Below are 144179 nucleotides of genomic sequence, written 5' to 3'. Positions count from 1 at the left end.
TTTCCCTTTTGTTGCCCTTACTGATCAAAATGTGTTCCTCAAGAACTTGGAAAGCCTTAGAGGTGATCCAGAGGTCAACTAGGAGGTAAACTAGAAGTCAGCTGGCAGGGAGCCAAACACTTCCTGAGCTCTGCGTTGCATTTGAACGAGATTAACTTTGATTTTCCCTGTGTTTTACACTAGACTTCCATGTGTTTTGTAAGTGCCTAGTCTTCCTTTTCCCTCTCAAAATGTTTCAAAATTACTGAACTGGGTAAATTTCAGTGTGCAGATAAAAACTGAAGCCCACATTAAATTAATGAAATAACCCAAAGCTGCAAAGGTGATGAGCGCAGACTCTCTACATTAGATGGAAAAACGAGGCAAAGCCCCTAGGAAGAATATGGTATGTGGCTTCCCTGGTGGCACTCGTAGTAAAGAACCTGCCTGCCAATGCTGGGGACACAGAAGACACAGGTTCGATCCCTAGGCTGGGAAGCGCACCTACAAGAAGAAATGGCAACCCATTCCAGTATTCTTGCCTGGAAAACTCAGTAGAAAGAGGAGCCTGGTGGGCTACAGTCTGTGTGGTCACAAACAGTCACAGATGACTCAAGCAACTTAGCTTAGCACTGACAACAAATAGGAATTGTTATTTTCCTTCTCCTTCTTTCTTCTCTCTGGTAGTTCCCTTTCCCTCTTGATGCTTTCATTCTTACATTATCGCCACATTATTAAGAAAAAGACTTTTACAGACTGAATGTGAATATTTCAATTGATGACTTTGTAGAGGAGAGCCATTCTGGTAACTAAGTTTCCCAGGCAATTTTCATTCTGTCATTTGCCAGATGAAAATGCCAGATGCTTTTTAATGCCAGAACGCTCCCAAAATAACTGGCTGTCACTCATTTTTATTTCTGAAGTTAATATGACAATATTCAAACATTAGCTCAATCTGTATTGATACAATTCATCTATGCCAAGAAATTCTGAATAAGCAGGAAACAAATTGGAGGTAAAATATATTGCTATCCCTTCTTTTCAGACACCAGAGGGCACTAAATACTGAAAAAGAAGCCAGAAATTTTTACAATGCATACATAAATAGATTTTCTCACTAGAGGGAGCAAGAAAAAGTTAAATTAAAATAATATAGTATATATACTCTTAAAAAATTATCTCTCTATAGAACACATATGCTACTTTAAGAGAACAAGTATTTATGTTAACCTAGAGAATCATATTACTCATAGAAGAATTACAATAAAAGTCAACCAGAAAAGATAATCCTTTCTCAGGAATCTTAAAATGAAGAGAAATTTATATCTACATCATATATTTCATTGCTATCTTCTCTCTGTCTCTCTCCTTCCCTTCCTTTCTCCCTCCCTCTAAACTTTTGCCTCTATTTCTATTTACATCTCCGTTTACAGGTCCAGCTTTATACCTTTAGTATAATATATTAATGGGTATCTCTAACTCTCTCACTTTGCCCTTTCTTTCTCTCTCTGTATATATGATATGTATATAATAGAACCAAAACTGAAGTATTAATGCTGCTGCTGCTGCTAAATCGCTTCAGTCGTGTCCGACTCTGTGCAGCCCCATAGACGGCAGCCCACCAGGTTCCCCTGTCCCTGGGATTCCTAGGCAAGAACACTGGAGTGAGTTGCCATTTCCTTCTCCAATGCATGAAAGTGAAAAGTGAAAGTGAAGTCACTCAGTCGTGTCCAACTCTTAGTGACCCCATGGACTGTAGCCTACCAGGCTCCTCCATCCACGGGATTTTCCAGGCAAGAGTACTGGAGTGGGGTGCCATTGCCTTCTCCAGTATTAATGCTAGTAAGTGTAAAACAGACAGTCATACACCACTGGCAAGGGTATTACAATGGTCAAACAAAACAGACAAATACCAAAAAACAAATTCCATAAAACAATATGAAGATGCATGTGTTTAGGTAGACAGATTTTTTTTAAGCTGAAAATTCACTTTAAGTATACTTTAAGAAAATGCTGCTGCTGCTGCTGCTAAGTCGCTTCAGTCATGTCCGACTCTGTGCAACCCCATAGATGGCAGCCCATCAGGCTCCACCATCCCTGAGATTCTCCAGGCAAGAACACTGGAGTGGGTTGCCATTTCCTTGTCCAGTGCATGAAAGTGAAAAGTGAAAGTGAAGTTGCTCAGTTGTGTCTGACTTTTAGCGACTCCAACGACTGCAGCCCACCAGGCTCCTCCGTCCATGGGATTTTCTAGGCAAGCATACTAGAGTGGGGTGCCATTGCCTTCTCCATTAAGAAAATGAGAGATATGCAAAATATGAATGTACAGACATTTGCCAGAGAAACACAATAGTAACAAAGTAGAAACAAACCTTATACCTTATAGTAAAGAAAATGGTATGATAAACTGCTTTTCAGCCATAGACCGAATATTATGCTTTCATTATAATTTATTCAGAAATTATTAAATGACCTGTGACAACATTATGACATAATGTTAGTTTTTTAATAGAACATAAAACTATATAAAAATTGTTCTCAGTATAATTTTAAATGTTATTTTATTAATAGATGTTAGATTTATGTAGTAGGGTTACAGATAGATGGTATTTTCTTTTTAAATTTTTCATCTCTTCTAAATTTTCTTGAATGGGCACAAACCAATCTTCTAGTTAGAGAAAAGAAATACTTGTACATTTTATCTTAGAAAAAAAAATCAAAGTTTCCAAAAAGATACAAGAAAAGTAAAAACAGCTCTTATTAGGATACATTTAAGAAATGAAAGTATCCAGGTTAGATGATATATTGCTCTTTACCTGTCTTCCAATTCATCCATCCAGCCAATCATCCATCAAGACATACACATCATTGGTGTATCAGAGTACTTATTTTCTTATGTACTTAACCAGCATTGAATAATATAATGTGTTTCTGTTTTATGTGAAAGCTGCTCAGTCGTGTCTGACTCTGCAGCCCCATGGACTGTAGCCTGCCAGGCTCCTTTATCCATGGAATTCTCCAGGCAAGAATTCTGGAGGGGATAGCCACTTCCTTCTTCAGGGGATAGTCCAACCCAAGGATCAAACTCAGGTCTCCCACATTGCAGGCAGATTCTTTACCGTCTGAACCACCAGGGAAGCCCTTAGTCTCCTTTAATCTAGAACAGTTTATTAGGCTTTCTGCATCTCTGGCAACATTGATTTCTTACAAGACCACAAGTCAATTATTTAAGTATAATGTCTCGCAACAATTTGTGTTTTTTTTTCTTCTTATAACTCAATTCAAGGTACAATTTTGTCTGTGATACTAATGAAGTAATGTTTTCTCCTCAGTGAATCACATCAGATGTCCCATTTTTGGTGACTAGTAACTAGGTCCATGAATCAAAGTAAATTGGAAGTGGTCAAACAGGAGATGGCAAGAGTGAAGTCGACATTCTAGGAATCAGCGAACTAAAATGGACTGGAATGGCTGAATTTAACTCAGATGACCATTATATCTACTACTGCAGGCAGGAATCGCTCAGAAGAAATGCAGTAGCCATCATGGTCAACAAGAGTCTGAAATGCAGTACTTGGATGCAATCTCAAAAACAACAGAATGATCTCTGTTCACTTCCAAGGCAAACCATTCAATATCACAGTAATCCAAGTCTATGCCCCAACCAGTAATGCTGAAGAAGCTGAAGTTGAACAGTTCTATGAAGACCTACAAGACCTTTTAGAACTAACACCTAAAAAAGATGTCCTTTTCATCATAGGGGACTGGAATGCAAAAGTAGGAAGTCAAGAAACACCTGGGGTAACAGGCAAATTTGGCCTTGGAATACAGAATGGAGCAGGGAAAAGGCTAACAGAGTTTTGCCAAGAGAACACACTGGTCATAGCAAACACCCTCTTTCTACAAAACAAGAAGTGACTACACATGGACATCACCAGAAGGTCAATACCAAAATCAGATTGATTATATTCTTTGCAACAAAGATGGAGAAGCTCTATACAGTCAGCAAAAACAAGACTGGGAGCTGACTGTGGCTCAGATCATAAACTCCTTTTTGCCAAATTCAGACTTAAATTGAAGAAAGTAGGGAAAACCACTAGACCATTCAGGTATGACCTAAATCAAATCCCTTATGATTATATAGTGGAAGTGAGAAATAGATTTAAGGGACTAGATCTGATGGATAGAGTGCCTGATGAACTATGGACTGAGGTTCCTGACATTGTACAGGAGACAGGGATCAAGACCATCCCCATGGAAAAGAAATGCGAAAAAGCAAAATGGCTGTCTGGGGAGGCCTTACATACAAATAGCTGTGAAGAGAAGAGAAGTGAAAAGCTAAAGAGAAAAGGAAAGATATAAGCATCTGGATGCAGAGTTCCAAAGAATAGCAAGGAGAGATAAGAAAGACTTCCTCAGTGATCAATGCAAAGAAAAAGAGGAAAACAACAGAATGGGAAAGACTAGAGATCTCTTCAAGAAAAGTAGAGATACCAAGGGAACATTTCATGCAAAGATGGGCTCGATAAAGGACAGAAATGGTTTGAACCTAACAGAAGCAGAAGATATTAAGAAGAGGTGGCAAGAATACACAGAAGAACTGTACCAAAAAGATCGTCATGACCCAGATAATCACGATAGTGTGATCACTCACCTAGAGCCAGACATCCTGGAATGTGAAGTCAAGTGGGCCTTAGAAAGCATCACTATGAACAAAGCTAGTGGAGGTGATGGAATTCCAGTTGAGCTATTTCAAATCCTGGAAGATGATGCTGTGAAAGTGCTGCACTCAATATGCCAGCAAATTTGGAAAACTCAGCAGTGGCCACAGGACTGGAAAAGGTCAGTCTTCTTTCCAATCCCAAAGAAAGGCAATGCCAAAGAATGCTCAGACTACCACACAATTGCACTCATCTCACATGCTAGTAAAGTAATGCTCAAAATTCTTCAAGCCAGGCTTCAGCAATATGTGAACTGTGAACTTCCAGATGTTCAAGCCGGTTTTAGGAAAGGCAGAGGAACCAGAGACCAAATTGCCAACATCCTCTGGATTATGGAAAAAGCAAGAGAGTTCCAGGAAACATCTGCTTCTGCTTTATTGACTATGCCAAAGCCTTTGACTGTGTGGATCACAATGAACTGTGGAAAATTCTGAGAGATGGGAATACCAGATCACTGATCTGCCTCTTGAGAAACCTATATGCAGGCCAGAAAGTAACAGTTAGAACTGGACATGGAACAACAGACTAGTTCCAAATAGGAAAAGGAGTACATCAAGGCTGAATATTGTCACCCTGCTTGTTGAACTTATATACAGAGTACATCATGAGAAACGCTGGGCTGGAAGAAGCACAAGCTGGAATCAAGGTTTCCAGGAGAAATAACTATAACCTCAGATATGCAGATGACATCACCCTTATGGCAGAAAGTGAAGAGGAACTGAAAAGCCTCTTGATGAAAATGAAAGAGGAGACTGAAAAGTTGGCTTAAAGCTCAACATTCAGAAAACGAAGATCATGGCATCTTGTCCCATCACTTCATGGGACATAGATGGGGAAACAGTGGAAACAGTGAGAGACTTTATTTGGGGGGGCTCCAAAATCACTGCAGATGGTGACTTCAGCCATGAAATTAAAAGACGCTTACTCCTTGGAAGAAAAGTTATGACCAACCTAGATAGCATATTCAAAAGCAGAGATATTACTTTGCCAACAATGGTTCATCTAGTCAATGCTATGGTTTTTCCAGTGGTCATGTATGGATGTGAGATTTGGACTGTGAAGAAAGCTGAGCACCGAAGAATTGATGCTTTTGAACTGTGGTGTTGGAGAAGACTCTTGTGAGTCCCTTGGACTGCAAGGAGATCCAACCAGTCCATCCTGAAGGCGATCAGCTCTAAGTGTTCTTTGGAAGACTGATGCTAAAGCTGAAACTCCAGTACTTTGGCCACCTCATGCGAAGAGTTGACTTGTTGGAAAAGACCCTGATGCTGAGAGGGATTGGGGGCAGGAGGAGAAGGGGATGACAGAGGATGAGATGGCTGGATGGCATCACCGACTTGAAGGACATGAGTTTGAGTGAACTCTGGGAGTTGGTGATGGACAGGGAGGCCTGACGTGCTGCAATTCATGGCGTCGCAAAGAGTCGGACACGATTGAGCAACTGAACTGAACCGAGTAAGTAATTTCTGGGAAAATACTTTGAGAAAAGTACATATCCTATTTCCCTTTAAAATTTATGTTATAGCTCTATCATTCTTTGATGATTCATGCCTAAATAAATTATTGCTATCATAATCTCAAAATGATGACTTTCTAGTACCATCATCCCTTCTACTTTTAGTAGTTGGCATTCTTGTACTCTAAATAAATTTCATTTCTCCCTCATTTACTTATCAATGGGTTTTAATTCGTTACTATAATTTTTTATTTTGAAATTTTAATTGTGCTGGCTTTGGTCACTGAAAGCCCCTTCTGGCTTGCCCTCTGTCCTTTGGACACAGTCCTATAATTTTTTTGTTTTTTTTGAGCACTTTCTTACATTAGGATAGTATAAAATGTTCCAAATTCATTTGTACTTTTCCTGTTTCAACCCTGGAAAATTCCAATCCGATACTATGGAGTTCTTTGTAGCCTTCCTCTATTCCATATTGGTATCTCCCTTCTCCAAGATCTACAGCTCTGGTCATCAGTGTCTTTACTCATTAGCTTAACACTGCAATACACAAAAAAAAGTAGTTTCTGAATTGCTACCCTCTTACTACTATGAAATACACACTTACCAAGTAGAGCTCAAAATTAGCTTATAGTTCTTTTTGTCTTTAGAATAAGGGTATAGTTCAAAAGTTATTAAAATATTATATAAAGTTATTTGTTTAGTTCTTTTTATCCCTCCAAGTTGTACTATTTGAAAAAATACGTTTACAAAGCTAATTATACTTGGTTATATTTAGCTTATGTGAAATAGTTAGTATGAAGGTTCTTCTGTAGTTACTAATGCATTTCAATATGATGTCAAATTGGAAATATTTTCATTTACTTCATTTTTTACAATATTACTCCAAGTATGCATTAATTGTCAATGTGTCCATTACAGGTACAAGCAATGACTGAGTAAGTAAACGAGGAACGAAAGTGAAAGTGAAGTAGCTCAGTTGTGTCCAACTCTTTGCAACCCCAGGGACTATAGCCTACCAGGCTCCTCCATTCGTGCATGGGATTTTCCAGGCAAGAGTACTGGAGTGGGTTGACATTTCCTTCTCTAGGGGGATCTTCCTGACCCAGGGATCAAATCCAGGTCACCCACATTGAAGGCAGACTCTTTTACCATCTGAGCCACCAGGAAAGTCCTATGAGGGACCAGGAAGTAAATAGGCCAGAAACGAATCTCCTGTGCAGAAGAATTCCAAACAATCTATGCAGTTTTGTTTCCAAGAAGGTGGAGCATAACTCCTTACTCCTCGAGTGTGGGTTATGCATTGTGACTTTCTATCAAACAGGATAGGAGAAAAAGAGATAACAAGCGTAACTTAACAGTAAAAAAGTCTACTAAACACTATCTCAGCTAGGTAATTAAGACTAACCTCAATAATGATAAGTCATTTTGATAGTATTTATTCTTGATATATGGGGTTAAAATAGCACATCTGTGATCTTCCTCCTCAAAATACTTTACCTCAATCTATGCAGGTCAGGAAGCAACAGTTAGAACTGGACATGGAACAACAGACTGGTTTCAAATAGGAAAAGGAGTACGTCAAGGCTGTATATTGTCACCCTGCTTATTTAACTTCTATGCAGAGTACATCATGAGAAACGCTGGACTGGATAAAACACAAGCTGGAATCAAGATTGCCGGGAGAAATATCAATAACCTCAGATATGCAGATGACACCACCCTTATGGCAAAAAGTGAAGAGGAACTAAAAAGCCTCTTGATGAAAGTGAAAGAGGAGAGTGAAAAAGTTGGCTTAAAGCTCGACAATCAGAAAATGAAGATCATGGCATCTGGTCCCATCACTTCATGGGAAATACATGGGGAAACAGTAGAAACAGTGCCAGACTTTATTTTCTTGGGCTCCAAAATCACTGCAGATGGTGACTGCAGCCATGAAATTAAAAGATGCTTACTCCTTGGAAGAAAAGTTATGACCAACCTAGATAGTATATTCAAAAGCAGAGACATTACTTTGCCAACTAAGGTCCATCTAGTCAAGGCTATGGTTTTTCCAGTGGTCATGTATGGATGTGAGAGTTGGACTGTGAAGAAGGCTGAGCGCCAAAGAATTGATGCTTTTGAACTGTGGTGTTGGAGAAGACTGTTGAGAGTTCCTTGGACTGCAAGGAGATCCAACGAGTCCATTCTGAAGGAGACCAAACCTGGGATTTCTTTGGAAGGAATGATGCTAAAGCTGAAGCTCCAGTACTTTGGCCACCTCATGCGAAGAGTTGACTCATTGGAAAAGACTCTGATGCTGAGAGGGATTGGGGGCAGGAGGAGAAGGGGATGACAGAGGATGAGATGGCTGGATGGCATCACGGACTTGATGGACGTGAGTCTAAGTGAACTCTGGGAGTTAGTGATGGACAGGGAGGCCTGGCGTGCTGTGATTCATGGGATCGCAAAGAGTCAGACATGACTGAGCGACTGAACTGAAATGAACTGAACCATGAGAAAAACATCAGACAAGCCCCAACTGACTGATATTCTAGAAAATATCTGACCAATACTCCTCAAAACTGTTCCAGTCATCAAACACAAGGAAATGATGAGAAACAGGAGCAAACAAGATTCTATAGAGACATGACCTAGTAAATGTAGTATGATATTATGAGTGAGATCTTGGAATAGAAATAGAACATTAGGTAAAAAGTAGGGAAATTTGAACAAATATGAAGTTAATTAACGATAATATATCAATTTTGATTTATTAATGGATCAAAAATACTCTGCTCATTATGTTAATGCAGGATCCTGGTTGTGGGACATAGTGGAACTCTTCCTATCTTTGCAATTTTTCTGTAAGCCTAGATCTATTATAAAATTAAAATTTTATTTTAAAAATCAGTATAAGCTATTTGGAAAATACAAAATGTATAAAGAGGAATACTTAAATCGTCTTTTACACAATTCCTACATAAATACCTTTAATATTTTTAGCATATTTATCTCAAGTTCTCTCTCTTCCCTTTCCTTCTTTCCTTTTTCCCAACCTCCCTATTTATCCTTGTTCTTTTATTCCAGGTGTTGCAGTGGTAAAGAACCTTCCTGCCAGTGCAAGAGATCTGAGTTGGATCCCTCTGTCAGGAAGATCCCCTGGAGGAGAGCATGGCAACCCACTCCAGTATTCTTACCTGGAGAACCCCATGGACAGAGGAGCCTGTGGGCTAAACTCCACAGGGTTGCACATAGTCGGACATGATTGAAGCAACATAGCACTCTATTTTTATCTCCATCTCTTTCAATATTTTTCATCCTTCCCATTCTCTCTCTCACATTCACGGATTCTCTTTGGATAAGTGTATGTGTGATTTGACCAGATTCCACAATAAAATAGACGAGAAATTTTAACTGATTCTGAAACGTTGCAACCAAATCTAAAATATAGAAGGATTAGAGAGTAGGCAGAAGAATTACTGAAGAGATGTCCTCGGAGAACGCTGTCTCTGTACTGTGAGCCCTCCCTTCACCCCACCCCACCCCAGACCCTGGAGAAGCCTTTAGTTGAAGCTCGTAGGACCACTCAAAAGGCTTAAGATTCATTACGAAGGGCTTCCCTAGTGGTGCAGTGACTAAGATGCTGCGCTCCCGATGCAGGGGGAGCGGGTTTGATCCCTGGTCCAGGAACAAGATCCCACATGGTGCAACTAAGGCTTCACATGCTGCAACTAAAGATCCTGCATGCTGCAGCTAAGACCCAGTGCAGCCAAATAGACAAATATATTTTTTTTAATGCGTTACTGTAAAAGACTCTAGGTCCATCTACGTTTCTGCAAACAACCCAATTTCATTCCTTTTTATGATTGAGTAATGTTCCACTGGGTATATGGACCACATCTTCTTTACCCATTCATCTGTCAATGGACATTTAGGTTGCTTCCATATCCTGGCTATTTTAAGTAGTGCTTCAGTGAACCTTGGGGTACACGTGTCTTTTTTGGGTTATGATTTTGTTAGTGTATATGCCCAGTAATAGGATTGCTCTGTGGTGACCTAGATGAATAGAATGAGACTGGGGGTGAGAGTATCAAAAAAGATAAAGAAAGCTGAACGCCAAAGAATTGATGCTTTTGAGCTGTGGTGTTGGAGAAGACTCTTGAGCTCCTTGGACTGCAAGGAGATCAAACCAGTCAGTCCTAAAGGAAATCAGTCCTGAATAGTCATTGGAAGGACTGATGCCGAAGCTGAAGCTCCAGTACTTTGGCCACCTGATGTGAAGAGCTGACTCATTTGAAAAGACCTGGATGCTGGGAAAAATTGATGACAAAAGATGAGATGGTTGGATGGCATCACCAACTGGATGGACATGAGTTTGAGCAAGCTCTGGGAGTTGATGATGGACAAGGAAGCCTGGCATGCTGCAGTCCATGGGGTTGCAAACAGTCAGACACGACTGAATGACTGAACTGAACTGGGGGTGAAAGACCCAAGAGGGAGGGGATATAAGTATACAAATATCTGATTTGCTTTGTTGTACACCAGAAACTAAAAATATTGTATAATAACCATACCAATTTAAAAAATAATATATGATTTCAAAGTAAAATTGTTACTGTAATCAAGAAAACTTGATGACCACTAAATGATTTGTGCCAATATAGAATATGGCACAAAGTAGAGAGAGTTACACTGGGATAGGCCTGAACTCTCAAGCTTTGTTGAAATGAGGGGATGAGAGAGTTTTTTTCCATTATCCAGTTGTAAACCATGCAAAAGCAACAGGCAGTACTGTGTTATCCTAGGGCTTGTCAACAAAGCTGTCTAGAAGGGCAGAGGAGCCCTAGCTGTAAGTAGCTGGATATGGCCAGTACAATCTTGGGGTCTAAGGAAATGTGCTTTAAGCAACCACTTGTAATAATGAGGCAGCCATCAGATGAAGGGAATTGCTGGATGGAGGTGCTCACCAACGGTAGTCACTAAGGATCCAATAACATTTGATAGCAACTGAGATCCTAAAGCCATCCAGCCTAGCCGGGATGCCTCTGTGCCTATTATGGGCTGAATATTTGTGTTCCCCAAAATTCCTGTACTGAAACACAAACCCCCAGTGTGACTATATTTTGAGGCAGGACCTTGGGGAGTTAGATTTAGACTAGGTCAGGAGGATGGAAACTTCATGATGGGATTAGTGCACCTATAAGAAGAGGTGGAGCGATCTCTCTCTGTCCTCCCACATACTTTGAAGAAAGGCTGTACAGGAACACAGTGAGAACATGGTTGTCCACAACCTACAAAGAAAGCCCTCACCAAGAAGAAACTGGCCAGCACCCTGATCTGGGACTCCCTGTCTCCAGAATTGTGAGAAATAGATATATGTTGTTCAAGACACCCAGTCTGTGGTGTTTGTAACAGCAGCACACATTGACTAAAACAGCACCTTTTCTCACTTCTTCTAGCTTTCTTCTCCTCAGCTTTGCCCCCAGAAACCAGAAACGTCAGTTAGCAAGTGGATTAGGGGAAGGGCAGAGGGATGAAGAGGTCAATCATACAAGCTCTTTCCTAAAGGCAGGCAACTGCCATCTACAGACCTTAGCATGGAGGGAGATAGGAAGTCTTATCTTTAAAAAATTTTTATTTATTTATTTATATTTTTGGCTGCACTGGTCTTCGTTGCTGCCTGCAGGCTCTCTTTAGCTGCAATTCACAGGCTTCTCACTGCGATGGCTTCTCTTGTGGCAGAACACGGGCTGTAGAGCGCACAGGCTCCTGTAGTTGCAGTGTACAGGCGTAGCTGCCCTGCAGTACATGGAATCTTCCCCAGCCAGGGACTGAACCCATGTCCCCTGCCTTGGCAGGAGGATTCTTAACCCCTGGACAACCAGACAAGTCCAAGAAGTCTTATCTTTCAATAACAATTGAATCACTTGATGGATATCTGAAAATGTGAAATTCTAACTACTGAACTGAAATAATATTTTGTAAACATGAATGTAATAAGGTTTTAAGAGCTGAAAAGTATTGACTCATTCCAAACACCATCCAGGGCTAGGCACTGTTTACTTCTATCAAACAAATATGTAAGAGACAGTGAAAGATTAACATGAATTAGTGCTTCAACTGTACGTGAAATCATGCTTGCTCATTAGCCTGAATATACATCTGTCATGATCTGAATTGTGTTTGCTCCAGATTTTATATGTTGGAACTCTAAGCCCCAGTATTTCAGGATGTGACTGTATTTGGAGATAAGGCCTTTAAAAAGTTAAAATGTTAAAATAAGGCTGAAAGGGTGGAACTGAATCCAATATGACTGGTATCCTTGTAAGAAGAGGGAACCTGGATACACAGAGAGACACCAGGGGCAGGTGTGTGCTGAGCAACAGCCGTATGAGAACACAGAGAAACGATGGCCATCTGCAAGGCAGAGAGAGGGCCTCAAGAGAAACTGAACCAAAGAGAACCTACTAGCACCTTATCTTAGACCTCTAGAACTGTAAGAAAGTAAATTTCTGTTAAGCTACCCCATGACATAAATATATATGTGAATATATATATTTGAATATATATGTGTATATATTTGACATGTCACAGTTATTTCCCCAACACCTTCTAGTTCTCTGTTTCTAACCCTAAACACATTCCTCAAACTAATTCATTCTCCTTTTCCTCTGTTATTGTCCTTGGCTTTCTTCCTAAGCTGCAGTTGAAATCCATTCTCCTGCACTGGGCCTTCTTTTAGCCTCTATAGGGGCAAAATGAGCAGATATAAATGGAGGCTGGCATTTTTCCTGAAGCCTCTTTTACAGGGCTCCTGCAATCACCAGATGCTATTTTTTTTTTCCCATCCTCAACTCAAATCCTGTGGTTGAACCAAGCCAAAGTCTGCCAGCTATATCTTAAAAATATCTCATCATCTAATACCCCACGAAGACTAGGAGACGTGAACTTCCCCTAGGCATTGGAAATACATTAGCAAGTCACATAAAAGCTGAACTACCAATTCAAATTCTTTGATGGCTCATTAGCACAATAGGATCAACCTCAGGAGAGGAGGTGTGGTATCTGACAGCTGCAAATATGCTCTACACCAATCATCCTCTTTTTTCCCTTCTACTTTTCTCCTTATGAGATCTGTGTATTGCCTGGAGTAGAGGTGTGTGTGGCTAGGTGACAGTCCTCTCTCTCGCCAAAAGTTCTCTGTGGCTGGAAGAACAGTTTTTTCCTTTTTCTTTCTTTCAAGAATGAGGTGTCAAGTCAATAAAAATGATGGAAAGAATAGAGGCACTGGGACCATGTTTGCTGCCCATCATGCCTCTTGGATTATATGATAGCTCCTGGGCAAGAGAAGAGTTAGGACCAGAGTATGAAGGAGGCCCTACCATAAGGGGCCTAGTGCAAGTTGAGGAACTGGCACTGCTCCTATGGGACTCAGTTGCTAGAAAATTGAGCAGAGGATCATTCCCCTCCCTTCCTTAAAATACCCAGTGTTGGTGACTACCTTGGAGAAGGAATACCACTCTGGTATTCTTGCCTGGGAAATCCCATGGACAGAGGGGCCTGGTGGGCTATGGTCCATGGGGTTCCAAAGAGTTAGATGTGACTTAGCAATTAAATTGGAGAAGGAAATGGCTGGTGGGCTGGTGTCCATAGGGTCACACAGAGTCAGACAGGACTGAAGCGACTTAGCATGCATGCATGCATTGGAGAAGGAAATGGCAACCCTCTCCAGTATTCTTGCCTGGAGAATCCCAGGGACAGAGGAGCCTGGTGGGCTGCTGTCTATGGGGTCGCACAGAGTTGGACAGGAATGAAGTGACTTAGCAGCAGCAGCAGGGGACTACCTTGGTGGTCCAGTGGTAAGGCTCTGAGCTTCCAATGGAGGGGGTCTAGGTTCAATCCCTGGACAGGGAACTAGATCCCACATACAGCAACTTAAAAAAGATCCCCACATGCCACAGTGGAAAGATCCTGTTTGCCATATCTAAAAGCCAGCACAGCCAATAAACAAATTTTAAAACTCCTGCTTTGACCTCCAGGGATCCCAGCACCTTTATTTTAGCTATATGCATGTATAATCACAGGTGCACTGAGATTCCCTCAAGCAACTGTGAAACATTGGGTTTTGACAAGGGAGAGTTGAGTGAGATGTAGCAGGCGCTATATGTTGTTTGTGGCCGAACGGAGAGAGTGAATGTGTTTTGAGCATGTTTGACAGGTGCTCTTTGAGGATCCCTGAAAATGGGAAGGGAAGATACCTTGTTGACAGAGGGGACATGGGAGTACACTGGAAGTACTGACTGGGGGTAAAACTAACGTGGAAATCTCCTTCCTTTCTGCTTTATCTTTCCATGTAGCTCTTGACCATGCTTAGCCGTGTCTGACTCTTTGTGACCCCATGGACTATAACCCACCAGGGTCCTCTGTCTATGGAATTTTTCAGGTAAGAATACTGAAGTGAATTTCCATTTCCTTATCTAGGATATCTTCCCAACCCAGGCATGGAATCTGTGTCTTCTGCACTGCAGGCAGATTCTTTACCCCTGCACCACCTGGGAAGCCCCATGTAAAATAACTTCTAAATCCACAACAATCTCATCCAAAGATACACAATTACATCTACAAAGAGTCTTATTTCCAAATAAGGTCTCATCCACAAGTACCAGGGGTTAGGACTAAAATATACCTATGGGTGGGGACACTATTCAACCCACTACCTGTCCTATGGAAGTGTTCCTTCAGCTGAGAATCACTTCCTTTTTCATTCATCCCAGTTAGGCAAGGCGATTTTTGTAGTCTGTATTATCAAAATTTTAGCATTTTTTCATTTTCTAGAAAAAATTATATTTAGTTGAACTTTGGTTTTCAAAATACGTTTGGTCTTTATCCACCTTTCATAGGTAGGAGGGGCTTCCCAGGTGGCTCAGTGGGTAAAGAATCCACCTGCAATGCAGGAGACGGGGTTTCGATCCCTGGGTCAGGAAGATCTCCTGGAGGAGGACATGGAAACTCACTCCAGTATTTTTGCCTAGAGAATCCCATAGACAGAGGAGCCTGGAGGGCTGTAGTCCACAGGCTCACAAAGAGGCAGACACGACTAAAGCGACTTAGTGCACAACACACACATAGCGTGGGTAGGAAGCCTTAAAATGCCTGCCAGTTACACTGTGCTCTGCTACTTACCAAGAAAGACAGCCTCAGACAGTTCACTACACCAGCCAAGGTTGATTGAACTATTTCCTTTTATTCCTGGGCACCGTGCAGGCAGCATTTCCCACTTTGCTTTGCAGTTTGGTGTGGTCATATAGCTAGTTGTGAGCAGAAATGCTGCACATTGCTTCCAGCTGGCCCATAAACTCTCTCCTGAGGTCACCCATTCACCTCTCTCCCAACTCCCTAACACACTCCGGTCTGGATATCTAGATTCAGGGCAAAGTTGAAAGATACAGGATGATGATGGTGAATCATCTATCAGTCTGAGTTCCTGAATGATTAAGTAAAACAGAGCTCCCTAACAGTGATCAGGAACACCATTTTGGAGTTTCATGGAGTAAGAAATGTACTTCTATTTCACTCAGGACTAAGTGACTTAAGATTTTGAGGGTTATCTATCAGGTGAGTAAATATTTTCTTAATACAAGTAACAAAGGTGATGAGTAATCTATTCAATTGGGTTCTTCCTAACTGGGAAGTTTGAGGCCCAAAGACACAAAATAGAGAGGATAATCTACAAAAAGTGAAAGGGTAAAATTCACACACTTCAAAGTGACCCCTTAGAGGCTAACGAAAAAGCACCTACTTGCCCCTTCTACCTCCTCTCCTGCCATTCAAACGGGTCTCTTTCCTGAACTTGAACATACCATATGCCCTTTGTATATACAGCTTCCTCCACCTGGATTACTCATCTCCCCCAAGAAGACTTCCTCCCTAGCTGTCCCTACATTTACTATATGCCCCCAACCAATACTTTTCTATCATGTTATTCTGCCGTTGTTCCTATAACCCTTTGAAAGTGATCATTTCATTTTTTTTTTACTTGTTTATTTCTCTCTCCCTAGACACCAGAAGTTTCATTAGAATAAAGACCTTATTTGTCTTGGCCATTGTTGTGTCTCCAGCGCCTTGAACAATACTAATCAATACCAAAGATGCTCAGTGATACTTGTTGAATGAATGAATGAGAGAAATGGGGGAATATAAAGGACAGAAAGCAGCAGTAGAACACCCAAGAAGATCACTTGGAATATACTTATAATAAACTATAATAAACTTTCATTAGTTAAGTCCTGAGTGTATCTCTTTCCTATTGTATGAAAGGACTAATATATACTACACTATACTGAACTATGCTATACTATACTATGCTATATATACTATAGGAGAATGATATTCTTTCAAATTCTTACCTATATTTTTCAATGTATATACCTCATACAGTAATGGGCACATTTCAAAAAGAAGAGAATATTTCATTCAGATCATAGGTATCAGAAAAAGCTTGAGAGATTTCATAGTCTGAAGAGAGAGAATGGAAAATTTGCTGTTCTGGATTAAGCAATAAAAGAGGCTTTAATGAAGACTACTAGGACTCAGTGGAGAAGGCAATGGCAACCCACTCCAGTACTCTTGCCTGGAAAATCCCATGGATGGAGGAGCCTGAGAGGGTGCAGTCCATGGGGTCGCTAAGAGTCAGACAAGACTGAGCGACTTCACTTTCACTTTTCACTTTCATGCATTGGAGAAGGAAATGGCAACCCACTCCAGTGTTCGTGCCTGGACAATCCCAGGGACGAGGGAGCCTGGTGGGCTGCTGTCTATGGGGTCGCACAGAGTCGGACACGACTGAAGGGACTTAGCAGCAGCAGCAGCAGCAGCATTACGACTCAGAGATTCAACATTTCACATGAAGGCCAGGTTTAGGAAAGAGATAGGAATCAAAGCAGTTTTAAAGGGACCAGGAACAGGAGGGACAATAACCATTTTATGACAAAAATGGTCTAGCCAAGATACCTGTCATCTTAGATATTGCTGCTGCCATCATGACACATCTGAGTATGGCCCCTCTGCTGGATTCCATTTCAGTTCGGTTCAGTCACTCAGTTGTGTCCGACTCTTTGCAACCCCATAAAATGCAGCATGCCAGGCCTCCCTGTCCATCACCAACTTCCGGAGTTCACTCAAACTCATGTCCATCGAGTCGGTGATGCCATCCAGCCATCTCATCCTCAGTCGTCCCCTTCTCCTCCTACCCCAATCCCTTCCAGCATCAGAGTCTTTTCCAATGAGTCAGCTCTTCTCATGAGGTGGCCAAAGTATTGGAGTTTCAGCTTTAGCATCATTCCTTCCAAAGCACACCCAGGACTGATCTCCTTTAGAATGGACTGGTTGGATCTCCTTGCAGGGACTCTCAAGAGTCTTCTCCAACAACACAGCTCAAAAGCATCAATTCTTCGGCACTCAGCTTTCTTCACAGTCCAACTCTCACATCCATACATGACCACAGGAAAAACCATAGCCTTGACTAGACGGAACTTTGTTGGCAAAGTAATGTCTCTGCTTTTGAATATACTATCTAGGTTGGTCATAACTTTCCTTCCAAGGAGTAAGTGTCTTTTAATTTCATGGCTGCTGTCACCGTCTGCAATGATTTTGGAGCCCCCCAAAATAAAGTCTGACACTGTTTCCACTGTTTCCCCATCTATTTCCCATGAAGTGATGGGACCAGATGCCATGATCTTCGTTTTCTGAATGTTGAGCTTTAAGCCAACTTTTTCACTCTCCTCTTTCACTTTCATCAAGAGGCTTTTTAGTTCCTCTTTACTTTCTGCCATAAGGGTGGTGTCATCTGCATATCTGAGGTTATTGACATTTCTCCCGGCAGTCTTGATTCCAGCTTGTGTTTCTTCCAGCCCAGCGTTTCTCATGATGTACTCTGCATATAAGTTAAATAAGCAGGGTGACAATATACAGCCTTGACATACTCCTTTTCCTATTTGGAACCAGTCTGTTGTTCCATGTCCAGTTCTAACTGTGGCTTCCTTACCTGCATAGAGGTTTCTCAAGAGGCAGGTCAGGTGGTCTGGTATTCCCATCTCTTTCAGAATTTTCCACAGTTTATTGTGATCCACACAGTCAAAGGTTTGGCATAGTCAATAAAGCAGAAATAGATGTTTTTCTGGAACTCTCTTGCTTTATCCATGATCCAGTGGATATTGGCAATTTGATCTCTGGTTCCTCTGCCTTTTCTAAAACCAGCTTGAACATCTGGAAGTTCACTATCATAAAGGAATTCAGATCTGTGTGCATGTGTGTGTGTATATGCACACACCCCATTTGCTCAGGTTACCAAAAACTAAATTGGTGTATCTAATTGGCAAACTTCCCTGATGGCTCAGTGGTAAAGAATCCACCTGCCAATGCAGGAGACACAGATTGGATCCCTGGGTTGGGAAGATCTCCTGGAGAAGGAAATAGCAGCCCACTCCAGTATCCTTGCCTGGGAAATCCCATGGACTGAGAAGCCTGGTGGGCTCTAGACCATGGAGTCACAACGAGTTGTATTGTGGACACAACTCAGCAACTAAACAGCAAGGACATATCATGAGACTGGTCTTTAGCTGCTACTTTATTTAGTATGTTAGGAGTTAGGAAGGAGAGGAGTGCCCTCAAATGACAAACATATTCCAGAAAACTGTACTTAGAAAGCACAGGCTTGCATGTCGAGTAGCTGGATGGTCTCCATGAGGTCAAAGTGAGGAGAAGACAAGAGCTCTAGGACAATGAGGAAGGCTACGATCCACTTGGGAAGAGGCTTGGGGTCAGGCTCAGAAATTTTGGGTGTTATCTAGGAAAACATGTGCATATTATTTCTCTATCCAGATCGTAAACTTCTTGATTTAGGGGAAAAGAAATCTATCCACCCAACCCCTACTCCATGCTGCCAACTGCACACATATATAGCAGCAAGCACAGTAGATTGTGCCTGCAATACAGGAGACCCAGGTTTGATCCCTGGGTTGGGAAGATCGCCTGGAGGAGGGCATCCCACATACAACCCACTCCAGTATTCTGGCCTGGAGAATCCCACAGACTAGCAGGCTACAGTCCATGGGGTTGCAAGAGTCAGACGAGACTTAGCGACTAAACCACCACCATAATACATTGTACAACACAGGCAATCAACACAGTGAGTAGAGCAGAATATAAGGGATAATAAGTTGATATGAATTCATAAAAGAATAGAAAAAAGCAGTTGAAGAACAGGTCACCCTTGGAAACTTAGAAAGAGGTTTTTCTCCAAACTCTATTTCACCTTTTAAGTCCCTAGATATACCACTTCCCCCGTTTCTCCTCTTCCTTAGAAGGGTATTGGAGGAAATAGCACTTCAACATGGGCTTAGTTAGACGCAATTTCCAACCCATGTTGTGCTACTTACCAGCTTTGTGACCATGGGCAAGTCCTTAACCTCTCTGATGTTCAGGTTCCTTGTTCACAAATAGGGCCTTATGGTGATGACAATTTACCTAACAGGGAAGTTCCTTTCTGTCCCCTCTGTCTTTCACTCACTGAGGCACCAAATCTAGTCATGAACTCTGAGTAGTTCTTCAATGCTCTTGGGATTCATTTCTCTCCTTCCTGGCCCCAGCCCAACCTTCATACATCTTAAAGGAGGTAACTTGTGATGCAAATAAATGAAAATTTATTGCTGCAATGACAGGCAGTCAGAGTTATTTTTCTCAGGGCATCCCCCACGGTCATTTACATAATACGAATTGGTGATCACTTTTGCTGTAACACATGTGCTAGGCAGTAAGATTTTTCAACTGTAATATATGAAGTTAGTAAACCATTAGGAAGCCAAAAAGTGCAGAGAGGAAGAGCATAATCTCCTGAGCTTATCTGCTGCTGCTGCTAAGTCACTTCAGTCGTGTCTGACTCTGGGCGACCCATAGACAGCAGCCCACCAGGCTCCCCTGTCCCTGGGATTCTCCAGGCAAGAACACTGGAGAGGGTTGCCATTTCCTTCTCCAATGCATGAAAGTGAAAAGTGAAAGTGAAGTCGCTCAGTCGTGTCCGACTCTTAGCGACCCCATGGACTGCAGCCCACCAGGCTCCTCCATCCATGGGTACCATTGCCTTCTCCGTCCCGAGCTTATCTACCTCCAGGTAAATCCTGGCTTTAGCACTTACCTGTTGTGTAACCATGGGCAAGTTACTTTGTGCCCCAATTTCCTCATGAGAAGAAGAGAGAGAAGAGTGCATATTGTACAAGGTATTAGATTAAATGATATATAAAGTCCTTAGACCAGAGTCAGAACTAAAATTAGTTGAATAAAATGACTGAAAGATCCCTAAATATGAAGAAAATGATACATGTTCTTTTACTAGTAACCTTCTTTTATTCAAAACAGCTAAGCCTGTAGTTTGAGCAGATATGTGAGCTCTGACTCAGAGATAAACACCTTATGCTTAACTAAATGAAGGTTGGGCACACAAAGCTTTATGAAGGGTGACACATAATAGCCACTCATTCACACACTGAGAAGAAAAAAACAGGTGAACCAAGCCCAGACACAGAAAACTTTACCTTCTATTTCTCTCTGAAACACACACACACATCACACACATATCCTTTTTTCTGTCTATGTCCTATATAAGTGCCATATAATATTGTGTGAAAGACTGTTAATTTTTCAATGAGTTGAGTTCAAAGCCATTATAAAAACTAATTAGGAACTAACTTAAAATTATAGTATAGTGTTTATGATCATGAACTCTGATTCATATTTAACCCCTTTATCTGTTTCCCCTGTTTTTCAGATAAGCAGATTAAGTTACAGAGATGTGACAATACTTGCACAAAATGACTGGGGAGAGGAGATACATTTATTGGTCTGTAATAGGTTTCCATTTTTTTAAAAAATAGGTTAGAGTCTTAAATTCTCCACTCACCTAATCTCCACAACAACCTCCAAAAAAAGACAAAGACCCAACACAACTGAGGGAACTGAAATCCAACAAGAATTGGAAGTTTGTGCAAGATTATAAAACTGCTAAGTAACAGAGCTATACTTTAGACTCCAGCTTGCCTACCCAAATGCCTCGAGTTTTTTCCTTGGTTTCTCAGTTTTTCTCACTTTCCATTAGCTGGGTGAAGCCATATAAAATTAATATAGAGTTTATAGGTCAAATTTGGGTTTTGCACATAATTCAATGTCTATTCAGAGAAGTGCCATGCATAAATCATCATAACTGTTTACTCTCATTCTTGCTTCCTTAACTTTCCTTTATTTTCTCAGGTTCACAGCTTAACATCCTACAGGTATGGACACTGATTTGAATAGAATACCTTTGGAAAGGATTTGGAGAAATATAAGATACGGTTTTTGCTCTCAGATGACTACCGTCTAGTTAGAAAGAAAAAATACTCATGAAAGAAAGGTCAGAGAGGAAAACAATGAAGGAGAGATTCATTTGGGTATCAATTCATCTGAATATTCATATGTCAAGCCCTATGCTTGCCTCTGGTGGATGCAATGATGAGTAAGCGACACAGTTCAAGTCCTTGTGGAACAAGAGGTGAGATCTGTTCAGAGTGCCCCTCTGCTCTGGGGTCCAGCTCCAGGAACTTCTCTGACCTCAGTAGAGCAGATATTGATCAGTTGACTTTTGAAGCACCCTGTTTTTCTTTTACAGACTCCTATTTCTTTGTCTTTGAAGATGACTTTTCTGGCAATTTTGGGATAGAGTCCTCCCCTTAATGTACAGTAGGTATGTAATCAAGCAGGGTGGGAGTGACTGCTTGCAACTACAAATAAGTATCTAGCTTGGGGGAACTAAATAAAGAATGTGATTAAGAACTTTCTTCTTAAAACATGAAATTACAAACCACAGCAGGCTCAGTTACAAGCTTGCTCATGATCTGGGGACAGTCAAATATATTCTTGACGCTTCTTATGCTTCTGGTTATAACCACATAGCCACTGGGTGGAGTACTAGAAAGAGGATTTAATTAGGTACATAAAATGCCAGATGTAACCACTGAGGGAGGGACACACTTTAAGTACATTTTCTTTGTACTTATGGTTGAAATTGTAACCAAATTAGGTACTTTGAAAATAGACAAAGTTTGCACAAACATATTTTATAAAAGGCTTGACAAATGTCAGTGTACAAAATTGTATGCTTTCACTAACTAGAAGCTCCTGTATTTCAGTCAAGTTTGGTTTTCTATTTAACCCAAGTTTTAAGGACTCCTTTAAAATTTCAATTGGGGTTGTCATTTATTTTAGGAAATATGAATTGAAGGACAGCATATTTAAATCCAAGCATTAAATCATCTTTTAATGGGAAATTACTATTTCTTGGAAGCTTTTATTTCATTGCTACAGCACTGAAGATCATCTGAATGCTACAAAATGGAGCATTTTAATCAATAATGTGAGTCTGCTGGGTCTTCAGGATTCCTTCCATTACTTCAAGCAATATTTGTATTGACATTTTTATGTATGACACACACGACTTTAAAATTCAGAAATTTTTTGATTGTTTCATATATTATAAAAATATTAGACTAATAAAAATAAATTCCTTCCTAGAAATTAAAGGCATGAATATATATATATATATATATATATATTTTTTTTTTTTTTACTTTTTAAAATTTTTTGACAGTGCTGTGTGGCATGTGGGATCTTGGTTGCCCAACAACAACACAAGCCAGTGCCCCCAGCAGTGGAGGCACTGAGTCTTAACCACTGAACCACCAGGGAAATCCTGGAATGAATATATATTTAACAATAAAAGGCTCCAGCTTCTCAAAACTTTACCACTTAAAATCAACTCAACAACACCAATAATAACAAATGCAATAAAGTGAAGATGGTATACCATGGTTTAATATTTGAGCAAGTGAAAACATATGCATTATTATATTTATTGAACCGAAAAAATCTTGTCAGTTAGGAATTATTTTATCCATTTTATAAATAAAGAAACTGTGGCTCAGAGAGGTTAAGAATCTCATCAAATATCACTTGGTTAAGGACTGAGACAGCTAAGATTTGAGATCTGTTTCATCAGGGCTCAGAGCCGACACACTCAACCATGAACAATACAGCCTGATGAGAAGAAAGAAAATCAACTATCAGCCTGCCATAGTAAGCAAAAAGGGAGGCTATAAAGTGAAAGCAGTAGGAAATTACCCAGTGTGACTTCCAGCTGGGTGAGATCACTTTCAGTAACTGAAGAATGAGATATTTCAAAAGACTAAATATCACAAAGCTGGCAATTTAGATGTACATTATGAAAATACTACTGCACAGAATCAAAGTTGATTTTAGTTTCCACCTTGAAAAGCGATGTGGTGATTAAGAACACAAATTGTGGAATCAAGCTATTCTGGGTCCAAGCTCTTGCTCTGTTAACAGCTATACAGTTGTGGACTGATAACCTTTTTAAGCCTTAGTTTACAAAATATTTTTTTAACAGGGATAAAAATAATAATTCTGTCTTCGCTTGGATTTCCCCTAAGAGGAGAGCCCAAGGTAAGACTTCTATACAGGAAGGTTTTTCTGGGAAATGACCTTAAGGAAAGCTAGGGAGAGTCAAACATGAACAAACATGAAAGGAAGACAAGGCAATCCAAGGGCAAATGGAGGTAGATCCCTCTGAAGAACCCTTGAAGCATTATGTTAAATGCACCTCAGAATTGCCTCTCCAAGGACAATGGAAAAGGGGAGTATTTATCCTTCATTTCCAGTTGGTCAGAGTTGCCTTATGTTGTGTTAACATTCTCTTACTTAAAGGTTTGCCTGTGTGTCAGAATAGTGTGGAGTGGAGGAAACCTACTTCATGGTGGTGGAGAATCACCAGGGCAGAAAGGATGAGATACTCCGTAGAGTCAAAGTAAGATTCTTTTAAACTACACATATGCATAACTAATTGCTATAGTAAAAACTGGAATAAAAAGGTAAGCCGCAAAATTGTGATAGAATATCAGTAATTGCCAGAGGCCAGTAGATTGGATAAAGGAATTTACTTCAAATGTGTGGAATAGTTTCGGCAAATGTTCTAGTTTGTGAATGTGGTGATTGTTACATAACTATTTATGTCATAAAGTTATCTAATTGCACACTTAAATTAATTATTTTAATTATTAATACAATTACTAATAAATATTATATCTTAATAGAGTAAATTTTAAAAGAAAAGGTGAGCCAAGCTGTGTAATACACACAGAGATGTCTGATGATAAGTGCCTACCTCACATCATCGTGAGGAATCAGTGTAGTAATATATCCAAAGCACATTAACTAATACTTACATGAATAACAGTGGCTATTATAATTCCTAATCACCTGCTTGAGATAATCCTGATGACTTTGAAATAAGTGGTAGAGTTGGGAAGTTGAATTAGTTTGGAGAAAGATTGATTTAGCCTCGTACTTATTCAAATTAGATGACTAATTTTAAAACATGCAAGTGACTTAAGACTTTAGAACTTTCCAATGAGCACTTAGTGTGGAGCTGGATAGTTGAGTAGGAGCCTCAAAGAAGAGATAGTTAATGGAAAAAAAAGAGTAACTGAGAATAACAAGGGAGAATTTGCTGAAAGAAGTCAACTTTCAATTTCAAGGAAATCGTTGAAAGTACAAAAGAAAGATGAAAACTGACATCCTTTTAATGAATATTTTGTGCCAAGGACTTAGCATTATTATTTTCCATAACCACACTGTTGGGTGGATATGATTGTTTCTATTATAGAGATGAGGAAATTAAGGATTAGAGAGGTTAACCCACTAGCTAAAGGCTACGCAGTCACTTCATACTTGGACAGGTCTGCCTGATCCAGAATGTCTGACTGTAAACTAATTCAACTTCTCAACTCTACCACTTATTTCAAAGTCATCAGGATTATCTCAAGCAGGTGATTAGTAATGTAATAGCCACTATTATTCATGTATTACTTAACGTGCTTTGGATATATTACTACAGTGCTCTTTCTCGCATATCATGTTTCCAGAAGAGTTAGAGAGTCAGAATTATGGATGGAGACTCAGTGGCACAGGTCCATTGTGAAGATCTGGAAAGACATGCTGGATATAATGGCTGATAGAAGGCAATGAAGGATAACCTTTAAGGAAACGGTTTCTTCCGTTGGCATGACGAGGTTCTAGAGGGATATGATGGTAAAGAAAATGCAGAGCCAGTGGGTGTAGGTTTCCTGATGGAAAACTTTATCTGTGAAAGAGGAAAGGGAAATATAGTAATATAGGTATCCCCATTCAAGGTCCAAGATCCAGATTTTTATTTGATGCAGCCAGTGTAGACCATACGGGTTCATTTGGTTTTTCATCTCCTGTGTATGTATATGCCAAAGACAGATTACAATCCTAAGCATCTGGCATTTAAACAAGAAGATGTGATTGCTTTACACCAAAGGACACTTGTTAATACAGGAACTCAGCAGCACTAGAGCACAAATGGGTCTTTGCTCTCTTCTTGAGCTTCCCTGATAGCTCAGTTGGTAAAGAAAGTGCCTGCAATTCAGGAGACTGCGGTTTGATTCCTATATTGGGAAGATCTGCTGGAGAGGGAATAGGCTACCCACTCCAGCATTCTCTGGCTTCCCTTGTGGCTGCCACCACTGCTTGCTAAAGGTCTACTCTATTTTCAAAGGGCAGCCAAGAGATTGGTGCTTAGATAGTGAGGCAAAGTCCTGACCACTGTCTCTATCTCTGCTGATTCTAGTTGTTTCTTTATGTAAATTTTAGAGGGTTTTTTTTTTTTCAAAATTAGAAAATTATTTCTTAGAATAGCATTCAGCCACAGGCCACTGCAAGTGTGTAATCCATTTATTCTCCCAGATGCAGGAAAGTGAGGGGCAATGAAGAAGACAGCTAGTGACTCAGGGAATAGGAAATGTGATGATAAACCTTTGACAAATCATTCATTCAACAAATATTTATGAGAACCTTTCTATGCCATTCTAAGTGCCACTGATATATAAGAAAAGAAAACAGAAAACCTCAGCCTCCAGGGAACTTATACAAAAATAAATATGCACAAGCAATTAAATATACAAAGTCAGAAAGAGAGAACAGCTCTAAAGAAAAACTTTGGGCTAAGAGGATAGTAATGTGAGGTTATTGATTCAGGGTGGTCAGCAAAATTCTTCATTCGGATAGAAAAATGATGGAAGAGAGTGAACCATCAAATATCTGTGTAAAGAGCTTTATGGAGAAGAGAACGGTGAGTACAAAGTGCTTGGGAAATGATGGGAAAAGTCTTATTCGGTTTGCGGAACAGCAAGACAGCAAGGCTGGAACATGATAGCAGAGGTGGGAACTAGGCCTAGACCATGTAAGGATGGTGCTGCAATCCTACTGGTAAGAAAGGTGGTTAGATTTCCCCTTACACGTGATAGAAAGTCACTGGCAGAGCTAAGCTTGGTGCTCTCTGATGACCGAGAGAAGCTGGACAGTGGCAGGGGGCGGTGAGTAGGAGGGAGGCTCAAGGGGGAGAAGATACATGAGCTTACTTACAGCTGATGCATGCTGTTAGTACAGCAGAGACTAACGCAACATTGTAAAGCAATTATCCTCTGATTAAAAAAAAAGTCATTGCGGACAGCAAGAAGAAGGGCATCATTTATGATCTCAGGGGCTGTTGCAAGCAGTCATGAGAGAGATGAAAACATTTTGTTTCTCATCTTTTGCTGAGACAGTTCCCCATCTCTCTAGACTGGGAACCAACTGCATCTTTCTAGTTATATGGCACAGTAGACATGCCACCCTGAGTCTTTACATTGGCAAATGGTAAGGTTGCATGTGAGCACTCAAAATTGTACTGGTGTTTCTGCTGATCATAATGGCCCCAGAGGCCAACCTGTAAAGTGAGTTTTTCTAGGAGAGGGAAGAATGCCAGATGGTAGGCAGTCCTAGTATATAGGGCTAGAGCTCATTGAAAAAGTCTAGGACCTATATAATCAGGATTCAAAGAAACAAATATTGCAGTATTTAAATATTACAAATAAGGAGACTTGAGCCCCCCACTGACACCAGTGCTTAGTGGTGAGGAGTCTGTGTAGAGTCAGAAAATGCCTGCAAATCTCAGAGAAATGGTTGAAATGGCATTTTTGTTGGGTGGAGGAAACAACCCCCCACAACTAGTACCTACTGTTAAATCTATAACTACCTCTGCCAGTCAATAAAACTTTCTCATGCTTGTTACATTTTTACTGTTTCCAAAGTCCTTTCATGGATATGATTTGTTTGACTTTCACAACTTTGGGAGATGGGTGGAACAGGTTAAGATCCTTAATAGTCACAGGCAAGGAAGGAGGGATGCAGAATCATCTGTTCAAGGTCACCATGCCCTTTAGCTCATAAGGGACAGAGAGAGATATGCAGGTCTTTCGACTCCTGATTCAAAGATTCATACCTGAGAGCAGGCCATTTTATGTGGATTGTAATGATGTTGAAAATATATGGACTGAACACATGTAAGAATTAAAGATTTTAAAATTAAAAAAATAAAAAACTTAATACTAAAAAAATAATAATAATAATACCAAAAAAAAAGAAAGAAAATATATGGACTAAATAAAATTTTTGTGTGCTGTGTGCCAAGTCGCCTCAGTCATACCCGACTCTTTTGTGACTCTGTGGACTGCCAGGCTCCTCTGGCCATGGGATTCTCCAGACAAGAATACTGGAGTGGGTTGCCATGCCCTCCTCCAGGGGATCTTCCCAACCCAGGGATTGAACTCATGTCTCTTACGTCTTCTACACTGGTAGTCTGGTTCTTTACCGCTAGCGTCACTTAAAAATTTTAGGAGTTAAAAAATAAATGAATGCCATGTAGCCCAAAAGGAGAACACTTACTATAGGAGTTGAAGCCTTGGCACATGGATACCAAGAAAGCAGACTGATCCAGACCACAGACTGGAGGCACCATATCTTTGCCTTAAATACCAACAGGGAGAAGGATTCATTGCATGACTTTCCAAAATCCTTCCTGGTTTCCAGAGTGTAGCTCATGAACTTGTCCTCTTTAGCCTTAAACCCATCTATTTAACGAGGCTGCTAGAATAAAAAAGAATATTCACATGCAGGTTGTTGCTCATTTTTATACATTTAACATTCACACAGCCCAGGCTGGCATGTATTATATACTGACACTCATAAAGGGTCTTTTCTACAGAGAATCCATACTTTGACTTACTAGTTATTGTCGTTTAGTTGCTAAGTCGTGTCAGGCACTTTTACAGACCCCATGGAGCCCACCAGGCTCCCTGGTCTATGAGATTTCCCAGAATACTGGAGTAGATTCCCATTTCCTTCTCCAGGGGATCTTCCTAACCCATAGATTAAACCCATGTCTCCTGCATTGGCATGCAGATTCTTTACCACCAAGTCACCAGGGAAGCCTACTTACCAGTTGGCAAACAAGTATTTTAAGCAATCATTTGACAGTTTAGCACCCAAAGTATCACAATTTTTATATTTACAGCTGTGTTTCTATTGTCATTTAAACACTTGCATACCTCCCTTAGGATAGGACACAAAAGGCTAATTAAAATAAAAAGGCAGTACCAAACGGTGCAATAACACGGAAACAAAGGCTGAATAATCTGGAAACAAAGGCTGAAATAATTTGGAGGGCTAAAAAAGATAACTTTCTGGTCTCAATACAACACTTAACTGTGTAACCAATTACATTAAAAGAATATGTTCATTATTCATAACATAATTCTGGAAATAGATGGTTGAAGATTGAGTTTAAAGAGGCAGGGTGTAGCAATGGAAGAAACTGACAGATCCTAAAATTATGAATGGATAAGGAAAATAAAGCATTTCAGTGATACAAATACAGAGAAAATGTCTCAAGATCTCAGGCGTTATGGAGAAAATACATACCTTTATCAAAAGAACACAAGAAAGATCCAACTTTTTTGTTAACAAGGCTTAGAGAGGATGAATATCAGCAAAATCAGCATCAAAATATTCAATTTTGCACAAAATCATCATTAAATGTCTTTTTCACGGGTCATTTCAAATACAGTGCAGAATCAAGAAATATTAAGTATACAGTTCTATAAAATTATAGGAAAATTATTTTGTTTTTATTTTTATTTAATCTACATAAAGCAAAATCTGTACCATGTGTTAAATCACAATATCTACAGCACCTAGCAGAGTACCTGGTATATGGGAAGAACACAAAACAAATCAGAGGGTAAACATTTTATTAGACTCAAACAATGATTAATCAAGAGGTTAATACCAACACTTGTCAGATAACTACCAATTTATTATAATTACATGTAAGTCCACGGCTTAATTTATGAATACTGTTAGGTAGTTAGAACAGGGAAAAGGAGTCCAGAATGGCAGTGTCTAAAAGATAAGAAAGAGAAAAGCCCGCAAATATAGAACAAAGGAAGGTCCGAGGGGAGTGAGGGCCTCAGGTAAAACAAACAACACTCCTGGCTGGCCTAATTTACATAGGACAGGCCCGGGGTGGGTTGGCGGAGGGGCGGGGGTCGGGAGACATACAAAAAGAGGAGCCAAAGCTAGCTCCTCCCCCCACCCCCACCTCCCCGCACTGGGGCGGTCTTTTCTTCCGGTCTTTGGGTCAACATGCCCTCACGCCTCAAGGATGGATTTTCCTGTTATCATCTAAGTGAAATAGAGCTGTAATACGGAGCTGTGACACTGATTTGTCTAAGAGCTATAACACGGTCCATTCGAGACCTGAGAGCTATAACATGGTCTGTCCAAGCCCCGAGAGCTGTGACATGCTGTGGGCTTTAATGTCCACCACTCCAAATCTTTGTTGTGACGAGACAGAACCGAGCAGTATACACTTGCCTGACAAATAACAACATTTCAAACACCATTCCAAAACACATCAAGTAAGCAATTGCCTATAGCCTGAAATAGAGAACAGATAGCAAGGCACAGGAAAAAAAGAGAGGATTTCCAGTTCCACCGTTAACCATGGACTTCACCAAAACACTTCTCTCAAGCCTATTTTCTCACCTGTAAAAGATACTCCAAGGCTAAAAAATGTCAATAGAAGGGGGAAAAAATAGAGTAACATGAAAATTCAAAAAGATCAAGTCTTCCTTGGTTATGTTCTCCTTATTCTTAAGTCTGCCCATACCTGCCCCAAACTCAGTCCCTCCCTCCTTAGCACTCTCAAGACCCTCAGCCCAGACCTCTACCTCACCCTTAGTTGATCACCACTTATCTATTTTTCCTCTTTTAGACAGTAATTTTTATCTCCCAATTATCGGGGAGCTGGTAGTTGTTAAGGTCTCAAAGACATAAATCAATTCAGAGGAGCCTGTGAAGAGTGCGACCATTCACTCCGCTTGAGGTCGAAATGCTCAAGCCACTAAGAAACTCTGAGATGGAGCAGGGCTCAGTGCAAAAGGGCTTGTCTTGAGAACATCTGAATTCTTAACTCGTTACAGCCGCACTGTACAATGGGCCCCTCACAAGTCCCCGATTTGGGTCCTAATAATGGTTCTCTTGAAGAAACAAGCCAATGTCTCCTGAAGAAACTTGACCAATGTCATCTAACTTCTAAGGGGCAGAGACTGAATTCGAATTTTGGACAAACTTGACTTTCCACCAACTGTGTGAGATGGGATTCCCTCTGAAATGCAGGAAACCTGGGTTTGATTCCTGGATCGGGAAAATCCCCTGGAGAAGGGCATGGCAGTATTCTTGCCTGGGAAATCCCATGGACCGAGAAGCCTATGGGGTAGTTAAGAGTCGGACACGACTTGGGTACTAAACCACCACCAACCGCGTTGCTGCTACCAGCTGCAAATAACCCTGCGCAGGATTCCGGAAGGAGGGGCTGCTAGAATCTCGCAGAACGGGCCACGCGCGGGCCTTTTACGGGGTGGGATCCCCTTAAGGAACGCAGGTTTTTTCTCACCCGACAAAAAATAACTCCAACCGGGAAGGGGGCTCTCTCCGAGTGCCGCCCATTCTAGGCGGAGGGCCGCGCAGATAGATGGACGAGGACCAGACCGACAGGCTGAGGGCGCAGTTCGCCGTTCGGCTGGCAACAGAGATTGGTTCGGAGAGAGGGGAGGCGGCCGCCCAGGAGAACCAGGAGCCCGGGACGGGCGCCAACCCGGTGGGATGGGACCAGCAAGGCCAGTTGAGAAGCGAACTGCCGGACCAAGAGGGCCAGGAGGCGGCCGCGGGCCCGGAAGGGGAACGGGAGGCGGAGGAGCCCGGGCCGAGTGAGGCAGGGGGCGGGAGCGAGTGGGAGCCTGGGAGCCCGCAGCCCAGCGGGTCGAGGGGCGGAGAGCTGGCGGGGAGGAGAGAGAGGCGGGGAGAGCCGCGGGAGGGCCAGAACCGGGAGCACTGGTGGAAGCCGGGAAGCTTTCGACCCGGCACGATCCGGGAGATGTACTGGGAGCGGTCCAAGAGGCGCTACCGGGAGAGGGCGCTGAAGCTGAGCATCAAGAACCCGAGCAAGTGGAAGTACCGGCAGGATAAGAAGCCTCACGGGCTGACGCCCCCGAGACCTGAGGAACCCAAGGAGATCGACGCTTACAAACAGGACCTCTTGATCCCGCCACAGCGGCCCACCGTCAGATTCAGCTTCCAGGCCAAATTTCGCAAGTCGTCTCAGTGGTCGACCGTCTCCCCCTCGGGCAGCGTCATTAACGAGCTGGCGAAGATGGGCGACCCAGACGTCCTGGAGATGGTGCATCAAGGTGGGAGCCGGCTTGCGTGGCGCGGGGACCCCGGGGGGACGTTGGCGGCCTCGCCGCCTGGATCCCAGGGACGTTCGTGGATGCGCTGCGCCCGGTGCGAGACAGCGCCCGCCCGGGCGCAGGGTCCCTGCCCGGGTGGGTGAGCATGGGCGGGTGAACCGAGGTTCCCCGGCCTCTGAGCTTGGGCAGAGGAAAGAAGGAGCCTCCTACCAAGGGGAGAGCCCAAGCTTAGGGCGCATGACAACAGTTCCCGGTGTGGGCCCTCGAGTCTTGTTGCCTGTTTCTATTTGCCAATTACTGCTCCAGCTTTGAGATCCTTGTTAATTATGGGAGGAGCAGACCGAACCCTAAGGTCCATCAGTTTGAGATTCCTATGCACGTGGGGAGGCTGCTGTTTCACAAGGTTTCATTGAATTTTTAGTTCCTTTGGAAAAATATTTGTCCATCGTTTGCTCCGGGGTTTCCCATCTCCCCCTACCTGTGATACTTGGGCTTTCCTTTGGAGCCATGTCAGAGGCCCCAGGAACCAGCCAGAAGCTAAACAGGTGTGGGTCCAGGAAAATACCAAGCCCTCTGGGACAGGATGGGACAGAGACAGGGCCAACCTCTGGAAACTCCCCCTGTGGCCGTCCCGGACCCATATTCTGTGGTTCTGTTTTAGTACACATTTCCTGAAAAAGCACATATTTTCCTAGGTCTGTCTCCAGGGCCTTCGATGATATTCACTTCTCTCAATGACACTTTACTTTCACGTCTTGTTAAGTGTTACATCTGAACATGGAAGCAGTGGGGTGTTTTTTTGTAAAGTGATAAATGATCTAAGAAGTCATACTATTTAGTCTTCAAAGACACCAAAGAAATAAAATGCCTTATTATGCATCCTCCTTCTCCCCTTAACAGCTTGAGATATAATTTAAATACAATAAGAATCACCCACTTTAAAGGTAGAGTTCCAGTTTTAGTATATTTACAATTTTGCCATCATCACCATAATCTAATTTTGGAACATTTTGCTTACCCCAAATAGAAACCTCTTAGCTGTCACTCCCCCTTCACCCCCTCCCCACCTCAGGTACCCCCAGCCCTAGGCAGCCTCTAATCCATTTACCATCTCTGGGTTTACCAATTCTGAACTTCTGGTAAACAGACTCATACAGTATGTGATCTTTTGTAACTGGCTTCTTCCTCTTAGCATGTGTTTTTGAATTTCATGCATGTTATAACTTGTATCATTGCATTATTCCTTTTTATTGTCAAATAATATTCCATTGCAGATGTATTCATACTTTATCTGTTTATTGATTGGTGGACATTTGAATTGTTTCCACTTCCTTGGCTATGATGCTGCTATGACCATTTATTGCAAGATTTTGTATGAAAATACGTTTGTATTTTTCTTGGGTATACACCTAGTATTGGAATTACTAAATAATATGGTGGCTGTATATTGAGCATTTTGAGAAATTGCTGAACTGTTTTCTGCCTCATTTTCATATTTTCACAAGTAGTATATAGTGACCCCAATTACTCCATGTCTTCACTAACATGTGTGATTGTCTGTCTTTTTTATTTATAGCAACCCTAGTGGGTGTGAAGTGCTGTCTCAATGTGATTTTGATTTACATTTTCTCAGTGACCAAAAGTGTTGAGTATCTGTTTCAGTGCTTATTAACTATTCATGTATCTTCACTGGAAAAAATGTCTATTCAAATCCTTTGCCTGTTTAAAAAAAAATTAGTTGCCTTTTAATTATTGTGGTGTAAGAAGTCTATATATTCAGTGTATATGGCTTGCAAATATTTTCTTCCATTTGTGGGTTCTCTTTCCATTTTATTGATGGTATCACTTGAACCGACTCCTCCCTTTTTAAACAAAAATAATTAAATACAGAGGGAAATACAACTACCACCAGAGAAGTCCCCCACAGCATGAATTTTTAAGAGCTACTTTTATTCTTGTGTTTTAATATAAAATGGATTTCTTAGAGTAAATTCCCCAATATAGGTAAGCCTGAATCTGTGTATTACATATTTTCTAAATCATCTTTGAAGAGAAAGTTAAACAATTGATTTACATGTGATAAACTTTCTCCTTGGAGAGAGAATATTTACACTGTGCCTTTCAGACATAATAGATTTTTCTGGGATTTGTTATATTTTCTGTTTATTTTCCTTACAGTTGAACATAGAAACAATCAGTGATCTCCAATTAACTGTTTTCCCACAATATAATAATTTTTAAAGTGAAATTATAAGGGCAGTGTGTAATAAAACATTAAATTGTTATGTAAAGAAATGCTGCTAGTAAAATGTCAATGTTGCTGAAATTGACTTATTGACTGATCAACATTGTTAGCAAGTTCTGATTTGAAATATTCGTTGTTGGTTTTTTTTTTTGTATGTGGCCATATTTATGTTTATGTTATTTTATACTCCTGGAAGAAATGTAAACTGAGAAGACCATTTGGTAAATCCAAGGGCTATTTTTGGGTTCTGGGCTCACTGAGTGTGTATTAGTAATGTGCTTTCAGTGAAAACTCAAAGCTGTCTTTGGGCTGGCATAAATTTTGACTCATATTTTATGATTCTCCATAGTGATCAATAGGACTTTCCTCATAGCTCAGTCAGTAAAGAATGTACCTGCAATGCAGGAGACCTGGGTTCGATTCCTGGGTCGGGAAGATCCCCTGGAGAAGGAGATGGCAACCCACTCCAGTATTCTTGCCTGGAAAATCCCATGGACAGAGGAACCTGGTAGGCTACTGTACATGGGGTTGCAAGAGTGGGACATGACTTAGTGACCAGAGAGTGCAAGAGAGAGAGAGAGCGAGAGATAGTGATCTGTACTGAACCTTTCATAGTTTTGGTTTCTAGGCCACAAAAGTCAAGTCAAGTCAATTCTATTGACTTGAGAGGAAGTTGCAGGAATAGCAAGAAGCTGATCCATTTGTTGGCTTCAAATCCTGCCTCTTCAGATACGCCTCTGTGTTGACAGAGGCTTGTAGATTATGCAGTTTCTTCAACTTTATATTCTCTGGGTGTGAAAGTATATCTGGATCTCTGACATGTTGCAAACATCTGATTGTGTGTGTGAGAGAGAGCGTGCAAGTAGGTGAGCGCTGTGTGAGAGAGGGAGCGTGGTGTGTGAGGAAAGACATCTGTCTTCTTTAATGTTTCTGCTTTTCTGAAAGGGATGCGGTTTACAAAGTGCACTCCACCTGGTTCTCAGGGAGTTTGCAATCTTATAGAGGGTGGTGGGCTGCAGTCCGTGGGGTCGCTAAGAGTCGGGCACAACTGAGCGACTTCACTGTCACTTTTCACTTCCATGCATCGGAGAAGGAAATGGCAACCCACTCCAGTATTCTTGCCTGAAGAATCCCAGGGACGGGGAAGCCGGGTGGGCTGCCGTCTATGGGGTCGCCCAGAGTTGGACACGACTGAAGCGACTTAGCAGCAGCAGCAGCAGCAGCACCAGAGGGTGGTAGAACAGGGCTTACTTACATCTCTTGCTCTGAGGCTGGGAGGGATTGGGGGCGGAGGAGAAGGGGACGACAGAGGATGAGATGGCTGGATGGCATCACCAACTCTATGGCCATGAGTTTGAGTGAACTCTGGGAGTTGGTGATGGACACGGAGGCCTGGCGAGCTGCGGTTCACGGGGTTGCAGAGTCGGACACGACTGAGCGGCTGAGCTGAACTGACTGAGAACAGGGCTGTGCTGTGCTGTGCTTAGTTTCTCACTCGTGTCCGACTCTTTGCGACCCCGTGGATTTTAGCCCAGCAGGCTTCTCGGTCTATGGGGATTCTCCAGGCAAGAATACTGGAGTGGATTGCCATGCCCTCCTCCAGGGGATCTTCCTGACCCAGGGATCAAACCCAGGTCTCCTGCACTGCAGGTGGATTCTTTACCGTCTGAGCCACCAGGGAAGCCCAAGAATATTGGAGTGGGTAGCCTATCCCTTCTCCGGGGGATCTTCCCAACCCAGGAATCAAACTGGGTCTCCTGCTTTGGAGGCAAATTCTTTACCAGCTGAGCTACCAGGGAAGCTCAGAATGGGGCTACATTTCCCAAAGAGTTAAGGCCAGGGTGCTATGGGAGCAGGGAGGAGGCCAACCAGGGGCCAGAAGAGGAGGTTTCTGGTGAGACTTGAAGATGTTGAAACTGTTGTAAAGTGGAAAAATAAGCAAAAATTAGCTAAAAAAAGAAACAGTTGTTAGATCCAGGGTGAGGAATCAGCAAATTGAAAAGCAAAAGCATGAGAGAACTATTATAGATTGGAGATAATCTGAAGGAACTATATCGTCAGCTGGTAAAGAATCTGCCTGCAGTGTGGGAGACCTGGCTTCGATCCCTGGAGAAGTGAAAGGCTACCCACTCCAGTATCCTGGCCTAGAGAATCCCACAGACTGTATATAGTCTATGGGATTGCAGAGTCGGGGACGACTGAGTGATGTTTACTTCACTTCACTTCCGCATTCTGAAATAAACACTTTGCATCCAGTTCTGATAACAGTTTGAAATATTTTTTAAAGTATTTGTTTTATGTTAAGTATAGCAAAAATTAAATTAGAGGAAGTAAAGGTTAGTGTTTCCAGTTTTTCTACTTTCTTTTCTAAAATATGGAATTATAAAATATTCTATAACTCAAGCTTAAGGTGTACATTTTTTTCTCTGTGCTTGGAACTGTGTTTAATTCTATACATAAGAGTGACTGTTTTTGTCCTCAAGAAAATAAAAGCCTCCCTCTGCCATTGAGAGACAAGGCATGTATTTTCTTAGACTTCTATTCTTTATCTACTTATTCTAAGAGTTTGCTAGATTGGTTTCCTTTCTTTTTTTTTTTGGAAAGTCCAATGAGAGGTAGTCAAGACATTGTGGAATTTTTAGCTGTACATCTAGACAGTATTCATGAGTAAAACCCTTTGATAATGATACTGTGTGACATTTTATATATGTCAAATAATTTTTACTTATATTTTAAATCTTTTAGACAGAAAACCTATACTCAGAAAAGTTAAATTATATGGCTATATCTACAGCGTGTTAGTTTTGTACTTTGCTTACACTAGCCATTAACTGTTTAATAGATCCTGCAACAAGAAGACCTGAATACAAAATATATTCTTTTATCTTTATTCTGACACTCTACAACATATCCAAAGACTTTGAAATAGTTTTAAAAATTAATAAAAGTATAGACTATATCCTAATAATAATAACAATATCATCAAGAATAACATTCATGATTTCTGTGCCAGCGACTGGCTGCTTGAAGCAATTTACATGCATTTTCATTTAATGCTTATGCACATCTTAGAATATAGTATGGACATTAAAGCCATTTATGGCTTTGGTAGCTTTGAATTTGGACTTCCCAGGTGGCATTAGTGGAAAAGAACTCGTCTGCCAATGAAGAAGTAAGAGATGCGGGTTCAATCCCTGGGTCAGGAAGATCCCCTGGAGAAGGGCAAAGCAATCCATTCCAGTGTTCTTGCCTGGAGAATCCCATGGACAGAGGAGCCTGGTGGGCTATGGTCCACAGGGTTGCAAAGAGTTGAATGTGACTGAAGTGACTTAGCATGGCACAGCACACAGCTTTGAGTTTATGCTGTATTCTTAGATTGCAAAGAAGGCTAGGAAATGTGTTTTTTTGTTCTTTTTTTTTTTTTGTGAGAGCTCATTGCCGCACCATATAATTAGTATTTTGTTAGTAAAGAACAAGGAAGAGAAAGGATATTTGTGGGGAGCCAGCAGCATCTGCTGTATTAATTGCCTACCATTAATAATCTTCCCCATTTCAGTAAATGGATTCACACATTGCTCAAGTCTAGTAATCTTTCATCTTCTTTGTCTCTCCACCTGCATAGCTGCAATTTGATAGCAGTTTGCTTTCCGTTTTTACTGAGATATCTACAGTCCACTTAGGTGCCTTCATTTGCAGTGTTTCCAACTGCAGGCTAGACCCCCATCATCTCTTGTGATTTACTGCAGCAACCTGTCATGATTTATTTCTTTTCTCAATTCTCACTATCTTTTAACACATCCTCCAGTCAGTAACTAGTGCTTTTCATAAAATTTAAATGTAAATGCTATTTAAAAACTTGTTCATGGTTTACTGTTCCACCAAAGAAGAGATCGAGTCATACAAGGTCCTCCACAAACGGTCCCCCACTCTATGCCTTTCGAACACCTTCTTATACCTGTCTGCCCTTCACCTACTCATCTTTAGCTTAGCCTTTGTTTCTTTCAACACCTAAAACCTGTTCCTGTCTTGCAGCCTTTGGGTGTTCTCATGTTTCTTGTATCCTCTCAACTTTCACATCTCAGTATAATTATTACCCCCTCAGAGAGATTTTCTGAGTTCCTTATGTCTAAACCGCATCCCTCCTTGTTTTTCTCACTTTCTCTGTTTGCTCTTTTAGTCTCTTGTATAGCATTCATCACAGTTTTGGGTCTGTCTCCTCTCATTTCAGTCACCAAGTCATGTCTAATTCTTTGAAATCCCATGGACTGCAGCACGCCAGGCCTCCCTGTCCATTACCAACTCCCGGAGCTTGCTCAAATGCATATCCATCGAGTCGGTGATGCCATCCAACCATCTCATCCTCTGTCTTCCACTTCTCTTCCTGTCTCAGTCTTTCCCAGCGTCAGTCCTTGCAGTGAATATTCAGGACTGACTTCCTTTAGGATTCACTCTTTTGACTCCTTGTAGTCCAAGGGATTCTCAAGAATCTTCTCAAACACCGCAGTTCAAAAGCATCAACTCTTCAGCACTCAGCTTTCTTTATAGTCCACCTCTCACATCCATACATAACCACTGGAAAACCATAGCTTTGACTGGACGGACCTTTGTTGGCAAAGTAATGTCTCTACTTTTTAATATGTTGTCTAGGTTGGGTCATAGCTTTTCTTCCAAGGAGCCAGAGTCTTTTAATTTCATGGGTGTGGTCACCATCTGCAGTGATTTTGGAGCCCTCCAAAATAAAGTTTCTCACTGTTTCCATTGTTTCCCCATCTATTTGCCAGAAAGTGATGGGACTCAATGCCATGATCTTAGTTTTCTGAATATTGAGTTTTAAGCCAGCTTTTTCACTCTCCTCTTTCAATTTTGTCAAGAGGCTCTTTAGTTCTTCACTTTCTGCCATAAGGGTGGTGTCATCTGCATATCTGAGGTTATTGATATATCTCCCAGCAATCTTGATTCCAGCTTGTGCTTCATCAAGCCTGGCATATCGCATGATATACTCTGCATACAAGTTAAATAAACAGGGTGGCAGTATACCTTGATGTACTGCTTTCCTGATTTGGAGTCAATCTGTTGTCCCATATCCAGTTCTAACCATTGCGTCTTGACCTGCATACAGATTTCTTAGGAGGCAGGAAGGTGGTCTGGTATTCCCATCTCTTTAAGAATTTTTCAGTTTGTTGTGATCCACACAATCAAAGGCTTTCATGTAGTCAATAAAGCAGAAGTAGGTGTTTTTCTGGAACTCTCTTGCTTTTTCCATGATCCAGCTGATATTTGCAATTTGATCCCTGGTTTCTCTGCTTTTTCTAAATCCAGCTTGAACATCTTGAAGTTCACGGTTCACAAACTATTGAAATCTGGCTTGAAGAATTTTGAGCATTACTTGGCTAGCATGTGAGATGAGTGCAATTGTGCAGTACTTTGAACATTCTTTGGCATTGCCTTTCTTTGGGATTAGAATGAAAACTGACCTTTTCCAGTCCTGTGGCGACTGCTGAGTTTTCCAAATTTGCTCGCATATTGAGTGCAGCACTTTCACAGCATCATCTTCCAGGATTTGAAATAGCTCAACTGGAATTCCATCACCTCCACTAGCTTTGTTCGTAGTGATGCTTTCTAAGGCCCACTTGACTTCACATTCCAGGATGTGTGGCTGTAGGTGAGTGATCACACCATCGTGGTTATCTGGGTCATGCGGATCTTTTTTGTATAGTTCTTCTGGGCATTCTTGTCACCTCCTGTTAATATCTTCTGTTTCTGTTAGGTCTCTACCATTTCTGTCCTTTATTTTACCCCTTTTGCATGAAATGTTCCCTTGGTATCTCTCATTTCTTGAAGAGATCTCTAGTTTCCCATTCTATTGTTTTCCTCTATTTCTTTGCATTGATCAGTGAGAAAGGCTTTCTTATCTCTCCTTGCTATTCTTTGGAACTCTGCATTCAAGTAGGTATATCTTTCCTTTTCTCCTTTGCCTTTTCTTCTCTTCTTTTCTCAGCTATTTGTAAGGCCTCCTCAGACAGCCGTTTTGCCTTTTTTGCATTTCTTTTCTGTCTCCTCTGCTGTACTGTAACTTTAACAATAGAGAATGAATGCACATTAGAGATTATCACCACCATTATTATCATCGTTGTACTGACAATCAGTGACAAGAACTGTGAAAAGTCTGAGACTTGACTGCATTTGAAAGTTGACAAAGTAGGCTGTTACAATTTCATGGTTACTGGTAGAAGATTATGAGACACCTGGATGGGAGACAAAGAACAGTTTACTATTCACAGCATTAGCAGTAGCCAGAGTAGCAGCATATGTCAATTTCCCGAGCCCAGGTTGTCACAGGTCAGTGCAGAGAGGGCGTAAATATTTGGTGTGTGGTTTGCAATACAGGACAGCAATCTGAGCTCAGGCAACTCGAGTGTTTTTTTGGCGAGTAATTGTATTAATTGTATCCCAACATTTACCTACCCTTAAGTATTCATCCGTAACAAACATACTTTGGTTCTGCATAGTTAAACTTTATGTAATTGAAATAATGCTAATTATTTCTGCCTTTTTGCTGAACTATTTCTGGGAGATTTATGTTTTTGCATCTAATTAAAACTAATTCAATTTTATCGCTAAATACCATACATGGTGTGATTATACTGCATTGTATTGATCCACTTTATTGTTTCTGGATATTTGGGGTGATGCTAGTTTTCTGAGTGTTATATGCTCAGTCATGCCCAACTCTTTGCAACCCCATGGAGTGTAGCCCACTAGGCTCCTCTGTCCATGGGATTTTATCCAGGCAAGAATACTGGAGTGGGTTGCCTTTTCCTTCTCCAGGGTATCTTTCCAGCCCCAAAAATCGAACACACATCTCCTCTGTCTCCTACACTGGCAGGCGGGTTTTTTTGTTTGTTTGTTTGTTTTAACCACTGAGCCACCTGGGAAACCTTGGTTTTCTGGTTATTACCAATAATACTGTTATGAACATTCTTGTACCATTCCCATAGTACATGCATTTCTACTGAATTTACAGCTAAGATAGCAGTTGTCAACTTTTTTTTTTAATCTCAGACCCCCTTTATACTTTTAATACTTATTAGGAACTTCAAGGAGCTTTTGTTTATGACTTAACTTTATTGCTCAGCCGAGGATATTCACTTCTGTCACTTCTATTCAGCACAGTACTAGAAGTTCTAGCCAGATCAGTTAGGCAGGAAAAGGAATAAAAGACATCTAAATTGGAAAGGAAGAATTAAAATTGTTTCTGTTCACAGATAATATGATCTTTTAAATTTTGAATTCTCCCTCTTCAGAGTTTTAACATATTGTGATCAGTTGGCCATTTTAACATGAATTTTTTTGTTGTTTAATTTAGACAGACAATTCAGTAGAGAAGACCGATATTCCAAAGCAAATGAGGTAAGTTAAATATATGTGTTAGCTCCTTGTAAGTCAGAACAAAAATTGAGGCAAGGTTAGATGTGTGCTTCATATGAATACTTGGGTCTTTGCACTTCGGTTATTTATTCATGCTACTTTCTTCATGTTTTGTCCTCCAACCTATTACTTTTTAAGTAGAGCAAATTCCATGTTTCACGTAACCTTGATACTGACTCTTTGTGGGTGTTATAGGAGAGAAAACATAAGTTTGGATTTGTTTTGAGGCTTTCTGTGATGTAAACTCAGATATGCTGAGACTTGATATGCAAGATAATAGTATTTAGCTTAACCCGCTGCTTGATAATGCAAGGAATAATATTTGATGGCCTTTTTTGTCAGAGTTAGCAGTATCTGATTAGTGCCTTTATACTGAGGTATAATTGACATATAATCTGATATTAATTTCTGGTGTGCAGCATAATGATTCATATTTGTTCATGCTGCCAAAATGTCATCACAATAAGTCTAATTACCATCCATCATCATACAGAGTCACAGATATTTTTTCTTGTGATGATAGCATTAAGATTTATTCTCTTTTAGCAAATGTGCAATACAGTACCATTGACCGCAAGCACTGTATCATGTATTACATCCCCATGACTTACTTGTAACTGACTGTTTATACCTCCTGACACCTTTCAAGCTTTTGCCTGTCTCCAACCACCTCTTTTCTGGCAACCACCCATCTGTTCTGTATGTCTGTAAGTTGTGTTCTATTTTGTTTGTTTGTTTTATTTTCTAGACTCCTCGTGTAAGTGAAATCATACAGTATTTGTCTTTCTCTGTCTGATTTATTTCACTTAGCATAATACCCTCAAGTTCCATTGATGTAGCAATTGGCAAAATTTTATTCTTTTTCTTATGGCTAAGAAATATTCCATTGTGTGTGTGTCCATATTATTTATTAACTTTTCTATTCATAGGTACTTCAGGTAGTTTGCATATGTTGGCTATTGTAAATAATGTTGCAGTGACCTTTGGGGTTCATGTATCTTTTCAAATTAGTATTTCTTATTCGTTGGATAAATAACCAAAAGTGGGATTTCCAGACCCTGTGGTAGTTCTGTTTTTAATTTTTTGAAGAATCTCCATACTGTTTCCCATAGTATCTGTACCAATTTATATTCCCATCAGCAGTGCATAGGGGTTCTCTTTTCTCCATATTCTTGCCAACACTGTTATTCCTTATGTTTTTGATAGTAGCCATTCTTACAAGAGTAAGGTGATATCTCACAGTGATTTTGATTTGCATTTCTCTGATGATTAGTGATGTTGAACATCTTTTCATGTGCCTGTTGGCCATCTGTATTTCTTTGGGAAAATGTTTATTCAGATCCTTTGCCCATTTTTTCAATTGGATTGTTTGGCTTTTTTGCTATTGAGTTGTATGGGTTTTTTTATATATATGTATATATATTTTGGTGTTGACCTCGTATCAGGTGTATGATTTGCAAATATTCTCCCATTTGGTAGGTTGCCTTCTCACTTTGTTAATGATTTCCTTTGCTATGCAGAAACTTTTTAGTTTGATGTAATCCCACCGGTTTATTTTTGTTTTTACTGCATTTGGTTTTAGAGTCAGATGCAAAAAATTATCTCTGAGACTGATGTCAAGGAGCTTACCACCTATATTTTTTTCCTGGGTTTTATGATTTAAGATCTTACACTCAATTCTTTAATGCATTTTTAATTTTTTTCTGTATGGTGTGAGATAGTGGTCTAGTTGCATTATTTTGCATGTGACTAACCAGTGTCCCTAACACTCCTTAGGGAAGAAGACACTATCCTTTCCCCATTGTATTTTATTGGCTCCTTTGTTATAAATTAATTGAGCATATATAATAGGTTTATTTTGGGGCTCTCTGTTCTGTTCATCTATGTTTCAGTGTTTATATCAATACTATTATGTTTTGATTACTATATATTTATAATATAGTTGGAAATCAGAAGGTATGATGCCTCTAAATTTGTTCTTCTTTCTTAAGATTGGTTGGGTTATTCAGGGTCTTTTGTGAGTTTAGGCCAATTTTAGGATTGTTTATTCAGTTCTGTGAAAAATACCATTGGAATTATGGTTGGTTGAATTAATCTTAGATTGCTTTGTGTGATATAGACACTTTAACAATAGTAAGCTTCCAATCCATGAGCACAGACAGCTTTCTACTTACGTGTGTCTTCAGTGTCTTTCAGCAATGTGTTCTGGATCTTTCACTTACTTGGTTAAATTTATTCTTAAGTATTTTATTCTTTTTGATGCAATTATAAATGGGATTGTTTTCTTAATTTCTCTTTATGATAACTCTTTACTAGTGTGTATGAAAGTGCAACTGATTTTTGTGTATTTTTATACCCTACAGGTTTACTAAATTTAATAATGAATTCTAACAGGTTTTGGGGGACAGTCTTTAGGTTTTTGGTTATATTAACTCAGGCCATCTGCATGAGTTAATATAAATAGTGACAGTTTTACTTTTCCTTTTAAATGTAGTAGGCCTTTTATTTACTCTTCTTGCTTAATTGGTCAGGCTAGGACTTGCAATATTATGTTAGCTAAAAGTGTCAAGAATGAGCATCTTATTATTGTTCCTGATCTTATAGAAAAAGGTGAAAGCTTTTCTTTTGAGCATGATGTTTGCTGTGGGTGTGTCATATATAGCCTTTCTTATGGTGATATATAACTTAGTAATTAATCAAAACCTTCTCAACAAACAAAATTCCAGGACCAGATGGCTTCACTGGAGAACTCTACCAAACATTCAAAGAAAATTTAGTATCTATCATTCTCAAGCTCTTCCAAAATATTGAGGAAAAGGAAACACTTCCAAATTCATTTTATGAGGCCAGAACTATGCTGATACAAAAATCAGACAAGGACACCACAAAAAAAGAAAATTACAGGCTAATATACCTCTTGAACACATATACAAATATCCTTAACAAAATATTAGCAAGAAGAATTCAAAAATGCATTAAAAGGATCATATGCCATGGTCAAGTGAAAATTTATTCCAGGGATGTAAGGATGGTTCAATACATGCTAATCAGTCAGCATAATACGTCACAGTGACAAAATGAAAGACAAAAATCATATGATCCCATCAAAGATAAAAAGAATATGATACCAAAAACCATTTGACAAAATTCAACATCCATTTATGATAAAAACTCTTCATAAAAGTAGGTAAAGATCAGAACAGAAATAAATGACATAGAGACTAAAAAGATAATAGAAAAGATCAATGGAATTAAGACCTGATATTTGAAAAGATAAATACAATTTACAAGCTTTCAGTTTCAACTAAGAAAAAAGAGAACCTAAATAAAATCAGAATTAAAAGAAGAAAAGTCATATCCGTGCTGTGCTTAGTTGCTCTGCTGCTGCTGCTGCTGCTAAGTCACTTCAGTCGTGTCCGATTCTGTGCGACCCCACAGATGGCAGCCCACCAGGCTCCCCTGTCCCTGGGATTCTCTAGGCAAGAATACTGGACTGGGTAGCCATGCCCTCCTCCAGGGGAGCTTCCCAACCCAGGGATCAAACCCACATCTCTTATGTATCCTGCGTTGTCAGGTGGGTTCTTTACCATTAGCGCCGCCTGGGAAACCCCATGTACATACAGAATTTTGCATCCAATTTGATGTGTTTCATAGCTCCCCTGAATTGTAGGTTTAGATTTTGCATAAAGAATCTAGAGTTTTTGTTGTTGACAGTTGTATGCTCTCCATTGCCTTATTATTAACAGTGCTGTGTCTTCTCCATGGTGCTATTAGGACCTGAGAAGCAGCGAGTCCAGTTTTCTCATCTGTCAAGAACCACGGGTAAGCAGCCATCAGTAGCACACTTTCTTGCATGGACATGATGGGTTATCTTTGTATAATCAGCAGTTATGACTCTTACTTAGTTCACAGTTATTTTTCAAGTTCTTGTATATGATATTTGATACTTTATTTGCAAACAATCCATTGCTTGTGGGGAAAAAGGTGTCATCAGGCACATATTAGTTAGAATGGTGCATAAAGCATAGCACTTTGCCTGCATTTTACTTTCTCAGTTTTAGAGATGAGAAAATGAAGAGTGTGAGACGTTTAATAATTTGACCAAAATTAAGGGGGCATATCCTGGACTAGATTAGAACTCAGGTTTCTGAGGTCTAATTTAGTATTCTTTCTCCATACACCTCTCGTCTTACCTGTAGGTACACACCTAAGAATAATCATGAAGAAGTAAAATTTATTTAGCATATTTGAATGTCAATTAAGAGGTAAATAAAGGCATTCAAAATTTTATATTAGTTGCTTAGTAACTAAAAGATACCATTTGGGAAGATGGGGAAACAGAGTTATTTTCTTACTGACAATTTTGATACAAATGTTTTCCTTTTCACCAGCATACTGATCTTTATGTTCCAGAATGAAGGTTGTGTGGTTGATCAAAATAAAATACTGGAGATTTTATTTTTTTTTTAATTTTTAATTTATTTTAATTTATGTTTATTTTTTGACCATGTTAAACACTTACCTGATTGCCAAGTTGAAAACCATAGATCAAATAATGTTAAGTGGAGCCTAAAGCTTATGCCTCCAAGTACTGCATCTCGGACTCTTTTGTTGACCATGATGGCTACTCCGTTTCTTCTGAGGGATTCCTGCCCGCAGTAGTAGATATAATGGTCATCTGAGTTAAATTCACCCATTCCAGTCCAGTTTAGTTCGCTGATTCCTAGAATGTCAACGTTCACCCTTGCCATCTCTTGTCTGACCACTTCCAATTTGCCTCGATTCATGGACCTGACATTCCAGGTTCCTATGCAATACTGCTCTTTACAGCATTGGATCTTGCTTCTATCACCAGTCACATCCACAGCTGGGTATTGTTTTTGCTTTGGCTCCATCCCTTCATTCTTTCTGGAGTTATTTCTCCACTGATCTCCAGTAGCATATTGGGCACCTAATGACCTGGGGAGTTCCTCTTTCGGTATCCTACCATTTTGCCTTTTCATACTGTTCATGGGGTTCTCAAGGCAAGAATACTGAAGTGGCTTGCCATTCCCTTCTGCAGTGGACCACGCTCTGTCAGACCTCTCCACCATGACTCGCCTGTCTTGGGTGGCCCCACAGGCATGGCTTGGTTTCATTGAGTTAGACAAGGCTGTGGTCCTAGTGTGATTAGATTGACTAGTTTTCTGTGAGTATGGTTTCAGTGTGTCTGCCCTCTGATGCCCTCTTGCAACACCTACCATCTTACTTGGGTTTCTCTTACCTTGGGCGTGGGGTATCTCTTCACGGCTGCTCCAGCAAGGCACAGCCACTGCTCCTTACCTTGGACGAGGGGTATCTCCTTACCGCCACCATTCCTGACCTTCAATGTGGGATAGCTCCTCTAGGCCCTCCTGTGGCTGCACAGCCACCACTCCTCAGGATGCTCCTCCCGGCCACCACCCCTGCCCTCGGGCGTGGGTGTCTCCTCCCAGCTGCCGCCCACGGCCTCGGGCTCCGGGTGGATCCTCAGGGTCACGGCCCCTGGCCTCGGGTGCGAGGTGGCTTCTCTTGGCCGCCCCTGACCTCGAATGCAGGGTGTCTCCTCCCGGCCTGACCTTGCACGCAGAATAGCTCCTCCTGGCCGCCGCCCTTCACCTCAGACGCGGGGTGTCTCCTCCCGGCCGCCCCTGACCTTGGACGCAGGATAGCTCCTCCTGGCCACCGCCCTGGACCTCAGACACGGGGTGTCTCCTCCCGGCCGCCCCTGACCTCCTATGCGGGGTAGCTCCTCTCGGCTGCCACCCCTGACCTCGGATGCGAGGTAGCTCTTCCCAGCTGCCACTGACCTCAGACACGGGGTAGCTCCTCTCGGCCGTTCCTGCGCTGTCGCAGCCTGGCACTCTAGGCTGCTGCCCCTGACCACAGACGTGGGGTAGCTCTTCTCGGCCGCGTTTAGTGCACCAGCTCTGGTAGCCGCCTGGGCTTAGTGATTATACAGTGGAAGTGGGAAATAGATTTAAGGGCCTAGATCTGATAGATAGAGTGCCTGATGAACTATGGAATGAGGTTTGTGACATTGTACAGGAGACAGGGATCAAGTCCATCCCCATGGAAAAGAAATGCAAAAAAGCAAAATGGCTGTCTGGGGAGGCCGTAAAAATAGCTGTGAAGAGAAGAGAGGCGAAAAGCAAAGGAGAAGAGGAAAGATATAAGCATCTGAATGCAGAGTTCCAAAGAATAGCAAGGAGAGATAAGAAAGCCTTCTTCAGTGATCAATGCAAAGAAATAGAGGAAAACAACAGAATGGGAAAGACTAGAGATCTCTTCAAGAAAATTAGAGATACCAAGGGAACATTTCATGCAAAGATGGGCTCGATAAAGGACAGAGATGGTATGGACCTAACAGAAACAGAAGATATTAAGAAGAGGTGGCAAGAATACACAGAAGAACTGTACAAAAAAGATCTTCATGACCCAGATAGTCATGATGATGTGATCACTAATCTAGAGCCAGACATCTTGGAAAGTGAAGTCAAGTGGGCCTTAGAAAGCATCACTACGAACAAAGCTAGTGGAGGTGATGGAATTCCAGTTGAGCTGTTTCAAATCCTGAAAGATGATGCTGTGAAAGTGCTGCACTCAATATGCCAGCAAGTTTGGAAAACTCAGCAGTGGCCACAGGACTGGAAAAGGTCAGTTTTCATTCCAATTCCAAAGAAAGGCAATGCCAAAGAATGCTCAAACTACTGCACAATTGCACTCATCTCACATGCTAGTAAAGTAATGCTCAAAATTCTCCAAGCCAGGCTTCAGCAATATGTGAACCGTGAACTCCCTGATGTTCAAGCTGGTTTTAGAAAAGGCAGAGGAACCAGAGATCAAATTGCCAACATCCGCTGGATCATGGAAAAAGCAAGAGAGTTCCAGAAAAACATCTACTTCTGCTTTATTGACTATGCCAAAGCCTTTGACTGTGTGGATCACAATAAACTGGAAAATTCTTCAAGAGATGGGAATACCAGACCACCTGACCTGCCTCTTGAGAAATCTGTATGCAGGTCAGGAAGCAGCAGTTAGAACTGGACATGGAACAACAGACTGCTTCCAAATAGGAAAAGGAGTACGTCAAGGCTGTATATTGTCACCCTGCTTATTTAACTTATATGCAGAGTACATCATGAGAAACGCTGCACTGGAAGAAACACAAGCTGGAATCAAGATTGCTGGGAGAAATCTCAATAACCTCAGATATGCAGATGACACCACCCTTATGGCAGAAAGTGAAGAGAAGCTAAAAAGCCTCTTGATGAAAGTGAAAGAGGAGAGTGAAAAAGTTGGCTTAAAGCTCAACATTCAGAAAACGAAGATCATGGCATCTGGTCCCATCACTTCATGGGAAATACATGGGGAAACAGTGGAAACAGTGTCAGACTTTATTTTCTTGGGCTCCAAAATCACTGTAGATGGTGACTTCAGCCATGAAATTAAAAGACGCTTATCCTTGGAAGAAAAGTTATGACCAACCTACATAGTATATTCAAAAGCAGAGACATTCCTTTGCCGACTAAGGTCCGTCTAGTCAAGGCTATGGTTTTTCCTGTGGTCATGTATGGATGTGAGAGTTGGACTGTGAAGAAGGCTGAGCACCGAAGAATTGATGCTTTTGAATTGTGGTCTTGGAGAAGACTCTTGAGAGTCCCTTGGCCTGCAAGGAGATCCAACCAGGCCATTCTGAAGGAGATCAACCCTGGGATTTCTTTGGAAGGAATGATGATAAAGCTGAAACTCCAGTACTTTGGCCACCTCATGAGAAGAGTTGACTCATTGAAAAAGACTCTGAAGCTGGGAGGGATTGGGGGCAGAAGGAGAAGGGGACGACCAAGGATGAGATGGCTGGATGGCATCACTGACTCAATGGACGTGAGTCTGAGTGAACTCCGGGAGATGGTGATGAACAGGGAGGCCTGGCGTGCTGTGATTCATGGGGTTGCAAAGAGTCGGACAGGACTGAGCGACTGAACTGAACTGAACTGAAAGCTTATGCTATTTTGGTGTCACTTTTTAAGAATAATAGTAGGACAATAATTTACTTTAAAATCTTTACAGAAGTGTTTGACTGTGACAACGAACACATTGCTAGAATTCTTCCTAAATGCTTGAAGGGACTGATGTAAGAGGCACTGAAACTTTGACTTCATTATTTGAATGTAAATCCATCTCCGTTTGAAACTATGAATCAAAGCATTTCAAAGAAAATTTCTTCTTTCTTTTTTCCTTTTAAGGCTTCTGTAGTAAGCATTTTTATTTAATTTGCCCTTCCAGTGCACCCTTTACTTTTCTGTGTGTCCATGTCTAAATATGTATGTATATTTACATTTCTCCTTCTTCTTACACTAAAGATAGCATACTCTATGTTTTGATCTGTTCCTTGGTTTTCACTTAAAAACATCCTGGAGTTCCCTCTGTATTGCATATCGATTTTACTTTCATTTGCTAGTATGTGACATCGTATTCAATTGTGTGGGTTTAGGATAATGTATTCATCCAGTCTTTTGGGTTGTTTTTAATCTTAGAAATCTTTTCTTTTTTTCAGTCTTTAACCCTTGGGAATCAGGCTTATAATATTTTGGCCAAGTGTATCTTTCTAAATACTATTTAACCATCAAAAATAAAGGCATATGTAATTTTACCATATACTACCAAATTTCCCTCTGTTTTGCATTTCTAAGAAATATACAAGTGTTCTCTTTCTCCAGAGCCTTACTAACAGTGTTTAGTGTGTTTAGATGTTTGCCTGTCTGTTAGAGAGGTATAGATAGTGGAGCTTTTTCATTTACTCCTGTATCCTAGGATAATTTAAACTTTCATACCTCTCAATATGTGTGAGACATTTATCTTTTTTCTGCATTCATGGTCATTTTCATTTATTTTGCTAGATCATTCTGTTTATATACCTTGTCTGTTTTCCTGTCAAGCTGCTAGGTTTTCTTTTTTTTTTTTTTTTCCTTGATTACTTTGGGAAAACTGTTTACATATTTATTATCACCCCCTTGCCCATGAGGGAAATTGAGAGGGGACAATTGTTAGAACCCAGGAGACAGTCAGTGAACTTCAGTGGAGGGAGGGTTAGAGCTCTCCTGAATCCAGCCTCAGAAAGGAAGAAATTTATACTCTCCTCCCTCCCTTCCAGTCATCTGTAGGAAGCCAGAGATGAGAGGAACTCTTTGATATCTATATCCAGTCACCCTCCCAAGGGAAAAACAAGCAGGGTAGCGAAGGATAGAAAAGGGATCTGCTGAGACAAAACGGAGATATTAGCTGCACATCACTGGATGTATTTCCCCTTTGGGGAAAAAAAATGTAATCCAACCATTATTATGCTGTAACTTACCAACGAATGATTCTACAACTTCGGAAGAATTCACACAATTTAACCTTTTATTTTAAGGTTAAAGTAGAAGGCCTGCTGGAAGCGGATGGCAACCCGCTCCAGTATTCTTGCCTGGAGAGTCCCCATGGACAGAGGAGCCTGGTGGGTTACAGTCCATGGGGTCACAAAGAGTCAGACATGATGAGCCTCTAAGCACAGCACAACGCAATCAACAGTGGATTTGATTGAGTACCTAAGTGTTCTTAAAAGTGTTACTCGCTCAGTTGTGTCCAACTCAGAAACCCCATGAACTGTAGCCTCTATTCATAGAATTCTTCAGGCAAGAATACTGGAATGGGCAGTCCCTTCTCCAGGGGATCTTCCCGACCCAGAGATTGAACCCAGGTTTCCTGCATTGCAAGCAGATTCTTTACTGTCTAAGCCACCAGGGAAGCCCTCTCAGCCACCAGGAAGTCATCAGTACCTAAATGGCTTGCTGAATAGCTAGGTTTGAAGGATGCTAAAACCATTAAATGAGATACAGAAAAATGAAGATTATACCTAAAAGAACCTGTCTTAGAGTGAATGCCGTTTGTGTTTAAGGGGAATAATTTGAAAAGCTATTAGAGTTTAAAGGAGGAGGAATGGGTATTAGAAAGCACACTAGAGGCATGCCTTAATAACAACCAACATGCTGTTAATGGTTTTAAGGGGGTGTTGATTTTACTCACCTCAGGGACAATTGTTCAAATATTTTATGACATGTATGGCATAGATGCAAACCATCCAGAATGTCTATTTGAATAAATGAACCAGAAGCAATTAGCATGAATATAGTTTAGTATTTATAATTGGTCCATGTATCTACTTAGATAGGATTGCTCTAGGACTCAAGACATTTAATTCCGTCTCCTGGGGATCTTATTCAGTTTCATGGTTTTAATTACCATTGATATGTTGCCACACTCAATTTGAACTTTCTAGTATAGACATCTCTCCTGACATTTAGCCTTAAATATCCAAGTCTTTCCCCACCATATGCATTTGAATGTCTAAAGTGAAGTGAAGTCGCTTAGTCGTGTCCGACTCTTCGCGACCCCATGGACTGTAGCCTACCAGACTCCTCAGTCCATGGGATTTTCCAGGCAAGAACACTGTCTAAAGACATTCTAATATTTATGTGTCTAAAATGTAATTTTTTCCCCAGACAAGAAGCTGCTCAAGTGAAATCTTTCATATCTCAACTACACACAATCTATTCTTCTAGCTGTTCAAGTTAGAAATTATCATCACTATTGTTTATACATTACATACAGTAAAATGCATTTTAGGTGTACAGTTTGACAAATTTTAACAAATCACAGCAGTCAAGGTATAAATTTCCATTACCTCAGTAAAAAAGCTTCCTTTTTTCTGTTTTACCCCTGCCCTCGGCAAGCTCTGATTTAAAAAAAAATTTTTTTTCTAAAGTGATATGTCAGCAGAATCATACTGTATATACTATATTTTATGTCTGGCTCCTGGACTTTTTGTTCAGCACAATGTTGCTGAAACTCACCCAGAATTCCATGTGATACTGATAAATTGAATCTTGTTGAATATCTCCATAATTTTTTGGTTTCTTTTGTTTTATTGCTAAGTAGTATTCCATTGTATGGATATAGCAGAATTTGTTTATCCATTCACCAGTTTGATGGATATTTGAATTGTTTTCAGCTTTATAAATAAAACTGTTAGGAATATTCATGTAAGAGGTGTTTGTATAGACGTATATTTTCATTTCTTTGCATTAATTTTCTAGGAGAAATTGTCTGGGTCATATGGAAAGAGTATGTGTAACTTTATATGAAATTGCAAAAATGTTTTTAAAAGGGGCTGTGTATTTTTCATTCCCACCAGTAATGCATGAGAGTTCTGGTTGCTCTGCGTGCTCCCCAGCACTTGATACTATCAGCTTTTTAATTTTAGTGGTTGAGTGAATGATACCTCATGGTTTCAGTTCTCGTTTAGGTGATGAATGATAATGTTACACATTTTTTCATGGGCTTATTGACCATTCATACGTCTTCTGTTAATTATATGTTCAAATCTTTTCTGTATTTTAGAAACTGGATTATCTTTTATTGACTTTTAAAAAGTTTGAAGGCAAGACCTTTGTCAGTTTTGTGTATTCCAAACATCTCCCAATCTGTGACTTTCCTTTTTTTTTTTTTAACTTAACACTGTTTTTTAAAAAAACAAATTTTCAAAGTTTCAAAGTTCACATACTCATTCTTTTTTTTTTAATGAACCATGCTTTTTGTGCTCTAAGAAATATTTGTCTGTACCAAAGTAGAGGAGATTTTCTCAGATTTTCTACAGTTTTATACTTTTAACTCTTACCTTTGGTTTGGGATTCATTTTGAGTTAACTTTTGTAGATGTTTTGTGGTGTGAATTAAATTTATTTGCTTTTTACTATCCATATATAGCACGTGTTATCATTTCCTCATAGAATCTTTGTGGAACCTGACCATGTAGGTGTGAGTTTATTTCTAAACTCTGCTTTGCCCCATCATATGTCTATTCTTATGACAATATTACGCTGTCTTGATTACTCTCAGTTCAGTTCAGTTGCTCAGTTGTGTCCGACTCTTTGCAACACCATGAACTGCAGCATGCCAGGACCCCTGTCCATTACCAACTCCCAGAGTTTACCCAAACTCATGTCCATTGAGTTGGTGATGTCATCCAACCATCTCATCCTCTGTCGTCCACTTCTCCTCCTGCCCTCAATCTTTCCCAGCATGAGGGTCTTTTCCAATGAATCAGCTCTTCGCATCAGGTGTCCAAAGTATTGGAGCTTCAGCTTCCACGTTAGTCCTTCCAATGAACACCAGGACTGATCTCCTTTAGGATGGACTGGTTGGATCTCCTTGCAGTCCAAGGGACTGTCAAGAGTCTTCTCCAACACCATAGTTCAAAAGCATCAATTCTTTGGTGCTCAGCTTTCTTGATAGTCCAGCTCTCACATACATACATGACTACTGGAAAAACCATAGCCTTGACTAGAAGAACCTTTGTTGGCAAAGGTTCTACTTCTACTTTGCTTTCACTTTATAGTAAAAGTATGAAAATCAGATTATTTCCAATTTATTCTTCTTTATCAAAATTGTTTGGCTACTCTAGAATCTACATTTTTCATATAAATTTTACAATCAGCTTGACAAGTCTAAAAAATTATTATTGGTGTTTTGATTGATATTGCTTAGAATCTGTAGATTAATTTCAGGAGAATTTACATCTTAACGATATTGATCATTTTCAGTACATGAACATAAAGTATATCTCTGTTTTGATATGTTTTAGTATATATCAGCAATATTTTCATTTTTAGTGTGCAAGTATTATACACATTGGACTTCCCTGATGGCTCAGAGGGTAAAGTGTCTCTGCAATGCAGGAGACCCGGGTTCGATTCCTGGGTCGGGAAAATCCCCTGGAGAAGGAAATGGCAACCCACTCCAGTACTATTGCCTGGAAAATCACATGGATGGAGGAGCCTGGTAGGCTACAGTCCATGCGGTCGCAAAGAGTCGGACATGACTAAGCGACTCTTTCACTTTCATTATACGTATATGTTAAATCTGCCCATAGATGCTTCATATTTTTGATCCTCATGTAAATATATCTTTTTTTCATTTCCAACTGGACATTGCTCTTTTTCTCTCTTATCTCTTATCTTGGATTTTAAAAATATACAGATTTAAAACACCTGGCATAATAATTCAAAAGTTAGGATTTAAGATGTTCAAGTTATGTGTAATGAAAGAAAGATGTTATTGCCAACTTCTGTATAGCACCAGTAATAAAAGTTTTCAACTCTGTTTATAGAGAAGAGGCTCTAACATATCTTTTTACAAATAAGTTAGACTAAATTTAATAAATTAGAAAGACACAGACAAGTTATGCTTATGGTAAGTTTATAATAATGTGAAAACTAATTTTATTATCATGGCAATATTATTAAAAAGGCAAGAAAAATGTGTGCATTAAATGTAGCCACTTACTATATTAAAAAATTCAGTGCTTAGACAAAACTAGAAGTAAATACACCAAATGGTTACAAAGTAGCAAAGAAATAGGAATGATTTTAAAAATACATTTTTAGTAGGCTTAGTGTTACTATTTTATAATGAAAAGTGAACATATTCGGCACATGATGGAAATATATAGTAAAGTTATTAATTCTAAATTTTTAGTCTATGGAATGTTAATTGTATCATCTTGTAATCAAGTCCTTTGGTGATCTTCATTTAATATATTTAAAATGTTCAGTCAGTACTTTTTCAGGACCAACTGTTGATACTGAGCTCACTGATTTTTATATTGTGAGGATATAGTGTATTGGAAAGGCTGCAGAGTAACCTGACAATAGATGTATTTATCGCAGAAGGCTTTTTACCAATCATTTAGGTAAATTTTTATACCTTGCATTCTCAACATTCTTAATGTGGTGGTACTAGTTAAACCATGACTCCAGGGCCAACTTGTTCTTTAGGTCTGTGAGGCACAAAATACTTTTTGGAGCCCATGGAAATGTTTTAATTTTAATATATTTTAAAATCATAGTAAAAAAAAAGTATAATCATATATATTATTTTTTATTAAAAATTTTAATAGAAAAGGGACCCATGAAAGTCATAATATGGTCCTATATGGCATCTTACAGTATGAGTGTTTCATTTCCCTTAACAATTTTGTGATGACTTCTGGTGAAACATCTGAGAAAAGTAGTAACTTGTGGATCTCATGAGAGATCCCAAGAAAATTAAAATGCTAAGTTGAAATATTTCAGCCCAACACAAAATAATATGCTTTATACAGGGACCAACATCCATCATGTATCTGTCTTTTTTTAAGTAACGGCAGTCATCTATACATAGTAGGCTCTTCAGTTTACAGAGCTGAGACTTTCCCAGCTTAGTCACCAGTTGCTGGGTCTCTCTAGCATATTCCAGAAAGACAACAGTTTAAACAATACTTTGCATGGCAAGAACTGAAATTCTTTATTGATAATTTAATTAGATAATTTATAATTTCATTTTACTGTGAAATATAGTACTTGCCTTTTTGTGCCATAGGTTGTTTTCCTTCCAAATATCATTGATTATCCCAGATGTTTTTTAGTGAATTGCTTTGGTATTCTAAAAAGAATGGTAACTGAAGATTGAAGACAACTCGACATTTAAGTAATTAAGTGACTTTTTTCCCCCAGCATTCTGGTACTGAAATATTTTATTTGTAATGAAAGATTGTTAATCTTTTAGATCTGATTAAAGCTTGGAACCTCTTTCTAAAAAAAAGTAATTACACACACACTTATACGGTGATGGTAATTTCACTATTTTTTTCAGTAATGAAATATTTTACACTATTGGGTGAGGTTTTCATACCATACATGGTCCCAGAATAACTGTAATAATGTTGCTTTCTTTGCCTGATGTATATAGGCATACATAACAGAATTTCTACTACATCTATTTTACTTGACATTTCCATTCTCATGTTTTCCTTCATTATTTTTTCTGTTCTTTCTTTCTTAATCCAGGTCCACAGATGAGTTTGTTTAAAGTTACTGTAAAAAGATTTAGGGAAATTTACTTGAAAGTCCCCTATTTTTCTTTCATTTATTCTGTATTGTCTTCTTCTTATTTTTGTTCTTCTTTTCTTCTTACTGTCTTCTCCCACCTTCCAAATCTTAAGTATTACACATACACATGCATATTCACATGAGCGATCACACTGGGGTTGGTTTGTCTGCATGTCTGTTTTGAGGGAAATCTTTAATTCTGGGCAGGATTTGCTAACATTCTATTGATTGCTTCACAGTCTGCCAAGCGATACAATTTGTTCCTGAGGCGGCGTCTTCTGGTAACCAGTGCGGAATGATAACTGCCTGTGCTTTGGATGACTACATTGCTAGCCTGAGTCATTTTTGTTGTAATGAATGCTATTAATTTGAGGGACTTTGTCATTGGTTCCTATTCCCCAGGCAACTGAGATTTTAGAATGGTGATTCACAATCTTTTGGGGTCTGATTTAAGCTTTGGAACCTCTTCCTTAAAAAAAAATGTAATTGCAAACACACAAATACATGCACGTGCACTTACACACTTTGAATTTACATTCAGTTTCAGAAGTTTATGAATTCCCATGAAGAATCCAAGTTTATGAACCTCAGAATAACTACCTCATTCAATAGCCACACAGGTGTTTGCCTCACTATGAACAGGCATTTCCAAGAACAAATACAAATACAATCAAATATAAATGAAAAGATACACACACACACTGCAAAAAAATGATCTTAATGTCATGTTTTCTGCAAAACAAAAGAATGAGATGTTCTCATAGTTTTCAGTTATGTGTAACAAAATTATCATGTTTTTCTGCCCCAGTTGACTTCAGCCAGTTTGTGTGAACAGTGCTAAGGATGTCTGCCGCTGCTGCTGCTAAGTCGCTCCAGTCGTGTCCGACTCTGTGCGACCCCATAGATGGCAGCTCACCAGGCTCCCCTATCCCTGGGATTCTCCAGGCAAGAACACTGGAGTGGGTTGCCATTTCCTTCTCCAATGCATGAAAGTGAAAACTGAAAGTGAAGTCACTCAGTCGTGTCCAACTCTTCACGACCCCATGGACTGCAGCCCACCAGGCTCCTCCGTCCATGGGATTCTCCTCATAGCATTTACAGGGCTACCAGTGATTTCTCTGTATTTAAAATTTTTTTTACAGTTTATAGTTAGGGAATGACATATTGATAGAAATGTTGGTTTTTCTAGGTAGCCTTTGGTTTTTGAGAGAAGGGAATTACATATGCTCATGGACAGAGGAGCCTGGCAGACTACAGTCCCTGGGGTTGCAAAGAGTTGGACACGACTGAGCAACTAAGCACAGCACATTTCAACTGAACATTCAGGAAATAATTGGATTAAATAGTCTAGCTACTTTGTTTGTTCCTTAACGGAAAAAAGCTCTGACTGTGGTTTTTGTTGATTTCTAGATGCACAGCTTCTGTCACCAGAACTTCTCTTTGTGGACCTAAATTTAGCTGTTCAAACAATATGAATTCTTACCAATATATGTGATTAAAAAAAAAAAGAAAACTCTACCAGACAAAATATGATTGACCCAGACTTAGAGCAAAGAGATTATTTTTCCCTCTAATTTTTTGCTTTGATTGTATTTCATCTAATTAGTAGTATTTTCCCTTCCCCAGTTTGGTAATTTCATGAAATATGCTAATCCTGTGACAACTTACAAGAGCTCAAATAATTTTTCATTTTGTTCACTTTTTTTAGTGATTTATAATCAAGATCTACAACATGGTAGCAGTTTGAATTTTTCACTTTTCTTTTTTTTTACTCTCTTTTATGAGAGGAGAGATGACTGTGTATCCTTTGGGTGCAAAAAACCCAGACATAACATTTAAATGACTTATCTTGATATGTAATCTCTACACTCCTTGAATATTTTTTGTGTCTTCATTCTTTTTTCACACATTTCCTCCTGTGCATTGGGAGCTAGTTCTTTCTGAGACATACCAGTCAAGCATTCATATAACTAAAATACAGTTATTCTGTTCATAAACCACAGATCAAATGAGATTTTTTTCTTATTCTTACTTGACTGATCTACATCCAGTCCTTTTTATGGGTGATTTGCCTGGCCTGACTTGAATGAGAAACAGCATCAGTTCAGTATAGAATACCATAAAAGAAACTCATACACTGAAATAAATACCAGTTATGAAAATTAAAAACCCAGTTCCCCATTCACTAGTTAGCTCAAGCAGTTGGAAAGTTGTCTATATTATGAATTTGCATCACAGGGTTAGAGAGGTCACTGATAATGCACTCTATCATCTATTTACATCATTCTAGGTATTATATGTGGACTGTTGCAAATAATAACTATTACATATTACATGTAAACTTCCAAGTGGACCAAATCAGTCAAACTTAAAATCTCTTCTTTTTGAAGCTCTGATGTTTTCGTAGTTTTGAAAGGGGAGGAATTAATGAACTATACATGTGAAGGGTAAATTTGCAAATTTGACTATTTTAATGAGAGAATTGATAACACAGATTTAAACGATGGATTGATTTTGGCTCACTTAAGTAATTGATGTTGAAAAGGAGATTTGTATGTGAGTTTATTTGAATTGAAGCCAGCTAGCAAGCTAACTTGCTTTCTAATTTTTAGCTGCATCTTGATTTTATTTTAACCCTTCAAAACATTAATTAAAAAGTAGCAATTTTATGAAAACATAGCATGAGCATTAATTATGTTTTTGTCCTTGCAGTGTTCTTGTACTAATTCATGAATTAGTCTGTAATTAATTATACCCCTAAAGTAGTATGTGACCATGAATTATTTGTTGGAATAATTGTTATTTTGCTTAATGAAGTAACAAGTCTCTCTGAATATGCTTTTGGGATCAATGTATACATGTATTCATTTTGTATTTTCGTGTAATTGTAGCATTTTTATTATATGCGCATGTACTCAATATGCTTAGTTTCATCTTGAGTCTTCATTGTTTAATATGTAACTTCTTTATGAATGTGACTTTCTAAAATAAGCATGATCTTCCACTGATGAAAACTCTGTCTTCATCTGTCATTTTCGGAAAATGAAATTAGATGGTGACCAAATTTTAATTTAATTTCTTTCATTTTTTTGCCATCTGAAAATAAAATTGTAACTTAAAGCTGTGCCATTCATGTCTCCTGCAGTTTAAAAAAGATGAACAAAGCAAAGATTCTATCTTCTTCAGAGACGGGATTAGGAAAATTGATTTTGTGCTTTCCTATGTTGATGACATAAAGAAAGAAGCAGAATTGAAGGCGGTAAGTATTTACAAGAGAGAGAGATGGGAATAATAAAAAGAAGCACATTCCGTAATTTGACAGGGATGTTTCCACTGAAATTATTTTGTAAGAGTTAACGGCCCCAGAGTATTTCTGGAAGCAGAAACTGAGTGGAAAGACTACAAAATATGCAACCCCAAAATGCATATGTAATTTCAACTTTTTTTTTTTACATTTTGGACAGTGGCTTCCTTTTGTAGCTCACCTTTGTTCTTAAATGTGACCACCAGAATTTGAGGTGTACATATGAATATAATATTTATCTTTTGTATTCAATTTCATTTCAGCTTTCATTAATCCATTCTATCTGAAGTAGCCTTGACATTATGTTCTATCTGAACTTACATTATCACTTTACATTATTTGTGTTTTTTTTTCCCACTTGTTTACTGTCTCCAACACCATAAAGTAAGTTCACAAAACCAAAGACTTTGTCTTTGTTACTGTATGCTCAAATGCCTAGAGGAGTAGTTGGAGAATAATGGATGCTTAATAAATATTGGTTGGTTGGTTTAGTCTGTAAATTGTGTCCAGCTCTTTTGTGACCCCATGGACTGTGTAGCCCACCAGGCTCTTCTGTCCATGAGATTTTCCTGACAAGAATGCTGGAGTGGGTTGCCATTTCCTTCTCCAGGGGATCTTCCTGACCCAGGGATTGAACCTGGGTCACCTGCTTTGCAGGCAGATTCTTTGCTGATTGAGCCATTAAATATTTGAGGTGTCCTGCAGTCCATGGGCAGAGAAGGCAGTGGCACCCCACTCCAGTACTCTTGCCTGGAAAATCCCATGGATGGAGGAGCCTGGTAGGCTGCAGTCCATGGGGTCGTCAACAGTCGGACACGACTGAATGACTTCACTTTCATTTTTCACTTTCATGCATTGGAGAAGGAAATGGCAACCTACTCCAGTGTTCTTGCCTTGAGAATCCCAGGAACGGGGGAGCCTGGTGGGCTGCTGTCTATGGGGTCGCACAGAGTTGGACACAACTGAGGCGACTTAGCAGCAGCAGCAGCAGTCCACGGGCCCTCAAAGAGTTGGATATGACTTAGTGACTGAACAACAGCAATGGGTAAGCATATAAACACACATTTACTAACATGCTTAACATAGGAAATAAATGTCCCATAAAGTAAAAAACTAGAGAGATTATGTAAGTCTCTGTACATATCCCTCCCTGTCCTTTTCTTCTGCTCTTTCCCTGGCAACTCTTCCACTAGGGCACTAAAATTCATTCACGGTCACCACTTTCAGCTCTTGTCTGAATGTCTCTTCAAGCCTAGCTTCTCTTGGGGATTTGATGCCTTCCCCAGCAGCCCGCTTAAGTGGTGGCGGTTTTTCCCCTGCAGATGTTTTTCCGGAGATGGATGAATGCCTGCTTTCCTTGTATCTAGTTGTTGATTCCAGTCCATCCTCCCTTGCTTAGCCCTAAAACTCCTGAGCTTTAAATCTCATCAGAGTTATGACTACCTAGCACTGTTGCTACCCTTATTCTGTCCCTGATCTTCCAACAGGGAAGCTTTTGTTAACAAAACGTTTCTCAACAATTTTAGCTCCTGGTTCACTATTACTCTACACCCAAGCTCCTTTTTTAATTATTTATAATCTCAGTGCATATGTAGATGATTATTTTGGCATCTGGCCTCTCTGTTCCTTGAACTCCCTTTTCCAATTATCTTAGTCTCTAACTCAGCTCTTCATTCCCCTAGAACTTGCCATTACTAATAGCTACAACTCTTTACAATCTCATTCGAAGTATCCAGCTGTCTGACCAATACCTGTCTTCCTTCAACTCACCAGGACCAGATTAAATATAATTATGTTAATCTTCTTACTGCTGCTCCTTATCTTTATGCCCTTTTTTATGCTTGTTCAGTTTAAACCTCATATCAAATTATCCTGTATGGCATATGCCATCAAACCCCTTGATCCTCTCTCAAGTCATACTTAACTTTGCAAAACAACTTCATTAAACCCAGCTGTCTACCTACTACATGCCAGAACCATGCAGAAAGAAAGACATCTCACCCACTTACTGACTTTATCTCGTATTTGTGCCAATGGACCTCAACTAGGTCCTTAATGCTATCTGGCAGTCACACTTTACTTCTTTAAATTATTCAGTTTCCCAATCTGCTGGATGACTGTTTTATAACCTTTTCTCTCTCTTATCTTGGATGTATCCTCCTTATTTTCAAGCTTGGCTGACCACTTTTCTAAGTCACTGAGAAAACTGAAGCAAGTAGAAGAGAAATAATTAATTTTCATTACCATATCTGTCCATCTACCAGTATCTTCATCTGTGTAATCTACCTTTCTTTCTGTTACCACAGATGAGCTGTCTGTCCTTCTGTCTAAAGCCAAGAACTCTGCTTGTGTCCTGAATCCATTTTTAGGGATCAGAAAGACTACCCCAGGTTTGCTGTTTCATTAAAAGACCTCACAGGACACAGCATGCAGCCATACTCAATGGCTATGATATATTGCAATGAAATAAGTAAAGCAAAATCAGCAAAAGGAAAAGAATGCATGGGACAAAATCCAGAGAAAACAAGATACAGGCTTTTAAGAGTTCTCTCCAGGTGGAGGGGAGTCATGGGACACACTTGATTTTTCCATTAACAATGTGTGACATTGCACTGGAAGTGTTGACTGCTAGGGAAGCTCATTAGTGATGCAATGCTGTAGGATTTTACTTGTCACCTTCTGCTGAGCTCATAGTGATATTTCATAGTCCTGAAGGGAAGCAGGTGTTCAGTATAAATGACATAGTTTGTACAAAACAGGTGAAGTAAATTCAGCCACTCTTAGTAGTTCCGAGAGTGGTGGGAACACTCCCCAAAACCAGTTTTCAAACACCAGAACCAACTTGCAGCCAGGCCTCTCTATCTTAGAGCAGTTTTAAGCCTGTTATAGTATGCCTACTTAGGGATGTTGCTTTTATGATTCTTTCTCCCTTAAACTGCATTTTGTGTTGTTCTTTACTGAATCATTTCTTTCAACAAATGAATGTACTGTTGATTTTTCCTTATTTAAAAAATAAAAATTAAAAAAGCAAGAACAAAAACCTCTTGATCTCAGTTTCCCTGCCAGCTACTGTCAGTTTTTCAGTTTTCTTTTGGCTCAGTTTTCTCTTAAACCCATTCCTATCAGGCCTTAACCTCACCCACTCTGCTCATCTTTATATAAATGAATCTAGCGTTCAAGTCTCAACCCTCATTTTGCTCGACCTGTTAGCAGCATCTGCCACCACTTAGCATTCCTTTCTCTATGCTGCACATTCTTGACGTGGCTTCCGAGTCTCCACATTCTTTCAGCTTTCTTATTTCACTAGCCACCCCTTTTCAATCTTTTCTTCTCGCTCATCCCTTGTGAGCATAGTGCCTTAGGCTCTGTCCTTGATCCTCTTCTTGTCTCAATCTATCTTGATTTCTTTGATGATACATCCAGTCTCACAGTTTTAAAATTTAAGACCATGTTTATGCTAATTCTGTTTACTTTTCCACTTCATACATCTTTCCTATATGGCTGTTCTGTATCTCCACTCGAAAGTCTTACAGAATCTCAGACTCAGCAGGTCTAAAATGAAATCCTGGACTTCTCCCCAAAGCCTGATTCATCTACAAGTCTTCCTTGTCTACAGTTATTTATCATATAGTCAGTAGTTATAAAGGACAGAATTTATAGTGTATTGTAAATGGTCCAGTTAAATCACTTGTTAGCTTATATCCCTAGAAGGTAAATGTCATGGCAATTTGGTACCCATCATCATTTATTTAAAAAAAAATGAGTTATATGAATCAACTCTTTTTTAACACTTCAAATTTTACATAATTTACTTTTCTCCACCTAAAATTTTCCTTCCACTTTTTCTGTGTAATTTTTTCCTAATTTAAATGTGTTTTATATTTAGGAGGCTTCTATCATTTGTTCAGTCAAGTTTGCTACAATAAATGTGTATGTACATTGAAGGGTTTTTATTTCTTCATCAAAACAGTCTAAACCTAAAGCTTTTTCTTTTGTTTTTTGAGGGTTTGTTTTTTTTTTAATACAGTTGTGCAAGTACATAATTGGTAAAACTTCAAATACTATAATATTTGACAAGTAATTATCAGATATCAGAAGTAAACTCATCCTAAATGCATCAGTTAATGAAATGAATGCAGGGGCTTTAAACAATATCTTCTTTTTCTTTTAATAATTTTGTTGATTCATTCATATGTGACTGTGCTTGGTCTTCATTGCTGCTGCACAGACTTTCCTCTAGCTGTGGCTATCAGCAGCTACTCACTCGTGTGGTTTTCAGGCTTCTCGTTGTGGTGGCTTCTCTTGTGGAGGAGCATGAGCTCCAGGGTGCGTGGACTTCAGTAGCTGCAGCACATGGGCTTCCGTAGTTGCTACTCCCAGACTCTAGAGCACAGGCTCAGTAGTTGCGGCACACAAGCTCCATGGCATGCGGGATCCTCCGGGACCAGGTGCTGAACCCATGTCATCTGCCCTGGTGGGCAACTCCTCAGCACTGAGCCACCAGGGAAGCCCAGCCGAATTTTCTTTATTTGTAGATGAATGAGAATTATTCCTAGAATGAGATGAGGTCCGTCTAGTCAGCTTGAAGTATATTCTTTTTTTTATGTTAGTATAAATTAATCTTCTTCAGATAAATAAGCAGATTGGAATAGAAATGGTACTGTTTTAGCAGCTTTAATCTTTTTGGGTGAACTCCTGAATTACAGCAGCAAATTGCAAAGTGATTTGTCATAAAGGTAATATTTAATGGTCAATCACCTAACAATACTTAGCTCAGCTTTCAATTTTACTGAAGTCAGAGAACTGGTGTCCAGATGTCTCACAAAAGCATTTGTTACTGTAACGAGAGGAGGTTTTCACTTTTTTTGGAAGAAAAGCTATGACCAACATAGACAGTATATTAAAAAGGAGAGGCATTACTTTGCTGACAAAGGTCCATCTAGTCAAAGCTATGTTTTTTCCAGTAGTCATGTATGGATGTGAGAGTTGGACTATAAAGAAGGCTGAGCACCAAAGAATTAATGCTATTGAACTGTGGTCTCAGAGAAGACTCTTGAGAGTCCCTTGGACTGCAAGGAGATCAAACCAGTCAATCTTAAAGGAAATCAGTCTTGAATATTCATTGGAAGGACTGATGCTAAAGCTGAAACTCCAATACTTTGGCCACCTGATGGAAAGAACTGACACATTGGAAAAGACCCTGATGCTGGGAAAGATGGAAAGCAGGATCAGATGGTTGGATGGCATCACTGATTCCATTGACATGAGTTTGAATAAGCTCCAGGAGTTAGTTATGGAAGCCTGCCATGCTGCAGTTCATGGGGTTGCAAAGAGTTGGACATGACTGGGTGACTGAACTAAACTTATTCACTTTTTTAATACTGATAATGTACTTTGAACGTCCTTCTCGCCCCTTATTTTTTTGTTTTGTTTGTGCTTTCCTGGAGGATTGCAGCCTGCTTTTCCTTTTGGTCATACAGGAGAAGGATAATTGTGAAAAATATCAGATAGGGGAGAATTGTTCATAAACATGTTCTCACATGTTGTTAATGTTGGATGTTGGAGAAAAAGAGCACATTAAAATTATATTCCTTGTAAAGTCTGAAGATCTCTCAAGGTGGACATATCCATTTGAAGATATGTCCTGTGATATCCTAGTAAAACCTTTGAAAGTTTCATTTACTATTTTTCATAGTTATGTCATAATTTTTTACATTTAAGTCACAATTGCAATTTTTCACACTTGCATAAGGGTTAACTCATACTTGAATTATACTCAAATCACAGTTACAATTTTTCACACTTACAGTTAAAGCCAAAAGCATTTTGAACGTTATTGTTTTAAAGCTCACAAGTAATGATTATTTGCACTTAATTGGATTAAATTTAATTTTACCTTTTCTGAGTGAAACTATTCTTCATGATTAAAAAGTCATGATGATTTTTGCCTGAAAATTGTGTTAAATATGTCATCTGTTTAAAGTGTCTGATATCTTTGTAGGACTGAGTCTTCCCAACTAGAAGTGTAATATATCTGTTTATCAAAATGTTTTATGTTAATTTAGTAAAGTTTTCTGTATTTTTTTTCCAGAGAGCAGTCCTGCATATTTCCTGTAGATTATTCCTAGATATATTGATTTTTATAGTTATAGTATGAATTATTATACAGGTGAAAAGCCATTCATGGCACTCAGATGGGGGTAATACATAGAATGCTTTTATATACAATCAGGGAACATCTGAAGGCCCAGTCATTGTGTAACAAGTCTGTTTATCACTGGGCAAATAAAAGTATTTTACAGAATTCTACTGATTTGTTTTTCCATAGGAGAGAAGAAGACAATTTGAACAAAATCTCAGAAAAACTGGTCTTGAGTTGGAAATTGAAGATAAAATGGTAAATGTAGTTATTAGTCTATACCAGAGTCTTGGTTTTTTAAGTTTTGTTTCCTTGTACTCTGACCTTTGACTGACTAGACTGTTGTGTTTGAGAGCAAAATAAGTTTTTCTGCCTACAGACATTTACACTGGGGTTGACAGGGCCTGTGATATTCCAGGGAAATAACTAGGTCAGTGCTCTGAAATTGAGATGATGAGTGATGAGTGGAATGCTTTAAAAATAGGCATGCATAGTTCTCATCAGGATCCAGAGAAAGTAAAGACATGGTTTTTGTTTCATATCTGTCTCATTTTGAAGGTGGCCTATAATCTAACACCTTGACTAGTTAACCTGGCTATCTTATAACACAGACTTTTAGTTAAGGCATAGACATTTTTTTCTGTTCATTAACATGACATTTTTTCCCCCTAACCTATCGTTTACTTGTTTTGAATTTCTTTCCAAATTGCTTTTAAAGACCTATTTCAGATCCAACCCTGTCCATGAAATTCTAATACTCTAGTTCTAAATTAATATTCTCTACTTTGTATTTATTGCTGAATTTTTTCTTACTAAACTCTAATAAATATGAATTATACCATGTATTCTATCTGTAACTTAACTATTCTCCTTTGTAATGAACTGTTGTTACCTAAAGTTCTTCTAGGTATAGGCAATACATTGAAACTGGTTAAGAAGAGCAAGTACATCTTATATTTTGTGTGTATTTCTCATATGTCCTAAGCACAGTTATGAGCTAATAGCTAGTTGTTAAAAACTTAAGAGATTGTCCAGAACCGTATGTGTTTCTATGGATATCAGGCTAGTGTACATTGACCCTGAAATATATTTTTTAAAAATTCTCGCTTTGTTTTCTATGTCTCTTCCTTTCTCACACACATGAATAATGTGTTTGTATATACATGTGTGTGTGTATATGTGTGTGTATGTTGCTATTTTTAGCTGCCAAGACTCTTTTGAAACCCAGTGAACTGTAGCCCACCAGGCTCCTCCATCCATGGGATTTCCCAGGCAAGAATGCTGGAATGGGTTGGCATTTCCTTCTCGAGGTGATCTTCCCAACCCATGGATTGAACCTGTGCCCCTCCTGCATTGCAGGCAGATTCTTTACCACTGAGCCACCAGGAAAACCCACATATTATACATACACACACACACACACACACACACACACACACACACACACGTATCTCATATATATATATATGAGAAAGAAATGGCAATCCACTCCAGTATTCTTGCCTGGGAAATCCCATGAACTGACGAGCCTGGTGGGCTACAATCCATGAGGTTACAAAGGGCCAGATACACCTGAGCAACTAAACAAGAAGAAGGTATGTACCACTGTTTTAAGCATTACTTTTCTAGAAATTTTGCTGAAATTTTTCAAAAAATTGAGAATGGTGTGACATCTTTTAATTTGAGGTTTTGTAAGAATTTTCTTTCTTTAATCAATTTAGTAATCTTTCCACTATTTTGCCTCCATTTTATACAGAACTCCGAAGATGGAAGGACTTACTTTGTCAAGATCCATGCCCCTTGGGAGGTGTTAGTTACTTATGCCGAAGTGTTGGGAATCAAAATGCCTGTTAAGGAGAGTGATATTCCCTCAGCTGACAGAACCCCTTTTAGTTGTATGCTTGAGCCTCTGAAGCTCCCAAGGGGCGTGAAGCATCCTACTCCGGATTATTTCACTGTTCAGTTCAGCAGACATCGGCAAGAGCTCTTCCTCATTAAAGATGAGTCAAGCTTCTTTCCATCCTCATCAAGAAACAGAATTGTAGGTAGAGAAGACCTTTGGGTACATCCCTTCAAGTGTGCTTGTACATGTGCAATACTATGACTACAAGGTGTTTCTGTGTAAATTTTGATGTGTTCCACGATATTGGGCAGATTTGAATGTCCATCTTGGACCACATAACCGTGTCAACCTCCCTACTTCTCAAATTGTTTAAAAGTGAATAGTTGACAGTGTGAATATAGCAAAGAGGCCTCATGCAATATTGGGGGAATTACTTAATTAAGACCTAGAGGACTTTTATGTTGTAAGATTTCTGTAAAATCATTCTATAATTTTAGCCTTTGGTTTTATATATTCAGTGCATATTAGGAGAAATATTGGTCATTCCAAATGGAAATGAAGTGTTTTAATTTCTGTATATATGGTGTTGACTGGAAAAAAAAAAAGCACAAGCTAAATGTTGAGAATTATGTTTTATTCAGGGACATTGTCATAGACTATAGCCTCTGAGGAACTGTTGCAAAGAGGTCATGGAGGACCCAGGATAAAACAAACAAACATGTAATAGAGCATTAAAAGATTACTGCTAATCACAAAATGCAGATATCTCAAGTTAATTTTAGTGCTTTTCTGGGTATGGGAAGATTGAGGAGTCTGGGGTGTTGAAATTATTCCTTTGATATACCTCTTAACTATGTAGGACCTGTATCCTGCTTTTCTCTCACCTGAATTCCCCATTGTGGCATGGCTGCAGTAGTTAATGGCTTGTTGGCAGGCAACATTCTTTGTTTATTGAAATGGAAGGCATTATTTTATTTTGTCCACAATAGACAGCATTTGAGAAACATCAGAGCTTTTTCCTTTCATTTAAAGCCATTTTCAGTCTTTTTTATAATAATATTTCCTCTCTGGTTGTAGTCCTAGAATCTAAATTTCTCATTAAAAATCTCTCACCGTTTCTTTGCCCCTGTTTCTTCTTGTTAAAATAAGAGTAATGCCTACCTCATAGGTTACCCTGAGAATTAAATGAGTTAAGGTGTGAATGACTTTGAATAGTTTCTGGAATGCATGAGGGATTTACTAAGTGTGAGATCCTATTATTATTGATCTGACTTTAGAGGAAAAAAATTCAGGTTCTTTGTTACTATATATCTCTTACTTTGTTACTATGTATCTGTTACCTACTAATGAAATCACCAGGGTTCTAACAATGACAAGAGTCGTCTTCTTGAGATTACTTACTCTTTCCTTGAGGAATGAGAGACTTCATTCCCTTTAGATTCACCACTCCTAAGTGTCTAAGAAGGATTTTGAAATAGTCATTTTTCTAGTCCCTAGGTCTGGTTTTTGAACAATTCACTGACAGGAATATTAAACAAAATGTAATACCTAGAATTTAAATAAAAATGCAAATCAACAAACTAAAAGTTCTCTCCCTTGTCTTACTTGGATTAAAAAGCACCAGTAGCAGGAACAGCAGATCTAAGAGGCAACATTTAAGGGGATGTTGAGCACATGGCCTGAAATCAGAAGGCCAGATTTCAATTCCCAAGTCTACTTTATAAACAAGGTAATCTGTCTTAAAACAGAGAATGGTAAAGACTAGCGTTATTGGAAAGATCAAATGAAAAAGTGTACATGAAGCCCTCTGTAAACTGTAAATGCTTTAAAATATTGCTAGCAATAGGCGATTGAATTTATAGGAATGAGTTAGTAACTTGTTCAGGTATAGAAAGGTCAGTACTCATTTAGCTTTACTTGTTTTTTGTCACAAGTGCTATACATTGGGTTAATTCAGCATTAAAACTCAACAACTTCCCCTCCTTCATAATGGAGCAATATTGTTCTTGCTCTATTCAGGAAGTTATTTGGAAAATTGATGTAGAAAAGACCCTTCCTATCTTCAACTGGAACACTGTAGTTCATGTATATATATAAACTGTACAGTGTTACAAGAGCATCTTTCATTGGTACAGGATTTCATACTTTTCAAAGCATCTTCATCATGATATCTGAGCCTCACAATGTGTATTTCACAGATGACCCCTCTGTTAGGCTTGGCTGTACTATTTGCCACATAATTTATTCTAAGTTCATCTACTAATTGAAGTGTTCATAATAATAAAGCTTCTCATATCTCTATGTGAAGCAGATAGCTACAACTTGGGACCAGATGCCTAGAATACACTCCCATATAGAGACAAGGAAACAGCGATGCCGCCTTTCTTGATGTTTTCATTTGAAAGAGATGGTTCCTAGAAAACTTAAGAAAAACACTCCTGAGTTAGAGAACTGGCAAAAAGTTTATTTAGCTTTTAAAAGGATTTGCATACATCTCTGAGAGAAGAGAAAAAGAATTTATAATTATAAGTCTCTGAAGGAAATGCTCTAAGATTTGGCACCAGGGAAATGTCTGTTCTTTCGTTCCTTCCTCCATCCCTCCATCCTTCTTTACTCTCTCTTTTTTCCTTCCTTTCTGTCTTTCTTTCTTACTATTTTGACATATACCAAATGCGTGTATCCAAATTTGTATACTTCTCAGTCATATTTGCAAGTATATACTTAAAACAGTGACACTTCAAATGTGCAAAATAGTCTTGAGTTTCCTTAAAATATTATTACTGTTAATAATAGCAAGTATTTAAATCAGTTCAGTTCAGTCGCTCAGTTGTGTCTGACTCTTTGCGACCCCATGTCGCAGCACGCCAGGCCTCCCTGTCCAACACCAACTCCCAGAGTTCACTCAAACTCATGTCCATCAAGTCGGTGATGCCATGCAGCCATCTCATCCTCTGTCATCCCCTTTTGCTCCTGCCCCCAATCCCTCATAGCATCAGTCTTTTCCAATGAGTCAGCTCTTTGCATGAGGTGGCCAAAGTATTGGAGTTTTAGCTTTAGCATCAGTCTTTCCAATGAACACCCAGGACTGATCTCCTTTAGAATGGAGTGGTTGGATCTCCTTGCAGTCCAAGGGACTCTCAAGAGTCTTCTCCAACACCACAGTTCAAAAGCATCAATTCTTGAGCACTCAGCTTTCTTCACAGTCCAACTTTCACATCCATACATGACCACAGGAAAAACCATAGCTTTGACTAGACGGACCTTGTTGGCAAAGTAATGTCTCTGCTTTTGAATATGCAATCTAGGTTGGTCATAACTTTTCTTCCAAGGAGTAAGTGTCTTTTAATTTCCTGGCTGCCGTCACCATCTGCAGTGATTTTGGAGCCCCCCAAAATAAAGTCTGACACTGTTTCCACTGTTTCCCCATCTATTTGCCATGAAGTGATGGGACCAGATGCCATGATCTTAGTCTTCTGAATGTTGAGCTTTAAGCCAACTTTTCCACTCTTCTCTTTCACCTTCATTAAGAGGCTTTTTAGTTCCTCTTCACTTTCTGCCATAAGGGTGGTATCATCTGCATATCTGAGGTTATTGATATTTCTCCCCTCAGTCTTGATTCTAGCTTGTGCTTCTTCCAGCCCAGCATTTCTCATGATGTACTCTGCATAGAAGTTAAATAAGCATGGTGACAATATACAGCCTTGACGTACTCCTTTTCCTATGTGGAACCAGTCTGTTGTTCCATGTCCAGTTCTAACTGTTGCTTCCTGACCTGCATACAGGTTTCTCAAGAGGCAGGTTAGGTGGTCTGGTATTCCCATCTCTTTCAGAATTTTCCACAGTTTATTGTGGTCCACACAGTCAAAGGCTTTGGCATAGTCAATAAAGCAGACAAAGATGTTTTTCTGGAACTCTCTTGCTTTGTCGATGATCCGGTGGATCTTGGCAATTTGATCTCTGGTTCTTCTGCCTTTTCTAAACCAGCTTGAACATCTGGAAGTTCACGGTTCACGTGTTGCTAAAGCCTGGCTTGAAGAATTTTGAGCATTACTTTACTAACGTGTGAGATAAATGCAATTTGTAGTAGTTTGAGCATTCTTTGGCATTGCTTTTCTTTGGGATTAGAATGAAAACTGACCTTTTCCAGTCCTATGGCCACTGCTGAGTTTTCCACATTTGCTGGCATATTGAGTGCAGCACTTTCACAGCATCATCTTTCAGGATTTGAAATAGCTCCACTGGAATTCCATCACCTCCACTAGCTTTGTTCATAGTGATGCTTTCTAAGGCCCACTTGACTTCACATTCCAGGATGTCTGGCTCTAGGTGAATGATCACACCATCATGATTATCTGGGTTGTGAAGGTCTTTTTTGTTAAGTTCTTCTGTGTATTCTTGCCACCTCTTCTTAATATCTTCTGCTTCTGTTAGGTCCAGACCATTTCTGTCCTTTATCGAGCCCATCTTTGCATGATATGTTCCCTTGGTATCTCTAATTTTCTTGAAGAGAAATTTCCCATTCTGTTGTTTTCCTCTATTTCTATGCATTGATCACTGAGGAAGGCTTTCTTATCTCTCCTTGCTATTCTTTGGAACTCTGCATTCAGATGCTTATATCTTTCCTTTTCTCCTTTGCTTTTCACTTCTTTTCTTTTCACAGCTATTTATAAGGCCTCTCCAGACAGCCGTTTTGCTTTTTTGCATTTCTTTTCCATGGGGATGGTCTTGATCCCTGTCTCCTGTACAATGTCACGAACCTCATTCCATAGTTCATCAGACACTCTATCTATCAGATCTAGTCTGATATTTAAATAGCACTAATATTTAAATAGCACTTACTATATCCTAGACACTGTTTTTTGTACAACGCAGTGATTCAATAGTTTTGCTGGTCATGCTCCATTTAAATGATAAAATAAAATGGTCATATTCCCTGTGGTCTATAATATATCCATGTATCCTATTCATTTTGCATATAACTGTTTGTATCTCCTATTATTCTCCACATCTCACCCCTCCCACCATCCTTCTCTTTATTGATGACCACTAGTTTGTTCTCTCTGAATCTGTTTCTGTTTTGTTACATTCATTCATTTTATTTTATTTTATTTAGATTATAGGTATCATATTCTGCATATTTGTCTTTCTCTGACTTATTTCACTTAGCGTACTACCTTTCAGGTTCATCAGTGTTATAGCGGATGGCAAAATTGAATTCTTTATTGTGACTGAGATCTATACTTTCAGATCTATGCTTACCCTTATAGTTTTTCCTTTTGTTATTACTTTAGGATCATAAAGTTCAAACACAGGGCTTCCATAGTCCTCTTATGTTTCATAAATTGTTATCTGAACTATTTATCCTCATCAATCCTGTGAAACAAAGTACTTACCAGGTGAATTAACCAAACTTCAGTTGGACTTGTTTCTTCCCCCAAAGACCCTAAACTTTGCTGTGCCCATAACCTGAGCCAATGTTGGCATGTAGACTAGCCCTTCCTTAACACAAAGAAAGACACTTCCTGAACCTGGCTTTCTTCTCCATGTTCCCATATCTCTCTATTTCAGTAGTCTGCCTCATCCTCTTCCTATAATCCTTTAAAGTCTTTCCTAAGTCTAAATTTGTTTTTATTTGACAATACCATGCTGTACTTATTAACATAGCTTTATCATAAGTCTTAATATCTGGAAGAATTCCACTTTGTTAGCTCCCCAATATAGAGTTCTTTTTGGTGAATCTTTCCTTGGGAAATAATCCAAGGTATGTAAAATAGCTAATATTTATCACATTATTTATAAAATTAAAACTACCTCATAAATTATCATTTATTTATCAAGACATAAGTATTAAACAGCCCTTAAAATGAATAACCAGATTAGATAAAGATTTAAGGATGACAGACCTTGCAATCAGCAATTCCTTAGGTAATGTTTAAAATGTGAGGGGAAGAGAAATAGACCTACACAGTGTGAAAAAGGCCGAAATCAGAAAAGCAGAAATTTTGAAAAGTTTCTGAAAGACAAAAAACAGATGAGATTGAATTGACAAATATACAAGAACACAGCCCAAGGAAAATATAGAGTTTTATAAAGGATAAGACTGATAAAAATATATAAATGATCCCATAGTAGTTATATAGAGAGGAATGATCTTCTTGAGTTAATAGATTCATCATCTTGTGTTAATATTAGGAAAAGGCCCTGTATGAAACATCAGAGTAATGAATTAGGAAGCATTCAAGACAAGTTGGCCAAGTGTCACTTCTACTCCCTATTACCCTAACTCAACTGTTAGGAGCAGTGATATTAGACTCCAACTTAAAGCCCCAATTATACTATCAATTCTGGTACAAAGAGCTCCCAGAGGAGCTTGGGACACGAGAAGAAAAAATAAGTTATTAGCTATTCTCCCTCTCCCTGAGGGAATAAGGAGCTCTCATACCCAGGAGGTGCGGTACCTATAACTCTACACAACCCTACCTTCTGCATCTTCCCCCAAACAGCGAGGGAAAGATTTCTTCCATTACCAGAGTCTGTATCTGCATTGAGAAAAACTCTGTGTGTGTGTGTGTTTGTGTGTTTTTAGCCGCTCAGTCATGTCTGACTCTTGCAGCCTGATGGACTGTAGCCTGCCAGGCTCTTTTGTCTATGGGGATTCTCCAGCCAAGAATACTAGAGTGGGTTGCTATGCCCTTCTCCTGAGAAAAAGTTAAATTGTGATTTTGAAAAATGTGGAAAGCATACATTTCTGAAAGGTGTATCTATGCTTACCTCATAGGTTTATTATATTCTCTCACGGTGTCCTTTTGGCATGGAGGATGGGAAGAAAAGGTTTGGCATTGAAAGACTGCTAAATTCTAACACTTACTCATCTGCCTTTCCACTCCATGATGTAAGTATATGCTTGGTTTAGAAATACTGAGCCTGTTTTTGCTTTCCCACATTCAGAGGCTTACTTGTTTGGAGACAGAATCTTCCATTTGCTTCCTCTTTCATGACAGGTTGCTTAATCTCACTTACGTTGGGGAAAATCCCTTGGATTCCCTAGGTCCAAGCTGAGAACTATGCTGAAACACATAGTTAAAACCTCTCCACATTGAGGTTTCAATGGAAATTTATTAAAACATCTTTACATGTGCACGAGTTTTTTTTAGAACCCATATTGAAAATGGACGTTATATTATTAATAAAAGAACATTTTAGAACATAGCTTTTGAAAATCTATATTCAGATTCATCAGATCTTTTCTTTTCATACTTGTAAACTTTTGAAGTTGTAAAGGACTTAAATTGCATGCATTCTTGAATTCATTCATCAAATGTACAGTTGGTTTTAGTTACAGTGTAAAAAATTCCATGGACAGAGGAGTCTGGTGGGCTACAGTCCATGGAGTTGCAAAGGGACAAACATGACTGAGCAACAGAGCACGCATCTTTGCAGAGCATTCTGTTAGGTATTATTGGAACACACCATGAATCCAGGCTCGCAGGCTAGGAATTTCTGGGACGTAAAGCATAAATACAAATGCAAAAGAAGCTAAAGACTTCAGTCGATAAGAAAGATTCAAATAACTGAGATTGTGCAGAAGGATTCCCTGGGCCTGGCAGATCATGTTGAGTTCAACAAAGAAGTGATATTTAGATCATGCAACCATTCACCCAAACCTACAGCTTGACTTGTCAACCAAGACAGCCTAGTTTCTGGGGGTATCTGAGAGAAATCTTTCCTTTTGGATATTTAGTGTTTGAATTTCATCACCTGTTATCAGCAGGCATAATTTGGCTAAATTCATGTGAACTACTTAAGGATCATTTCCTGGAGCTTTGCTTTCCTTTGTTCCTGTTTAACTCTTCCACACTTATAAAGGCTTTTTGATGATGATCTCTTTTTGATAAACACATACCTTTAGAATATAGAAGAATTAGGTATTTCTGTTTAAACAAGTGGCATCTTAATCATTGCCCATGTTTTTGAAAATTATATTGCTCTCATGGTTTCCAAAAGCCCAAAGGCAACCTCTCTCTTTTTCAGCTATTCTCTGTCAATATTTATTCAAGTGTTAGCTGTTGACTCTAAGTCTGTTCAACATTAGCTAGTTGATTATCTTTTCTATGTTAGCTACAAGGGTATAGAGGAATTTTCCACAATGAGTGGCAATTCTCAATACAAGTATCAATTGAGGTGAATTTAACTTGTTTTAGAGAAACTCCCCGCATACCCCCCACCACACACACATATTTTTTTCCCCTGGGCCCAAGAACTTCTAGGGGATTATGTATTTTAAACAATGCCAAGACATTTGATCAAGTAGAGAGATCTATAGTAGTTTAATAAACACTTTGCAATGCAGTCTTTGTACGTCTTTCTTCACCAATGGGTTCATTCTTTTTTTTTTTTTTCATGAAGATTTTAAAAAATATTTTCAGTTCCTAGCAAGCAGAAAAATCAGTTTCGTTGACTTTCCTCTTTTTAAAAAATATTATCTATATTTATTTGTGGTTGTGCTGGGTCATTCTTGCTGCAAACAGGCTTTCTCTGGTTGTGGCAAGTGGGGGCTACCCTTTGCTACCCTCTGTTGTGGCGTGCAGGCTTCTCACTGTGGTAGCTTCTCTTGTTTCAGAGCATAGGCTCGAGGTGCCCAGGCTGTAGTAGCTGCAACACACGGGGTAGTCGCGGCAGAGTGTGGGCTCTTGGGCATGCAGGCTTCAGCAGTTGCTGCGCACAGGCTCAGTAGTTGTGGCTTGTGGGCACTATAGCTTGTGGGCTTTAGTAGTTGCGGCACATGGGCTCAGGAGTTGTGCCACATGGGCCTAGTTGCTCCACGACATGTGGAATCTTCGAGGACCATGGATGAAAGGGCTGTCCTCTTCTTTGGCAGGCAGATCCTTATCCACTGTGCCACCAGGAAGTTACTTTTGTTTTTTTTTTTTTCCTCAAAGATTTTGAGGATTGTTTGTTTTCAGGGCATTGATTCTTTTCTAACTATCAAACTGTCTTCACTAACCAGCAATTTTAATCCATACATCTAGCCTTCTTGTAGAGTCCTCCATGCTCTCTAGAAAATCAGTCTTACTAGGCTGTTGCTAGAGAGAGCTATCATTTACTGTTAATTTTTACCTCTTTTTCTTTATTCTCTCCTCAATACAGATTTAGGTACTAGACTTTTCCCTTATGTGCTTTAAAAAAACTCTTTTTTTTTTAAAGATATCCAAATAGGCTACTTTTTTCTTTTTTCTTTGTCATTTCTCAAGATTCAGTAGGACTAGCTACAGGAGACAAAAGTTGGAATCTGGATGATATAAAATTTTATACCTTGTCATGTGAGTTTAATTTTAAATTAGGTGTTTGCTCCATGTTGTCCTCAGCAGTTTGCTTTTCTAGGCAAACAGTTAAGGAAACAACATTGAACAAATATATATAGATAGTGCTCTGCATTGGTACTCAGCACTCAGTCAGGTCCCACACTCTGCAACCCCATGGACTGTAGCCCACCAGGCTCCTCTGTCCTTGGAATTTTTCAGGCAAGAATACTAGAGTGGGTTGCCTTTTCCTACTCCAGGAAATCTTCCCAACCCAGGGATCAAGCTTGTATCTCCTGGATTTTCTGCACTGGGCGGCAGATTCTTTACCACTGCACCATCTGAGAAGCCCTAGACAGAGCTCTGCTAAAACCTAATTAACTTTATATAAATAAGGCTACTTGGAGCTTACCTGGTGGTTCAGTGGTAAATAACCCACCTGCCAATACAGGAGACATGATTCAGTCCCTTGGTGGGGAAGTTCCCCTGGAGAAGGAAATGACAACCCATTCCAGTATTCTTGCCTGAGAAATCCGAAGGGAAGAAGAGCCGGGTGGGCTACAGTCCATGCACAACTTAGCAACTAAACAACAATAGTAAGGCTACTTGGTACCTAAAAATGGGGGAGGAACTTATATGTGAAATAATGTTGAGGCTCTGAAGTGCCTTTGACTGTGTGGCTCACAACAAACTGTGGAAAATTCCTAAAGAGATGGGAATACCAGACCACCTTGCCTGCCTCCTGAGAAATCTGTATGCAGGTCAAGAAGCAACAGAACCAGGCATGCAGCAACAGACTGGTTCCAAATTGGAAAAGGTATACATCAAGCCTGTATATTGTCACCATTATTTAACTTATATGCAGAGTACATCATGTGCAATGCCAGGCTGGATGAAGCACAAGCTGGAATCAAGATTGCTGGGAGAAATATGAATAATCTCAGATATGCAGATGACACCACTGTTATGGCAGAAAGAGGAGAGAAACTTAAGAGCCTCATGATAAAAGGGAAAGAGGGGAATGAAAAAGCTAGCTAAAACTAAACATTCAAAAAAACTAAGATAATGGCATCTGGTCCCATCACTTCATGGCAAATAGATGGTGAAACAGTAGAAACGGTGATGGACTATTTCCTTGGGCTCCAAAATCACTGCAGATGGTGATTGCAGCCATGAAATTTAAAGATACTTGCTCATTGAAAGAAAATCTATGATCAACCTAGACAGCATATTAAAAAGTACAGACATTATTTTGCCAACAAAGGTCTGTCTAGTCAAAGCTACGGTTTTTCCAGTAGTCATGTACGGATGTGGGAGTTGAACCATAAAGAAAGCTGAGAGCTGAAGAATTGATGCTTTTGGACTGTGGTGTTGGAGAAGACTCTTGAGAGTCCCTTGGACTGCAAGGAGATCCAACCAGTCAATCCTAAACTAAATCAGTCCTGAATACTCATTGGAAGGACTGATGACGAAGCTGAAGCTCCAGTATGCTTATGTTCTCCAATATGCTTCAGTATGTTCTTATGCGAAGAACTGACTCATTGGAAAAGACCCTGATGCTGGGAAAGATTGAAGGCATGAGGAGAAGGGGAGGGCAGAGGATGAGATGGTTGGATGGCATCAGCAATTCAACGGATATGAGTTTGAGCAAGCTCTGGGAGATGGTGATGGACAGGGAAGCCTGGCTTGCTGCAGTCCATGGATTCCCAAAGAGTCTGGTATAACTTAGCGACTAAACTGAACTGAACTGAAGTGCTAAAAGTCTGTTTTATATATTTTAATTAAGTTTTTTGGGAAAATGAGTATCAGTGATAGCCAGTGACTTTGGATCATTCACTAGCTTTGCTTGAGGTTGTTTTTTTCATCAATAAAATTAAAAAGTCAGCGTGTTTTCAAAGTCCCAGCCAGTTATAGTTGTAGGAATCCCTAAGCTATGACTGTTGGAACTTGAGTAGGAATGAAAGGAGCATTCCACATCAAAAGAGCAGCTTGAGTTAAACCAGCCCTAGGCTTCCACTTGTGGTTTTAGATAACCCTGTGTGAGAATTTAATAAATAAAGCACTGTTATTTTCATTTGTTACAGAGTGTAGCAAATATACTACACTCTATAATACACTAAAGTGAAAGTGAAAGTCGCTCAGTCGTGTCCAATTCTTTGCGATCCCATGGACTATACCCTCCATGGAATTCTCCAGGCCAGAATACTGGAGTGTGTAGCCATTCCCTTCTCCAGGGGATCTTCCCAACCCAGGGATTGAACCCAGGTCTCCCGCATTGGAGGCAGATTCTTTCCCAGCTGAACTATCAGGGGAGCCTGTAATATACTAAATGATACAGTAATTTACATAGATGGAATATGAAAATCCAAATTGAAAAATGAAAAAGAACATTTGCCTCATTCACTCGCCTTCTTATAAAAGCAGTGCTCCTTCATTATCCTTTGTCTTTTGTTTTGCTGTTCAGTAATTTCTTCTTGCCTACTGTAGGGTCAATATTGGAAGGCATCAGAACCTCCTAATCCTGTCAATCAAAGGAACATACTGTACCAGAACTGGGCTCGGTTTTCTTATTTTTACAAGGAGCAGCCTTTTAATTTGATTAGGTAAGTTTCTTACACAAATTCAAACTGATTAAAACTTGATTGTGTCCTTTTTATTCACAATGGCATCACATTCCATTCTTTTTACTATTTTCACCCACTGTATTTCCCATCTGCCCAGTTTTTTTGTATCTAAACTATCATTTAGTCATTCATTTGTGAGAAAAACACTGTTGTGAGAATAGTCTTAACCACTATGCAGAGATAGCTCGATGGTTCAGAGGTTAGGCCTTAGTTTTTAGGTAGATTAGGTTCAAATCCAAGTTCTTTCTCTTAGAAACATATAAACAAGTTCAAGTTATTTAACCTCTAGGAGACTCACATGTAAAATAGGAATAACAATAGTACTTTCCCTTTGGGGTTATTTGATAATTAAATGATATATGTATGTTTTTTAGAATGGGGTTAGCACTTAGTGTTTAATATATTTATTTTTTGTTCATTTGTTTTTCTCTGGGTCCAGGAATTTAGAATATAACAGAAAAGCTGTATATAGTTTGTATATATCTATCTCAGCTGTGAAGGCAGTTGTTCTGTTATTTCAATTCTTAGTTTCATTTGCTTTGCAAGAAGACTCTGGTTGCAGGTTCTTGCTTTGCACCATAACAATACTACATACATACAGGGGGTTAGGAGACTCCTGCTATGGTTTCAGTAAAGAACCAATCAGATGACAGAACCCCTGGTCATGGTATTTTTACTCAATGATTTATGTTTTAACTGCTCTGCTTGCACAGCATCACAGCCTCTTTTTCATAAGACCGATTTGGATGTGTATATGCAAGTCAACTGGAATGTTATTCCAATAGTTTCATTAAAGGCAAATAAGAGGGGAAAATTTTAAGAATAAATAAAAGACAGCTAGTATATAAAAAATGGTTTCTGTAAATCATTATATGAACTCTTCATTGGATGGATATTTTAGTTGTCCTGATTAGTAGTCATTTAATTTTTTAAGTTATAAAAGTAGGACATGTGTCTGAAAAAATTCTAAGCAATAAAGATGTGTGCAAAGTTTTAAGTGAAATTCCACCTCCCTTAAACTCCACCAAAGTAACTGTGCTTGATTTGGTGACAGCCATTCAGCTTTATTTTTATGTGCATGTAAAACAACATACATACACAAACTATTTTTTCCTGGAACATGGGAATCTTTACTTACTTTTTTGCTAAGATTTTATCACTAAATAATGTATTGTTCATATACTTCCCTGTGAATGCACCCAGATCTATCTTCTGCTTTTTAACAGAACACGGAGTACCATATTATAAATTTTGCATAACTCTTTTATCTGTTTTTCTTTTGAGAAAGATTAGGCTGTTTCAAATTTTCGCTATTACAGTCAGTGTTGTTAAGAACATTTGCAGACATTGTTTTCAGAGAATGTTTTCATAGTATACTTCCAAATAAGCAAGGTTGTCAGGATGAGGCTTACATATTTTACATTGTTGAAAATATATTGAGAGTACTTAGCTGTCTACAGATATTTCTGCTATAAATATTCCCCAAAGGTGTATACTTATAACCTTTGATATAGACAAACACATTACATCTAAGATCAGTACCTTGTTAGCACTTTCTGATTTTCTTTTAGAACAAAGTGGAAGCTGAGATATTTCATCAGATAGCAGTACCTAACTTAAAAATAACTTTTAAAAGTTTTTCATCATATTATAGCTTTTCATTTATAGCAAATTGTACTGCTTTTCCATTTCAGTAATGAGATAATCTTTAAAATAAAGTTAAAATTTTAACAAAATTTATGTAAAGAATTAATGAGTAGGTGTGAAGTGTTTAACCAAGTAAATCAAAAAGACAGGAAAGAAAACACCATGGTATCACAGAGAAAGGAATTGCAGAAAGCAGTTATTATCCTTAAGGTTGCTTCTCAGTGATTATGTAGGACAGTATCCTTATTCTTACTAATAGACAATGAAGTATTTAAGGTAAAGGACCATGAAGTACGTATTCAAACTACTTATTTGTAAGTAATTCAAATATATATATACAGCCACCCACTCTAGTATTCTTAGGCTTCCCTGGTGACTCAGACGGTAAAGAATCCACCTGCAATGCGGAAAACCTGGGTTTGATCCCTGGGTCGGGAAGATTCCCTGGAGTAGGGCATGGCAACCCACTCCCGTATTGTTGCCTGGAGAATCCCCATGGACAGTGTGTATACACACACACACACACACACGCACGCACACACACGTGTGCGTTAGTTACTTAGTTGTGTCCGACTCTTTGTGACCCCATGGACTGTAGCCTGCCAGGCTCCTCTGTCCATGGCATTCTCCAGGCAAGAATACTAGAGTGAATTGCCATTTTCTTTCCCAGGGGATCTTCCGGACCCAGGGATCAAACCCTGGTCTCCTGCCTTGCAGGAAGATTCTTTACCATCTGAGCTATAGGGAAGTTCATACACATGTATATATGGGGTAATATATGAAGTGAGGTAAAATGCAGTGGAACAATATTTTATTTATAATGAAAGAATTAAAGGGTACATAGGTATTATTTGAATTATTCTTGCAACTTTACCTCTATATTTGAAATTATTTCCAAAAAAATATTTAATAAAAGGAGAGTCTTGAAATAGATCCATATATGTATAGATAGATAGATTTCCAATAAAAGTGCCTGTTGTTCATTGGTGGAAGCATAGTCCTTTCAAAATATGATAGTAAAACAAGTGGCTATCTACATGAAAAGCATGAATCTTGATTCTTTCCTGTATAAAAATTTAAACTAACTTGAAATAGATAAGATAACTAATTATAAGGACTACAACTACAAAACTTCTAGAACATATAGGAGAAAACTGTGGTCTGGAGTTAGGCATGGACTTTTGAGATAAAATGCAAAAAGCACAGTTTTAAAAACATAAATTTAATTTCAAAAATTAGAATGTATGCTCTTTAAAAAACACTATTACAGAAATAAAGAGCAAACCATAGGCTGGAGAAAATGCTTGCACAACACACATATCAGTAAAGGACTTTTATCCAAAATATTTAAGGAACTTTTACGGCTCAATGATAAGAATAAAATGGAAAAAAAAAGATTATAAAAGATTTGTCAGCAAATAAATATGTTTATGGATTGCCAGTAAGTATGTCCAAAGATGTTGTTGCTATTCAGTCGCTAAGTTGTGACTCTCTGCAACCCCATCACTGCAGCAGTCCAGATTGTCTTCGACAATCTCCTGCAGTTTGCTCCAGTTCATGTCCATTGAGTCGGTCAAGCTATCTCACCATCTCATCCTCTGCTGCCCCCTTCTCCTTTGGCCTTCAGTTTTCCCCAGTATCAGGGGCTTTTCCAATGAGTCGGCTCTTTGCATCAGGTGGTCAAAGTATTGGTGCTTCAGCAACCGTCCTTCCAGTGAATACTCAGGGTTGATTTCCTTTAGATTGGCTGGTTTGATCTCCTTGCAGTCCAAGGAACTCTCCAGAGTTGTACACTATCTTTATTCACTAAGGGTATAACAATTAAAATGCCATTGACCACTGCACACCCACTAGAATAGCTAACATTGAAAAGATTGGCATCAATAAGGGCTGTTAGGGATGTGGGACAACTTGAAATCTCAGAGGTTGGTGATGGTGATACAAAATGGCATAGCAACTTTGAAACAACAATTTTGACAGTTTCTTATAGAGTTAAATATGCACTTTCTATTCAAAGGATAGATCTACTTGTCCCAAAAATATTAATATTATTAAAACGTTTGTCATTGCTACATGTATCACACATGCTCAGTCACTCAGTGGTGTCTGACTCCTTGCAACCCCATGGGCTGTAGCCTGCCAGGCTCCTCTGTCCATGGCATTCTCCAGGCAAAAATACTGGAGCAGGTTGTCATTTACTCCTCCAGGGGATCTTCCCAACCCAGGGATCGACCTTGTGTCTCCGGCATCTCCTGCACTGGCAGGCAGGTTCTTTATCACTGTGCCACCTGGGAAATCCTTTATCATGTGCTAGATTTCTGTATGTACTCTAGCTGATTTCTGGAAGTTCTATCTATTTAGTTGATCTTGCTAACTATCCATGCACCAGTAGCAGGCTGGTTTTTTTTAAATTTAATTTTTATTTTATATTATGGTTGATTTGCTATATGTTGGTTAGTTTCAAGTGTATAGTGAAGTGATTTGAAGGCTGTTTTAATTGTAGTGGCTTAGCTCTAGTGTATTTTAATATCTAGTTGGGCTAATAAGTCATCGTAGTCAGTGTTTCTTTGTACATTCTACAAGTTTATCCTTTCATATAAACTTGAATCTCAACTTGTCTGTCTTGTTACTAAAAAAGATGGTTGGAAATTGCATTAAGTTTATAAATTCACTTAGGTAGGCTGGGAGTCTCATCTTGAGACATTCTAATCAAGGAAAAGTTATGTCAAGGGAAAGATATGTCTTTGTTTAAGCCTACTTTGGGTTTTTTCAAGGGTGTTGTAGAGTTATAAGACCTTCTTAAGTTTAATCCTCAGTACTTAATATTTTTGTTGCTGTTGTAAATTATATATTATATATATTCAAACTATATAATCAGTAATTTTAAGGTAAAACATCAATCTTACTGCTATGCACCTAACCAGGAAATTACTAGGGAACTCATAAACTGATATTCAGATATTTTTATTCTTTCTATTTTGATATTATGCAGTATCATAATAATTGCTATATTCTTCAGCAAAAAAGAAGGGAGAAAAAGCAAGTTTACTCATCTTCTGTGAGTGAACCTAAGGAAGTTGTAAGTAAATTAACAAGGGAATACAATGGAATCATAGTTTAATTTCAAGTTTATAGTAATTTGAAAAGCAGAACAAGGAAAAACAACCATGTAAAAATGTTTATTATCACTGACAAGAATAGAAGATGGTACAAGCAGAAAGATCCCTCTTTTGTTAGAAAAGATTAGAAATTTTGAAAACTGAAGGATGGGAGGTTCAATAAAATTAATATTGAGTGAGAAAAATACTTTAAAACCTTCTCATTGGGAAATTAAGTTTATGTTAAGTTTGTATTATGTAAAAGTTAAACCCTTTATGTTTAGATTTGTGTGTTTTTGAGTGTGGAAATTACAAGTTAATCATAAGTGGTATAATAGATTTATGTATACCATGCTATTAGTGTCCAAGAAGAATCACATCTCTCTGACTAGGAAGCTGTGGAAAGATTTCACATGTTTGGTGAGCTGAACTCTATATGAATAAGGGAGAAGATTAACCTGTTTTGTGTTTTTTTAATTTTTTTTGAAGAAATCTAGTTTTCTGAGGCAGAAAAAACCTTGTTCTCTGGGTCTTTGAGGGTTTCCTTAAGGGAAGAGTTAGTTTAAAAAACAACAGCAGAAAAAAGATAACAACTTGATTATAAAATTTGAACATTTGTGCTAACTAATGCTGTCATTTTTTAACTTGTAAAGCAAGAGCTGAGCCCATATATTCTTTGAAATGTTATTGCACACTCATTTTTTATTCCTTGGTTTGTACCCTATCTTACTGTTCTGTACGATCCATCAGAGGTCCAGATTTAGAGGAAGATAAAAGATCATACGTAAAACTACCCTTGTCCATTGTGATCCGAGTACTTTCTTCAATCTTAGAGATAAAGCAGAAATCTTGGCACATATTGTGAATGTGATTTTGATTTGTTAATTGCTAGAAGCATGTTCTGTACTTTATTTCAGAACATTTGAACTCTCTTTAAAACTTCAAAGTTTTTCAAATTACCTGATTATTTAAAAATAAATCTTAACTTCCACTCAGTTAGCTTCTTATTTATATGTGTTGTCTCTTTCAATCCTTACACCAAGTCTATAGATAAGCATCATCCTGCATTTTATGATGTGGAAACTAAAGTTTAGAACATTGAATAACTTTACCAAAATTACAGGGCTAGAAGGCAATGAGGCCAAAGCTAGAATACAAGGGTGTCTGAATGGAAAACCAAGACTGTCTGAAGTGCATTATTCTTGCAGCCTCTGATTTTATTTTTACCTTCTTTCACAGGGATTATTATGGAGAAAAAATTGGCATCTATTTTGTCTTTCTCGGATTTTACACAGAAATGCTGTTTTTTGCAGCTGTGATTGGCTTAGCTTGTTTTATTTATGGTTTATTAACGATTCCTAATACCTCAAGCAGGTAAGTGCAACTGAGCTGCCGGAACAGAATCTTATGCTAACCAAAATTGTATTTTTCTGGAATTTGTGTCAGAATGTTTTTTATTACAGCAGATAATTGATATTTCTGAAAAAGACCCAAACGCAACAGTTACCTCTCACTTGATACTTTATGGAAAGTCTGTTTAAGAATGGGCTCTAAAGATTCTGTTCCTTAAGCATGATTTGATCTACAAAAATTGCTGCTATATTGCCCCAGTCCCATATGTGAAAAATTGTGTAAAGATGTTTCAATAAGAATAGCTTTGAATTTTCACTCAAACACACACTTTTTTTTTTGCTTGGAATGTTTTATTTATCTATTTATTTATTATTAATTAATGTTTATTGCAGTGTAGTTACTAGCTTCTTAAGCATGGCAAAATGAATCAGCCATAAGTATATTTACAAATACCCCCTCCCTTTTGGATTTCCCTTCTATTTAGGATACCACAGTGTGTTAAGTACAGTTCCTTGTGCTGTGTAGTATGTTCCTATCTGTTGTCTATTTTATACATAGTATCAATAGTGTATATGAGTCATTCCAACCTCCCAGTTCCTCCCACCCCCCCCTTTTCAGGGCTTCTCCAGTAGCACAGCGGTAAAGAATCCGCCTGCAATGCAGGAGCCATAGGAGAAGCGGGTTTGATTCCTGGGTTGGGAAGATGCCCTGGAGGAGGGCATGGCAACCCACTCCAGTATTCTTGCCTGGAGAATCCCCATGGACAGAGGAGCCTGGCGGGCTAAAGTCCATGGGGTCGCATAGAGTTGGATGCAACTCAGGCGACTTAGCACACATGCATACCCCTTTCCCCCTTGAGAACAAATGTGTGGATACCAAACACATCTTTTAAAATAGCATGGCTCTTGGGAATTCCCTGGCAGTCCAGTGGTTAGGACTGTGTACTACCACTATACAAGACATTGTTTCTGTCCCTGGTTGAGGAACTAAGGTTCTTTATGCCATGAGGCATGGAGAAGGAAATGGCAACCCACTCCAGTATTCTTCCCTGGGAAATCCCATGGACAGAGGAACCTGGCAGACTACAGTCCATGAGGTTGCAAATGAGTTGGACACTTAGCAACTAAGCAACAAATGCCACAAGATGTGGCCAGAACAAAACTCAAAAAAAAAAAAAACACCCAAAAACCAAAAAACACCCAAGCAACTTTTCTCTTCCTTCTGCAGCATTCAGATCTGTGACCCTAAGATTGGGGGTCAGATTATCATGTGCCCACTCTGTGATGAACTGTGCGACTATTGGAGACTAAATTCAACCTGTTTGGCTTCTAAGGTATGTATATATTGTGGTATGCTTGAAGACTTGCAGTTTACTTACTTTTGTATTGCATTTGATACTAAGTAGTCTTTCTGATATTGTTGTTTTGCAGATCTCCCATCTATTTGACAATGAGTCAACAGTGTTCTTTGCCATTTTCATGGGAATTTGGGGTAAGTAAATTGGCAACCCACTGTAGTGCTCTTGCCTGGAGAATCCCGTGGACGGAGGAGCCTGGTGGGCTGCAGTCCATGGGGTCGTGAAGAGTCGGACACGACCGAGCTACTTCACTTTCACTTTTCACTTTCATGCATTGAAGAAGGAAATGGCAACTCACTCCAGTGTTCTGGCCTGGAGAATCCCAGGGATGGCGGAGCCTGGTGGGCTGTCGTCTGTGGGGTTGCACAGAGTCGGACACGACTGATGCGACTTAGCAGCAGCAGCAGCAGCAATAGTTACATAAGAAGAGCTTTTTCTGTGTTATGTGTTATATGGCTATTCATATAACATACATAGTTGGCATACCTTATAAACCAAAAGTAATTTTACATCTTTATGTCTCTGCAAGCATCACTACCTTAACGGAGTCTACATCCGTGCTTGTTAGTCCTTGGTCCAGAAAGGTCCCTATTAATCATCTACTCATTTCTCTGAAAAACACTTTAATTTTTGAAACTTCATATTTATTCAGATCACATTCTCTCTTAGCACTGTGTAAAAATAAGCTCAATAATTGCTTAATTCAGGAGAATAAACATTAAGTATTTGGTGGCTGGAGGATATTGAGTCATAGACACAAACTTGAACAAGACTCAAAAATTTCTGAGGGCTCATGGATCAACATTTGAATTTAAGTTCCCTGTGTCAAATTCTACTTGGTTAAAAGCTCCCATATAAAGTGGAATTCCCCTTGATTTTGGAAATGTCCCAGTATCTCTTCTCTTTTGTATCCCATGGGAAGTAGAAGTGTCATGAAGTTTCTCCCATTGTCAGGGAGGAAAGTATTTTCTGTAAAAGTAACTTGTCAAGAAGAGGCCTAAAGACTTCTAAGACATGTCTCAAAATGTGGGGGACTCTGGGAAAAGGTAGACTTTTTTCTCCCCAATTTAACAAACAGTCTTTAACAAAGCACAAGTATGTGAAAAAAATTGGCCAAAGGAGCAGGGTAACTTGATTCAGTCAAAAGGACGCCTAAATTTGTGAGGGCATGTGTGTCTCAGAGGGGGTTATGGGTTTCTGTCACCTCTGCTTGACTGCTTGTCTGAAGAGAAAAGCCCAGATTCAAAGAGAAAATGGGACAGTGAGGTCTCACCCACAATTTTCCAACCTCCTCTGGTTAAGTTAGCGTATGGACATCTCTTCGTCATGTGCCAGACAGATCCTGCCTCTGTCATTTATTGGAATCAAATGGATGACAAGTATGTATACAAATTACAGCAGATGTAATAATTTTCAATTCTTTCCATTGAGAGAGCTTGTGCACCAGCACTAACCTTACACATCATAACAAACAGACGAGCAACCATCCATGGAACACCCAGCAGCGGCAGTGAATGGGGGTGAAGGTGTCTTCATGAGAGTGATTTTGTTTTCTCTGGATATGTGCCTAACAGTGGAATTGCTTTATCACATTATAGTTACATTTCTAACAAGTCACCTTCATACTGTTTTCCATAATGGCTCTATGCCAATTTATGTTCCTACACAATGGTTCCCTTTTCTTCAGTTTTGTCCTGCAAACAAATATCCAATTGCCCCAAAACCATTTATAAAAGAAACTATTCTTTCCTCACTGAATATTCTTGGACCCTATGTCAAATATTAATTGACCATAATACATGGGATTATTTTTGAGCTCTTGATTGTGTTCTCTAGGTCTGTGTTTCTTTTTATGACATGCCAATTGTACCATACTATTTTGATTACTATAGCTTTGTAATATTGAGATCAGGAATATGATGCCTAGTGCTTTGTTCTTCTTTCTCAAGATTGCTTTGTCCATTTGAAGTCTCTTGTGGCCCTATGCAAATTTTAGCATTGTTTTCTCTATTTCTGTGAAAAATAGCATTGGAATTTTGGTAGGAATTGCATTAAATCTGGAGATCACTTGGGCAGTATGGACATTTTTATATTAATTCCTCCAATCTATGAGCATGGACTATCTTTCCATTTATTTCTATCTTCAATTTCTTTCATCAATGTCTTATATAGTGTACATATCTTTCACTTCCTTAGTTACATTTTTCCCTGGGTATTTTGTTCTTTTTGATGTTATTATAAATGGAAATGTTTTCTTAATTCCTCTTTTTGACAGTAGTGTATAGAAACACAACTGTTTTTAATATATTTATTTTTATCCTGGAACTTGGCTAAATTTATTTATTCTAACAATTTTTTGATGGAGACTAGGATTTTTTTGTAACTTAATGTTATATGAAAATAGAGACAGTTTTACTTCTTTCCTTTTTTCTTTCTAATTTGCATGTCTTTTTTTTTTTTTTTTCCTTGAGTAATTGGTCTGGCTAGACTTCCAGTGCTCAGTTGAATAGAAGTGGCACGAATGGGAATTTTTGTCTTATCCTTGATGATAAAGAAAAAGTTTTCAGCTTTTCATCATTGACTATGATGGTAACTGTGGACCTGTCATGTATAGCCTTATATTGAAATACATTGTATTTATACCCCTATTTTTGAGAGTTTTTATCATAATGGATGTTGAATTCTGTTAAATGCTGTTTCTGCATTTGTTGAGATGGGTTTTTAAAAAAAATCATTTATTTTGTTGATATACCATGTTGATCGATTTTTGGGTATTGAACTATCCTTATATCCCTGGAATAAATCTCATTTGATCATGGTGTATGATTCTTTTAATATATTGCTGAATTTGATTTGTTACTGTTTTGTTAAGGTTCTTTGTATCTACATTCATCAAGTGTAATTTCCTTTACTTGTATTGTCTTTGTTTGACTTTGGTGTAAGGGTAATGATGCCTCATAAAATGAGTTTGGAAGGTTTCTTTCCCTTTCTAGGTTCTGGAAGAATTTGAGAAGGATTATTTCTTCTTTACCTATATTATAGAATTCACCATTAAAGCTTTGAGGCCTGGACTTTCATTTGTGGGGAAGTTTTTGATATCCTTAATATTTTCTGTTTGTTCTTGATTTGGTTTCAATAGGTTATATGTTTCTAGGACTTTATCCATTTCTTCTAGGATATCCACTTTGTTGCCATATAATTGTTCATAGTAGCCTGTTACGATCCTTAGTATTTCTGTCATGTCAGGTGCATCAGTTCAGTTCAGTTCAGTTGCTCAGTCTTGTCTGACTCTTCGAGACCCCATGAACTGCAGCACGCCAGGGCTCCCTGTCTGTCACCAATTCCCGGAGCATGCTCAAACTCATGTCCATCAAGTCGGTGATGCATCACCAGCTACATCAGGTGCATGTCTCCTATTTAACTTCTAATTTTATTTATTTGAACCTTATCTTTTTCTCTTGGTAATTATGGCTAAAGGTTTTTTATTTATCTTTTCGTTGATCTTTTCTATTGTCTTTTGTCCCTATTTTGTTTATTTACACTCTGATCTTTGTTATTTCCTTACTTCAACTACCTTTGCTTAGTTCTTTTTCTCGTTCCTTAAGGTCTAAAGTTGGCTTGTTTATTTTAGCTTTTTCTTGTTTCTTAATGAAGACATTCATCCCTCTGAACTTCCCTCCTAGAACTGCCTCTGGTATATCTCATAAGTTTTTGTGTATTGTATGTCTAGTTTTATTTGTCTGAAGATACTTGTTGATTTCTCTTTTCATTTTCCTAAGGCACATTGTTTGTTCAGTAGCATGCCCTTTATTCTCCATATATTTGAATTTTCCAGTTTTTATTTTTCATATAATTCTAGTTTTATACCATTGCGGTCAGAAAAGATACTTGATATGATTTCAAACTTTTGAAATTTATTGGCTTGTTTTGTGATGGCAATATATGACCTTTTCTGGAGAACATTCCATGTGCACTTAGAAGAATATTTATCCTGCTACTGTTGGATGGAATGCACTGTAAGTGCCTGTTAAGTCCTTTTAGCTTAACAGTAAAAGTAATTTAGTGAAAAAGTAATTGCAGTTTTGGACAGTGAATTTTAAATCATTATAACTAGGTTCAAACACATCTTTATTAATCAAATAGGAACCATTACAATCAACACATTTTTGCCAACAAGAAATAAGATTGTTTATTCCTGTAGTGTTAAAATTCATGCTTCAGATCATTTTTGCCAACAAGAAATAAGATTGTTTATTCCTGTAGTGTAAAAACTCATGATTCAGATTTTGATGAACTCTTGGAAAGCATTTTCTACCTCCTGATGGTTATGGAAGCATTTTGCCTGCAAAAAGTTGTTGAGATGCTTGAAGAAGTGATAGTCGGTTGGCGAGAGGTCAGGTGAATATGGCGGATGAGAGAAAAGTTCATAGCCCTATTTGTTCAACTTTTGAAGGGTTGGTTGTGTCACATTCAGTCAAGCATTGTCATGGAGAAGAACTGGCCTTTTTCTGTTGACCAATACTGGCTGCAAGTGTAGTGTTTGGTGCATCTCATCGATTTGCTGAGCATAATTCTCAGATATAATGGTCTCTCTGGGATTCAGAAAGCTGTACTGGATCAGATGGGCAGCAGACCACCAAACAGTGACCATGACTTTTTTTTTGGTGTAAGCTTGGCTTCGGGAAGTGCTTTGGCACTTCTTCTCAGACCAGTCACTGAGTTGTACAAAATTCGCTTTTTGTCACATGTCGCAATCTGATCGAGAAATGGTTCATTGTTGTTGCATAGAACAAGAGAAGATGACACTTCAAAATGACAACTTTTCTGATTTGTGGTCAGCTCATGAGGCACCCACTTATAGAACTTTTTCACCTTTCCAGTTTGCTTCAAATGCCAAACAACTGAAGAATGGTGGACTTGAGTTCTTTGCAACAATTTTGTTAATTGTTTTGTAATTCCTTTGTTCCTTTCTTCCTCTGTTGCCTTCTTCTTTGTGGGTATGATAATTGTCTGTAATGTTATGCTCAGATTCCTTTATCTTTTGCATGTCTTTTATGGGTTTTTGCTCTATGATTAAAAAGGGGTAAAACATCTTGTAATTATATCATTCTGTTGCAAGCTAAGACAAATTAATTTGAAATACATATAAAGCTCTATAATTCTACTTTCTGTCCTGTTTTATGTTTTGATGTTGCAGTTTATATCTTTTTAGTGTATCCTTTAACAATTATTTTATATATGTATATATATAATATATAACCAATTATTATAGTTATACAATTTTATTGTAGTTAGAGTTATTTTTACTACTTTTGCCTTTTAACCTTCATAACAGATTTACAAGTGATTTACCCACCACCATTGTAACATTAAGAGATTTTAAATTTAACTCTATATCTACCTTTACCAGTGACATTCATACTTTCATATGTTTTCATTTTAGTTTAAAGAGGTCCCTTTAACATTTCTTCAAAAGCCACTCTAATTGTGATAAACTTTCCACTTTTACTTGTCTGGAAAACTTTCCAGGTAGAGTATGCTGGGTCCTCAGGTTTTGTTTTGTTTGGTTTTGTTTTTTCCCAGTATTTAAACTCTGTGCTGCTCCCTTCTGGTCTGCTAAAAGTCTTATAAGTGTTGCCTTGTACATAACTTGGTTTTCTCTTCCTGCTTATAAAATTCTCTCTTTTTCTTTAACTTGTGAAGTTTTCATTATAATGTGTCTCAGTGTGTTTCTCTTTGTTTTCATTTTTTTTTTGGAACTCACTGGGTTTCCTAAATCTGATATTTTTTTCCCCCTATGTTAAGAGAAGTTTTGTCTGCCTGACATTGTCCCATAAATCCTTTAAGCTAACTTCACTTTTTAAAAATCATTTTCCATTTTTATTTAGTTCATTTTTGCTCCTCTGACTGGATGAATTCTACTTCCCTTTCTTGGAGTTGGCTGATTCTTTCTCAGTTTGATCTAGTAAGCTGCCAAACACTTCTGTTGAATTTCGCCATAAAATTCTTGTGTTCTTCAGCTCTGTTTAATGCTCTTGATAATACTCTTGATTTTTGTTTACTACTTTCTCAAATTTTCTGTCTCTGTTCACAGTCTCACTTTATTCATGCATTGTTCTCTGTACCTGGGTAAGCAGGTTTGTGACCCTTATTTTGAACTCTTTGTCAAGTAAATCACTTGTCTTCATTTCATTAAAGTCTTTTTCTGAAGTTTGTCTTGTTCTTTTTCTTGGAACCTATTCCTCTGTTTTTTCATTTAGCTTGCCTCTTTATGTTGATTTCGGTGCATTAGGTAAAATAACTACCTCTCCTAGCTTTAAAAGTGTGGCTTGTGATTGGCCAAGCTGCCTTCTTTGTTCTCAGTGGCTCCCAGTATTTGGGACTGTGCCAAGACCCATCAGGGTCCCAAATGGGAAGATCTCAATCAGCACCTGGATGCAGGCTGTTTAGAAGGTGGACCCTAAGGCAGCAGCTTTTAAAGTTTGCAAGTTAATCTCTTTCAAGGAAATATTGGAAAATGGGTGTTTGTGTCTGCTGCTTCTGCATTTAGCCCTGGGCAGAAAACCAGTTAGAAACTGTTTGTTTGCTACAGCAATCAAAACAGTATGGTACTGACATAAAGATGGACATGTAGATCAATGAAACAGAATGGAGTCCAGAAATAAATCCTTTGTATATGATTAACTAATTTTCAGCAGGATTTCCAAGAAAGCAAAATGAAGAAAGTATAGTCTTCCAGTGGTGCTGAGAAAACTGGATATTGACATGCAAAAGAATGACATTAGATCCTTATCTTTGTCAGCTGAAAAAAATTCACAACCTAAAAGTTGAGAATTGTTTTTCATTTAACAGACTTTCTGAGGACTTCAAGCCTGGGAGGCAGACTCTCAGATAGCTCTGAGGGACTGCTCCAGAGAGATAAGGAAGGAACCAGGGTAAAAAGGAGTTTTGCAAGAAAGACCAGGTAGTTGGTACATCAAAAGATTACTGTTATTAAAGAAAGCTATATATATCGAATTAGTGAATTTAGCACTTTTCTTGGAGAAGGCAATGGCAACCCACTCCAGTACTCTTGCCTGGAAAATCCCATGGACAGAGGAGCCTGGTAGCCTGCAGTCCATGGGTTAGTTAAGAGTCGGTCACAACTGAACGGCTTCACTTTCACTTTTCAGTTTCATGCATTGGAGAAGGAAATGGCAACCCACTCCAGTGTTCTTGCCTGGAGAATCCCAGGGACAGGGGAGCCTGGTGGGCTGCTGTTTATGGGGTCGCACAGAGATGGACATGACTGAAGTAACTTAGCAGCAGCAGCACTTTGCTATATATGGGAAGATGCAAGAGTTTGGTTTCACTGAAATCGTTCCTTTGACATGCACCTTAGCTCTCTTGTCCGGTGACTCAGCTGGTAAAGAACCCACCTACCAATGCAGAAAAAAATAAGAGATGTGGGTTCGATTCCTGGGTTGGGAAGATCCACTGGAGAAGGAAATGGCAACATACTCCAGTATTCTTACCTGGAAAATTCCATGGACAGAGGACCCTGGTAGGCTACAGTCCACAGGGTGGCAAAGAGTCAGACACAGCTGAGTTGTGCATGTACACTCATTGCTTCGGTTCGCTTCTTAACTCTATAGTAGTCAGCATTCTGTTCTTTCCTGTCCTGAGTTTGCTCAAGGCTCATCACCTGGATGGTTGTAGTGGCTTGATGGCAGAAATATCCTTTGTTTACTGATGTGACAGACAACATTTTTCATTTGCATTTCGTGTGCTTGCGTGCCAAGTCGCTTCAGTCATGTCAGACTCTTTGTGACCCCATGGACTGTAGCCCGCCAGGCTCCTCTCTCCATGGGATTCTCCAGGCAAGAATACTGGGGCAGGTTGCCATGCCCTCCTCCAGGGGATCTTCCTGACCCAGGCACTGAACCCATGTTTCTTACATCTTCTGCGTTGGCAGGCAGGTTCTTTACTACTAACACCACCTGGAAAGCCCCTCATTCACATCTTATACCATCACAAAAGTCAATTCAAAATGGATTAGACTTAAACATAAGACCTGAAAGAGTAAAACTCCTAGAAGAAAACATAAGGAAAATCTTTATCACTTTGGGCTTGGAAATGATTTCATGCAGATGACACCAAAGTCCAGGCAACAGAAACAAACAAAATAAGCCAGAGTACATCAAACTAAAACACTTCTGAAGAACAGAGATAACAATCAACAGAATGCAAAGGCAACCCATGGAAAGGCAGAAAATATTTGCAAACCATGTTTCTGATAGGGGGTTTAGTTCAGTTCAGTCACTCAGTCGTGTCCGACTCTTTGCGACCCCATGAATCTCAGCAAAATCTCCTGGAGTTCACTCGGACTCACGTCCATCGAGTAATCTCTAATATGTATGAGGAACTCCTGTAGCTCATAGTAGCTCAATAGTAGGAACTCTTGTAGCTCAACAGTAAGAAAGAAAAAAAAAGAATAACCTGATTTAAAAATGGACAAAGAACTTGCATAGGCATTTCTCCAAAGAAGTTATACAAATGACCAACAGATAACATGAAAAAAAAAAATACTTAATGTCTAGTTCTTAGTTCAGTTCAGTTCAGTCGCTCAGTCATGTCCAACTCTGCGACCCCATGAATCACAGCACGCCAGGCCTCCCTGTCCATCACCAACTCCTGGAGTTCACTCAGACTCACATCCATCAAGTCAGTGATGCCATCCAGCCATCCCATCCTCTGTCATCCCCTTCTCCTCCTGCCCGCAATCCCTCCTAGCATCAGAGTCTTTTCCAATGAGTCAACTCTTTGCATGAGGTGGGCAAAGTACTGGAGTTTCAGCTTTAGCATCATTCCTTCCAAAGAAATCTCAGGGCTGATCTCCTTCAGAATGGACTGGTTGGATCTCCTTGCAGTCCAGGGAAATGCAAATCAAACCACAATGAGATGGTATCTCATACCTGTCAGGATGACTGTTACCAAAATTTTTTTAAAAAAAGGCATATTAATGAGGATGTTGAGAATTACAATGAAGTCCTGTATACTATGGATGGGAGTGCTAAATGGTACAACTGGAAAACAGTGTGGAAGTTCCTCAAAAATTAAAAGTAGAACTGCCATGTGATACAGCAATCCCAATTCTGGGTATTTACCCAAAACAATTGAAATCAGGATCTCAAAGAGATGTTAGCATTCCCACATTCACTGCGACACTCTCTATTAGTACATTAACCAAGGTGTGGAGTGGAAACAGCCTAAATGTCCACTGATACACAAATGATTAAAGAAACTGCTGTGTGTATGTCTTTTGTATATTCATATATATATACACATATATATAAACCAGTTACATCTATGCCTTAGGGTTCTAAGAGTTTCTGGGGGTGCTGATCATGTTTGTGTGCTTTTCTGTAAATATATTATTCTTTAAGTGATAGTTTATTTTAAAACCTATATATATATTGTATATTATACTATATATAATAATACATATTATATATAGTATATGTACATATAGTATATGCATATATACTCTATAGTATATATGTATAATATATACATTATGCACCAGGTGCTTCCCTGGTGGCTCAGACGGTAAAGTGTCTGCTGGCAATGCAGGAGACCCGGGTTTGATCCCTGGGTCAGGAAGATCCCCTGGAGAAGGAAATGGCAATCCACTCCAGCACACTTGCCTGGAAAATTCCATAGCCAGAGGAGCCTGGTGAGCTACAGTCCATGGGGTCGCAAAGAGTCGGACACGACTGAGCGACTTCACTTTCATGTACAGAGAGAGACAGACCAACAGATGTAGACAGAGGAGAGAAGCACAGAGGCACCAAGAAAGATACTGTGCTGTGAAACGGCTCTTGTATTTTCCTTAAATTTTCCTAAGCCTGAGAGAGTGGTACTGTTGCTTGAATGATTTCAGTAAAACACATGTAAACAAAATCAAGGTGATAGTAAAATGTCACATTCAAATATTATTTCAAGTTATCTGAATGAAGAAAGAGAGAACAGTGTGCCTAAAAAAATTTTTCTATGTTTATCTAAGAAACTAGTTTGTATTTATATAGAGAGTTATTTCAATACTACTTTGTAGTAGTATACTAAAATTCATAGTATTATAATTTTATCATCAAGCATGATAGTAACAGAATAACCATCATACAATCAAAATGATTTTTCTATAGGAAAGAAAACCCAGTTACTGACTTCTTATTCATTTATTGTGCCATCTCCTTATTAGATTTGTTTTTATATATTTCTTTGCCCATAGTCACATTGTTTTTGGAGTTTTGGAAGCGACGACAAGCCAGACTGGAGTATGAGTGGGACCTGGTAGACTTTGAAGAGGAGCAGCAGCAGCTCCAGCTAAGACCTGAATTTGAAGCTATGTGTACAAAAAGGAAACTGAATGCAGTGACTCAGGTATATTAGGAAGCTGAAATAGGCAGTGTATTTCAGTGGACACACTGCCTGTGGATGGCCTCTCAAATAATGATGTGCATTTTAATCTGCTGTTAAATATGAATATTCTCCAACATATAAATCACATAAACTTATTTACTTGATTCTAATATGCATTTTGAACACATGAAAAAGTAGGTAGAAAAGAGTAATGAGTCCCAGGATGGAGTCATCACCCGGCTTCAATGATTATTAATCCATGGGCAATCTTTTTTCTTTTACACACCCAAACACCCCCTTCCCCCTGCCCCCGCCACTAGATTGAGCATGCGTGTGTGTGTGCTAAGTCACTTCAGCCATGTCTAACTCTGTGTGATCCTGTGGACTGTAGCCCACCAGGCTCCTCTGTCCATGAGATTTTCCAGGCAAGAATACTGGAGTGGGGTGTCATGCCCTCCTCCAGGGGATCTTCCCGACTCAGGGATCGAACCTGCATCTCCTGTGTCTCCCGCATTGGCAGGCAGGTTCTTTACCGCTATTGACACCTGCAATTATTTTGAAGCAGATCCAAGCCATCATACATAAAATACCTAGTTTTAATGCTAAGTGGAATAAAATGAAATGGAAAATAGTGTGTTGTGGACTTTATGTATAAATTTATATATATATATATGAAACACCCACACATATATGGAAATGATACTAAGTTAATGTGTGAAAATTAAAATGGTATTGTATTAAGGTAATGAGCTTATGATTGATTGCTTTATTAGACCGAAGTTTATCCATCTAGACCATACTAATTGACTGCAATGGGAAGATAATTGCACTGGTGTCTAGAAAGGAAAGTCTAGATTTAGGGATAACTGGCAAACTGGCTGTATGTTGTTAATTGAGTTTTTTGACTTCTTGTTATCTCATTTTTGTTTCATGTGAAAATGAAAGGTACTTGGTAACTTTTGGCTGCATATTCTTAGAGTTCTTACCTTGCCATACTCTATAATCACCATGTTACCTGATGATATTAAAGGGAGACTAGAAAGCCTCTAAAATCTCTTCAGTACAAATCCCTACTCTGTTCAGGACACTATTCTTATGTATAACACTCAAAATCCTCACAGTTCAGGCATTCACTAAAGATTTATTAAATTGCATTGAAACAATACAAAAAATTCAGTAAATGAATGCAGAGAAAAATCACCTCAGAAAATATATTAATAATTTGAAATTAATTGAAATATATTAAAAGAAATATTATCCTAATAATGATTTGATGTATATCTGTTCATACTTCATGGGATAGAAAAAGAATATAAAAGCAGTTCAGCTGGCTTTGCCAAAAACTATTGACCTAAAACCAAAATGTATTGAATGTTTACATTTGAAACCAGTTAAAAAACATATGTATTAGTTCACTGTGAATCATCTACTTCACTTAGCTTTAATGGTTTTGAAATGAGGTTTTTAACCTCATTGCAGTACTCCTTCAGTCGTTGAGCACAACCTAACCTCTTACATTTGAGTCTGTTAGGGACATGCACATGCATGCATGAAAACCCACACAAGTGTACACGCAAATATGCACACACATACAAACACACAAACATTGGAGACACACATGTACATCATCAGATGTATGCACACACATCCTGACATTCAGGAGAGCTCTTGAGCAGCATGCCCAATTCAGTTTAACTCAATTAGAAAATTTTAACGTCATTAAAGCATATCCACCTGAGCAGCAGCCTTCAGGTTTTGGGTTTGTTTTTCCTGTCTATGTTGCCCTGAATACCACTAGAATTCAACACTCAGGAAATAATGTATATCTTATAAGTCTTATCATTTGTAGAATATTCCATCTAGGAGCCCTAAAGGTTTCTACCTAAATGTAAGGAACCACTACTAGAATGTAGCTTTCCATGAGCTACGGTGAAGCCACTGATTCAGAGCTACCTGAACTGGGCTTTGTGATTTGGACTACTGCTTGGAATCCCGACTTTGAGGGTAGATTTTTAATTTTGCTGTGATTTCTTCAAAATTACAGGAGATGGAACCTTACTTGCCTCTATATAGCCGTCTTCCATGGTACATTTTATCAGGAGTCACAGTGACATTATGGGTGAGCATTCTTTAAAACTGTTGTGATTTATTTGATTTCAGATCATATTGGGGTTACTTCAACAGTTTCATCTGCAATGGCCTGTGTCCCTCTCTTCCCTCCCCCTCCACGGTATTTTGTTTTTATCTTGAATGGAGCACTTACATAAAATAAACTGTAATTTACATGGATGTGTCATAATTAAAACTTGGAAAAAGAGTTGTGGGGAGAGAGAGGTGCTTTATATTAAAGCCTATTCCTCCTCCTCCCCCAGCTCTTTGTTAATCTGGTGATAACTTGAAATCAGAACAGTATAATAAACAATTTGATTACAGGCTACTTGGTTAGTTTTTTAAAAAAATATTAATTTGTCTTTATACCCATCTAGAGTATCTATAAAGTACCATTAAGCTTCATTCTCTTGCCAAAATAATGGAAGAAAATGTTGCATCTTCTACTTAAAGAATTTAATTAGTATATCCCATTGTTAGGGAGTCAGATTTTCTCCATGCCTTTTACCTAATAGCTTCTTCCATCTTCATAATCTATTTTCTGCCTTCCCTTTCCAAATCTGTGCCCTCTTATAGTTGACCTTTAATTTTAGGAAACAGACAGAGTTACCCTCTGAGATGTTAGCCTGTTGAAGTATAAATAATTTGCAATTGTAGACTATTGATTAACCTCACTACTCCATGTTGTCCCATAATTTTTTTAATCTTTAACCTTTTTTATTTAAAGGCATTGGTTTTTCTATTTAAATGTGTATTTTCCTAGATGATATAACAATCATTTTAGGAGAGATGATAGAATTAAAAGGGGTTATAATCAATTGGGGACACTAAATGAAAAATATTTTAGAGTGTGGTAAGATCACTGTCATTTATTTCTAGTACTCATTTAATTTTATTCAGTTCCTCAAGTTTCTCAATAAAATTCTCCAATCGTTGTTATAAAGATCTTTGTGATTTTGCAGTATGGGAAGGTATAAAATTTATACTATACAAATATCTAAACTACCAGGCATATCAGACTGCTAATGGCAATATTGTAAGGGGAAATAAAATTGAATTTTTAAGCATATTTTTCTTGAGAAAGTATTAATCTTCACAATACATATTTAACTAAAGCAGAGGTTACCAAACTTTTGCTGTAAAGGATATATTATAGATTTTGTGGGCCACAAATAGTCTCTTACACATAATTGTCTTCTTTATAATCTTTTAAAAATGCAAAAAAAGGAAAAATCTTAGAGGGCTACCCAGGAACAGGTAAGGCCACAGTCAGATGCTGGCTTACTGGCTAATTTTCCAACTTGTTCAAGAGGGTGGACTTAGAGGATGAGCAATGAGCACTTTTCTATTTTCTACTTACTCAGCTGCTACCATATGCCTTATCTCTAACCTTTTTACTTTCCTAGTTTTCATCTCCTGTCATTTATACCATCTACAGTGAGAGGGGGCTTCCTTGGTGGCTCAGCGGTAAAGAATCCGCCTGCCAAACAGGAGATGTGGGTTTGATCCATGGGTCAGGAAGATCCCCTGGAGAAGGAAATGGCAACCCAGTATTCTTGCCTGGGAAATCCCATGGACAGAGGAGCCTGGTGGGCTACAATCTATGTGATGGCAAGAGCTGAACATAACTGAGGAACCAAACAACAAGAGTAGTAAGAGGAACTGGCTTGGCTTGCTCTCCACGTCAGATCTGCTAAACTTAACACATGAGCTGAAGAGAAGAGTCTGTTTCAGCTGTGTATGCGTCACACAGATACAGAGACCAGAGTGACCGGTTTTTGTTTCCCTTCCCCAGATGGCTCTGGTTGTCGCGTGTATGGTAGCTGTGATTGTATACCGCCTGTCAGTCTTTGCTACGTTTGCTAGCTTCATGGAAAGTGAAGCATCCTTAAAGCACGTCAAAAGTTTCCTCACTCCCCAGATAACCACATCTCTCTCTGGATCGTGCTTGAACTTTATTGTCATCTTGATCTTGAATTTCTTTTATGAAAAGATATCTGCCTGGATTACAAAAATGGGTAAGCTGGCCAAATCATTAGTATGACTCTGAAAAAGAATTCCTACCAATGTTACACCTTCATTCTGGATCAGCCCCCAGGGAGTTCACTTTTCAAAGCACATTTCAGGACAGTTTTGCTCTACAGGTAGACGCATAGCCTGGTACTTCAGAATTCCCTAATAGCTACATTCAGGCCTATTATAATGGAAGCAGGAAGAAGAACTAAAAGGAATTAGGCCTCTGTAGATCTTTGCATATTCTTGCCTTAATCCTTCCTTGATGGGATTAATTAAAGTCTAAATAAAATCCTCACACATTTCTCAAGACACAGATAATTTTTATTTCTTGTATATGGTTTTTGCAAGGTGTTGAATTTTGAAAGCCTGTTGTCAGAAAAGCAGATAAATCAGGTCCTCCTGAATAAATCTAAAAGGTAGTGCTTTTCTTTTAGTTGGCATGTCTTAAGACCTAGATTATGTTCTTGTGAAAATTTCTCCTAAAGCCATGAGGGATGGTGAAGAGGTCCCAGGTGGAAGGGGAGGTTCAGTTGGGGAGAGTAGCACAGTTTTTTCCTGCCCTTGCCCCCAGCAAGCTGGAGATGAGATCAGAGACTTAGCTCCTGCCTCAGCTTCTTCTGTGACTGCACTCTCCAAGAGCTTCTGCCTCTTCTCCAAATCTGTGCACTGTCATTAGACCAATGGTAACCGAAAAGGCAGCACAGTATTTACTCAGCACTAGGGTAAACACTGGAGAAGGAAATAGCAACCCACTCCAGTATTCTTGCCTGGAGAATCCCAGGGACAGAGGAGCCTTGTGGGCTGCCATCTATGGGGTTGCACAGAGTTGGACACGACTGAAGCAACTTAGCAGCAGCAGCAGCAGGGTAGACACTGGGAAGTCACTTCCATTAAACATTCTTTCAAATTTGGAGTTCGCAACAGTGTGTGTGTGTGTATGTGTGTATACATATATATGTGTGTGTGTGTGTGTGTGTGTGTGTATGCACCTAAAACCCAGTTCAGTTCAGTCACTCAGTCATGTCCAACTCTTTGCGACCCCATGAATTGCAGCACTCCAGGCCTCCCTGTCCATCACCAACTCCCAGAGTTCACTCAGACACGTCCATCGAGTCAGTGATGCCATCCAGCCATCTCATCCTCTGTCATCCCCGTCTCCTCCTGCCCCCAATCCCTCCCAGCATCAGAATCTTTTCCAATGAGTCAACTCTTCGCATGAGGTGGCTAAAGTACTGGAGCTTCAGCTTTAGCATCATTCCTTCAAAAGAAATCCCAGGGCTGATCTCCTTCAGAATGGACTGGTTGGATCTCCTTGCAGTCCAAGGGACTCTCAAGAGTTCTCCAACACCACAGTTCAAAAGCATCGATTCTTCAGCGCTCAGCCTTCTTTACAGTCCAACTCTCACATCCATACATGACCACAGGAAAAACCATAGCCTTGACTAGACGGACCTTAGTCGGCAAAGTAATGTCTCTGCTTTTGAATATACTATCTAGGTTGACCATAACTTTTCTTCCAAGGAGTAAGCGTCTTTTAATTTCATGGCTGCAGTCACCATCTGCAGTGATTTTGGAGCCCCCCCAAATAAAGTCTGACACTGTTTCCACTGTTTCCCCATCTATTTCCCATGAAGTGATGGGACTGGATGCCATGATCTTCGTTTTCTGAATGTTGAGCTTTAGGCCAACTTTTTCACTCTCCTCTTTCACTTTCATCAAGAGGCTTTTTAGTTCCTCTTCACTTTCTGCCATAAGGGTGGTGTCATCTGCATATCTGAGGTTATTGATATTTCTCCTGGCAGTCTTGATTCCAGCGTGTGTTTCTTCCAGTCCAGCGTTTCTCATGATGTACTCTGCATATAAGTTAAATAAGCAGGGTGACAATATACAGCCTTGATGTACCCCTATTGATGTTCCTATTTGGAACCAGTCTGTTGTTCCATGTCCAGTTCTAACTGCTGCTTCCTGACCTTCATACAGATTTCTCAACAGGCAGTTCAGGTGGTCTGGTATTCCGATCTCTTTCAGAATTTTCCACAGTTTATTGTGATCCACACATTCAAAGGCTTTGGCATAGTCAATAAAGCAGAAATGTTTTTCTGGAACTCTCTTGCTTTTTCCATGATCCAGCGGATGTTGGCAGTTTGATCTCTGGTTCCTCTGCCTTTTCTAAAACCAGCTTGAACATCAGGAGGTTCATGGTTCACATATTGCTGAAGCCTGGCTTGGAAAATTTTGAGCATTACTTTACTAGCATGTGAGATGAGTGCAATTGTGCGGTAGTTTGAACATTCTTTGGCATAGCCTTTCTTTGGAATTGGAATGAAAACAGACCTTTTCCAGTCCTGTGGCCACTGCTGAGTTTTCCAAATTTGCTGGCATATTGAGTGCAGCACTTTCACAGCATCATCTTTCAGGATTTGAAACAGCTCAACTGGAATTCCATCACCTCCACTAGCTTTGTTCATAGTGATGCTTTCTAAGGCCCACTTGACTTCACATTCCAGGATGTCTGGCTCTAGATTAGTGATCACACCATCATGATTATCTGGGTCGTGAAGATCTTTTTTGTACAGTTCTTCCGTGTATTCTTGCCACCTCTTCTTAATATCTTCTGCTTCTGTTAGGTCCAGACCATTTCTGTCCTTGATCGAGCCCATCTTTGCATGAAATGTAAAAACCCAAGCACCTAAAAATACCTTAGCTTTCATCACTGAGCAAAATCACCTGTACTCACATTAGAGATTTTGTAGGAATGCAACTAAATTTTAGTAAAGTTGAGGAGTTATCTGTGTCTTCAGAATATGTGTTACCATTTCCATGTTGCTGAACATGTCATGGCTTTCGCTGGATCAGCTCATGCCCTTGGAAGATATCATCTCAGAAAAACATGGTCCCTTACTCTTTCATGGCTCATGCTGTTCTCCTGTGGTGTGAAGAGACTCTTAACTTTTTCTTATCTTTGGAGTTCATTAAGCGATAGATCATGATCATCCACTTCCAGTGAAGGAGAGGGGAAATGTGTCCTATTGCTGCCACTGTTTACATGACATTGTTTTAAAAATTGATAAACCCATTTAATTCATGACAGGGAAGCACAAATCAATGTGGAAATCACCCTCTGCCCTTTATATGATTTACTTTGTTTAAACTGGGTTGGAAACAGACAAGAGAGATCTGAAATATTTACAGGATATCATGTAGTGATATGGAGACGAAATGGCAACCCACTTCAGTACTCTTGCCTGGAGAATCCCTTGGACAAAGGAGCCTGGTGGGCTACAGTCCATGGGGTTGCAGAGTTGGACATGACTGAGTGACTCACACACACACACACACACACACACACACACACACACACACATACAGAGATATCCTGGGAATCATGGAGATGAGCAGGAGGTGCTTCAGTTTGATAAGGGTTTGAATTCTGTATTCTGACTGTGTGGCCCTAGGCAAGTATTTCACCCCTCTACACATACTAATGATGGCTTCCCAGGCTTCTCTGGTGATGAGATTAATGCAATGCTGGTCCTAGAAAGCTTAGTACACATCCATAGCTAGTTAGGATTGGTCAGTTATGAACTGAGTGGGGAGCATTTCAATAGACTCTGAGTAGTATAACTAGCTATCCACCTGTCCCAGGGAGTAAAACACTTTACAAAGAAACAGGAAGGTGTGTTATTAAACCTTGTTGCTGTTGTTTGTTTTTTCTCAGAAATTCCTCGGACTCACCAGGAGTATGAGAGCAGTCTTACCTTGAAAATGTTCCTGTTTCAGTTTGTAAATTACTATTCATCCTGCTTCTACGTAGCTTTCTTTAAAGGGAAGTTTGTGGGATATCCCGGAAAATACACGTATTTGTTTGGTGTGTGGAGAAGTGAAGAGGTAAGAGTTCTCTAGGGGGTGATGTTTATGGCTTCAGCAATTCATTGCTGATCCAGTACCTTTTGGTGTGCCCCACAGTTACTCAAATTTTATCAAGTTTCAAGAAAAGTCTAAGATACTGACTGTCCATGGAGCATATTGGTCTTAGAATCCTGCTATCTGATAGACTCTCCAGTTTATTTGGGGAAAGAAAGTTATATTGTACCTATTGTTTGATATAAAATATGAGCTATGAACTGGAATAAGTAAGTTCTATATTCCTGAAGGCTTCCAGCAAAGGATGAATGATAACTTCCTAGAGGTACAGCAGAAAGGGCTCCCCACATGGGTGTAGAATTAGACCAGCTCAGTCATTTCCAAATCTGGCTTGCAACCAGATCACATGAAGAAAATAACAACTTCCAGCCCTAACACAGATAGAAAGATTTAGAATTTTCTAACAATAAGGCCCAGAAAAGTGTTTTGTGTTTTTTAGTTAACATATTTCACAGCTGAATCTACTAGCTTCCCTTAGTAGCTCTGTTGGTAAAGAATCTGCCTGCAATGCAGGAGACCTGGGTTTGATTCCTGGGTGAGGAAGATCCCCTGGAGAAGGAAATGGCAACCCACTTGAGTATTCTTGCCTGGAGAATCCCCATGGACAGAGGAGCCTGGCAGGCACAGTGCATGGGGTCTCAAGAGCTGGACACGACTTAGTGACTAAATTACCACCACCACCACTGTGATCATGCTTGAAACTTGGAACTAAATATCCCTTTGTATCATTTAATATCTGTTCCAATGCAGATCTTCAGATTCTCACCTTCTGGTTTGAGATTTCTTTTGTTGCAGAAGTCCACCTTTCATCATTCACTTAATTTTTCTCCTTTTTCTTCCTGCTAGTGTGATCCTGCAGGCTGTCTAGTAGAACTGACAACCCAGTTGACCATCATAATGACTGGGAAACAGATCTTCGGGAACATTAAAGAGGCCATTTATCCGTATGTATGACTTACAGGTTTTTGCTTGATTTAAGTAACCATGAGAGATTTCCTCTGAAAGAAGGTGGAATTCTTTGATTATCATGGTGCCTTTGTTAGCTAACATCTAAGTCAACAGTAACAACAACAAAATATTCACTTTAAAAAAACTTTGTGTATTTTAATTGGAGGATAATTATAATATTGTGGTGGTTTCTGCCATACATCGACATGAATCAGCCACGGGTGCACATGTTTCCCTCATCCTGAAATCCGCTCCCAGCTCCCTCCCCACCCCATCCCTCTGGATTGTCCCGGAGCATTGGCTTTGAGTGCCCTGCTTCATGCACTGAATTTGCATTGGTCATCTGTTTTACATGGGGTAATATACATGTTCAATGCTATTCCACTTTTAATCAACAGTCAAATATATATAAAGGTAATACAGACTTTTAAATATGCATCTCTGTTTGCTTGAGTGAAGTTTAGGGAAAGATAATTATCCCTGTCTACTGTGAATATTCCACTGGGAAATCGAAATGTTATATGCCCTGTAAATTATTCTATAGTTGCATTTTATTTCTCAAAATTACTAGAAGTCAAACTCGTTGAAGATATCTGTGTGTCACGGACACATCTGTTACTGAACCAAACTCGGGTCCACTTGCCTACCCGCAGTAAAGTCAATCTACCGACACCAGATTGTGGTAAAGGAAAGTGTAGTGTTTATTGTTCAGTTCAGTTCAGTCGCTCAGTTGTGTCCAACTCTTTGTGACCCCACAAACCGCAGCACACCAGGCCTCCCTGTCCATTACCAACTCCCAGAGTCCCCTCAAACCCATGTCCATTGAGTCGGTGATGCCATCCAACCATCTCATCCTCTGTCGTCCCCTTTTCCTCCTGCCCTCAATCTTTCCCAGCATCAGGGTCTTTTCAAATGAATCAGCTCTTCACATGAGGTAGCCAAAGTACTGGAGTTTCAGCTTTAACATCAGTCCTTCCAATGAACACCCAGGACTGATTTCCTTTAGGATGGACAGGTTGGATCTCCTTACAGTCCAAGGGACTCTCAAGAGTCTCCTCCAACACCACAGTTCAAAAGCATCAATTCTTCAGTGCTTAGCTTTCTTTATAGTCCAACTCTCACATCCATACATGACCACTGGAAAAACCATAGCCTTGACAAGACGGACCTTTGTTGACAAAGTAATGTCTCTGCTTTTGAATATGCTGTCTAGGTTGGTCTTAACTTTCCTTCCAAGGAGTAAGCATCTTTTAATTTCATGGCTGCAATCACCATCTGCAGTGATTTTGGAGCCCAGAAAAATAAAGTCAGCCACTGTTTCCATGGTTTCCCCATCTATTTGCCATGAAGTGATGGGACCAGATGCCATGATCTTCGTTTTCTGAATGTTGAGCTTTAAGCCAACTTTTTCACCTCTTTCACTTTCATCAAGAGGCTCTTTAGTTCTTCTTCATTTTCTGCCATAAGAATGGTGTCATCTGCATATCTGAGGTTTATTGTAATGTGCCATAAAATAGTCTGGGACAGCTAGTGCTGAAAAAGCTTGGACTCCTTGATGGGTTTCAGGAAAGCATTTTCAAAGTCTGGGTGACCTCGGTGGTGGTCATAGGATATGTGATCAACTTGTGCATAGTTCTCGGATTGGTTGATGGTGAGGTAACAGGGTGATGTCACACAGGTAAACATTATAAATCCTAAGGCTCCAGGAATCCTGGGGGTATATGCTTATAGTCATCAAGTAGTTAACATCTTCCATTTGGTGGAGGTTTTCATATCTGTAAAACAACTCAGGAAATGAGCCTCAGATAATATTATCTAATTCCTTCAAAGAGGAGCTAAAGCAGACGATATGGGGAGGAGTCTGTCCCAGGAAGGCTCCACAGGGTCCTGCTCAGTTATACATCTAGGCGTGAAAATCGGTTATGAATTAAATGCTGGCACATGAAGGGATCACTCTCTGTCCCCAAAGCATAGCAATAATGAATGCATTGTTTTAAAAAAAAAGAAGAAAGAAAGCAAACCAAAATGACAGTTGTAAGATGAAAATTCCCATGGATAAAAAGAGACAGAATTATAAGCCTGTCATATTGCCGGGCTCCGAGTTAGGAAATGACACTTTTGGGGTATTAACACCTATAGGATGAACCAGACTAAAAGTGGAACATTTAAGACAGGGGACTAGTCAGTTTAACAGCACTTACATCCAGGGACTGGGTTTATTCTTACTCATGAAAGATGATTGAAAGCACCCTCCCACTCTGCTCTCACCCACCCCAACAGTTTCACAGTACTCCTGGGGTGCAATTTCATGTGCCAACAAAGGAAGAACATAGATGTTATCCTTTCAAACAGTATTTGATATACCGCATCCCTAATATTGCCACAGAGAAATAATGCCAAACAAATGCCAAGTTGTTATTTTAAATCCTAGCTCTAGATTGAGAACCAGGAGGGCAGAATGGAGTTAAACCCCTAAACCAAACAAGAGGAAAATTAATATTCACAGAGAGGAAAGGAGACAGACAGGGAAGTAGAAGAAAAGAGAAACAAGTAAATTTAAGCCTACAAACCAAAATTTGAAGAGTTAAATGAGATTTAATGCTACAAAGGTCACTAACAAAATCAGTTCTTAGTAAGTGAACTTACTCCAAGTGGAAGATTCTGACAAAGTCTAAAAATATAGAAGGAGGTGATATTGTCAATAAAAGGGATCAGGAAATACTTAAATATAGATATAAATAAGAACAAGTGAATATCAAAAAGAATCAATTATTAATATATATAAGTGAAAAATCATACTTTAAAGAGTAGAATAGATGGGATCCATTACAGACTGGACACAATTGAAGAGTAAATTAGTGAATTGGAAAACAGTACTGAGAAATTCCCACATTGTACAGTGGAACAGAGAGACAATGAGGTTAAAAAAATTAAAGTGGCAGGGGGGCTATATAAAGTGGCTTCCACATTAATATGCTAGTAGTTTCGGGGGGGAAATGAATGAATAGTGGAGGAAAAAATTCTTTGAATAGGTAATTGCTGAAAATTTTCTGAAATGTATAAAAGCATAAGTTCCAGAAATGAAAACGAATCCAAAGTATGAAGCAAGATAGTTTAAATTCATAATTGGATATGTTATGGTCAATACATAGAACATCAGAGATAAAAGCATCTTAAAATCTTTCAGAAGAAAAAGGAATGCCACCTATATTCAACAGATTTCTTACTAATAACATTATATGCAAAAGTATTCTCAAGATTCTTAGTGAAAAATAAGTTCACCTTAGATTTCTAGAAGCATTTTAATTATTACATAAAGTACAGGTGAAATAAAGACATTTTTAGACATGAAAAAAAAAAGTTTACATTCATAGATCCTCATTGGAAGGACTACTGAAAGAAGAAATGAAGTATGGAATGGAAGAAACAGTGTCAGTACAGTGATCGATAGAAAAATTAACCCTTTGATACAAATCTTAAAAATGTGCAAAATGTGTATGCTGTAAAACCACAAATCCTGTTGAAAAAAATTACATCTGTGTGAGTGGAGAGGATTATTGTGTTGATGGATTGGAAGATTCAGCTTAGTAAAGATGCCAGTTATCCCCCTAATTAATAAATAGGTCTGTTACTCCAATCAAAGTATCAACAGGATTTTAGTAGATATAGAGAAGCGTATGCTCAAATTTATATTGAAGGCAAATGAACTAGAATGCTCAGAGCAAATTTGATAAAGAAGAATAAAGTTGGAGAAATTAACACTATTCAGTATCTCTCAGTCGTGTCCAACTCTGCGACCCCATGGACTGCAGCACTCCAGGCTTCACTGTCCATGGTTTTAAGACTTAACTATAAAACCATATTCCTGGAGAAGGGAATGGCAACCCACTCAAGTACTCTTGCCTGGAGAATCCCATGGTGGGAGGAGCCTGGTAGGCTACAGTCCATGGAGTCGCAAAGAGTCTGACACGACTGAGCGACTTCACTTTCACTTTATAAAACCGTATTAATCAACTCAGGACTGGTGAAGGGATAGACATATAAACCAAATGGAACAGAGACTGAAGAAATAAATCCACACAAATATAGTTATTTTACTTTTGACAGAGGTTCAGAAACAATTCATTAAAGAAAATTCCTTTTTTCAATAGCTAGTGCTAGAACAACGGCATCCATATGCAAAACAACAGAACTCCATGCATTCTGACTCTTCATTCAAAAATTAACTCAAAAGGGTCATAGATGATATAACCATTTTTCTTTTTTGGGAAAAGCAGGGACGTGATTACAGAATTCAAGATAATGGTTCCTAATAGGTAATTAAGAGGTTTGTAATTAGAATGGAGCACATAGACGTGCTTCTGTGATTCCTGAAACAATTCTTTCTTGAATTGGGTGATCTCCTTTCCTTTGTGACTCCAGTTACATGCATGCCCATCTTGTTGGTATTGTCTCAAAAATCTCAGGGGTTCTCTTCCCTTTTTATCATTCCTTTTTTCTTTGTATTTCAGTTCTGATATAAGCAGCATATAAGTGTTCCTTTTAATTAACAAATTTGACATGATGCTTTTAAATTGCTTATTTGTTGATTTTTTCCAGTTTGGAGAGTATAAATAATATCTCATTTTGCTCTTATTTTGCATTTCCTCAATTAATAACATGAAGAAGTCTTTTGACCATACAAATGAGATGCTGTTCATGTTGTTTAATCATTTTTCTCCCTATCTGTTTATATTTTTTCTAATTGATTTATAAGAATACTCTATAACTTTGGTTACTGTGTTTTTGTTTGCTTGCTTTTTGGTTATATGTGCTGAAAGTACCTTATCCCAGCACAAGTTTTTCTAATAGTATCTTTAATCAGTTTCTCATCTTCAGTACTGTATACATTTTGGACAAGATATTCGTTTGCTGTTGGAAGCTCCCTTTGCATTGTAGGATGTTTAGCAGCATCCTTGAACTCTACCTACTAGATTCCAGTAGCCCACCTTTCCCCAGTTATGACAACCAGATACTTCAAATAATGTCCCATGTGGGCTAAATCACTTCCAGTCTGGAACCACTTCTGTAGATGGACAAAAGTCCATACTTTCAATATAGTAGAGTTTTTATTAACTCTTTCTTTAATGCTTTAGCTTTTTTTTTTTTTTTTGGTGATTCTAAGTACTCTATTTATTTTTTCAATATAAATTTATTTATTTTAATTGAGGTTAATTACTTTACAATATTGTATTGGTTTTGCCATACATCAACATGAATCTGCCACAGGTATACACGTGTTCCACATCCTGAACCCCTCTCCCTCCTCCCTCCCCATACCATCCCTCTGGGTCATCCCAGTGCACCAGCCCCAAGCATCCAGTATCATGCATCGAACCTGGACTGGCTATTCATTTCATATATGATATTATACATGTTTCAATGTCATTCTCCCAAATCATCCCACCCTTGCCTTCTCCCACAGAGTCCAAAAGACTGTTCTATACATCTGTGTCTCTTTTGCTGTCTCGCATACAGGGTTATCGTTACCATCTTTATAAATTCCATATATATGCGTTAGTATACTGTATTGGTGTTTTTCTTTCTGGCTTACTTCACTCTATATAATAGGCTCCAGTTTCATCCACCTCATTAGAAGTGATTCAGATGTATTCTTTTTAATGGCTGAGTAATACCCCATTGTGTATATGTACCACAGGTTTCTTATCCATTCATCTGCTGATGGACATCTAGGTTGCTTCCATGTCCTGGCTATTATAAACAGTGCTGCGATGAACATTGGGGTACAGTGTCTCTTTCAATTCTGGTTTCCTCAGTGTGTATGCCCAGCAGTGGGACTGCTGGGTCCTAAGGCAGTTCTATTTCCAGTTTTTTAAGGAATCTCCACACTGTTCTCCATAGTGGCTATACTAGTTTGCATTCCCACCAACAGTGTAAGAGGGTTCCCTTTTCTCCACACCCTCTCCAGCATTTATTGCTTGTAGACTTTTGGATCGCAGCCATTCTGACTGGTGTGAAATGGTACCTCATTGTGGTTTTGATTTGCATTTCTCTGAGAATGAGTGATGTTGAGCATCTTTTCATGTGTTTGTTAGCCATCTGTATATCTTCTTTGGAGAAATGTCTATTTAGTTCTTTGGCCCATTTTTTGATTGGGTCATTTATTTTTCTGGAATTGAGCTGCAGGAGTTGCTTGTATATTTTTGAGATTTAGCATTTTTAAAGTCTTATTCAATACATCCTTTCATACCTCAATATCAAAAACCAATTCTCATGTACTTATATTTAAATATTTTTAATATTGTAACATTACTATTGCCTTTCTCTTTTAAATTCTTAATATACTATGGAAGGGATTTTCATGATTGCTATAAAGGCCCAATTTCATTTCTTACACACATAATTTTATGTTGCCATTTATTAAAAGTCCCTTTTCCCCACTCTCTATGATCTGCAACACTGTTTATGCCAAACAGCAAATGCAAGGTTATAATCAGCCTCCATTCTGTTCCAGAATTTGTCTATCCCTACACCAATACCACAGGGCTTCCTTCGTGGCTCAGTGGTAAAGAATCCACCTGCACTGCAGGAGCCGCAGGAGACACAGGTTCAGTCCCTCGGTCTGGAAAATCCACGGAGGAGGGCATGGCAACCCACTCCAGTGTTCTTGCCTGGAGAATCCCATAGACAGAGGAGCCTGGTGGGCTACAGTCCATGGGGTTGCAAAGAGTCAGACACCACTGAGTTGACTTAGCACCAGGCACACCAGTACTTCACTCCCTTAGTTAAGACAGCTTTATAATTAACTCTTCATATATGGTGGAGCCAGTTACTTATTTTTTTATCTATGGAAACATCTTCACTATCCTTTGTCTTTCATCTTTCTGTGTAAATTTTAGAAACATCTTTGCAGAATTCACATGGAAAGTATTTTGGTTTTTTGATTGGAATTACATTTCAGTTGTTTTAGTAAAAACACCTGACATTTTATTATGCTGGGTCTTTTTATTCACAAACATTTATTTTTAACATTAATGACTTTAAATATTTAAACTTCGGCATACAGGTCTTATAAATCTCTGGTCAAATCCATTTCTAGATACTTTTAATTGTAAATGGTACCTTTTAAAAATTATATTTTCTACTATGTTTTGTGGACATATTGCTAATTGCTATTGCTAAGTCACTTCAGTCATGTCCGACTCTGCGACCCCATAGACGGCAGCCCACCAGGCTCCCCCACCCCTGGGATTCTCCAAGCAAGAACACTGGAATGGGTTGCCATTTCCTTCTCCAATGCATGAAAGTGAAAAGTGAAAGGGAAGTCGCTCAGTTGTGTCCGACTCTTGGCGACCCCATGGACTGCAGCCCACCAGGCTCCTCCGTCCATGGGATTTTCCAGGCAAGAGTACTGGAGTGGGGTGCCATTGCCTTCTAGGAATGCAATATATTGATAAACTCTTATTATTTGTAATAATTTTTGTCTATCTTCATTTGAGTTTTCTAGGCAAGCAGTCCATTCACATTACTGTTTGTAATCGTACATTTCTCTTTCATTTCCAGTTCTTTTGACTTTTTCTTTTTCATTTTATTGTTTGGCTAAGATCTCCAATAAAGTCTTGAATGTGATCATATACGCTCTTATTTTGATCTTAATTCTAAGGGAATTCTGCTAATTTTTCCCTATTAAGAATTATGTTTAGCCCAGAATTTTGGTAGATGCTTTTGGTCAGCCTGAGGCAATTTTCTTGTCCTTCTTTTCTATCATAAATAGGTTTTAATTGGTAGTCAAAATACATCAAATGCATTTTTCTGCATTAGTCACCATGATTTTATAATTTTCTCCTTAAATGAGTTAATATGATCTCTTACTCGGATTGAGTTTTTAATTTTGAAAAAGTCTTTTCTTAAGTAATCCAATATATCATGATATATTAAATTATATATATATATAATATATATATTCTGTATATAGTTATATATAGAATTGAGTTAGGTAATATCTTGTTTAGGATTATTATATTCATTGTCATGTGTTAGATAAACTTCTGTATTCCCTTGTCATACATTTTCTATTGTAACCCATTTCTCATTCTCCCAAGTGGCCTTAGTATCACAACATAGTTAAGGTTAGTGAATTAAATATATAAAAACAGTCCTGTGGTGACCTCTCCTCCATGCGCTCTTTAAAGAACTCTCTCTGAGTAAATGCATTACCCTGCAGAGGTAGGGTTGTCTTACTTTCTTAATCATCCAAATAAAGATCTTTCGTCCTTAGCAAGTAGATGTGAACAGAACACTAGATTTTGACTTGGGCTTTAGTTGCAGTCATGTCTTTCTCTACTTGTTCTGTGATCTAAACTTACTTGCCCTCCCTCACCTTCATTTTTTAGTTCTAATACTCTGACTCTCTGACCCCTTTCTCTTAATTCCTATTTCATGTTTACTTTTATCACTTCCAACAGCTTGGTTCTGAATTGGTGGAGACGCCGAAAAGCCCGAACCAACTCTGAAAAGCTATACAGTCGATGGGAGCAGGATCATGACCTTGAAACTTTTGGCTCTCTTGAATTATTCTATGAGTATTTGGAAACAGGTAATTTTCAACCTCTGCCTTGAAACATGAAAGAAGCTGAGTAAAATAAGTGTTTTCATCTCTTAATATTTCTTCCTGCTTTGCACATAGTAGGTGTTCAATAAATCATTGGATAGTGAATGAAAAGATTGGTGGCTAAATATGGAAAAAAATTGGCTCAGTATTTCTATTTTCCCCAAATATAATGCAGGATGAAATTTAGTTTCAAAACAGCAATCTCAGAGATATTTTTCCTATCAATTTAATGTTAATATTGTTGAACAAAATAAAGTAAGTATCACTTTTTAATACTTGTCTCAAAATAGTTTAAATAGCTTTCTGCCTTTTTTTTTTTTTTTTTTTTTTACCTTGGTGATTGTTCATAGAGGGAATACAATGAAAAACATTACTAGAGTCTGACATACATTTAGTGTATATCCTTTATTCAGGCTGAAAAGAATGAAGCTAAAAGTAGATATGCAAGGGAAACCCAAACTGGACATAAGAAATGCATAAAATATTCTAAGGATTGAAGAGAGGTTGGGGTGAAATTTTAAGAGAGAGAACTCCAGGACTGATTGTGGAATCTACTCAACATGTTTCCTCTCAAATGATCTTCTCTGCTGTTTTGGTGAAATTAAAGAGGACAGTTTTCCCACCTTATTTTCGTGGCCCATAAAAGTCATGGTAGAATAAATGAGATGACTTGAATTTGTTATTGATTCTCCACTGAAATATGTACATATGATACCTGAATTAAAATAGGTATATTTGGGCAAATAGGAAGCTGTCTACAGTTATAAAACTAGGCAGTCCTTAATTTGTGGAATCATAAGGCTCTAATTTTTAAATAATTGTGTATGTTTCAAGTGAACTTTTGCATAAATGTGTCAGAGGTTATAACTGAAAGTAAAAGATGAAATCAGTGTTTCATAACAAGATTAATTATTGAGACACAACTAAGAATTTATTCTGGTTGTTTTACATACTGTATCTCTAATCTTAAAACATTCTACAGAACAGTCATTATTCACTGCATTTTATTTGAAAGTATAGTGAATCTTGGAGAAGTTATTTGCTGTGGGCCACTGAAATCCAAAAACACTCAAGATCTGTCTAAAAATAGAGGACTAGTGGAAGATTCCTTTTTCTTTTTTCCTCCGATGGAAAGCCACCTTTGTCTCATTGTTTTTTGGTTCTCTCCTGTGGGAGGTAGAGTCTGCCAGCTACGTGGATTCTTTTACCCCAAGCACTAATGGAAACAAAAGAAGAAACATAGAGAAATAAGCCAGCTTATATAGGTGTTAAGCCTTAGTGAGGAAAGAGAGTAAAACATACTTAGAAAGATGTCAAGTTAGTACAGAGGATTGGGACCTTAAAAAATACGTCATTCTAGGATATCTGTATTTCCTTTGCCTACATGCAACTTATATATATATTTCTGATGTTTATGTGGTTCATTTTCTGATTTATTCTCAAATATCTTGTTTATACTACCTTCTCCTCTGTTAGCATTTTCAAATCTTAAATAATGCATTCATTCATAAGGCTTATAGTTGAATACTTTCATATACTCAGATCATACAAATAAGTCAGTAATTATTTCTGATCTTAAAAAGTACATAGGTTAGCAAAATAGAAAGCTTGATTACCCCACAAATGTGCCAATATCAATATAAATACTAGACTGCGGCTACTGCTGCTAAGTTGCATCAGTCGTGTCTGACTCTGTCCAACCCCACAGATGGCAGCCAACCAGGCACCTTCGTCCATGGGATTCTCCAGGCAAGAGTGGGTTGCCATAGCAGACCTAAACATAGGCCATAATAATAAAAGACTGTGTTTTATGAATAAGAAGACTATCTTATCTAATAATAATAGAGGCTTTCTTCAGACAAGCAGATCTTAAAAGAAAGAGCAGGGATAGAACTGAGCTGTACATGACTCATTTCTCCGTCCTATTCTAGCAAGCAATAAGTCACTGTGCTTCCTCTAGGAAAGGGGAAGAAGGCAGATGGAAGGAGGCCTGGAGTGTTTTGCTGGTGTAGATCCCTTCAAAATGAAGGAAGTGACAGGAGTTAGGCCGACTGTTCCCCCTTTTTCCCTCCACAATGATGAGTTTGTGAATTTCTCTTTTATCCCGCAGTTATCCAGTTTGGATTTGTTACATTATTTGTGGCCTCTTTTCCTTTGGCCCCTCTTCTTGCGCTCTTGAATAACATAATAGAGATTCGAGTGGATGCCTGGAAGCTTACGACTCAGTACAGGAGACCTGTAGCTGCTAAGGCTCATAGCATAGGTGTTTGGCAAGACATTCTTTATGGAATGGCTGTCCTTTCTGTTGCAACTAACGTAAGTAGCCCTCTTTCAGTGGAAACTGTACCTGATATTTTTTTTTTCTTGGGGATAGGGAGATTGTGAATAATGTTTAACTCAGTATTTACATTGATTTCATCATGGTGACCTTTCTAAAGGCAAAACATCCCTAAACTGTTCTGTGCTAAACAACACAGACAAAGCTGTGACATGCAAACTCTTAGAAATACAAGGAAAATTGTAGAAACGTGCGTATTAAAATACCATGATACCCATGCCACGTGATAGAGTAGACAGAAAATAAGTAGTGGTATAAAGAATATAAGTAATACAATTAAAGCTTGATTATACATAAAGTTATGCAGTACAAATAGAATATATAACATCTACCTGTTATTTTTATGGAGCACTTATTAAAAATGGTAATAAAACTGAATTCCCAAAAGCTGAAATTTTGCAATGCATATTCACGTACAATAATGGTATAAAAAATGAATTTGATAATAAGATAGCCAAAAAAAAAATTAGCCACTTAATATTCATGCTTCCAAGAAAGCTTATTGCACAAAGAAGAAATAAAATTGAAATTACAAGGAGAACTTAATTAAAATGAAAACTGATATGAATCAGCTAAAACCATATTTATAAAAAGTGTATACCAATAAGTGCTTTTATTATTGAAAAGAAGGAAAGTATGAACTGAGCCTGTTATATAAAATTAAGAAAAGATGTAAAACTAATCAATAGAAAGCGGTAAGAAAGAAAGAATAAAGGTATATGCAAAAATAATCACATTAGAAAACAAATCAAAGGTAATATAATTGCTAAATAAACCAAGAGTTGGTTCATTGAAAAGATAAACAAAATTCTGACAATCTCAAAAGAGAATTACAATGTACAGGTGAGAAAGTTATAAAAATGCTATATATATATTTATTCTAATGCATTTTAAAATCTGTTTGAAATTGTCACTTTTTTAGAAAAGGAAACTGCCAAAATGTGCTCAGTAAGTGATATAAAACATGAAATGTATCAGTAGCTATAGGAGCAATATTAAAATATTTTTAAAATATTTTACATTAAAAATGTAGATGGCAGAGCAAAATGATTTTAAATTGACTCATTTTACCCAAAGGAAACATGACATTTACACTATTCCAGAGCTTAGAAAAGATGGGAGAATAGCATTCCTGCAGAGTCAAATACTGAAATTAATTGCACTGAACTATGGGAAATTTACCAGTACATGGTCTGCGGTTTCTCCATCCTCATTCCCTATACGCCCCCTGACACACACACACACAGTCGGTCCTATCTTATGAAATTGATCCAGGCAAGTAAAATTTGGTTAAAGAGAGTAGAACTGTATTATGAAATAGTAAGAAATGTAAGAAATAGCAAGGCAAGATGGAAAGAGACATACAGATATGGTGATTTTGGAAACAAATAGTGAGGTTAAATTTTCAATGTAACTCTTTCTAGCTGTGAAATCTTGTAACACTGATCATACAGCATAAATGAATTATTTTACATTTTAGGTCAAAGACTCATGTGTTAACATGATTAGTAATAGCATACTAGTAATTTTGCATCCTTAAGGCACAAAGATCTGAACGATATACAAATCAGACTTTCATAAAACTGCATTATTAGCTCATGATTTTCCTCTTGCTTTGTCCTTTAGGCTGTTATTGTTGCATTTACATCGGACATGGTTCCCCGTTTAGTTTACTACTATGCCTACTCAGTAAATGAAACTTGGCCTATGAAAGGGTATATCAATAACAGCCTGTCAGTATTCCTCATAGCCGATTTTCCAAACCACACTGTACCTTCGGAAAAACGAGACTACAACACTTGCAGGTTTTCTCTTGTTTTCATTTTGCTTTTTAAATGTGTTTCTTAAGTTCTCTGTTGTCTTCATGTCTTAACAAAAATTTACCTGGGGCAGTAAAAATCTTGGGTAAAGTACATCCGTTCTAAAATTCACACATTGTATGGTTCTGATTTGAAAAAAGTAGGATACTCAAAAGTAAGAGAATACTATCGGTAAAGATAATGTCACTTTTGAATTGTTTCTTATTTTCTAAATTTATTGGAAAAATTTTCTGTAACAAATTTCCCCTTGATTCAGGCTTTAATGTCTATAGATCACACAGCATGGTCATAGTATATGTGCATTCAACCTACTTGAATTTAACTATGTGTCCTCAAACAGAGAGAGAGGAAGAGAGAAAGAACAATATAGCTGGTTCATTAGCCATCCCATTTGAAAGGTTTCTTCGATGCAGGGAGTGTGAAATTGGATTTGTAAACCTGCTCTTTTCACACTCTGTGTCTCATGAACTGTGCGGATCTTTTTACTTTAGGATTTAAAGATCATTTATACGTATGTATGTGTGTATATATGTATATATATATGTATGTATACACACATACACACACATGTATATATGGTACATCAGAGCTTTTAAACTTAAACCTTAAACCAACTGCTTCATCTGGGATTCCAATAAAAACAGCAATATCGGTTATTGTCTACCTGCAACACAGGTAGACAAAAACATTTTTATATTCCATATTTTTTATTTATTTTTGGCTGCCCGCGGGCTTTCTCCAGTTGCAGCAAGTGGGGCTTGGTCTCTAGTTATGATGGGCTTCTCATTGCAGTGGCTTCTCTTGTTGCAGAGCATGGACTCTAGGCGCGCTAGCTCACTTGTTCTGGCACACAGGCTTAGCCTCCATGGGGCACGTGGTATCCTCCCACACCAAGATTTGAATCTGTGTTCCCATTGACGAGGCAGACTCCCACCACTGGTCCACTAGGGAAGTTCTATTCTGTATTTATATAAAGAATCATAACAAGTGTCAGATTTCTTGATGCCATCACTTCCTAGCTGGACTGAACCTCTGAAGAACATTAATATCTAGACACATTATAGGAAAAAAAAAATGAACTCACAAATTGAACACCAGGGAAACCCCTGAAAGATAATAAGTAACACGAAAACAATGCAACGTCATGTAAACCAAAAGAAAACAGAGTTTCAAGAAAATGAGAATGGTCCACAGTGCCAAGTTCTGTTCTTCAGTTGGTGTCAGTGGAGTGATGGTAGAACTCAGTTGTTAAGGAATAGGAAGAAAGGGAATGGGATGAAAAGAGGAAATTTAGCTAACCCCTGAGAAACGTGTCTTCATGGCAAGAGAGAAGTTTCACTTGTGTCTCCTGCTACATCTATACTATACATTAGTAGCATATGGCTATGATTGTTATCTGTAGAGGAAAGATAAATGTTTGGTAATAGCAGTTATTTTCCTTTGACTTGACTTTTGTAGTCAACTAAAAGGGTCTCTTACAAGAAACAATATGAATTTATGCTAGGTCTCTTTGTTTGAAGTTGTAGCTTATTTTTTGCATTGACTTCCATTTTTTCAGATACAGAGATTACAGAAATCCTCCTGACAGTGAGGACAAGTATGCTCATAATATTCAGTACTGGCACGTCCTTGCTGCCAAGATGACCTTCATCATAATCATGGAGGTAAGCCCTTCTTAACTTTCGGGCCAGTAAGTCTCTTCTCACCCTTCAGGCACATATTTCTAACAGTACCTGTTGAGCAGAAAATTAGCATTATCTTACTAGAGTGTTTTGAAGGAAGTATTTGATGTCATAAAAAGTAAGTTAGGAATAGTTTAAGTACAGCAATTGCCTGTTATTCCTGGCTATTGTTGAAGATACCAAGGTCACAAAAAAGAAAAATTAAGACCTCTTCCCCTGAGGTCAGAGGACCCACCAATTTTACTGAACATCTATTATGTACCAGTTTCAGAAGCTATAATAACTTTCTACGTTCAGCCTTATTATTCAGCCTTGACAAATAAATCTGACAGTCAGCAAAATTAAGTAGTTGGTTTAAAGATAATCAGCTAATATTAAAGCTGAATTTTAATGCCAGATGTCTCACTGCCAAACCTCCACGCTTCCCACTATCTTACATTTCCTTCCTTGTAGAATAGCTAGTATAATTATGGATATAAGACAAGAGAACCAATACAGAGAGGGTGTTTGACCAAGGTTTAAACCGAGGGCCACAAATCATGAGGCATGAAGACCTATAAGGGAGAGATAGATAAACATAGGGCTTCCATGGTGGCTCAGTGGTAAAGAACCTGCCTGCAAATGCAGAAGAGGCAGGTTCGATCCTGCGTCGATCCTCTCCCGAGGAAGATCCTCGGGAGAAGTAAGTAACAACCCATCGAGTGGAAGTAGTGGCAACCGTGGAGTGAAGAGTTTGGCAGGCTGCAGCCCATGCGGTCACAAGAGTCAGACACGACTTAGCGACTAAACAACTAAGAAATATAAGGCACTTATTCACTTGATTGTTGTTGGTGGTGTTCCGTTGCTAAGTTGCGTCTGACTCTTTGGGACTCTTTGCCATCCCCATGGATGATGGCACAATAGGCTTCTCTGTCTTTCACTATCTTCCGGAGTTTGCTCAAACACATGTCTATCATGTTGGTGATGCCAGGCAACCATTTCACCCTCTGTTGCCCCTTCTCCTCCTGCCTTCAGTCTTTCCCAGCATTAGGTTCTTTTCAAATGAGTCAGCTCTTCACATTAGGTAGTGAAAGTATTGGAGCTTCAGTTTCAGTATCAGTCCTTCCAGTTAATATTCAGGAGTGATTTCCTTTAGGATTGACTGGTTTGATCTCCTTGCACTCCAATGGACTCTCAAGAGTCTTCTCCCAACACCACAATTCGAAGGCATCATTCTACGATGCTCAGCCTTCTTAATGGTTCAACTCTTATATCAGTACATGACTACTGGAAGTATCATAGCTTTGACTAATGGGACTTTTGTTGGCAAAGTGATATCTCTTCTTTTTAATATGCTGTCTAGGTTTGTCACAACTTTTCTTCCAAGGAGCAAGTGTCTTTTAATTTCCTGGCTGGAATCAACGTCCTCAGTTTTTGAAGCCCAGTCTGTCACTGTTTCCACTGTTCCCCACCCCCACCCCCCCATCTATTTGCCATGAAGTAATAGGACTGGATGCCATTATCTTAGTGTATTTTGAATGTTGAGTTTTAAGCCAGCTTTTTCACTCTCCTCTTGCACCTTAATCAAGAGGTTCTTTAGTTCCTCCTTGCTTTCTGTCATTAGGGTGGTGTCATCTGCATATCTAAGGTTATTGATATACCTCCTGGCTCTTGATTCCAGCTTGTGAGTCATCCAGCCTAGCATTTTCCATGATATACCCTGCATAGAAATTAAATAAGCAGGGTGACAATATATATACAGCCTTGATATATTCCTTTTCCAATTTTGAACCAGTCCATTGTCCCATGTCTGGTCCTAACGGTAGCTATTTGACCCGCATACAGGTTTCTCAAGAGGCAGGTAAGGTGGTCTGCTATTCCCATCTCTTTAAGAATTGTTCACAGTTCATTGTGATCCACACAGTCAAAGGCTTTAACATAGTCAATGAAACAGAAGTAGATGTGTTTCTGGAATTCTCTTGCATATGGATGTTGGCAATTTGATCTTGGTTCCCCTGCCTTTTCTAAATCCAGCTTGAACATCTGGAAGTTCTTGGTTAACATCCTGTTGAAGCCTAGCCTAAAGGATTTTGTGTATTACCTTACTAACGTGTAAAATGAGTGCAGTTGTGTGGTAGTTTGATCAGTCTTTGGCATTGCCCTTCTTTGGAATTGGAGTGAAAACTGACCTTTTCCAGTCTTGTGGCCACTGCTGAGTTTTCCAAATTTGCTGGCATATTGAGTGCAGCACTTTAACAGCATCATCTTTTAGGGTTTGAAATAGCTCAGCTAGAATTCCATCACCTTCACTAGCTTTGTTCATAGTGATGCTTCCTAAGTCCTGCTTGATTTCACACTCCAGGCTCTTTGGCTCCAGGTGTTCTCAGTTCACATACTGCTGAAGCCTAGCTTGAAGGATTTTGAGCATTAGTAAAGGCCAATAATAGGCTAGATAAGTCTAAGGCAAGAAAACGCAAATTCCAGTCAGTTTTTGTTTAATTTTATTTTTATTGAGGTTATGTATATAATTTAAATCTCTACCCCTCTCAGTTCTCTGCGAATCTGTCACTTTCATTCCCACATTTTCCATCAGTGTTTTAGATCACCTTTCAGCCTGGTAAATTACAAAATGAATTCTTTTGAATTTTTGTTTTTGTTTATTTATGATTTTCATTACAGGTTCTGATTCACCATCATTCTGGGAGTTTAACTTCTCTTGTATTAAATACAGTATTTTCTTCAATCTATGTTTTCCCCATTCTCAGAGTACTAGTTTATTTAGATGAAGCACATCTTTTATTAATTTTCTGAGGAAAATGGGCAATTTTTGAGAACTTGAATATTAAAATTTCTTATTCTCGTAGATGGTTAATTGGTATAGTATTCAAGAGTAGAAGTCATTTTTCCTAAAAATTTTGAATCAACTTTATTTAAATGTTCCTGAAATTTTAAGACATTGCTCTATTTTCCATCAGCTTCCAGTGTTGCTATAAAGATACAATACCATTCTAATTTTCCAGTCTTTGTTTATGATCTGTTTATATATCAGTAAACTTTGAGGATTCTCTCACTAAACCTTCTTTCATGAAACTTCACCAGAAAATCATGTGATATTGTCATATTCATTGTTTTGGACACTCACTAAACTCCTTGGATCTGCAAATGTTATTATCCTTTAAGTTGAGACAATTTGCTTGTATTATTTCTTTGATAATTTCCTTCTTTTCTCTGTCCTATGTTTCTGAGACTTTTCTTATTCAGATGTTAACAACTGTTTTGAAATTCTAATTATCATTTATTTTCTCTCTTATAAATAGTTCAGTTTGTGTCTTTGTCTTGTTATGCTACTGTTCTCTCATTCCCATGATTCTCTCTATATCCTCTTAGATATCCTAAATGGACAACAGATCCTAGTCGTCCATTTCCATCTTACTCTTCCATGTTAGAGTCTTCCTTATGTATTTGGTTGTTCTTGGCAATCTGCTCGTATTTAAGAGTGAAACAATGATACCTGATCATGAGCTTTGTGTGCATACAAGAGGAAGATCATTGGGGGCTGGTTTCACTATAGGCTGAAGAAGGGGCCTTTTCATTTGAGACCTACAAAATTTTGATATCTATAATTCTAATTTCTCTGATTAGGTATATTTTCTAGAGGAAAAAAAAATCATTCAACCTCCTGCTTGTTGAGTTATTTCGTGGCTGTGTTGAGAGCCAAGAAGGGAAGGAGGAATTAGAGATCTCGTGATTGAGAATGATGAACTTCACTGAGTTGTCCTATTTTCAGTATGATGCCACATCTTCATCTTCTGCCATCTCTGCTGCCTCTGAGTGCACAGCTTTCTGTTTTAATTTCTGCAGAAAATAAAGCACTCAGTTGCTGCCAGGCGGGGGTTGGAGAGAAGTAATACCCAAATGTGGATGAGAGAGAGGTTCTGAAAATTCATCTGCCCCTTATACAGATTTTTAAATAATCCTCTTATTTTTAACTCCACCCACACTATGAATTCACAGTCCTTAGCACCATCTTTCCTGAACTTTTTTGATGATTCAAGACAAAATTGGCTTTTGTCTTGGTTTCTACCATCACGGTATCATCAATTGCAAATTTAAGTGCCAGCTTTCTTCACTCTCCAGTCTGTTTTCACTGTTTCCTCCTTTTTTTTTTTTTTTTGTTTCTTTGTGAACAGTACAATTTATTAATTTCTTTTACAAATATTTGATTAGGTTTTCAGGAGGAAGCATAGATGAAGAGTATATTCAATAACCAAGTTCAACTGGAATCTCTGTAATTACATATTTCAGCATATATTTCAGAGAAGGCAATGGCAACCCATTCCAGTACTCTTGCCTGGAAAGTCCCATGCACGGAGGAGCCTGGTGGGCTGTGGTCCATGGGATCGCTAAGAGTCAGGCACGACTGAGCAACTTCACTTTCACTTTTCACTTTCATGCATCGGAGAAGGAAATGGCAACCCACTCCAGTGTTCTTGCCTGGAGAATCCCAGGGACGGAGGAGCCTGGGGGGCTGCCGTCTATGGGGTCACACAGAGTTGGACACGACTGAAGCGACTTAGCAGCAGCAGCAGCAGTAGCAGTATATATTTATTTATTTGCTTAATGTTGGATTTATAGGAAAGTTCTAAGACCAAAGACTAAATCTTCTTGCTTTCCCTTCTATCTACTGTGTCAAGCACAGTTTATTGAATGAATGAAATGATTTGTAAGGACATTTTGCTGAACATTTGATAAACAGTGTCTCTGATTTTCTTTTATGTTTCCTCTAGCATGTTGTGTTTTTAATTAAATTTTTCTTGGCCTGGATGATCCCTGATGTTCCAAAAGACGTTCTGGAAAGAGTCAAGCGAGAAAAGTTAATGACCATCAAGATTCTCCATGACTTTGAACTTAACAAACTAAAAGAGAACTTGAGGTTGAATTCTGCTTCTTCTACTGATTTTACCAAGCATTTAGCTATCCAGGAAAACAAAGCAAATCTGGCTGAATCAACAACCTAATTAACACAATGAGCAAGTGGTTGGTTGCCTATCTGGCTTCACAGTTTATCTGGATTTGGAGCCAGAAGCCAGAAGCCATGTGTCTTTTACCCTTTTCTTCTTCTTTTTTTTTTTAAACTCAAGAGTTTTTGTACACTTTTATGGAGGCCTTTGTACAGCTTCATGGAGGTTGGAAGAACACCTGTCTGCTTCACTGGCTGGACCCTCCCTAGATATTGTTTCTGGGATTCTATAAATGATTGTTAAATGTATGTGTGAAATCAGAATATTGGAAAATCATGGGATGTTGCAGTTTGGAATTAAACATTGGATGTAGGCTCTCCTATCACCTTCCAGTGAAGGTGCACATTTTCATGGTCTTCTTTTGGGTTGTGTTATATCTCTACCCTATCAGAGAAAGTATTGGCACAAAAAGAATAGAAGTGAAGGGGTCTACTGAGCCATATCTCCTGCCATTTTAGACTATGCAGATAAAAAACCAAAATCAGATAAGATAGGAAAACTTACATATTAAAAATACTGGATAGATATCATGGCAGAGCTTTGTTCTGAAATCATCCTGAATAAGGTAAACTTCCATCAAAATTCCAGATAGTCCTTCCAGGTGAACACAAAATTGATTTTTCAAGAGACTGAACGTTTGGATTTCAGCCAAGGACTAATAACTCAGTTTTTTAAATATAACACTTTGGTAGAAGTGGTTTTAAGACTGAATTGTCTTATCTGGGAAACAGCATGAAGAAGGTGTTAGTTAGATTGTTTCAGGTCTTTAAGTAAATGAAAGATACAGTGAAGTGATTATGTCTTCTTAGTAGTTTAAGAATGCAAGACAGTGTATATTGATTAACTTACTGACTTCAGTCTAAAAACTTGCTGAAATATTTTTAAAAACCGTTTTTCTTCCACAATGCCTATTGTACATCATGAAGCAAATCTGAGCATTGACTATTCCTGTACGTTAGGTACAAGTCATTTATGAAATTTTATCTCATTGTTTAAAGCAGTCTCAAGTCTTTTAATGGGTTTACAGCTTTTTCTATCGATGCACTGCTGAACAATGTTCAGTGCCTTTGACCCACAAAATGTGGTTGCACTGTTGACTTGATGATGTAACATCTCAGATGTGAGCTTCTTTCAGAGAAAGTGTTAGTTTAACATCAATCACAGAGTTAACACCAAATGTGGATCAACCAAGTAAGAATGCGGTGATGGATTTGACAGCTAAGTGAAAAAAAAAGTATGTTTGTTGAATTACTTCTCTAATGCTTTGGCCTATGGCACAGGTGCTCCTCCAGTTCTTGTTCTTCTTTCTCTTAAAAATACTTACTATGTATTTTAAACACTATAGAGAGATGTTTAATTATACAACATTTGAATCTCTAGTTTCAAATTACACTTCAGTTTCAAAAGAATGGTGTTCTGTAATTGCACACAAAACAAGAAACCATTTAAGATTTTGTTCAAAGTAGCATTTCATTATTTGATTCTAATAGTTTTTATAAAATTTCCAATATTAAGTATATGGAAGGTAATATTAACTAATGATCAGTATTAAGCATTCAGAACTGAAGATTATGAATTTTATAAAACCATGAGATGGTTACCCCAATATGGGCAGTAATTGGTCATCCAGTAGGTAGATTTTATGAGTATTTTTGCATAATTTTAAATGTTCTCATTATTGAAGAATGATTTCACTTGTGGAAGACATGTATTTTCCTGCTTGAGAGAACCAGTTAGTGATACTATGAAATTAGCCACAGATGTAGTATCTCTGTCAAATCAAACTCTGTTATTGCAGTGTTGTACATTTTGTACAGCTCATATTGCTTCCTTCCTGGGTGCTAATAAAAATAAGGAAGAGCATGGAAATTGGCTTCTTGTATATAAGCTTTAATTATTATGGCTGAAGAGTGTTTGCAGAGCTAGGTTGTAAGATAAATAAAGACAAATTTAATTCACAAGGTTATCTGTAACACTGCAATCTGAAACCAACTCAAGTGTTGAGTTTCTAGGATGTACAGAGAAACTAGCAAGGGAGGAAGTAGTTTTTAAGGTAAGTAAATAGTTCCTATGAGGTAGATATTTTCCTTTTAAAATGTTTTGTACTCACCTTTCAGTTTTCTACCAAGAAATTTCTCACATTTTAAAAGGAAATACAAGTATTGGTCACTTTCCTAAAAAATAAACAAAATCCAAAGCCAAAAAATAAACAAAATCTGATGCCAAATCGGTTCAGATAGATTTGTCTTATCTGTCTCGAGTTGCAATAGGGGAGTCGGTTCTCCTCTTGAGTTGTGAGGGAAACATCAAGGTTCCTCTTGTGTTGCAGCAGGGAGTTGGTCCTCCTCGAGCTGCAAGGGAAAACTCAGGATTCCTCTCAAGTTGCAGCAGGGAAGTCGGGGTTCTTCTCAAGATGTGGCAGGAAATTAGGGGTTCCTCTTGAGTTGTGATGGGGAACTCAGGATTCCTCTCGAGTTGTGACAGGAAACTCGGGATTCAACTCATGTCGCTGCAGGGGAATTGGGCCTCATCTAGAGTGGAGGCGGGGAACTCAGGGTTCTTCTCCAGTTGCGGAGGAAAACTCGGCTTTCCTCTCGAGTTGCCATGGAGCTCTAGGGGTTCCACTTAAGGTGCAAAATGGTAGTCAGTCCTCATCTTGAGCTGAGGTGAGGAACTCGGGTTTCCTCTCAGTTTGCCACAGAGGACCCATTAGTTATTGTGAGAGGGCTGAATTGAGCATCTAACTACCAAATGCAGGTTGATATTTATCAGCATGGCAGATGTTTTTATCATTCACTCAAACCCATAGCGGTTTTATTTTTTTTAATAAATGTTCCAGAAATCATTTGGGATTTTATTCAAAATAACATTAAGTACAAAATTAAAAAAATTTTTTTAAAAAACCAGCTCTTCAAATGTCATCTCAAATCCTTGCCTTCATCAGTTTTTCTTTGCACAAAAGAAGCAGAATCCACTTCAAAACATTACTTTTACAAAATCCATCAAAAAGGGGGTGGGGACTTAAGAAATGGAATGCTCTCTTATTTTTGCTGTATTTTATGATCCCTTGACTTCAACAGTTTTCTTTTAACTAAGCCATCAAGCAAATTATCAAGGAAAAGAAAAAGGAAAGAAGATAAAGAGGAGGATAAGAGGAAGAAGGAGCTAGAGTTCTTTCTTTATGAAGAGCTCTTTCCTTATGAAACTTCGTGTACCTCTGTGGGGAGGGAGGTGTTGGGAGGTGCGTGGTGCAGCTGTGTGTCTTTCCTAAGCCATCTAATGAGGGTGAGAGAAAAGTCAAAGAAATTTCAAATTAAAAGCTCTTATGTGTCAAAATAAAACTTTTGATTCCAAAGTGACTTTGTAGTGTCAGGTGCCCTGTGTAGCCCTGGGATCTCTGTTGATTTACTCCAGTTGTGGGTAAGGAATTTGTACTACTGATTCAGAAGTTGAATCTGTTGTTGTGAAAGAACCTCTCTAATAGTTGTTTTTAGTTAGTGATAGTTATTATGTTTCCCTGGTAGCTCAGTCAGTAAAGAATCTGCAATACAGGAGACCCAGGTTCAGTCCCTCGGTTGGGATGATCCCCTTGGAGAAGGAAATGACAACCCACTGCAGTATTCTTGCCTAAGAAAGCCCATGGATAGAGAAGCCTGGTGAGCTAGTCAATGGGGTCTCAAAAGAGTCTGACACAACTGAGTGAATAAACCACCAAAATTATTATGTTATCAAAGAGTATCATTAAGGAAAATAGCACTGTGAGATATACCATTTGCCAGGCTTAGAGCAGCTTGCTCCCATGAATCACTATAACTATTATGTTATTCTTTTTCTAGACAATATTTAACCTCCCTAATTTGTGTGTGATAATTCAATCACATCACTTATTCCAGGATTATGTGAAAATTCAGAATATTAAAAAGGATAGTGTGTTTCAGTGTGTATGATATACCTGCTTCCATTCCCCCAAAACTGACTAGGTATGACTTTCCTATGAATGATTCATGGTGTTAACCAAGAAAACAAGTGCTTTCCTTTCTTCTCTTTTTTTTTTTTTTTTTTTTGAAAAGAGGGTGATATGAGGTACACAGGAAAATTTGCTCTTATGTTGTCTGCTCAGTTGACAGTCATGTCTGAGTCACATCTACTCAGTCATGTCTGACTCTTCGAAACAACCTGGACTGTGGACTGCTAGGCTGCTCTGTCCATGGGATTCTCCAGGCAAGAATACTGGAGTGGGTTGCTATTTCCTCCTCCAGAGGATCTTCCCAACCCAGGGATTGAACTCGTGTCTCATGTCACCTGATTCACAGGCAGGTTCATTATCACTAGTGCTACCTGGGAAGCCCATAAACATAAATTTCATTCATCTCAAGAGACTGAGGAGAAGGAAATGGCAACCCACCCCAGTATTCTTGCCTAGAGAATCCCATGGACAGAGAAGCCTGGTGGGCTGCTGTCCATAGGGTCACACAGAGGAAAAGGCAACCCACTCCAGTATTATTCCCTGGAGAATCCCAGGGACAGAAGAGCCTGGTGGGCTGCTGTCTATGGGGTCGTATAGAATTGGATAGAGCTGAAGCAACTTAGCAGCAGCAGCAGCAGCAGCAGCAAGAGATTCAAATAGGCATGATGAATAAAATAATACTTAATTTTAAGTTCCATTTTGACGAACTCAATTTATTCTTATAGTAAAATATTGGTAATATTTTTTTTTCTGAATTTGAGTGTTCTAAGAGGATTTTAAATCATTTTTGGTTGTCTAGAAACATTAAAATGCATTATATGGAACATGTTCAATTCACAAAATTACAAGTTTGTCACATTTAGCAATGCCCATTCCTTGAAGAAAGAGTCAGAATCGTTCAGAAAAAAATGGAGAAAGTGGTAATTTTTTCTTGTTTTGCCTTTTTAATCTTTCCTACTTTGAAAGGTGATTAAAATGAACAGAAAAGTACAAGAAGAAAAATAGTGTGTTGAGATATATTACAAAATTTTTGTAAGTCCCTCTTTCCCCCAAAGAAATCCACAACAAGCTTCATTGGAATTGTCTGGGCTACTTGAGTGAGATAATGCATTTCCCTTGTTTCTATCCCATATCCCTAGGAATATAGTCTATGCTGCTGCCAAGTCACATGGGAGAGGAGCTTTCAAAAATCTTCAGGGTTACTTTGGGGGGTGGGATATAAAACTGGTAAGAATTTCATAAAAGTAACATTCACTAGCCAAGAGCATTTTATGTAATAACTCCCAAACATCTATCATAGGAAAAATATGCAAAGGCATGTAGACTCAGGGCTTCCCAATTTGTCAAATTGTTCTAATCCAGCAGTGTGAGAAGTGGCTGAAATCTTACACCCTCAGAAGCCTAGGCCTGTGTAGTTAAGAAAATAATTAAATAAAATAACTATGGAAAATCTTATTTAAAAGAGATAAGATTATGTGTGTTATGCCCAGAGTCCGAGTTCCCAAAACTGAGAGAATAAGACGTCCACAGCAATGCAAAAGCATAAAGGGGTTTTATTGCCAGCTCGAGCCAGGGCTCCCGTCTCATCCAGTGCAGTGGAGTCTTGATGAGAGCCCCGAGGCCAGATTTACAGTAGTATTTATAAGTTTAGAACAAAGACAGGGAGTTGGCAAGGGTTGATTGGCTGCAGGGGTTTCCTGGTATTTACTGATTGGCCAGTCATTATCCCTCTGATTGGCCAGAGTTATCATCTCTCTGATTGGCCAGAGTTACCATCTCTCTTATTGGCCAGAGTTACCATCTCTGGAAGCCCCGGAAGCATGACTCAGCGATTATTTTTGGCCTAGTGTACCTCTCTGAGCCTGTCATGGCTCTGGTGAGGTTGTAACATTACCCCCTGTCTTTAGATCATATAGAGGAATCTTTCTCTTTGTTTTGGGGTACAGTTTGATATTGCTGTCTAAGCACAAATAGTTGAACTGTATTAATATGCTCTTTTATAAACGTAATGAGCCGGGTGTTTGTTTTTGGGCCCAGTAGTCATACATTATCTTTTCAGGGTGGTACAGGATTTTGGGCATTACAGTCACTATTATACAGAACTCTCTGTTTTGCTTAAAAACTGACGCATGTAAACATGGAGTTAGCCCGATGTGTGAACAAACCCACCATTTTTTGTCTCAGACACAATCTAATATGTCTTATTTAGTCTTGTAATATTGGCCACCTGGGCACATAGTGGGGCTTTTTACTTTTAAAGATAGGGTATATGGGAGGGGGCCTCTCATACATAACTTTGAAAGGGGTTAAGTCCAGCTTGTAAGGGGTATTACGCGCATGGAAGAGGGCGAAGGGAAGGAGAGTCACCCAGTCCCCGCCAGTCTCTACTGCCAATTTTGCCAAAGTGTTTTTAGAGTCCAATTTATCCTCTCAACCTGTCCTGAGCTCTGGGGATTGTATCTACAATGTAGCTTTCATTTGGTCCCCAGAGCTAGGGCCAGTCCCTGTATAATCTGACTCACAAAGGCAGGCCTGTTATCAGAGCCAATAGTCACTGGCAGCCCAAACCTAGGTACTATTTCTTTTAGGATCTTTTTAGCTACTATCATTGCTGTTTCTCTCTTAGTAGGGAATGCTTTCACCCACCCAGAAAAAGTATCCACCAAAACTAACAGATAACGGTACCCATACTTGCCTGGTCTTACCTCTGTAAAATCTATCTCCCAGTGTTGCCCCGGCCTCTCTCCCCGGTACCTCAATCCCGTATACTATCCTTTTCCCGGCTTCATCATCTGGCACACTTTGCAAGCCTGGACTATGTCTCGTACAGTCGCCTGTTGTCAGGGAAACCGCAAACGTGCTGTCTGTAAGCGAGTTAGAGTCTTTTTTTCTCCTAGATGGGTGGTCGATGTAGGTGCGTACAGAGGTGTTGACCCAAGTTGGTGGGAAGTATCAAGTTGTCATCTTGGTCCCGATACCATCCGTCTTCACCCTCCTGAGGGCTGGCATTTTTTGAATCCAATTGAGATCAGAAGAGGAATACTTGGGGGTTGGGGGCAAGGTTCTCATACCTGGGGGTGACAGCCCCACAGTTAGTATAGGGGCTGTGCAGTCCCTGTTAGCCACCTCATGAGCTGCCATATCAGTGGCTCGGTTGCCTTGAGCCTTAATGTCTCTTCCCTTTTGATGTCCAGGGACATGTACTATTGACATTGTTCGAGGCTGCTGGACGGCTGTTAAGAGTCTGCGGATTTCAGGCAGGTTTTTAACTTCTTTTTCCTCGGCTATCAAAAATCCCTGCTCTTTATATATTGGGCCCTGGATGTGTACGGTGCCGAATGCATACCGACTGTTGGTATAAATAGTGACTCTTCCTTTTGCCCTCTCCGGAGCCTGTATTAAGGCTATTAGTTCCGCTTTTTGGGCAGAGGTACCTGGGGGAAGGGCTTCAGCTCATATTATCTTCCCAGAGTCATCAACTATTGCAGCTCCAGCCTTCCTCTGTCCATCTTTTATAAAACTGCTTCCATCTGTAAACCACATCAGTTCACTGTTATTTAAAGGCACATCTGTTAGGTCTTTTTGTATTGCCGTCGTCTCAGCCAATATCTCACCACAATCGTGGAGGGGGCTGTCTTCCTCTGGGTTGGGTAAGAGAGTGGCTGGGTTCAGGAAGCAGGGCATCTGGAAGTGCATCCATGGGGTGTCCAGCAGCAAAGCCTGATAATTGGTCAAACAGGCATTAGAGATCCATGTATTTGTTGGCTGCTTCAGAATCCCTTCGATGGCATGGAGAGTGTAGACCAGGAGTCGCTGTCCATAAGTCAGCTTGCCAGCATCATGGACCAGGAGGGCAGTAGCGGCAATGATTCGGAGGCAAGATGGCTACCCCGCAGCCACTGGGTCCAGTCGTTTGGATAGGTAGGCCGCTGGTCGACTCCAAGGCCCCCATTGCTGCGTCAAGACTCCTTTTCCCATTCCCCGTTTTTCATCTACAAACAATTGGAAGGGCTTGGACGGGTCAGGGAGAGCAAGGGCTGGGGCTTCTAGCAGAGCCTGTCTGAGTTCTTAAAAAGCCCATTTCATTGGCTCAGTCTAAGTCCAGTTTTTATTTTTTTCTACTTTTTTCATATAGTGGCCGGGCCTTTTCAGCAAATCCCAAGATCCATAGCCGGCAATACCCAATAGTCCCAAGAAATTTTCTCACTTGTTGAGGAGTTGCCGGCTCAGGGATCTGCAATATGGCCTCTTTTATGGCCTGCGTCAGCTATCTCCATCCTTGTTTTATTTTATACCCTAGGTATATGACTTTTTGCTTAGCAATTTGGGCCTTCTTTGCACTAGCCCAGTACCCCAAGGTCCCCAAAGTTTGAAGGAGGTTGCCTGTTGTTTCTAGGCATGCTTTCTCAGTGGTTGTGGCTAGCATAAGATCATCAACATACTGCAATAGGACAATGTTGGGGTGATCAACCCGGTACTCATGGAGGTCTTCACCCAGAGCCTCACTGAATAGCGTTGGTGAATTTTTGAAGCCTTGCGGAAGTCGAGTCCAAGTTAGCTGTCCTGAGGTCTGGCTGCCTTCTTCTATCTATTTGAATGTGAAGATCTCTTGGCTCAAGGGGGCCAAGGGTAAACTGAAAAAGGCACCTTTTAAGTCCAGGACAGTATACCAGACATAGTCTGGTGGGAGGCCACTCAAAAGGGTGTACGGGTTAGGGACGGTTGGATGTATATCATTTACCCGTTTGTTGACTTTACGAAGATCTTGCACAGGCCTAAAGTCCATTCCCCCTGGCCTTTTAACAGGTAACAAAGGAGTATTTCATGGAGATTGGCACCTTTTAAGAATTTTTGCCTCCAGAAGCTGTTGTATATGTGGTGCGATTCCTCGCCAGGCTTCTAGGCTCAAAGGGTATTGTTTTACCTGGATAGGGGTGGCATCCGATTTAAGTTTGACAATGATGGGATGCCTCTGCTTGCCTAGTCTTACCCCCGCAGTTTTTGCCCAGGGTAGAGGGCATTTTTGGACCCAAGGTTGTACATTGGGGTCAATGGCCATGAGCGGCTTTGGCTGATACAGTCTGTTTTTGTCCCTCAATGTCAGGGACAAAACTTGCATGGGATGTCCGGTCCCATCTAGAACTGATATCTCTCCGTGGTCAAAGTGAATTTGGGCATTGACTTTAAATAGTAAGTCTCTTTCCAACAAGGGTGCTGGGCATTCTGGTATCACAAGAAAAGAGTGGGTCACCTGCTGGGCCCCCAAGTTCACGTGACGTTTAGTAGTCCATCCATATCGTTTAATCCCGGTGGCCCCTTGTACCCAGCTGGTCTTCTTAGACATCGGTCTGTCTTTTCGATTAAGGACCGAGTATTGAGCTCTCGTGTCCACCATGAAGCCAACCGGTTTCCCCTCCACATGTATAGTTATCCAGGACTCGGGGAGGGGTGCCGGGCCCTGAATTTTCTTTCCTCTCGCCTAACACGTTCCTCCCTTTCCTCTGGAGTCTCTCTATGATTAAAAACCCTCTCTGTTGCCCTCACTAGGTCTTGCAAGGATTGCTCTCCCAACCTCTCTATTTTTTGTAGTTTTTTCCTGCCATCTGGGGCTGCCTGATTCACGAATGCTAGCATGACGGCTGCGTGCGACTCATCGGCTTGTGGGTCCATGGGGGTGTACTGTCTAAAAGCTTCCATTAATCTCTCAAGGAAAGCTGCCGGGCTCTCATTTGGCTCTTGTCTAACCAGATTTACTTTAGCCAAATTTGTTGGCCTCCTGGCGGCTGTTCAGAGGCCGGCCATGAGGGTCTGGCGGTACACTCGGAGACACTCCCTACTTTAGCGTGCTCGAAGTCCCAGCAGGGCCGCGTCAGGGGAAATCCCTCATCAATCAGGTTAGGCTGTGTAGTGGGTCTCCCATCTACCCCTGGCACATTTTTTTTTTAATGCTTCTGACAAGATTTGTTCATGTTCCTCTCTAGTAAAGAGCACTTGTAACAACTGTTGACAGTCATCCCAGGTGGGGTTATGGGTGAAAAGGATAGATTCTAAAAGGTCAATGAGGCCCTGAGGTTTTTCAGAGAATGAAGGGGTCTGAGTTTTCCAGTTGTAAAGATCACTGATGGAAAAGGGCCAGTACTGGTATGTCTGTTCTCTGTCTGCTCGGGCAGGCCCCGCCCAAACTGGAAATGCCTGGACTGTGGAGGAGGGGGCACCCGGATTGGTTTTTTTTTTTGCCATATTGGTGATGCCCCTGGTTCTTCCCCAAGTTCCTTGGGCGGGGCCTCCTTCCCGGGCTGGGGCCGAAGGCTCGGTGTCCCTTTGTATCCCTCCAGAAGAGACCTGAGGAACTTGCAGGGGCAGAAGTGGATCCACATAGGGAGATCCAGTGGGGAGAGTTCGGTCTCCAGGTCAAGTAAATTGGGGTATAGTGAGGATTCCTGGAATACCGGTTTCACCCGGTTGCTGTGCTTTTTGTCTTCTTTCTCTTTGGATGTTTCTACGACTAGTACCTGTGGATGTAATGAAGCTGAGGACGGGGAAGAGGGAAGGGAAGTGAGGGGCTGAAAAACAAAAGGTTTTAGCCAGGCCAGGGGTTTTCCACCAGGTCCTGCCAGACCAAAATGTATGGAGTTTGGTCTGGGTGCCCCGAAGGGTAGGGGGCAAGCACCTTCTCTCTGACCACTTGAATAGTAGGCAGGCTGAAGGTGCCTTCTTGTGGCCAGCCAACATCAAAAGCAGGCCACTTGGCAGAACAAAAAGTTACTAACTTGCTTTTCTTCACCAGCAATGATAGATTCTGTGCTCTAGACTTAAAATCAGAGAAGTGGTTAATCATAAGAGATAAAGGAGTAGAAGTTGTTTGTCCCATGATCACAGAAAAGTACACTGGGAGCCAACAGAGCACACAAAGAGCAACGCAGACACCACGAATAGACAAACAGATAACAAACACAAGGTGGCCACCAACAATGCACTCAGTCTTACCTGCAGGATGTTCACAGAGCCAGCCACCTCCCCGGCACGATACCGGGCCTCGGCCTTACACTGAACTCAATCCAAAACTAACACCGGTGTTCAGATATCTCTTCTCCTAGTGAGGAAACCCCTTCTACCGGGAGAATGTTATTCTTCCCAGTTGAAGGGATCCCGGACGAGCCCCCAAATGTTATGCCCAGAGTCCAAGTCCCCAAAACTGAGAGAATAAGACGTCCACAGCAATGCAAAAGCATAAAGGGGTTTTATTGCCAGCTCGAGCCAGGGCTCCTGTCTCATCCAGCGCAGTGGAGTCTTGACAAGAGCCCGGAGGCCAGATTTACAGTAGTATTTATAAGTTTAGAACAAAGACAGGGAGTTGGCAAGGGTTGATTGGCTGCAGGGGTTTCCTGGTATTTACTGATTGGCCAGTCATTATCCCTCTGATTGGCCAGAGTTATCATCTCTCTGATTGGCCAGAGTTACCATCTCTCTGATTGGCCAGAGTTACCATCTCCGGAAGCCCCGGAAGCATGACTCAGCGATTATTTTTGGCCTAGTGTACCTCTCTGAGCCTGTCATGGCTCTGGTGAGGTTGTAACAATGTGCTTTTACCAATATATTCAAGAAAATAAAACTGCACGTTGGTGAGAAATTAAATACATCACATTCTAAGTTTAAACAATACAAGTTGATTCTCGAGATATAAGCAGGACCCCAGCAATTTCAGTGGGCTAAAATCATTCTTTGCGAATTCTTTGTTCACAATAAAAATCAAGCTAGAAAACAATAATAAAAAATAACTAGGAAAATGATGTAACAAATTTTGAAATAACTCACAGATCATATGATGGAATTTAGAAAATAATACTGTAGAACAGAAGATTCGCTATAAAGATAGGACTTTTGTATTGTGGAAGGAACTAGGAAGTAATTTCCTGGGAGGGAAGTTTTGGATGGGCAGGACAGTACCGTTCAGCGCTACTGAAACACCGCCATGTTGCGGACACATTGGAGCATGCGCGAATGCGGGACGCTCAGCAAAGTCTGTGTAAAACTTTGCCTGCTGTGTAACTACTGCCCTGAGCTCTCAGTCAAGCTTCACTCAGGGACTTGGGGCCACTTGCTGACTAGAAAGGTGTGAATGTGGAGTAGAAAAGATCTTGGACAAGTAGAACCCACTGGATCCGTTTCTGTGCGCCCTTCCCCATGTGCTGTGCTCTGTTGCTGCACGTGTGTCCAGTTCTGTGAGACCCAAGGGTGGAATATTAAATATTTTACAATATTAAAACCTTAGTGATTAAACGAGAGCTGGTGAAAGACTGAGTTAAGTTCACAAAGTTGGGAAAGGTTTTTGCCACAGTTCAAGCACAAAAATGTGAATAAATGCAAGGAACCAAAGAAGAAAACTGTTAAGAAACAGTATACACCATTCTCACCACCGCAGCCAGAAAGTCAGATTGATAAAGAATTGGCTAGAGGTGAATACTTTTTTAAGGCAAGTCAAAAGAAGAGACAGAAAATGGAAGCAATAAAGGCTAAACAAGCAGAAGCTCTTAGTAAGAGACAAGAGGAAAGAAACAAAGCTTTTATTCCACCTAAAGAAAAACCAGTTCACCTAAAAAAACCTAAGGAAGCTTCTACTGAAACTAAGATTGATGTGGCTGCCCTCAAGGAAAAGGTTAAGAAAGCAAAGAATAGGAAAATGGGAGCTCTTACAGCCGAAGAAGTTAAGCTTAAAATGGAAGTAGATGAAAAGTGAAAGAAGAAAAAACACAAACTCTGAACTAAAATTTATTAAGCTATCTCCTTTTGTAAAGGATTTTGAAATACTGTAGTTGGCAACATTAGCTGCCTTATTCATAAGAAATAATACTCTGATCACTTTTTTCTGAGTTTGTGCTTTATTACAGTGTTAATATAAATTGTTCTTTATAAATTATTGTGTTGTTCATATGTTTTTCAAAAAATTTCAAACTAGAGAGTGGTATACGTGTGTTTATATGCATTGTATCTAATCTATTCCAGGCAGGTTTTACCTAAGCATGATTTTAGGGGTAGTTTTTAAGGTTGTTTAGACTTTAAATATCGGAGAAGGCGATGTTACCCCACTCCAGTACTCTTGCCTGGAAAATCCCATGGATGGAGGAGCCTGGTGAGCTGCAGTCCATGGGGTCGCAAAGAGTCGGACACGAATGAGTGACTTCCCTTTCACTTTTCACTTTCATGCATTGGAGAAGGAAATGGCAACCCACTCCAGTGTTCTTGCCTGGAGAATCCCAGGGAGGGAGGAGCTTGGTTGGCTGCCATCTATGGGGTCGCACAGAGTCGGACACGACTGAAGTGACTTAGCAGCAAGGGTGGAAGCTCACCAGGCTCCTCTGTCCATGGGATTCTCCAAGTAAGAATATTGGAATGGGTTACCCTGCCCTCCTCCAGGGGATCTTCCTGATTCATGGATTGCACCCACTTCTCCTGCATTGCAGGCAGATTCTTTACCCCTGAGCCAGCGGGGAAACCTCTTCCTTCCCCATAACTGGCTTCAAAGACATTCAGAAAGAAAGCTGCGGCTTCCCTTCTATCTGCCTCTTTTGTAATCTAATGTCACACCATATAAAAGAAAAGACTTCTGGTAAATGCAGCTTCACCAAATTGGCAAAGTACAAACTACCATGGAGACAAAAATATTAAAAAATAAACTGAAAAACTATTGATCATTTGAACAATATGATCAAAAAGTAGACTTCCTTCATGAAATATTGTACTCAATGTCTGAGGAATAGAAATTTCTTTTCATGCACACTCTGAATATTTGCAAACCACATCAAATATCAGTCCACTAAGAACAAACTAAACCCCCAGCAATTTCAGTGGGCTAAAATCAATCATAATTTTCTTCTTTCACGATAAAAATCAAACTATAAAACAATAAAAATAACTAGGAAAATAATGTAACAAATTTTGAAATAACTCACAGATCATATAATGGAATTTACAAAATAATTTCAGGTACATGGTACTGAAAATAATGTGCAGCTCAAATATTATGGGTGCAGTAAATACTTCTCATGGGTTTTTAGGGACAATGTGTAGTTTTTAACTAGGCTATTTTAAAAGAACAAAGAAAAATAGCATCAAAAGAAGAGGATAGTAATATAAACTTTTTTTAAGAAAAGGAAAAGGAAGGAAAAAATCAATTTAAGAGGAAAAATTGATGAAAAGCATACAGAAAGCATTCTTAATGGGAACATATTAGACTCATCCTGTTTTTAATCAGCAGCAAGAAATTACACTTCCCATAATCCTGGTTCTTGTTCAGATTACTGAACTCTGAGAACAACTAGAGAAACTAGGTAAAGTGTTTAAAAAATTGATTGAAAACATCAGGAAATTTCAAGGCAAAGGGGGACTTCTGGCCTTACAGAACCAGTGTCTGGGAGAGGAAAGCAAAACAACGTGCCGGAGTTAAACCTGTGCTTATGGTGATTATTTGATCTTAAGGAAATAGCAGATTTCAAAAGCAAAAATAATAGCTGAAAACAAAAGTTCAACCAAGCATTCAACAGACTCAGGGCTTAGGAAAAAGTTATCTTTAGGTCCTTCCAAGAATAAGTACCCCTGATAAAATTCCAGAGTTTCCTTTTGAAACGTTGAATATAAGAACACAGGTTGAAAGTAACAGAATGGACCAAAAATACGCCAAGGAAACACTAAACAAAACAGATCTATTAGACATAGAAGATATATTAGACAAAGAAGATTGGAAAGCAATATGTAATACAAGAAATTGAGATATTTTATAATGAAAAAGCACTCCAAAATCACTGCAGATGGTGACTGCAGCCATGAAATTGAAAGATGCTTGCTCCTTGGAAGGAAAGTGATGACCAACCCAGACAGCATGCTAAAAAGCAAAGACATTACTTTGCCAACAAAGGTCCGTCTAGTCAAAGATATGGTTTTTCTAGTAGTCATGTATGGATGTGAGAGTTGAACTATAAAGAAAGCTGAGTGCCGAAGAATTGATGCTTTTGAACTGTGGTGTTGGAGAAGACTCTTGAGAGTCCCTGGGACTGCAGGGAGATCCAACCAGTCCATTCTAAAGGAGATCAGTCCTGGATGTTCTTTGGAAGGACTGATACTAAAGCTGAAACTCCAATACTTTGGCCACCTCATGTGAAGAGTTGACTCATTGGAAAAGACCCTGATGCTGGGAGGGATTGGGGCCAGGAGGAGAAGGGGACGACAGAGGATGAGATGGCTGGATGGCATCACCGACTCGATGGACATGAGTTTGGGTGAACTCCAGGAGTTGGTGATAGACAGGGAGGCCTGGCGTGCTGTGGTTCCTGGGGTCGCAAAGAGTCGGACACGACTGAGCAACTGGAGTGAACTGAACTGAACTGAATAAGGAAGAAATGATTAAATAAGTTAGCCTAATGGGATACAGCACAATCATTCACTGAAATTGATATGGAGATTTTACAAAACAGTCATCTCATTTGTATATAGTTGAATTCACAATTTAACTCACACTAGAATCAGAGAAGCCACAAAATATTATCTTTTTTTTTTTTTGGAATTACTCTTATCTTAATCGCCACCTGCTGGTAGCCAGGGAGAAATATTTCTAACCGTTACCAGGTGTCCAACTTTGTTGGCTTCAAAGACATAAACAGTGCTTTTAGTTGGGTCTCAGTAATTCCTGGATAAACATGCTCAGTTTCTCAGAGAGCCTGTCTCCCATCTTGTTTCCACTGCAAAGATGGTGTTACAATTTATTCGTGGAAGGAAATGTGGCATGGGAGAAGGGTATCTGCTTTCATGCTGATTTTAGTCTGTGAGCTGCTTTCTGCTTTTGTTTGGCAAGATAACCCTTGTAGGTCTGGTCACTCGGAGCCCTCCTAGCATTCTATGACCATTGACCCTGTAGTCTTTTCTGCTGACATCATATGGCAAGTAAATCTGCAGTAGAGGCTTGGATAACATTCCTTGAGAGGAGCAACATCCTCCACTTGCCAACTCCATTCTCCCGGTTTATTTCTCTCCAGATTTATTTCATGCCCCCACCTTGCCTGTGGCTCAGTGGCCTGCTGCCCTCAGCCTCTTCTAGGTAGGGCACTAACTGGCAGTGCCACAGATTCTCCACTTAGGACCCCCTGGTAACAAAAATTGAGGAAGCCTTGAGGAAGAGAACTAGATGTTCTTTCTAATCAGACCTATCTACTTCTTGGTTGGTATGTTGGATTGATCCAAATTAATGTGAAGTCCTCTGTATAACTTCCTAGTTTCCCCCTAGGGACTCCACCTGGAAATGGGGGCAATCGCTCCCCGAGTTCAATGCCCCCCTGCTTATTGCAGAGTCTGGAATAGAGATTTGGGTAAAGAACTGTATTTAGGATGAAATTCCAGAGGGTGAGAAAGTGAGACAGAGAGTAAAGCAAATGTTTATCAGGGGGTTACCTTTATGGGAAATTAGAGTTCAATCTCACTGAGGGTCTTCAGAGACTGCGTAAAGCAAAGCATAGGATTATTACACTGAGGGATGGACAAGGTGGGATCTTTACCCACCAATTCCCGTCACTAATTGATTGAGGGTGGCTTCTAGGAGTAACTCTTATGCAATTCTTCTTGCCCTACTAGGACAAGGACATTCCTGTACCAGGAAAAAAATAAATCCAGGTGAAGAGTTATAAGTACTTGGGTTAGAATACAACAATCTTTATGGAAATTGTCCACTGAAGCTACAGGCAAACTCTAGGTGAGTGACGGCTTTGATGGGGTACTGATAGCATCTGCTTACATCTATTTACGTCATTAGGATGTGTATTCCTCTCCCACTGAAGCCTAGGAAGATGTAAATGCGATCTTCCTCTTATTAATATGCCTATCTCCTTCTGACTTTATCTTTCTTCTTGCCATCCTCCAAAGCTATGAGCAGTGGCATTTCCTACTTGTCATATTTTGCTTCTTCCTAGTTCTAAATCCAGTCTTCCTGCTTTTTTTTTTTTTAATGGCAAACGAAAGTTGTCTTCTCTATGAGCTAGAACTCTTGTGGGTGACACCTGTAAGCTTGGCCCTTAATTTGTCAAGTGGAAGTCAAAAGAAAAGCTTTATTGATACATAAATATACAGCATACAATTTCGTCATTAGCGTGTATAATTCAATGGCTTTTTAGTATATTCACAGATATGTTACCATAGTACAATGAATTTTAGCATGTTTTCATCACTTCAAAAAGTAAACCTGTACCATTTAGCTATCATCCCCTCCCTAGTCTTAAGCAAATACTATTCTACTTTCTGTCTCTCTGGATTTCCCTATTTTAAGCATTTAATATGAATTATATCACAGAATATGTAGTCTTTCATAACTGGTTCAGTTAGCATAACGATTTAAAATTCATACATTTTGTAGCATATCCCAGTGTTTTTTTCTTTTTGTAGATTAGTTATATTCCATTGTATGGCTATATCAAGTTTCATTTGTCCATTGTCAGTTGATAAACATTTTGATGGTTTCCACCTTTTGGCTATTATGGATAATACTGATTTAAACATTCATGTACAAGTTTTTTGTGTAACTATTTTTCATTTTGGGGGGTAAATACCTCAAGTGGAATTATTGGGTCATATGATAAATTACAGGAGAAGGCAATGACACCCCATTCTAGTACTCTTGCCTGGAAAATCCCATGGATGGAGGAGCCTGGTAGGCTACAGTCCACGGGGTCGCTAGGAGTCAGACACGACTGATGCGACTTAGCAGCAGCATGATAAATTACTGTTTAATCGTTTGAGAAGCCAAATGAATTAAGTAAATACTTTTACTATACATAATGCCTGTATTTCAATATTATTAAACTACTGCAAGATTCTATCATGGATTTTAGAAGCTGCATATACCCTATACTTTCTCTTCACTTTACTTTTGTTTTTGAAAAATTCTTAACTGCTCCAATTGGACCAACATCTTGTTCTGACTAAGGTGAATATTGTCTACTTAAAAATATGGATAAGTTCATAAATAATTTTTTAAATATTCTCTTTACATGTGTAAAAAATTATAGGTATTGACCTGCAAGTATCTTTGTAAGGGTACACACCAAACTGTCAACAGAAGCTTCTAAAGGGTAGGATGAAGGAAATAAGGGAAGCATACTTCCGCCTTTGGGCTTCCCA

At 39.1% G+C, this 144179-nt stretch overlaps 1 protein-coding gene across 3 annotated transcripts; it reads left to right on the top strand.

Annotated features, from left to right (window-relative positions):
• Positions 1 to 31522: 31522 nt before the first annotated feature.
• ANO5 (anoctamin 5) lies at positions 31523 to 126398 on the top strand. 3 transcript variants are annotated; one of them, XM_052661732.1, is made up of 22 exons: positions 31523 to 31886; positions 41498 to 41541; positions 45334 to 45381; positions 56782 to 56823; positions 59688 to 59801; positions 66175 to 66243; positions 67742 to 68026; positions 74607 to 74720; positions 79615 to 79730; positions 85736 to 85870; positions 87077 to 87182; positions 87280 to 87340; positions 97477 to 97628; positions 99652 to 99726; positions 101512 to 101734; positions 105451 to 105620; positions 106503 to 106600; positions 115070 to 115200; positions 117326 to 117531; positions 119180 to 119358; positions 120938 to 121037; positions 125822 to 126398. In XM_052661732.1, the coding sequence occupies exons 1-22, from the start codon at positions 31574 to 31576 to the stop codon at positions 126050 to 126052; spliced, it is 3012 nt and encodes a 1003-aa protein (XP_052517692.1). In that variant the 5' UTR covers positions 31523 to 31573; the 3' UTR covers positions 126053 to 126398. The 3 variants fall into 3 exon arrangements, 2 of the variants coding, with proteins under 2 accessions (XP_052517692.1, XP_052517691.1); XM_052661731.1 differs by having other exon boundaries at positions 120932 to 121037; XR_008201503.1 differs by lacking the exon at positions 119180 to 119358 and having other exon boundaries at positions 120932 to 121037; positions 125822 to 125957.
• Positions 126399 to 144179: the final 17781 nt, after the last annotated feature.

Source organism: Budorcas taxicolor, chromosome 25 (assembly GCF_023091745.1).
Source record: "Budorcas taxicolor isolate Tak-1 chromosome 25, Takin1.1, whole genome shotgun sequence".
In the NCBI taxonomy this organism is placed as follows: Eukaryota; Metazoa; Chordata; class Mammalia; order Artiodactyla; family Bovidae; genus Budorcas; species Budorcas taxicolor.
Note: the sequence above shows the minus strand (reverse complement) of the source record. Positions and strands in the feature narration are given on the sequence as shown.

Bases quoted from the DNA above. Each gene is read 5' to 3' on its own strand.
- ANO5 (XM_052661731.1), top strand. From the start codon at position 31,574: ATGTACTGGGAGCGGTCCAAGAGGCGCTACCGGGAGAGGGCGCTGAAG. The intron at 66,244-67,741 runs GTAAATGTAGTT...CATTTTATACAG, and splicing joins TGGAAATTGAAGATAAAATG to AACTCCGAAGATGGAAGGAC. The intron at 87,183-87,279 runs GTATGTATATAT...GTTGTTTTGCAG, and splicing joins CAACCTGTTTGGCTTCTAAG to ATCTCCCATCTATTTGACAA.